General features: G+C 42.3%; 5 protein-coding genes across 7 annotated transcripts; 2 read left to right on the top strand and 3 right to left on the bottom strand.

Annotated features, from left to right (window-relative positions):
- Nucleotides 1-4,412: 4,412 nt before the first annotated feature.
- On the bottom strand, nucleotides 4,413-13,132 carry FTH1 (ferritin heavy chain 1). The gene is made up of 4 exons (XM_063438301.1): nucleotides 12,920-13,132; nucleotides 6,757-6,903; nucleotides 5,756-5,881; nucleotides 4,413-4,664 (listed from the first exon to the last, which is right to left on the bottom strand). Exons 1-4 carry the CDS (start codon nucleotides 13,019-13,021, stop codon nucleotides 4,506-4,508), a joined length of 534 nt encoding a protein of 177 aa, XP_063294371.1. The 5' UTR covers nucleotides 13,022-13,132; the 3' UTR covers nucleotides 4,413-4,505.
- A 12,423-nt stretch (nucleotides 13,133-25,555) lies between these two features.
- Nucleotides 25,556-53,209, top strand: INCENP (inner centromere protein). 2 transcript variants are annotated; one of them, XM_063438836.1, is made up of 18 exons: nucleotides 25,556-25,790; nucleotides 40,157-40,301; nucleotides 41,270-41,380; nucleotides 41,699-42,411; nucleotides 44,660-44,708; nucleotides 45,412-45,445; nucleotides 46,578-46,701; nucleotides 47,104-47,137; nucleotides 47,249-47,366; nucleotides 47,447-47,593; nucleotides 48,237-48,346; nucleotides 48,478-48,598; nucleotides 48,710-48,832; nucleotides 49,900-50,087; nucleotides 50,197-50,308; nucleotides 50,974-51,072; nucleotides 51,743-51,899; nucleotides 52,022-53,209. In XM_063438836.1, exons 2-18 carry the CDS (start codon nucleotides 40,165-40,167, stop codon nucleotides 52,234-52,236), a joined length of 2,592 nt encoding a protein of 863 aa, XP_063294906.1. In that variant the 5' UTR covers nucleotides 25,556-25,790; nucleotides 40,157-40,164; the 3' UTR covers nucleotides 52,237-53,209. The 2 variants fall into 2 exon arrangements, with proteins under 2 accessions (XP_063294906.1, XP_063294907.1); XM_063438837.1 differs by lacking the exon at nucleotides 25,556-25,790 and adding an exon at nucleotides 32,936-32,999.
- A 37,625-nt stretch (nucleotides 53,210-90,834) lies between these two features.
- SAXO4 (stabilizer of axonemal microtubules 4) lies at nucleotides 90,835-104,421 on the bottom strand. Its single transcript, XM_063437368.1, has 11 exons — nucleotides 104,326-104,421; nucleotides 103,319-103,454; nucleotides 102,875-103,028; nucleotides 101,564-101,692; nucleotides 97,536-97,596; nucleotides 97,021-97,127; nucleotides 96,755-96,823; nucleotides 92,437-92,523; nucleotides 92,217-92,297; nucleotides 91,769-91,857; nucleotides 90,835-90,964 (listed from the first exon to the last, which is right to left on the bottom strand). Exons 1-11 carry the CDS (start codon nucleotides 104,405-104,407, stop codon nucleotides 90,847-90,849), a joined length of 1,113 nt encoding a protein of 370 aa, XP_063293438.1. The 5' UTR covers nucleotides 104,408-104,421; the 3' UTR covers nucleotides 90,835-90,846.
- Nucleotides 104,422-113,277: 8,856 nt separating this feature from the next.
- On the bottom strand, nucleotides 113,278-118,330 carry SDHAF2 (succinate dehydrogenase complex assembly factor 2). The gene is made up of 5 exons (XM_063438009.1): nucleotides 118,236-118,330; nucleotides 116,871-117,064; nucleotides 115,114-115,223; nucleotides 114,634-114,948; nucleotides 113,278-113,468 (listed from the first exon to the last, which is right to left on the bottom strand). Exons 1-4 carry the CDS (start codon nucleotides 118,278-118,280, stop codon nucleotides 114,818-114,820), a joined length of 480 nt encoding a protein of 159 aa, XP_063294079.1. The 5' UTR covers nucleotides 118,281-118,330; the 3' UTR covers nucleotides 113,278-113,468; nucleotides 114,634-114,817.
- Nucleotides 118,331-118,338: 8 nt separating this feature from the next.
- Nucleotides 118,339-139,665, top strand: CPSF7 (cleavage and polyadenylation specific factor 7). Of its 2 annotated transcripts, none has more exons than XM_063438008.1 (9): nucleotides 118,339-118,532; nucleotides 129,754-129,963; nucleotides 130,147-130,250; nucleotides 135,172-135,317; nucleotides 136,801-137,233; nucleotides 138,419-138,534; nucleotides 138,653-138,800; nucleotides 139,032-139,172; nucleotides 139,347-139,665. In XM_063438008.1, the coding sequence occupies exons 1-8, from the start codon at nucleotides 118,479-118,481 to the stop codon at nucleotides 139,165-139,167; spliced, it is 1,347 nt and encodes a 448-aa protein (XP_063294078.1). In that variant the 5' UTR covers nucleotides 118,339-118,478; the 3' UTR covers nucleotides 139,168-139,172; nucleotides 139,347-139,665. The 2 variants fall into 2 exon arrangements, with proteins under 2 accessions (XP_063294078.1, XP_063294077.1); XM_063438007.1 differs by having other exon boundaries at nucleotides 139,029-139,172.
- The last annotated feature ends 4,514 nt before the right edge of the window (nucleotides 139,666-144,179 follow it).

The following is a 144,179-nucleotide window of genomic DNA, read 5'->3' as shown; positions in this document are numbered from 1 at the left end:
CTCATGCACAAACCATGTTTTCCTCATATGTCTCTTCTCTAACCAGGTCTCCATGACGTGCATTATGTTACCATATTTCAAACCAAACGTGAACCTTAACTGTTGTATTAGAGATCATTTAAATATTATAAAAAATGTGCCTGAATATTAGATGCCATAACGTGTAATACCATTGTTTGCCTATTCTACCGGATGTCGCTGTTGTGGCGCATGCCGGCTGTCTGGTCATTCCGTGCACAACCAAAATAAAGAATTAAAAAAAAAAAAAAAACCAAAGAAAAGAAAATGTTACTTGCGCTGAGCAGAACAAATTCAGGGCCTTTTTCTAATGCCAGAGCTCGTCAGCGGGGCTCTGCGCATTGAATCAACATGCTCACTTTGAGAGGGGGCGTGCTTATCATTAGTGATGACAAAACACACCCTCTCTAGCCCCGCCCCTTTCTTAGGGGGCCGCTCTGATTGAAATACCCGGGCCTAATTTTTTTCCCAGTCCGGCCCTGGTGCCTGCTGAGTGAGCTTGTGTTTTTATGTCAATGAGCTTATGTATATCAGTGAGATTGTTTGTCAATGAGGCTGTGTATCAATGAGCTTGTGTGTGTCAGTGAGATTTGTCTGTGTCTGCATGTGATAATGCTTACTGTATAATTAAACGTTTTACTCTGAAAGGACCAATATGTTATATTAGAAAAAGCAATATATGTTTGAGATTGAGATATATATTACTCAATCATCTGTGGTGGCAAGACATAGCCTTACATATTACATGCAACAATATATGGCGCAATAACTTAAGGGGCTGGCATAGATTTTTTTTCCAGGGCTGCTTTGTATCCCCAGTCCGGCCCTGAATATGAGTCAACCGTCCACCTCTTGCTCCAGGCCGTGAGGAAAATAAAGCATTTGCCTTGGCACTTAGGGCGGCGTTTTTTGCCGCCCCCCTGAAAGTGCCGCCCTAGTCACCCCTCTGTGCCCCTTTCATCTTTGTGCCAGGTGGGACTTTCCCCATGCTACCCCCAGTTCCTTATTCCAGTAGGTCGTGCAAAGCGACCATATTTTAGTAAATGTTTGTCTACGACCTGTGGAGGACCAGTGCATCTCCTCCATAACTCGATCGTCTTCATCTCTATTAATCAAATGGTCAAATGTAGTGGCTGTGACGGACTGCCTGGCACCCCGACTGGGTGCCTCTGCCAATCAATGCTCACTGAGGACTTTAAGCACTCCACTAGACACCATCACCACCGTAGACTCCCACAAACCGCCACAGCGTGGTTGGGGATCTCGCTGTCCACCACCCTCCCAGAACCCAAGAACAGGATCCAGCTTCCAGTGGGTGAACCTCTCCTACTCCAGAGAGTATAGCAGGAACAGCTTTTAAAAGAGCTAGTGATTATAGCACTCCAAAGAGCAATCCTAAGAGCAGGGATTATAGCTGGTATAGCGGTTCCCCCAATCACGAGACGAGGCTCTGTGTTGAGGATAAGCAGGAACGGATTTTAATGGTGCCCCAATTGTCCTTATATGACAATCTCCATGCAAGGGGTACGCCCACATGGACCTTGTGGGGAATAGAGCTGCAATAGTCACAGACCAATCATAAACGCATGACACTCCCATAACAAACATACAATCCCTCCCCTCTGCCTCGGAGATAATGGAGTCAGATACTGTATTAACTCAATTATCTCCAGGCAGAAAAAATACATATTTTTATAAAACCCCAAAATACATAATATTCCCACAGTTGTTACATTCCCTGATCTAGGTGACCAACATATCCAAAAATCACCCATATCAGTTCAGGGATTCAGGAATTTATGGAAATCACATTTTGACCGACCACACGCATGGTCCCAAGCCCAAAACAGTTCCAGAGAATTAGGCTGTGCGGTAGGTCTACTTTGGAGGTTTCGAAGTGCAATAAAAATACCGAACGTAGAGAGTTCGTATGGCACTTAGTCTATGTCTCTCCTTCGGGAGTTTGTTCTTACCGAACGCCATTCGACTCCCGTTCGAATGGCTGAACATCCATGGAAGGCAAGTAGTGAGGGGTGTTTGTGCCGGCGAGTATTTAATTTGAGTTCCATGAACTCGACGACCAAACACTGCTCATTGTACTTGCGGTTCAAGATGGCCCCCACCATGTGTTCGAATGCGGCTTCGAAACACTTCAACCATTCGGGAGTTCGAAGTGCTGCTTTGAGAGTGAAGTGTTCCTGGAATAAGTTCAAAAGGGCACAAACCGTAATTTCAACCAGGGTTTAACACAGGGGCCATAGTCACAGGGCAGGAGGCTGGCCAAAAAAAAGTGGCGAGATTACTTTTGCCAGTGGCTTTAGTCTGTTTCCACATTGTTGGGATCAGAGCATTCTCCTAACCAATAAAGAACCAGACAAGCATCTGATTGAGTCTTGTGTGGAATTGGGCCAACCCAGCATAACCTGAGATGGGGTCATTGTGTGAGTCGGGAAGTATACAAATAATTGTACCAAGGACTTTTGTCCATATGGTTCGTATTACTTCACACTGCCACCATATGTGGAATATGGTGGTCAAAGGTGCTTCCTTCTCATCATGGACTACTGATACTAGGGTTGAGTGTGTGCAGGAGTTTGGTTCCACATTGAGACTCTTTTATAAAAGGTTTCCCTTGTAGTCAGACTGAAGTCATCACCCTTCCCAGCATGTGTTGGTAATGTGGACATGTAGGGCAGAGCACCATTTGGCCTGGAAGGAGAATCTGCCTCAGAAGATCATTTCTGGATTAGGGAGTATATGTGAGAGGTGTCTCTTGCGTGTGTCCTTGCCTTGATATGCTAGTTCAGAAAGTTACTAAGTTCTCTGGCTTGCCATGTTAGTCTTCCTAAAGTAGAGTGCTAGCTGAGGGTCCCCAGACATAGGACATGAACAAGAGTTTCATCTGGGTGAAGAATAAGCACACTATGGCAATTGGTAAGGTTTGTAAGAATATTTTAGGCAATGCATAATTGAGAAGATTAATTCTCCATAATAGGCACAAGTGTGGGAGATTCCCACTTGCCAGTTCACATCTCGTCTGTTCAAAAAGAGCAGTTGTCCTCATACAGGTGCTGGGTGTAATTTGTACCCCAGGTATTTAAGGTTTTTCTTGGCCCACTGGAAACCATAGGATGTGGCAATTTAAGTATACATGTACTGAGGACTTTAAGGGTTACTGCCAAACACCCCAATATGTGTTCAGCAACATCGCTGGAGTATAGTGATACGACCCATGTATAGGTGGTGTCTGGTTCTCTGGCAGCCAAAAGGACCTTGTTTGGAGGGTGCACATTCCAGTTTTCCCAACATGGAATTTTCACAGCTGGTCATCGTTCACCCATGTCCTAGTTGGGACATTTTTTGAAGCCGGACAGTGTAATTTACCCCATTAAACCATATATTTTGAAAAGACACCCTAGGGCAGGGGTTCCAAAGTAATGTTTCCCATGTAATTCCCACCCTCGAGAAAATTAAAATTGCACCATCTTTGGTATGTGCATGTATCCAACACCAGCACATAGTGACAGAGACACCGTGTATGTATGTATGTGTCAGAGTGAGTGTCTGTATCATGGTGGCGCACACTGGCAGTGTGTATATATATCTGTGTTTGTATGTGCCATGTGTATCTGACTCAAAAATACAACAGTCACAGACCTGGCACCCAGACCACTTCATTAAACTGAAGTGGACTGGGTGCTTATAGTGGTCCTTTAACCATTTGCTCTTCAATGTATTACAGAGAGACAATTATCCCACTTGTTTGCCATGCACTTTTTTTTATACAAAAAAGTGATTACGGTAAATTTTTGTTTAAAAAAAAAAAGTGCTAAATTCTGTATTTTCTGCAGAATTATAAACAGTCAAGGAGTTAAAGCACCAATACACAGAAGTCTTCCACTCCCAGCGTACACAAAGCCTCACATCACTCGAGATCAGGCACTAGAATCACACTCAGACTTTAGGAGTAACCTTTCAGTTCAGAGTTCAAAAGATCACACAGTGCCATAAGATTCTTTAATGTGAGCATTTATTATTAGTACTGAACAAAGACATTTTAGCTTTTTTTTTTTTATCATCAAGACCACATGTAGTTTGTAAACTGCACTGGTGAAACAACCCACTGAACAAACATTTTAGGTTCTGTTTTTTCCTCCCACCTGTTCCAGCTTTGCTATGGCTTACTAAAAACTGCTAGTTCTACACCCAAGCATTGATAGGGCCACTGCTTTACCACGTGTATGTATCAACGCTCAAACTTTATGTTGGCGTCTACACATGCCCTACATCTCACATGGAGCTACTACCAGGATGGAATGATTGTTCCTGTCACCCACACCATGTAGTGTCACATTCAAACTATTATCTAAAGACAATATTATCCAAGTCTATAATTTATTTGTGCCAAAATAGGAGAAGGAGTAAGTGATCTCAAATATTATACAGACATTTTAAAGTTGAGCATGCAGAGAACAAGATATTGGCCTTCAGTCATGACTTTCCCCCAGTGTGTGTTTATCAAAGAGGTACTCTGCCATGCCATTTGTAGGAGCCCCCAGTCTGCGTAGGTTGGTCACATGATCTCCCAGTTCTTTCATGGATTTCACCTGCTCATCCAGGTAGTGAGTCTCCAGGAAGTCACAGAGCTGAAAAATTAAGCGACAGGAAGTAAAGAGCGAGAATGGTGGGAGAAATTTACTGCTGGAATAAAAATAAATAAAAACACATGCCAAAAAATAAGTGTTCTGGCAATCACTCCACAGATTGTGACAATAAAGGCAGCCTTCTCTCCCATCTTAACTCTGCGGTCAACAGGCGATGTGGTAAACACAACAGAACTTCGATCAAATACAAGGACGTCTGAACAAAGTGCGTATCCAAGTTAGACGCAGCTCGTCAAATCACCAATTATGATTTTATCTGAAGTTCATTTCAGGGCCACTTGGCAGTAAAGAATACTTCCCAGAAGGCAGTGTGCACCTTCACTCATTGCATTCTTTGATGGAGGATATAGTTAACTAGCTGCTAGACAGAAGTGGGGTGAGGGAAGCATGCCCCTAATGGCAATACTACAGCTTTTGGGATGTAATGTCCTTCCCAGCACCTGCTTCCTTCAGCTAAACTTTCAGGGCTCCCACAATCATGCAACTCAGACAGCATCCAGAGTGCTCTACCTAGAATCTGCGAGGGTGCCCTACGTAAACAAAGGCAACAGTAAAAGTTGAAGTCCTACATGCAGTATTTAACCCATTAAGGACACATGATAGAAATATTCCATCATGATTCCCTTTTATTTCTGAATTTGTTACCTTAAGGGGTTGAAAGGCTCACGCCACTCACCAAGTATAAAAAAAAAAAAAAATACATCCTCACTGTTTGGTAGTTATACCCCATTGAAGACATTCATACAATTAGGCACTTTTGTAAATGTGACCTGTACTGGAGTACAGCAGCTAACCCAGCTCCAGCACTTGACCTTTACCTGGCCAGCCCGGTCCCCATGGCAGCGATCCACACACAGCGCTGCAGAAGAAGCCTCCCCCTCTTACTATAATCCAAACAGCCCACATACAACCACATGACTGACAATCCACATACACTCCCACAACCCCACACATACAATGCAACACCATCTACACGAATACAACAAACTTGTTAATTTAAACAGCACACTGTGTTGATTTGCCATGCTATAAACAGGGCAGAATAAGAATGCCTAAGATTAGTTTGTACTCACATGGGGGTCATTGCGATCTGTGGATAGTTTGTGTAGCTCCAACAGTGACTGGTTAACATTCTTCTCCAATTGAAGGGCACACTCTAGAGCTTCTAGACCATTTCCCCATTCATCACGGTCTGGTTTCTGCAATCAGTTAATTGGTAGAATTAGTGGGAGTCAGAAAGGTAATGGCTCCAGGCTAGATCACAGACAAGCCTATAAACAAAGTCCTGAGAGCTTGTGTGCCAGGCATCTAAACTCCGTGTTACCTGGCACCTTAAGAAGATTAGCTTCACCATGATAGCTATAACCCAACTTCATATTCTAATGAACACAGGAGGACCACCACTATCCCAAACAAATTAGGAAACGTTCAGCTGAATCACAGCAGTGGCAAAAAGGAATAAAATACATGCAACTATACATCAATAAGGCCATATCTATTTTGTTATTTTTAGTTTGACTTTCCACTTCTGTGATACATGTGAACCATTTCTCTGAATTGAGATCCTGTACGCTAAGCTGCAGCAAGAAAAACTACTGGTAAGTTACAATAGGACAACACCAACACAGTGTTGGTTAGCAGATAATCTGTAATGTCTACTCCAGGCTTCCCCTTGTATTTGGTCATTTTAACAGGTCACATGAATTCTGGCAAGCTATAACTCCAGAGACCAAGTCAATATATCTGGCAACATTCGGTTCGGTTAACAAGCCTTTAATGAGCTGCGTAACGGTGCTGGTAGCCATGGATAACATTGGGAAAAGCCTGCTTGGACAAGTCCAAATCAGATATTCAGCTATCAAGTTAGAGCATGAATATGAGCAATGAACCAATTAAAAAAAAAGAAAAAAAATCACCCAACTGCAAGTGCTATTCAGAACACTCATACCAAGCCCAGTCACATGTTTGCAAGTTGACTCCCGTAGACATGCACCAAGTACGTTTGGTTTAACAGAAGTTACAGATGTACAATTCATTTTGCCAGTGACAAAGTAAAAAATGTCAGCCATCTTACCCGCACATCCTGCAGGAATATACGCCCACCGCGCTGGTTTTGTAGTTTCATCAGTTTCTCTGCATGCTCTCGCTCTTCGTGGGACTGGTGCAGGAAGTACTTTGAGAAATTTTTCAGTGCCACATCATCGCGGTCGAAGTAATAGGACTAAATTGAAAAAAATAAAAATAATGCACGGAATACAAGAAACTTCAACTAACCCCCAATTAGGGTTAAAGTGTGTCACCTCATACTTTCCTTTCTACTATGGTTTTCTCTAGGACCTAATCCCCTTTAATATAAGCAAAGTCTCCTGAGTAAAACAGTACCCCCTATATACAGGTTTTATGGTGTCTTGGAGAGTTACAGGGTCAAATATAGTGCTTGCGAATTAAATTCTCTGCACTTTCTCCCTGTGTTGTCAGGCATGTCAATCAAATTTTAATTAATCAAATGACATAATTATGTTAAAAAAATTACTTAAATATACACGTAGAATTTTAATATATATGTATTTATAGGTATATAAATTCTACGTGTATACTAATGTAATTATATCTCTCTCTCTCTCTATATATATTTGCGGTTATTTGTATTTTATATATAGATAGATATATATAGAATGTCATTCTAAGTGTATTCTGTTATATATATATATATATATATATATATATATATATATATATATATATATATATATATATATATATATATATATATATATATTTTAATAACAAAATACAGTTAGAATGAAATTACATATGAATATATAATTTATTTTAAATTTTGTTTCAATATTTTATTTATTTAAATTATTTTATTTATTTATTATTGTAATTATACGTATATATATATATATATATATATATATATATATATATAATATATATGTAGATCTATTATATATAATATATATATATACATATTATATATATATGTAACGTCATTCTAAGTGTATTTTAATACTAATATATATACTAATAATATTAAAATACATTACGTATGACGTTACATACATATATACATATATATATATACATACACATATACACATATATACATATACATATATACATATATACATATATACACATATACATATATACATATAATCTATTTTATAATATGTTTAATTTTTTTTTTTTTACACTACCTATCAGCAGGGGGACTGTCTAATATTTTAGACAGTCCCCCTGCTGGCAGATCCATAGCCAGCTATAGGGGGCCATATTTGCCGGAGGGGGGCTGCCTGGGCTCTCAGACAGCCCCCCAGAAGAGGATCGCGGCGGAGGTGAGTACCTCCTAGCTCCTGGGGCTGCAAGCCGTTACGGCGTTCTATGCAGCCGCAACGGCATAGAACGCCGTAACGGCGTTAAGGGGTTAAAGAATTTAAATCAGAAATTAAACAAAAAAAACAAAAAAAAAAACAAACAGATTCTAAAAGAAAGACGAAGCAATAGGAGAAAGGCAAGTTTGAGGTGACATCTACGGTAAGTGGTCTGTATAATATTATTGGTTTCAGAATATAGCTGAAATTGAAGTAGTGACTGTTGCCCAGCAAACAGCTTAGAATAAGTTAACCCCTTAAGGACCAAACTTCTGGAATAAAAGGGAATCATGACATGTCACACATGTCATGTGTCCTTAAGGGGTTAAAGCCAACACCTATGTAAGCAAGTGTATTCTTTAATGATAAAGTGCCACAGCAAACTGAGCCATTTCATAACACCCCACAGTTACTCGTTTGTTTTATTGTATCTGAATGCGTATGGTAGGCCAGAATAATATCTACCAATATGGCATAAACTACAACCCAAGATGTCTACTATATGCAACACGACACCTCCCAAGCCCATCATGCAGACCAACTGCAGTCTTTAGCCGATTGGCTACCACCATCACATTAAGGCAAGCTGAGGGTGATGGGTGTTAAAACATAAGCAAGTGTATTCTTTGATAAAGTGCCACGGCAAACGGAGCCTGGAGCCATTTCATAACCCCACCACCACCGTTTTAACACTGCAGCTGAAAACGTTACGGTCCTGCAGAAACAGCAATGATTTCACTGCAGGGTTAACCTGTTATTAGCTGGCATACCAACAGCCACTAGAGCAGCTTCTGAGTAATAGTGGAGTAAAACTATATCTAGCAGATTGTCTGACACCATCTTATAGTTCCAGACCGCAGCCACAGCAACCTACCCGATACCAGCACCAGAGTCCCTGCCTTCGCAGACATCCAAAGGGGAAAACCAACATGCATGCGCTACAAACTCATTAGGCTCTCCCCGCAGGAAAGCAGTTAATCAATGCATTCCTATGGAGATTTCAGTGACGCAGTATATCCATGCAGAGCGTGAGGATGTCCAGCAAGTTTAAGGGACTCAGTCCCTTAGAACCCTGGAATTGCCTCTAGTTGCTGCCTGATAGAAAGACACCGGAGGCAGTCCTAGTCCTGCAAAGTAATCATAGCGGTTACTGTAAACATTGCAGGACTAAGGGGGACAGAGGCACCCAGACCACTTTAAGGAGATGGTCTGGGTGCCAATAGTGTCCCTTTAACTCTGGCAGCAGGGACCTGGTCATCTAAACTGTGATTAGGGCACTATAGTGTTCTGAAAGCACATTAATGCTTGCACCATGATCAAATTGAATGCAACCATGGCATTGAGTCACTATAGGGGCATACTAGTGAGCTCTGTGGCAGATTGACTGTACAATTTATTTTGCTTACTATATATCAATACTACAAGCAATACACAAAGCAATCAGTCAACACATAGGCTGTGATTACACCCACATTGGAGATTTTCCCCACCCAGCCATTTGGATTTTAATTGGCTGGAACAGAGTTTAGTAAATGAACCCCACTGTATCGAAGGACAGCTGGCATGAAGCATTTGGATCAGTTTACGTTTATGATATTCCTCATGTTTTTCCATCGTAGAGTAAACAGATGGCTAAAGGGAAAATTAATCCTGCAAGCTCTCAAGAAAACAATACATTCAGCTTCAGATGTAGACTCCTGTGATCCATTTAGATAAAATTACTTTTTTCTATAAGAGGACATTTCAATATTACAGCTCAATATGTTAAGACTTACAGCCTACACCCAGCAGAGGGCACCACAATCCTTCAGGATCATGAGTGCACATGGCACAAATTCCCAGCCGTACCCACGTGTACACACAAACAGGCCCCCCTTCAGATTCTTAGAGGTCACTGCGTCTTTGTACCTCGCTGCACAAGGCTGCAGTTACATTGCTAAGCGAACGCTTCCCTGGCAAGATGTCAAAGCATCAACTGCAAATCTACTGATAACATGCAAATAACACCGTGTCATTGGATCCATGAGCAGTAGCCAACTCGAGTTTCATGAAATCGCCGTTTCATACAGGTCTCGTGTATCGATTAGGAGAAATTACTGGCATCAGCAGGATTTATCAAGGAAATATCTGCATTGCCATAAAGCAAGAGCTGGCTGCGCACCATGGGAATTGCAAACATCCGCAGCGTCATCTAAATGTGACCACTGGAAAAAAATTTTAGTTGTCACTTCACCGTTAATCTGATTGTGTTGAAATAAAAAAGTTATGAAAATATGCACATGATTTTCTGGGTTACACAACATTAGGTTACATGTTTGCAGATTTCACAGCATTGAGTTAAGAAGTTTTGGAGATCAGTAGGCCTCGCTTAGGCACTAGGACAGGTTCCAGAAGGTCAAAGTATCAACGCTGAGCCGGTCATTACAGAAAAGGAGGAAAGATTCAAGCAGTAAAAATCCTTGTGACCTTTTCTAATGTCTGGCAACCAAGCAAAGTTTTATTGCTGGGCCTTCAATGTGCAAAATATCTTCTACAGCCAATATGTAAAAAGGTCAGATCACAAATATACAATGATCACACGGGTAACACGTCACCCCACCTACACAAGGTCACCCTGTATATCAAGATATACACGGGTCTGTTCGTTTCATAAACCTATTCTGTTAAAGGATCACTATAGGGTCAGGAACGCCAACATGTATTCCTGACCCTATATAGTGTTAACACCACCACCTAGCCCCCCCTAGGCCCATCATGCCTCCGTAAATAAAGCAAAATCTTACTTAACAGAAACGCATCACTGCTGCCTTATAATGGGTCCCGTGAGAGCAACACTCATTGCAGTCTGCAGATAAACACATCTCTGCTTGGGTTAGATAATAGTTACTCATTTATTTTATTGTATCTGAATGCGTATGGTAGGCCAGAATAATATCTACCAATATGGCATAAAACTACAACCCAAGATGTCTACTATATGCAACATGACACCTCCCAAGCTCATCATGCAGACCAACTGCAGTCTTTAGCCGATTGGCTACCACCATCACATTAAGGCAAGCTGAGGGTGATCAGTGTTAAAACACCTAGAAATTAGAATTGGTGTGACATGTCTTGCTATTGTCTAAATAGGCTATGATAGGGTTTAGTGATGGCCCACATCAGCTGAACAGCTGTCACAACATCAGAGGAGCTGCAGCCCTGCCCCAGGTGAGACCCAAGCCTGTGGCCACCCCTGAAGACACAGCGAACACATCCACTATTCGACATGAGAAGGTACACACTGGGCTAGTCTTCCTGTATACACAGCACATCCATGTGAGAGAAGGGACAGACTAGGCTAGTTATAGGGCTAGTCTCCCTCTATACACACCATGGACAGGTACACGTTACATCCATGTGAGAAGGTACACACTGGGCTAGTTTTCCTGTATACACAGCACAGCCACGTGAGAGAAGCGACACACTGGGCTAGTTTTCCTGTATACACAGCACAGCCACGTGAGAGAAGCAACACACTGGGCTAGTTTTCCTGTATACACAGCACAGCCATGTGAGAGAAGTGACACACTGGGCTAGTTAGAGGGCCAGTCTCCCTTACATTGTATACACACCATGGACAGGTACAAAGTACATCCATGTGAGAAGATACAGACTCGGCTAGTTAGAGGGCTAATCTCCCTATACACAGATCTACGTGAGAAGGTAGAGACTGGACTAGTTAGAGGGCCAGTCTCCCTTAGACTGTATACACACCAAGAACAGATACACACATGTCAGAGAGGGCTCTGACTGGGTTAGTTAAAGCCACTCAGACTAGTTAGAGGGCCAGTCACACATTATGTTCATGTAAGAGAAGGGTAGACCAGGCCAGTCACCCTATATACCCACCATGGACAGGTCAGGCTGGGCTAGTTACCCACCATAGACAGGTCAGGCTGGGCTAGTTAGAGTGCCAGTCTGGCTAGTTACCCACCATGGACAGTCCAGTCTGGGCTAGTTAGAGGGTTACCCACCATGGACAGGTCAGTCTGGGCTAGTTAGAGGGCTAGTTACCCACCATGGACAGTCCAGTCTGGGCTAGTAAGAGGGCTAGTTACCCACCATAGACAGTCCAGTCTGGGCTAGTAAGAGGGCTAGTTACCCACCATAGACAGTCCAGGCTAGGCTAGTAAGAGGGCTAGTTACCCACCATAGACAGTCCAGGCTAGGCTAGTAAGAGGGCTAGTTACCCACCATAGACAGTCCAGGCTAGTTACCCACCATGGACAGTCCAGGCTAGTTACAGGGCTAGTTACCCACCATGGACAGTCCAGGCTAGTTACCGGGCTAGTTACCCACCATGGACAGTCCAGTCTGGGCTAGTTACCGGGCTAGTTACCCACCATGGACAGTCCAGTCTGGGCTAGTTACCGGGCTAGTTACCCACCATGGACAGTCCAGTCTGGGCTAGTTACCGGGCTAGTTACCCACCATGGACAGTCCAGTCTGGGCTAGTTACCGGGCTAGTTACCCACCATGGACAGTCCAGTCTGGGCTAGTTACCGGGCTAGTTACCCACCATGGACAGTCCAGTCTGGGCTAGTTACCGGGCTAGTTACCCACCATGGACAGTCCAGTCTGGGCTAGTTACCGGGCTAGTTACCCACCATGGACAGTCCAGTCTGGGCTAGTAAGAGGGCTAGTTACCCACCATGGACAGTCCAGGCTGGGCTAGTAAGAGGGCTAGTTACCCACCATGGACAGTCCAGGCTGGGCTAGTTACCGGGCTAGTTACCCACCATGGACAGTCCAGTCTGGGCTAGTTACCCACCATGGACAGGTCAGGCTGGGCTAGTTACCGGGCTAGTTACCCACCATGGAGAGGTACACATAGGACGCATAGAGCTCCAGGTTGATCTGGCGGTTGATGGCGGCCTCGCAGTCCTGGTGGTAGTTCTGTCGGATTTGGGAGCTCATGGTTCCGGCTGTTTGTGGTATCGGGTTCCGTCCAATCACTGTTGAAGCGGGAACCCCGGTAACGATTCTCCTGATACCTCACGGTCTATCTGGCCTAGCACCGCCCTTCTGTCACATATACAGCGCGTAACCCCGCCCCCTTCAGCCCCGCCCCGCCCCGCACGTGGCGCTGGAACGTGTCGCGGAGACCGTCGGCCATCTTTAGTGAGGGCAGTGCCCGCTGTTACCACACGGCCGTTACCTAGCCGTGTCACTCCGTGCGATAACTAGTCGGAGTACGAATAATAGTTTGATTTGGTTCAGCTGAGGGCGCTATAAAGGAGGCTAGCCGAGAGTTTCAAGGGGTCTGCTATGCCCACAACAAAGATGGCGATGGAGCTAACTGTCTCTGTCACTGGTGGGCGTGGTTTGCAGAGGCGGGGCCCCCAGTGATGACATGTGTCCTCACTGTTATAGAAGCCATTTGATAAACATGTTTGTGTAATAGTGGGAATTCAGATGTTTGTCAGCACTGCATGCGCAACCTTTATTTTTATATAATTACTGTGCGCCATACCACCAAACATTCACGTCATTACAAAATAAATGTGCAATAATGGAATTTAGGGGCCAGCAAAGTTCTCGCAGACAGTTTATTTGGGGCAAATAACTGATATTATAAAAATAAGGCTGCGCCAGAACTATTTACTAAATAGGGAATTGGAGATAAATGAGCGGAATATACTGTATAGATCATTTGCATATTTGTTTCCAAATCTGCGATCTTGGTCTCCATTTTGAAACTACCTGGTGAATTTCTGATAGTTCTTAGTTTAGTGAGAAACCATGACGATTATTCAGCTTTGGCCTAGAATTCCCCTGCTGATTTCCAGTTATTCCATAACAGGGTTATTCCCTAAACTCATTATAGGAGCTACGTAGTTAAAATCTTTGCAAATCTGACATCTTAGTCTAAATTGGCTGAATTCCGAGTTCAGTGAACAACCTTTTAAAATGGGAAAGTTGTGAATGAATCTGTGAATATAAATCTAATATTAAACTAATTCTGATAATTCCCGGACTGGTCTTTTGAAGCCAGTTCAGCTGTTTTGGTTTAAAAGTCCCAGTCTTTCGTCCAGTTTATCGAACAAGCTGCTGTTTGAGAAACCTTATTACTTTCGTTACATATTGCTATGGTACTTTTTAAAGTGAGTCTTCAAGCAACATAAGACAGTGCAACGACTCTGTGTCCTATTTATTGTCAAATGATTTTTAAAAGGTTTGTTTAAAAATAACAAGAATATTACCAGGTCACAAATCATAAAATCTCACCAAATAATATTCAACTTATTAGCAGGACTCAGCCCCCACTGGACCTACGCAAGCTCCATGTACAATTTATAAAGATAATGAATGCTTCTTAACTCGATTACCGTCAGTAAGTGCAGGTATCCCAACACCTTCGTTTCAGCAGCTCAGCTTTTAGAATGATAATTGCTACTTGTTAATTATACTACTGCCAGTCAACACAAATATTCCAACAGTCCATTGCTAGTCACAGCTCGGTGTTTCTACAGTACACGTATAATTAATCATTACGTAGAGAGCATGTAATGTGTTATTGCATAAGGTCGTACGATTTGCACCGTTTGCAATGTACAATGAATGCTGTATTTCTTACAGTGAAGCTGTCATGTCAAATGTATACCGCACTCAGATGACATTCCAGGAACCATCCTCGTAGAGCTTCCTTGATTGTGCTGGTTTTATTGAAAAAAAAAAATATTAAAGTCATGTCAAATTCTGATAACAATAAATAAAAAGACCAAAATAAAGTAAGGTTATTATATCAGATGGAGGGGTTGGAATGACAAAAGAAAAAAAAAAAGCACAAAATAGTGAATGTGTTTAGCGCCTTCTTTCGGACACTTTCTTTCGGACACTTTCTTTCATACACTTTCTCTACATAAAAAATAAAACATTCACTCAGATTAAAAAGGCTAGGTGGATAAAAAAAGCCAATTTATCCACCTCCCCGACAAAGGCTATTAATATATCATTTATCAGAGAGATAGATATATTTAATTTAAAATGTTGAAAATGTTGAAAATATTAACTTGCTACCAGTCGATCGCCACCAAGTCTACTAGTTTGTGCGTATTGTAATATGTACCTCCAGTGCCACCTGAGCTCTGATTAGTTTGCTCTGCTTGGGGACAATTTAACAGGCTGAGCACCCCTCCTCCATGACACTGACACCCTGGCTTCATCAGCTCGCGTCTGAATAGCATGATGTCAGTCACGCCAGTTCTACATTCCTCTAGCCAGTACAAGAAACACTCGCTAGGGAGTAACCATAGCAACCACAGGACATGCACGCCGCTGTGGTTGCTATACTGGACAGCAGAATGTCTGCCTGTAGGAGGTCTCCCCGTTTCCCCTTTCAGTCAATTCTTCTGCATACACGTCTATGCAAAATAATGGATTGACATAGCTTATACTATGCCAAAAAAAGATTTTCTCCTAATCTACACAATCTTTCAAACCAGCATAAGTTGTGCGTAGGTTCACTTTAACCCTTTCACAATAGTACGTTACATGCTATTCTCCACAGAGTGGGCTTTAACGTCATTTGGACGGCATTGAACGTCCTAACATTTTGGTGTGAGAAGGATTAAATCCCTTCTCGCACCAGGGAGTCCCAGATATCAATCGATTTTTAGGGTCCCAAACTGTACAAGTGCTGTATACTACCCATTAGGGCATGCCGACAATCCGTGCCAGGTTTTTGCTGTGACTACCTGTCACCGTGATCACTGTTACTATGTTATTTGTACATTGTTCTATGCCCCTCTCCTTTCTCTCTTGAGATAATGAGGGGCAGAGAGATCACAGTTACAGTGTCCCAAACTGTTAAAAAGGTTTTTTAACCCTCTCAGTGCTGATCAATTTGGAAAATAACATTTCTTCCTGTTTTCACAGGTTTCCTTTTTAGATTTTATTCATATTAAATTATGTTTCATATATAAATATTTCATGTTCAATGAAAGCCCTACTTATCCTGAACAAAATTATACACAAAGTGTGGGCGCACTTAATATGAAAGAGGTAAATTATGGTGGAACAGACATATATTCAAATCTTGGGTTTTGTTTTGGTTCAGATCCTGGCAAATTGCGTCTGTCCTTAAAGGGACACCATAGTCACCAGAACAACTAGAGTGATAAGGTGTGAGAGAAGGATATCATGGAAAGTTTGTAAAATAAACTGCTAAAGCGGCCCAGGCCAAGAGCAATTTGAATTCAACAACTTACTAGCAGCTATGGTGGCAGATAGGTCCTTTAACTCACAGATTTTCAACCTGTGGTACGCGTAGTCCAGAAAAAGGATCCGCTCCAGCTCTCCCAAAGGTAGGGAGGCTGGGTGAACTTAAACAATAATAATAATAAATGTAAAAAAATATTTGCAAGAGAATGTGTGTGTGTCTGTCTGTGAGTGTTAGTCTGTCAGGGAGTGTGTGTCTGTCTGTGAGTGTTCGTCTGTCAGGGAGTGTGTGTCTGACTGTGAGTATGCATCTCTGTGTGAGTGTGTCTGTCACTGTGTGTCAAATCAGTGAGTATGTTTGTCTGTCAGTCAGTGTGTGTCAAATCAGTGAGAGTGTGTCTGTCAGTGTCCTCTGGTGTAAATGTGTGTGTGTCAGAATACTCTGTGTGTGTCAATGTCAATGTCCTCTGTGTGTAAATGTGTGTGTGTGTGCTAGTAAAAATTAGTATTTGTTGCATTGCCATCTTTAATATTGATTGGACCCTGGGCAAGTTGCTTGGGCCCCCTGCACCCCACCCCACTCCCTGGCATGCAGTCATGCCCTCCACCGCAATGTAGTGGTGGAACTAAACTAGAAAGGGTACTGGTGCAAGGCTTCTTTTAAGCCCTGCTATCGCAAGGGTGACCATACGGTAGATCCCCATCTGTCATACAACTCCAACAATGCTTTGACAGCTGGGGATCTATCATTGGTCCATGCTTGCAGGGTTGTATTTAGCAATGAGCAGTGTTTGAATGTAAGCATGTTTTGTATGGAGTATGTTTGTGTGAATGTAGGGGTATGTTTGTATGTGGTGCTGGCATTTAAATGCAAGCATGCATTTATGTGTATGCAGTGGTGTGTTTATATATAATTTTGGTGTTTTTAACACAGAGGTGTGTTTTGTATGTCATGTTAATGTTTCAATGCAGGAGTGTGTTTGAATACTGAGATGTATGCACACACATATACACAACCTGAAAAACACATGCAGATACACAGACACACAGATACAAACAATAACACATGCAGATACAAAAATACACACACTGACTACATATAGATACATAGATACACACACTGACACACATACAGACATATACACAAAATGACACATGTAGATACATAGACACACAGATACAAATAGTGACACAAATGCAGATACACAGACACACTGAGACACATACAGATACAAAAAATGATACACAGATACACACGCTGACACATGCAGATACACACTGACCATATATAGATACACACAATGAGAACATACAGATACACAAATTGACGTACATTTCCGATACAAAGAAACACACACTGACTACATATAGATACACTAATACACACAATGAGAACATACAGATACACACACTGACACACACACAGATACACAACCTGACGCACATGCACATACACAGACACACATATACCATCACTGACACACATGCAGATTCACAGACAAACAGATACAAATAATGACACACAGATACACACACTGACACATGCAGATACACAGATACACACTGACCGCATGTAGATACACACATATATACAATGAGAACATAAAATGCATACAGATACGCACACGCAGATACAAAGATACATACACTGACTACATATAGATACACACACAAATACACAACAAAAACACATGCAGATACACACTGACTGCATATAGATACACACATACACACAACGAGAACATACAGATACACACAGACTACACATAGATACACTGACACACACAGATACAAAACCTGAATCCCTCGCAGATACACATATACAAACTCTGATATCCATGCAGATACAAAGATACAAACACTGACTACATATAGATACACCGACACACACACTGACACAAATACAGACACAGATACACAACCTGACACACATGCAGATACACAGATAAAAAAACTGACACACATACGGATACAGAGACACACACAGACAGCCATACTGAAACACACAGACATACTGAACTACACAGACACTGACAGACTCACACACACAGACATACTGACACACATACAGACAGACATACTGAAACACACAGACACTGACAGACATACATACAAACATTTTGACACACACAGACAGCAATACTGAAACACATATACACAGACATACTGAACCACACAGACACTGACAGACTCACACACACACACACACACACACACTGACAGACTTACTGGCACACATACACACAGACAGACATACTGGCACACATACACACAGACAGACATACTGAAACACACATACACACAGACACTGACAGACATACATACAGACATACTGAAACACATATACACAGACATACTGAACCACACAGACACTGACAGACACACACACACACACACACACACAGACACACTGGCACACATACACACAGACAGACATACTGAAACACACATACACACAGACACTGACAGACATACACACATATAGACATATTGACACACCCAGACAGCCAGCCATGCTGACACACACACACTCAAAATGTGATAACCACCCTCCAGTTTCTTACCTTTTACTGGAGGGTGGCTTCCCTGTGGTCCAGTGGGCCGGCTGAGAGTTAAGCTTTCCCTCTCTCCCGGCCTGGCCCCCTCCGGAACAGCTGGTCCTCCTTCCTCCCACCGCCTGCCGAAAAGCAAGGGGCCCGGTCGAGCTGTTAAAGCGCCACAGCGCTCGACCGGCCCCTGCTGACACAGGCCCACCGGGTGGCCCTAAGTGCACGTGATGGGCCCCCATCCACTTGATGGACCCCCATAGTGTGCAGGCCCGCTGCCCACAACAATTTATTTTGACATTGCTGCGAGCAGAGGGCAAACGGAGCAGCTGCCTTGGGCCCACAGCAGTGACAGGGCCCGGGGCAGCTGCCCGTTTGTCCCACGTTACAGACGACCCTGATTTGTTGTATAAACTCTTGAATACTTTTACATCCGCTCATGGATAGGGCCATCTCTACCTTTCGTATTTCTCTTTGTATATTGTACTGTTTATTTTCCATAATTGTACAGCGCTGCGGTATATGTTTGCGCTTTATAAATGCCAGTAATAAAAAAAAAAAAAAAAAATGTTGCCTTGATAAATACCAAAATAAATATTCTAAATGGATTTTGTTGATTTTAAAGATGGATTGCAATGTTTCTCTTACATTTACAGAAAGGAAGGCATTGATACGTTTCAGTTTTAGCTTGCTAGTTTAGCGTAGAATTCTATATTCTATACTACAGCTGGGATTGGAGGAATTGCCTGATACCCATGCTACAAGTAAGGACAAAAAAAGGCAGATTAAGCCGAGCTCCCCAGATGCTCCTGAGTTAAAACCCAATTAAGGTTGCCACCCATTCCGGTTTCACCAGATCTGTCATGAGTTAGAGAACTATGTGCCAAATACCATACATATTTATTTATTGGGTTCTCAATAAAAGAACCAGACAAAGAGATTGAAAGATCCTGGCGTTTGACTTTTAATGTGATAAAAGTAATTTCTCTCATCAATATACGGTAAATGCATTGGTGTTCATTAGTAGTTTGGTGCTTAAATTACAAACTAATACAACTGTGACTCTTTCCCTACTTCAAATCTCCAGTCAGATCTTATTTAATATTATTATTGCTAAATAAAGGTATAAGACGACACACATAAGACGGGCACCCAGAATCCCTCCAACTCAGAGCAGACTTCACCCACGGGTCCAGCAAAACAAAGTATTGGACTGGGTATATTTATTGAATTACAATTTTTGCTGTTGATCCAAAAGAAGGCAAAAAAGTTTGAAGCACTTCCAATTTTGCAACAAACTAGAGGGAAATCCTTCTTGACCCCAGAATGGCAGTCAGATATCTCCTTGGATCAAGCAGCTATTACCCTACAATTTAAAAATGATATCCTTGAATATTCTGTTTTTTGCAAGTATGGATCCTGTTGCACTTGGATTGACACAAATCTTCCTTTCTTCTGGACAAAGGTAAAAGCTACGTAGAGAGACTACACCTGGATAATGAGCATAAATTCAGACGCACATAAGAAAGGGAAGAACTCTGGATTTAGCTGCCAAAATCGGGTGTGTCGGGAGAACATGTACAATCATGCTTGCCAAAATGTAATATCTTTGTTTTTGCAGGAGTAATGTACAACGCAGTGAAATAGTTTGTCAATATGATAAGAAAAAATAGTGTACTGCATTAGCTGGGAATCCCCTGTGCTGAGTATTGGGAGTTCTGTTCCAAAGCAACTGGGGTGTCTCTGTACTAAACAGCATAATGGCAGTTGCTATAAAAAAAAACATGAATATCTCTGCAATAGATTGCTGAGAGCAGCATATATTCCAACAGTCCCAGATCTGGGCTGTCCTGATTTCAGGGTCGTCTCCTACTGTCCAGGTTTGGTTACCTGGTGTGTGACATTAATTCAGAGGGGGGGTTGTCACCAACTGCAATGCAAGCAGATCACTATAATTTCAGCTCTGCTCAATTGTGTCAGGGCTCTATGAACAGGCACAGAGTGGTTCTGCAGAGAACGCTGTTGGTCAGACTTGCAAGCACCCACTCCAGGTTAATGTACCCCCCTTTCAGGCCAAAAAAAGACACCCAGTTTAAGGCCTAATTTACCTCTTGTCACCACTCCCTTCCTGGTCTTCCCACCTGGGAGGCAGTGAGAGAAGTACCTCCTGACTGTTTTGTATGGCATGCATTTTGGGAGGGGTGTGGGGGGTGCTCAGGGTACAATAGAAGTACCTGAGAATTCTTTGACTACAAGCTTTAGATTTATACCCAGCCCTGCTAATGGGGAGCTGTCCAGCTGTCTAGAGTACTAGTTTTCAACCAATGTGCCATGGCCACCTGAAAATGTGCTACAAACACATCTACTTCATTGTTATAATAGGTCGAATGTAGTCCCAAATAATCCCCCCATAGAACCCTTTGACACAGTATACCAACATCATGGAACACAAAGCACAAACCTTTCAACGTGCAAAGTGCAATGTTTTATTTTCTTGGTAAACAGAGTTGTTGTTTTATTGGGGGGTGGGAGTGGAGTGGGGGGGAGAATATATACACTGGCTTCTACAGATAGTAAACAGATTGTAGTACTTTAAATAAATTTAATTAAGTTTAAAAAACAAAATGTAAGAAAGTTTAAAAAGTGTCATATAAAAATATTTTCAGGATCAAACTTTTAACCAGCACATTCTAACTCTAAAAATAAAAAGATGCCACATTGGGCGCCAATGTAAAGGGCAGCACAATGAAACCAATTATTCCCCCCCCTATGTGAAGCCAGAATGGGCTCTATAATGATTGAAAAATAGCTGCGCTTGAAAGAATGAGAGGTCTCAATGCTTGTAACCGAGAGAGCCTGAAATGGCCGACTGCGGGCAGGAATAAAATCGAGGGCTTGCGATTTGTGCTGTTTCCGATTTCCAGGAACAGTGGGGAGCGACAGCCATGTTGCATGTGGCAAAATTGCAGCCGAGCCCCAGTTTTGTTCTCACGGTTTTGCGGAACAGTAATTGGGAAACGCTGTTTTAGATAGACCAAGGGTCCCAAACGCTGTGAGATATTGTGCTGTTTAAAAATATCTCAAAGACCTGTCTGTGCTACCTGAGATAGAAGCTTTGGCATGTTTTAGTGGCTATTATGGCTTATTCTAGTCGTTGGAGGACAGGGAGGTGCAGCCCCTCTAGTTTTCAAGGGGTTTAAAAAACCTTTTTCCACTGTATTCAAAGCCCAACCCGATTGCTTAGGCCTTAGGACAATAGAATGAGAAAATGTAAAAATATTTGTGCAGGATATAGTAGGATTTGGGTGTGCAGAATTGGTGCAGCCAGACTGCTGAGTGCAATGTATGTGTGGGAATGCAGATGTGTCGTGTGTACTGTGTGTGAAAGCAGATGTGTCGTGTGTACTGTGTGGGAATGCAGATGTGTCGTGTGTACTGTGTGTGAAAGCAGATGTGTCGTGTGTACTGTGTGGGAATGCAGATGTGTCGTGTGTACTGTGTGGGAATGCAGATGTGTCGTGTGTACTGTGTGTGAAAGCAGATGTGTCGTGTGTACTGTGTGGGAATGCAGATGTGTCGTGTGTACTGTGTGTGAATGCAGATGTGTCGTGTGTACTGTGTGGGAATGCAGATGTGTCGTGTGTACTGTGTGGGAAAGCAGATGTGTCGTGTGTACTGTGTGGGAATGCAGATGTGTATTTGAGTGTTGCAAGTGTGTGTCAGGTATTTTCTAATCCTGGTTATCAATTCATTACAATTCACAGTTTAGTGACTAACCCTGATAGTCACAGATTATAGGCAAAGAATTTAAATTTGTGTGTTTCACACCTAACGTTTGTGAAGTAAAGGGACACTCTAAGCACACTGTATTGGTTATGGTGGCAGGAGTCCCGTGCTGCGCTCAACTGTGCAAGAAGCCAAACTGTTTTTGGACGGTTTGACTTCTTACTTGGGGTCTATTGAGTGCAGTTACCTGCCTCCACTACCTCAGCCGAATATCTGTAAGCTGTCTTAACTAAGCTTGGGGGTGCAGGGTGTAGCTCATTTGAGGAGAGCAATCAAGCGATGCAGGATTAAACTCAGGAGAACTAACAGAAGCACCTGCTGAGGTAGTGGGGACAGGTACTTACAATGGGGGCAGCATTCTGTAGTGGTTATGGTGCTTGGAGTGTCCCTTAAAAATTGAATTGTAAAATATAGGAAACAATAGATGCCACAGAACACATAACTGGAAAAGCTTTTCTAACTCAAGTATAGTCACAGCTTAGGGAAATTATTCACTAAACACTGAACAGCTGAGGACTCAAATCTGATTGGCCAGATTAAAGCTAAATGGGCAAATTAATGAACACTAAATATTAGTAAATCAATCAGAATTACAAATTCATAGCTAAAAATAGCATATTTTGAAAAAAAAATTGAATGTACAGATAGTGCAGCACTGACCCAGGAATCGCCTTTAGTCACAGTCTGAGTGTCTGTCACTGGAGGTATCCCTACAGAGCAATGTAAACACTGCCTTTTCTCAGAAACTTTAAAATGCCTGCAATGCCAGGCTATAGATGCCAGAACAATTACATTACGCTGTATACTGTACATTAAGCTGTATACTATACATAAAGCTGTATACCGTACATAAAGGGAATCAACACAGTAAAGGAGGAGAATACATTTAAAAGAAGAAAAAACTACCACAACAAGAGGACATAGTCTTAAATTAGAGGAGCAAAGGTTTAAAAATAATATCAGGAAGTAATACTTTACTGAGAGGGTAGTGGATGCATGGAATAGCCTTCCAGCTGAAGTGGTAGAGGTTAACACAGTAAAGACGTTTAAGCATGCGTGGGATAGGCATAAGCATATCCTAACTATAAGATAAGGCCAGGGACTAATTAAAGTATTTTTAAAAACTGGGCAGACTAGATGGGCCGAATGGTTCTTATCTGCCATCACATTCTATGTTTCTATGTTTCTACTATACATTATTATTATTATATTATTTATATACCGCCATCAGAGTCCGTAGCGCTGTACAAAGGGTGTTGAGCTGTATACCGTACATTAAGCTGTATACTGTACATTAAGCTGTATACTGTATATTAAGCTGTATACTGTACATTAAGCTGTATACTATACATGAAGCTGTATACCGTACATTAAGCTGTATGCCGTACATTAATCTGTATATTATACATTACGCTGTATGCCGTACATTAAGCTGTATACTATACTTTAAGCTGGATACCGTACATTAAGATGTATACTGTATATTAAGCTGTATAATATACATTGAGCTGTATACCGTACATTAAGCTGTATACCAAACATTAAGCTGTATGCCGTACATTAAGCTGTATATTATACATTAAGCTGTATGACGTACATTAAGCTGTATATTATACATTAAGCTGTATACGGTACATTAAGCTGTATACCATACATTAAGCTGTATTCTGTACATTAAGCTGTATATCGTACATTAAGCTGTATACGGTACATTAAGCTGTATATTATACATTAAGCTGTATACCGTACATTAAGCTGTATATTATACATTAAGCTGTATACCGTACATTAAGCTGTATGCTGTACATTAAGCTGTATATACCGTACATTAAGCTGTATGCTGTACATTAAGCTGTATATACCGTACATTAAGCTATATACCGTACATTAAGCTGTATACCGTACATTAAGCTGTATGCTGTACATTAAGCTGTATATACCGTACATTAAGCTGTATACTATACATTAAGCTGTATATCGTACATTAAGCTGGATACTGTACAATAAGCTGTATACTGTACATTAAGCTGTATATTATACATTAAGCTGTATATTGTACATTAAGCTGTATACCGTACATTAAGCTGTATACCGTACATTAAGCTGTATACGGTACATTAAGCTGTATACTGTACATTAAGCTGTATATTATACATTAAGCTGTATATTGTACATTAAGCTGTATACCGTACATTAAGCTGTATACTGTACATTAAGCTGTATACTATACATTAAGCTGTATATTATACATTAAGCTGTATACGGTACATTAAGCTGTATACTATACATTAAGCTGTATACTATACATTAAGCTGTATATTATACATTAAGCTGTATACTGTACATTAAGCTGTATACTATACATTAAGCTGTATATTATACATTAAGCTGTATACGGTACATTAAGCTGTATACTATACATTAAGCTGTATACTATACATTAAGCTGTATATTATACATTAAGCTGTATACTGTACATTAAGCTGTATACTATACATTAAGCTGTATATTATACATTAAGCTGTATACGGTACATTAAGCTGTATGCTATACATTAAGCTTTATACCGTACAATAAGCTGTATACCGTACATTAAGCTGTATACCGTACATTAAGCTGTATACCGTACATTAAGCTGGATACTGTACAATAAGCTGTGTACTGTATATTAAGCTGTGGTTGTTCTGATGATAGTGTCCCTTTACATTTGACTGTAGTGTCCCTTTAAATTTGAAGTTTACGACATTTTTACGTTAGTAAATAAACCACTGCTCTCTGACCATAGACATAGAATACATCCCATGACGTATCCAGGACGCGCTTTACGGTTTCTCTTCCAAAGGCCCTCCAAAACACCATAGAGGAGAGGGCTTTTCTATCCCCACCCTCTCTATCTCTATCGTATGACAGCTAGCCTATCCGAAGCCGCGGTGTCTGGAAGCTGGCCCCGCCCCCTAGCGTCATGCTGCTTCGCTCAGCCGTTAGTATTTGAATTATTTAAACGGTTTGGGCGGGAAAAGGAAGTGAGTCCTGCAGGAGCGCGGACCCACCCGGATATAGAGAGACCGGGATAAAGAGCGCGGCGGAGACCGGGGTAACGGAGTATCGGACCGGGACAGAGAGACCGGAATACCGAGAGCGGCGGAGACCGGGGTAACGGACCGGGATATAGAGCGCGGCGGAGACCGGGACAGGTAAGGGACCGCGAGAAGGGGGGCTGTTATTATAATAATAGGGCTTTATACCCGGGGGGGGGGGCTGTTATTATAATATCAGGGCTTTATACCCCGGGGGGGGGGGCTGTTATTATAATATCAGGGCTTTATACCCCGGGGGGGGGGCTGTTATTATAATATCAGGGCTTTATACCCCGGGGGGGGGGGCTGTTATTATAATATCAGGGCTTTATACCCCGGGGGGGGGGCTGTTATTATAATATCAGGGCTTTATACCCCGGGGGGGGCTGTTATTATAATATCAGGGCTTTATACCCCGGGGGGGGGGGGCTGTTATTATAATATCAGGGCTTTATACCCCGGGGGGGGGGCTGTTATTATAATATCAGGGCTTTATACCCCGGGGGGGGGGGCTGTTATTATAATATCAGGGCTTTATACCCCGGGGGGGGGCTGTTATTATAATATCAGGGCTTTATACCCCGGGGGGGGGGCTGTTATTATAATATCAGGGCTTTATACCCCGGGGGGGGGGGGGCTGTTATTATAATATCAGGGCTTTATACCCCGGGGGGGGGGGGGGGCTGTTATTATAATATCAGGGCTTTATACCCCGGGGGGGGGGGGGCTGTTATTATAATATCAGGGCTTTATACCCCGGGGGGGGGGGCTGTTATTATAATATCAGGGCTTTATACCCCGGGGGGGGGCTGTTATTATAATATCAGGGCTTTATACCCCGGGGGGGGGCTGTTATTATAATATCAGGGCTTTATACCCCGGGGGGGGGGCTGTTATTATAATATCAGGGCTTTATACCCGGGGGGGGGGGGGCTGTTATTATAATATCAGGGCTTTATACCCGGGGGGGGGGGGGGCTGTTATTATAATATCAGGGCTTTATACCCCGGGGGGGGGGGGCTGTTATTATAATATCAGGGCTTTATACCCCGGGGGGGGGGGGCTGTTATTATAATATCAGGGCTTTATACCCCGGGGGGGGGGGGCTGTTATTATAATATCAGGGCTTTATACCCGGGGGGGGGCTGTTATTATAATATCAGGGCTTTATACCCCGGGGGGGGGGGGGCTGTTATTATAATATCAGGGCTTTATACCCCGGGGGGGGGGGGGGCTGTTATTATAATATCAGGGCTTTATACCCCGGGGGGGGGGGGGGGCTGTTATTATAATATCAGGGCTTTATACCCTGGGGGGGGGGGGGGGGGGCCTGTTATTATAATATCAGGGCTTTATACCCCGGGGGGGGGCTGTTATTATAATATCAGGGCTTTATACCCGGGGGGGGGATGTTATTATAATATCAGGGCTTTATACCCGGGGGGGGCTGTTACTATAATATCAGGGCTTTATACCCCGGGGGGGGGGGGGGGCTGTTATTATAATATCAGGGCTTTATACCCCGGGGGGGGGGGGGGGGGGCTGTTATTATAATATCAGGGCTTTATACCCCGGGGGGGCTGTTATTATAATATCAGGGCTTTATACCCCGGGGGGGGGCTGTTATTAGAATATCAGGGCTTTATACCCCGGGGGGGGGGCTGTTATTATAATATCAGGGCTTTATACCCCGGGGGGGCTGTTATTATAATATCAGGGCTTTATACCCCGGGGGGGCTGTTATTATAATATCAGGGCTTTATACCCTGGGGGGGGGGGCTGTTATTATAATATCAGGGCTTTATACCCGGGGGGGAGGGGGCTGTTATCATAATATCAGGGCTTTATACCCCGGGGGGGGGGCTGCTATTATAATATCAGGGCTTTATAGCCCGGGGGGGGGGGGCTGTTAATATAATATCAGGGCTTTATACCGGGGGGGGGCGGCGCTGTTATTATAATACTGAAATCTTCAATAAATATTATTCTGATCAATACTGACCTCCAACACTAAATACAGGGACTCTCTAATATATTTAAAGAGAATTGTCATTTCAAACTCCTATAAATATCAGCTAGCTCTGGGAGCTGTAACCCACAAGGATTGCATCATTGTGAGCTAAAGAGGCTCTAAATTAACAATATTTTGTTAGGTTTTGATGCGGTTTATTTAGCTTATTTCCATTTCTTTACTGTTGGCTATTTGTTCAAGTGGCAATATGCATTGTTACAGTCAGTCATTTTATTGGGAACAATGTTGTGGGTTGGCTAAGGATGTCCCAATGTAAGTGGTTGTGTTACACCTCCAGCAGCACAGGGGTTAAATGCTGCAAATACAGGTTGCAGGCACCATGATCTCTTCAAATCACTGAGCGGCCATGGAGTTTGGAGTAATCCTTGAAAACTTGACAGTTTGACCGCAAACAAAAACCATGTTCTACAATGACAGATCATTTACTAGCACAATGTGTAATACTAGGCAACAATGCTTAGAAGTGATTCAGGTTAAAGGAACACAAACGTGTTTTCCTGGCACTATAGGGTTATTAGGTCCTCCCCACCCTCCCACTGGGCTTAAGGGGTTAAAAACCCTTCAGCAGCTTACCTTAATCCAGTGCCGGGCTCCCTCAGCGCTGGTGACCTCTCCTTCCCCTACCGACGTTGGCTCCAAATGCGCATGCACGGCCAGAGCCGCGAGCGCATTCAAATTGCTCAATGCTTTCCTATGGACGTCCAGTGTGAATTCAGTGCGATTTTTGCGCTGAGGATCGCGGAAGCGGCCTCTAGTGTCAGGGAGACAGTTACTAGAGGCTGGATTAACCCTCAATGTAAGCATAAGTTTCTCTGAAACTGCTATCTTTACAGCTGCAGAATTAAAACTAGGGGGACCACTTCATTGAGCTATAGTGGTCGTTTAAAAGGACATTACAGATACATTTAGGGGTTTTAACACTACACCCTTGTCTCAGTTCATAAAAGTGCTGAATTCATGTGAATTTGGCTTGTCTGGCGTGATTTGAGCTATCTGGGCAGTCATGCTGATGATCTAAAGGGTTTCCGGATACACAATCAGTCCACGGGTCTTAAGAACTTCCCTGTGGAACTATTGGACAAGTTAATGCTTCCCTGTGAGATGTGTTCTATTGGACAATCGCTGCATTTGAGTGGTGCAAATACTCTGCGTTTGATTAGCAATGATAACTTGACGTTATCAGAACTGAAACTTCACATGGAGTGTCATGCCCAGGTGGCACGATTGTTTGCTCACGGTAAAAAAAACATTGTGAATGAAGTGTGTAATCATTATTTAACCCCTTAAGGACACTTTCCGTCATGATTCCCTTTTATTCCAGAACTTGTGTCCTTAAGGGGTTAATTGTCCACATATTGTCAACTCATATGTAACAGAAGCATGGGGAATGTAACCCAATAGAGGTGATATGATGGGGGTAATTTTGGCTGCTTTTGAACCATGTCAGTTCAGAGGAAAAGGATTATAAATGAAGACCTATTTTATTGTGCTGTGTCAATACAATGAGGTCGAGAAACTTAAAAATGTGTATCTGGTTCTGAGGTTCAGTGATACTTATTCAATTAGCTGAGAAACGCGTACAGTGTATATTGTAAGCTTAACGAAGGCTCACTTGCTTAAAGATGTTGAAGTGCCATTTAGATGCTATTTAGTTTTCGGGCAGTTTGTATGAAATATAAATTGTTTGGATTCACTGAGACGATCGGACCTGTCTGGAAGATCAGAAACACCTATACACAAATCTTACTTGTGCATTTTCTGCCTGCTTTTGGAAATTATAAAGTTGCCATTCCTACAGCCCTTTCATGGAAGGACCAGCCTAGAAACTAAGACGAACGGGAAAACCAAGCGCTTTGTAATCTATTTTGTGAGGCCAAACAAGTTTGTAGTGCTTTTCCATTTTCCTTATGGATAGTTCTCTTGGGACTGATTTTTTTTTTTTTTTTTTACCAATTTAGTTAGGGTAACCTAGATGTCACATTTTATAAACTGCCTTGGTTACCGCTTTACATACTATAATAGATGTGGGTTGTAGTAAAGCAACAGGGTTACAAATCTGTGTTCCTAATGCTATAGTGTCACTAAACCAATAGGTCTGTCACGCTCCTTTGGTGAAAGTGTTAAAGGACCACTCTAGGCACCCAGACCACTTCAGCTTAATGAAGTGGTCTGGGTGCCAGGTCCAGCTAGGGTTAACCCATTTTTTTTATAAACATAGCAGTTTCAGAGAAACTGCTATGTTTATTAATGGGTTAAGCCTTCCCCCCAAATCCTCTAGTGGCTCTCATTGACAGCCGCTAGAGGCGCTTGCGTGATTCTCACTGTGAAAATCAGTGAGAGCACGCAATCGTCCATAGGAAAGCACTGTAAATGCTTTCCTATGCGACCCGCTGAATGCGCGCAGCTCTTGCCGCGCGTGCGCATTCAGCCGACGGGGCGGAACGGAGGAGGATCGGAGGCAGAGATCTCCCCGCCCAGCGCTGGAAAAAGGTAAGTTTTACCCCTTTCCAGAGCCGGGCGGGAGGGGGACCCTGAGGGTGGGGGCACCCTCAGGGCACTCTAGTGCCAGGAAAAAGTGTTTTCCTGGCACTAGAGTGGTCCTTTAAAACCCTTTTCCCCTTTACACCGCTGATGCTCCCTGGGCACTGGCTAGGTATCCTCCTACCGCACTGGTTGGACCTAATACGCAGCATTCTCCCCGTGCAATAAAGCTTCCACATAGGAAATCATTGCATCAGAGCTTACCTATGGGGGGCTTCAGTGTCATGTGAACAGTTTTTTTTTTATTCAGTGCCTCAAAAGCGCTTCAAGTAAATGTCAGTATGACAACCACTCAAGGTGGATTCAACTTTGCAATGTAAACACTGCAGTTTTTTTTTTAACTTATGTTTGACTCACAGGTGTGAGAGCACACTTTAATGGTACAGAGTGGCAAAAGATTAGAAGTATAAAATGCACAAGCAGACATTAATACAGTGTCCAGAAAAATGAACAAGCGTTTTTATTTTAAGACTATCGTTGTGAGAGGGATTTTCTAGTTACTGGCCTTGTAAGAGCTACAAACTGCATATGATTAAATTGGTGGGAGCATTAGCACCCTAAGACCAGTGTATAGAAATTAATAAAAAAAGAAAAAAAAAAAAAAAAAACAACTTAGACTAATGAGATGAGCCTTTCAGGAGAGTGTCGTATGGCTGAGAAGCAGTGCAGAAAAACAAGTGAATCCTGGACAACAGGCAATAAATAGCCTGTAAGTTTTACTCCTTCTTGCGCTGCTAAACAGTGTCACTTATATAGGAGGGAGGAAACTTTAGGGTTGCCAGAGCATATGTGAGCAAAACATGCCTATTTCAAGGCCTTGTGAAAACACCTTAAAGTAAAAACAAACTAACTTCGAACCGCGTGCAACTTTGGTTAGAGAGAGAAGTCTCATCAATTATGTGGCTATAAACTCAGGTGGTGGCTGGTAGGGCTCCTTGTGGCAGGAACGGTGTGAGCTTTGCAGGGTCCCAACTGTGTGCCCCTGTGGTGGTCCATTGGGCCTCGGTTGCGATAGTCCTCCGACAGGCACAGGGTACTCATACACGCAACTGCTCCCTGTAAATCGTGGACATTGTCTCCCTGCTGGACCTGTAGTCTTTGGCGAATGCAACTGGTATTGGAGGCCGTTAATTTTAAGCAGAACAGTGGCTGGCGTGGATCTTCTCTACTGCAGCCTATCTCCTGGTAGCTCTGCATAGAATGTTAGGACTATTTTTGAAGGGATACGGAGCATTTTTCCTTATGCGCAGCCTGCACTGTTGCCTTAGCTGCACTGTTGCGAAATCACACCATGTGTCTGCTGTCCGGTGTTTTAGAACCCTGAAGACTCTATTGAAGGTGATGTTTCTGGCTTGTTTGGCTGCCAGTAAGACTCCCATCAGCCTCCGCAATAAGTGTGGGAGCTCAGATACGCCCCCTTATATTCAGATTGTTGCGGCACTTCATGTCTTCCATGTTAGCAAAACGTTGCTCTGAAATTGCCTGCTGTTTAAGAGTTTGCACTTTGCGTTGAAGGTCCACAGTGGACTTAGCATGCATTTGCTATCTTGGGGCCCGTATGCCACCTGTGTCTACCTAAAAAGATTTCCAATTTGCATGCTCAGCTGGGGCCTGTCCGGTTTCTGCTTTTTCGTCTTGCAACACGTGACTATTTGTGCAGAATCCGCCATTTTAAACCTGGTACTGCTTAGAATCGCAGGTATTTCACGTATAAGGAAGGAGCCCGTCAATCGAGCCTTCAACCACTAAACCCCACACCCTGATTTATTTATTTTAACCCTTGTACCTAAATGTTCATGGCATGGAGTAAGTATGACAGGAATGCAGGCTTATAGCATATTGAGTGCAAGCACTGAAGATGGATACCAGGAGACAGGTGGCTTCTCCCACCAGCTGTTAAACACAAAGTGGGCATGCCACCTCTGAGGGAGACACGATATGCAAAGGCACCTGAAAGTGGCAGGGTTGCTTTAAAATATGAAAGATGTTAAATATGTACCTGCCTGTTGGCAGCAGTAATCAGGTGGGTGAATAGTAGACTTGTCAACAAATCTCAGCTATGCTGAACACCTCAAATGCCTTTTAATCTATGGACACACTCATTCTTGGTGTTCCAAATTGATTTGTTTGTCCAGCTATTAACAAGCATTTGATTTGTGCCCAAATCTACTGAACAATTTCAGCAAACTATTTTTTTGGTGCAAATATACTTGCAGCGTGTGTGTCTGTCTGCATGACTATGATAAAGCATAAAGGTTTCTTTTGCTACACAACTGCTAACATCATCCGTCAAAGTTTGTGCTATTAAAATATCGAAGTATAGTTTATAGGGTTACTCCAAGCATTGTAATCACTACCGCCTGCTGTAGCAGTGATGCCAGGAGTATCGCTCCTGGTTCCCTGATAACGGGGCAGACGGTCTAGCAATGGTTTGCTCTTGCCTGGTTTCCTGCTAGGCTTCACTTCCGCAGAAGCCACGGCAATCTCCATTCATTGACTGAGCTTGTTTAACTGCGCTCTTCCAATGACTGTCATTCTGTACAATAAATGCTGCACAGAAATAACAGCCAGCCCTGAACTCTGATTCCAAGCTGGCTGATCACACGCTCAATGATACTGCTAGAGTGGTTAGTCTGTGTTTGCAGCTTTTTCATAGTGAAAGGCAGTACATGCAGATACGCTGTACCATGACCACTTCAAATCACTGGCATATCTCCGTAGATGCCCATGCATAAGGTGATGCAGCAGAACAGGTAAGCACATTACCTGTCTATTGATCTTGCCAAACTCTTCAATGGCATTTACTGGTGCAAATGAACTGTCAGGTTTTTGAGTACTTATATTTACATTTTGACTATTAGTCTGTGCAGGACACGACTCTGAATGTCCCTTTAAATAGAACTTTACATCCTTTTGTCTTGTCCTCCTATGCACAGTGGAATATGGTGACCTTTTATAAATACTACTAATGAAGCTGAATTTATTTCTAAGGAAAGGCCCTCAGCTGTTTTCCCATCGAGCTAAAGTCCCCCATCAGGATTCCATTTCAAGTGTTTGGTGTGTTCCTTCAGCTTAACAGCTGTTTTAAGTATTTAAAGGGACACTCTGCTGTGAATGCTGTAGCTTGGTGTTGTGGTTATGGTGCCAAGAATACTCCGGTATTGGTTTGTGAACCATTTGACTTATTTAGTGTCATTATGCTCTTTATAAACTGGGATTACATATACAGGACAATCTGTTGGACTGAGGGGTGGTGGTAGCGGTCTTTACTCCCATTGATTTCATGATATCCAATGAACGCTCCCTTATAATGCATTATGATACATGTAATATTCTATAGCTAAAATCTTTCAATGCATTTTTGATCTTTGCTTTGTTAGTAACTAATACTCCTGTCAACTGCTCATCATAACAGTTCTTTGGAAACATTTATTTTTAAACACTGCTATGGAACAGGTGACGTAGATACCCTTCTCCGGTCTGCTGTCATGCCGGGGGCATGAGCCCATTATGTGGGTGAGCCCCTGGGGGCCAGTTCAGGTTAATTTCTATTCCTTGGTGAGAAAAATTATACTTAGAAGATCTCCAAATTTTTCTCTCAACTTAAACTCCCAGGTATAACAGAGGCCTGTTTTTTATGTGCTAATAAGGGTAAATTTGTATTGAGTGCTCTCACCTTTCACTTTTGTTGATATAACAGAGGCCCAGTTGACACTATTAAATGAACCTATCTCACAAAGTGAAGTAGAAATTGCTTTTAAAAAAAAATTTAAAGCAAAGAAGGCTCCAGAGCCGGACGGGTTTAGTAATTGTTTCTACAGAATTTTTAAGGGAAATATTATAGACCCGCTTACTAAATTGTTTAATGACTTTATGGTACATGGAAATATCCCCAGAGAAATGTTAAAGACTCATATAGTCCCTATTCCAAAGCCTGATAAAAACCCGGAACTAGTAACAAACTATAGACCCATTTCACTGTTTAACAGTGATATCAAAATATATTCCTCTGTATTAGCAGATAGGATTTCTAATATAATACCAACAATTATTCATCAAGATCAAGTGGGGTTTATAGCTAGTAGACCCCCAATTTTTAATATTAGAAGATTGATAGATGTCGCAGATTTAGCAACTAAAAGGAAATTACCCCTCCTTGCCCTGTCATTAGATGCCGAAAAGGCGTTTGACAGTGTAAGGTGGGATTTTTTGGGAGAATGCATTATAGTTTTGGAATCCATGGCAATATTATTATGGCCTTCTACACATTCCCAACAACCAGGGTTGTAGGGAGTGGCTTCTTCTCGGACTGGTTTCAGTTGACAAATGGAACAAGGCAGGGGTGTCCTCTATCCCCACTTTTATTTCTGATAAGCCTTGAACCCCTAGCACATAAAATCAGAGATAATGAATCTATAAAAGGAGTAGAGTTGGAGGGAGAATCACTAAAGCTTACAATGTATGCGGATGACGTGGTACTTGCGCTGACCGACCCCTTGACATCCATGGAAAAAGTTATGGATATTATAAGGGAATTCTCAATATATTCAGGATATAAATTAAATTTAAATAAGTCAGTTGTACTCCCATTAAATCTTACATTAAGTACCAAGCGCAATTTATTTGACAAATTCGGATTTGATTGTAAAAATAATTCCATAGAAGTTCTGGGTATAGAGATTACCAATGAGCCAAATAGAATGATGGAACAGAACCTTTTGAAACTATTGAAAGATACGGGAAAAACCTTGAAAAAATGGAAGGGAATAGAGGCATCTTGGTGGGGGAGAATAAACATGATAAAATTCTATATATACCCAAAATGGGTCTCTCTTCCGCATGATGCCTCTGTTTTGTGCAGAAAGTTGGCTCTCTTTAGAACAATCAATTTTTAACAGAATTTATATGGGGTGGAAAACACCCAAGATTAAGTTGCAATCATTTAATGTTAAAAACAAAACTAGGAGGACTGGGAATTCCACAGCTATGTCAAACGTGGAGAGCATGTAATATAGCTCAAGCAATAATTACCCAATCTGACTTAGCCAAAGATCAATTTTGGTATAAAGCCGAGCAGAGCTTACTTAAAGATGAAATAAATGAAGACTTACCGTATATACTCGAGTATAAGCCGAGGCCCCTAATTTTACCCCAAAAAACTGGGAAAACTTATTGACTCGAGTATAAGACTAGGGTGGGAAATGCAGCAGCTACTGGTAAATTTCTAAATAAAATTAGATCCTAAAAAAAATATATTGAATATTTATTTACAATGTGTGTATGAGTGCAGTGTGTGCAGTGGTGGGGGGGTGGGCAATTTTATTTATTATTTATTTTTTTTTTTTTTTTTTTTTTTTAAATTCTTTATTTTTCAGTGCACATCAGAATCGTTACAACGTTTGAAAAAAAATAGGTAATATGCTGTTAGTGTGTAAGCTTGTTCAAAGGAGAGTCTTGCACCTTTTTTCTGTTTTTAATAACATGTTTGCTGATACCTGTCAGCTTGCGTGTTGCCCTAATGCTCTAGGTGTTCGAGTGTTGCTTATCTGCGCTGATTTATGGTTGTGGATTTATCGCGCTGAGGTTACAGCGTTCAGCGTGTATGTTCGTCTTTGTGTTGTTTGATAACATATTGGGTGGATTCGGGTGGTATGTGTCCTGCCCAGAGGAGAGCCAAGGACCAGTGTGCGTAGGGTGACTCGTCCACCATTATGTGTTGTATGTGGTGACTCCTAACCAAGGGAGTAGCGGGGGGGGGAGGGGGTGTTCCTTGTAGTTTGGTGTTGTCCCTAGGGCTATGTGCGGTTGGGTAGAATCTTGCTTAGTCTCGGGGGGTTGTAATCCCGTTATAAATCTAGTCCTGGGTGTGGTGCCTGTATGTTGATTTGTCCTCTGTGTTCGTGTGAGTTAATCACAAAAATCATATAGATAAGATATAGTAGTGGAGGGAAAAAAGAAGGAAAAACATAAGGTTATACTTGAACTATAGAGAGCTATATGTAAAGTCCCGGTGGGACAGTCTTTTGCCGTGCTTAGGAACTGCAGGCAGGGTGCGTCGGTATCTCATGTTGGGTCGTTACTGGGGCTTGATCCTGTTGCCCTCACTGTCGCAGATCTCGGGACGAAGGGCGTTGTGTGAGCCGGGTCCCAGCTGGTCGTTGCGGTGGAGGTTCTCGGTTGGGTGTCGTCCGACGGATGTTCCAGGCCCAGGGCCGTCAGGAATGGGGATGCATCCTCTGTTGAGGTGAGGACATGCACGGTACCGTTGAGTGATACTGTCAGGGAGCCGTTCCTACCCCATCTGTAGTCTATGTTGGCTGTTCTAAGCTGACTGGTTATTGGAAGGAATGTTTTGCGCCATAATAGGGTTGCCTTCGAGAGATCTTGGTAAAATGTTAAGGAAGCTTCTTCAAATCGAATCGGGGTTTTACCTTTGAGGGCTGACATGATTAAGATTTTATCATGGGTCGTGGAGCACCGGAGAATGACGTCTCTGGTGACTGTGGACGGTGGTCCCGCCGGTCCTGGCAGGCGGTATATTCCCTCCATGGTCAGTTTTTTGGCTACTGCATGGGGTAAGATGGTGGTCAGTAAGCGTCTGACATAATGGGGTAGTTCTTCCGCCTTGATTGCCATCGGGACGCCCCTTATTTTAATGTTGGTGCGGCGGTGTCGGTCTTCCATCGCCGTAACTTGTGCCGTGATGTTCCTTTGATGAGACCAGAGCTGGTGTACTGTAGCTTGAAGCTCGGTCATCTGTGTTTGGATGTCTGCAATGTCCCTCTCCGAGGCCTGTACCCGGTCTGTGACGGCTTTCAGGTTATTGCTGATAGGGGCTAATTCAGTCGCTAGGATTTTGTGAAAGTCCGCCAACAGGACCTTCAGGTCATGTCTGGTCGTCGGTGTGGAGTCGGTGGTGGCATCGGGTGTCGTCGGGTGAGCAGTTGCTGACTGTTCCGCCTCATGTTGCCTTACTTGAGGTGTTGGGGTAATAGGCCGCATGGTGGTGGTAAGCCTCGGGGCTTCCGCCGGAGCGGGATGAGGTTGCACGGGTCGGTGGAACATTGTCCCTATGTCCCTGTGGTCCGACACCGTCGCTTTTTGCGATCGGCGGCCCATTGCCGGCATGTGGGGCTGGATGTCGGGTGCTGGGTGGTATGCGTCGCTACTCGCCTGTTGCGCGAGGAGGGCCTCCAGGCTTGTGAGGGACACCGCGGGGTAGGCCCCGTTTTTCCGTCTCCGTTTAGGCAGGGCCTTTGGCTGGAAAAATGGCATCGATCGCTTCGGGAGACGGTGGAGGTTGTCGCTGGGACCTTTATAGGTCAAGGTGGGTTATCGATTTTGTGAAATTTGAAGTTTTGCGATTGTTCTGAGAGGAGCTCGCATGCATGGCGTCTATTCAGGCTGGTGGTCAAGCTCCGCCCCCCTACTTTCCTATTTATTATTTATTATTATTTTTTATTTTTTCTTATTATTTTTTATTTATTTTTATTTTCGTCCCCCCTCCCTGCTTGATACATGGCAGGGAGGGGGGCTCCTTCCCTGGTGGTCCAGCATTGGCAGTTCAGTGGGGAGGGAGAGGGGGCTGGCAGAGATCTTACTTACCCGTCCTGCAGCTCCTGTCAGCTCCCTTCTCCTCCGCGCCGTCCGGTCAGCTCTTCTGTCAGCTCACACTGTAAGTCTCGCGAGAGCCGCGGCTCTCGCGAGACTTACAGTGGGAGCTGACCGAGGTGCTGAACGGACGGCGCAGAGGAGAAGGGAGCTGACAGGAGCTGCAGGACGGGTAAGTAAGATCTCTGCCAGCCCCCTCTCCCTCAGTCTGTATTATGGCAATGCAAATTGCCATTATACAGACTATTGACTCGAGTATAAGCAGAGTTCCGGTTTTTCAGCACAAAAAATGTGCTGAAAAACTCGGCTTATACTCGAGTATATACGGTATGTTCCCTCTTTTGGAAGACAGATAATAAATATAAATATCGACAGAGACATACCTCTAAGGGTTTGATTCTAAACAATATACCTATATGGAATAAATTAAGGAAAGATTTGGATCTACAAGATAAACGTATTACTAGCCTTGATCTTGGATATCTGCAAAATAATATAGCAGACTTTAAACATACAGAGATGGATTAAAAAAATTAATATAGTAGAATATAGTAAAGTAAAAGATTGTAATGCTCTAGTAGAGGAGTATAAACTGCAGAGTAAAAAGATATTTACTTACATGAGAATAAAGCACCATCTTAAAGATTACTCTGGTAAACAATTAATACTCTAACATCTATTAAAAAACCAAAATATTATTAAACTTGTTTCAAAATGTTTTGATCTAATCGAAAAAGATCCGGAAAATATTATCTGCCAAGTAATAAATGGGGAAAGGATCTATGTAATAATATAAGCTATGAAGATTGGAAGAAGGTGTTAAATCTGCTCACAAAGAATGTACATTGTCGTAAAGGACCACTGTAGTGCCAGGAAAATATACTCGTTTTCCTGGCACTAGAGTGCCCTGAGGGTGCCCCCACCCTCAGGGACCCCCTCCCGCCCGGCTCTGGAAAGGGGAAAGTGTTTAAAACTGACCTTTTTCCAGCCGTGGGCGGAGAGCTCTCCTCCTCCGATCCTCCTCTTCTCCTCCCCGTCGGCTGAATGCGCACGCGCGGCAAGAGCTGCGCGCGCATTCAGCCGGTCACATAGGAAAGCATTCATAATGCTTTCCTATGGACGCTTGCGTGCTCTCACTGTGATTTTCAAAGTGAGAATCACGCAAGCACCTCTAGCGGCTGTCAGTGAGACAGCCACTAGAGGAAATAGGGGAAGGCTTAACCCATTCACAAACATAGCAGTTTCTCTGAAACTGCTATGTTTATGAAAAAATGGGTTAACCCTAGAAGGACCTGGCACCCAGACCACTTCATTAAGCTGAAGTGGTCTGGGTGCCTAGAGTGGTCCTTTAACTTTAAGTACAAAATTCTGAAAAGGTGGTATTTAACACCAAATAGGCTAGCTAAAATGTATATAGACGCCTCTGATAAATGTTGGCGCTGTGGGGTTCAAAAGGCAGGAATGATGCATATATGGTGGGAGTGTGGGCCAATTAAATTGTATTGGTCAATGATTGCATTAAAGATTAAATCACTGACTAAAATTAAGTCTGATTTAAAGCCAGATATTTTCTTGCTGCAACTATATATAATTCAGAGTTTTGCTTAGTATGCTGCATTGTTAATACATATCCTGCTAGCAGCTAAAATATTAATTGCTAGAAAATGGAAATCTATTGAAGTTTCAGCATGGGAGGAAGTTAAAATTCAAGTGATTTATCAGATAAAAATGGAGATCGGTATTGTTAAAGAACCAAACAAAATGAAAGAATGGCTCGGCATGATACAGCAAGTTTATTTTTTAAATTTATTTTTAATCACGCAGTAAATCTCAACTCAAATGTCAAGTTCACCCTGTAACATTATTTTAGAAACAATCACATTTGTACATTATCTTTAATTTAACTGTTATGAAGGCAACATAGATACAAAAGTTGCCCAAAACTTGGATGGGAAATATGATATAAAATGTAGAAATCAAGCAGAAAGACCCATTTATTTCCCTTCTTCAACCATGACTTACTATAGTACTCTGTAGAAGTAATGGTGCCAGAGTGCAAACACGTCCTGATACTGATTAACTGCCCCATATTAGGATGATAATGCAGAAGTACAAGTAGGCACCCAACACAGGTAAAGGTTTAAAAAAAAAAAATGGTCTGACCTTTTACTTAGGTGCTGGTCTAAAAGATTCCTAGATTCCTAGAAACCACAACTGCTGCATGCTAAGGTGCATTGTGTATCACTTTACAGATTATGTGCTGAAAAAATAGATTTAAACCTTAATCACCCTATCACAGGTGCCATCATGAAAGAAATGGAGTGCCTCTCCAACTTGCTCCAAGCATGTACACGCAAGACAGAGGAATTTGCCTGCTCGGTGGATGATAAGTATATGGTGTGGCTACTGGAGATTGAAGAGGAGGCAAGAAAGATGTTTAATAAGTGAGTATAATAATGTTCTGGCACATAAGCACTGAATTTGAAAGTCAATGTGGTTCATATCACTAATGGTATGGAAGGAAATGATTGCAATTGTATTTATTACGCAAGATGGATCCTCTGCCAAACAGTTGGCAGAGTTGATTCTCCAGTGAGGCGCATTCAATGGAAAGGGGTCGTACAAGAGAAATACTATTAGTGGGGCTAATTGCAACCTTCCAGCTACAGGCAATTGGCTTTTTCTATGGAGCGTCTTGTAGGATCCTCCATAGATCTCAATTACGTACTCATGCGCATGCTGAAGAGATCCTGCTGGGAGAAGATGACCGCACCCGCGAGGGACTGGGTCAGGTAAGTAGAACTTGTTTGCGTGCTCCTTTAGAGTACTCCTAAAGTGTGTGATTCTTTGTTCCAATTGCTGTATCTCTGGTGAATCGATTAGTTTGAGTTTTGTCCATTACTAGAGAAGCATTACGGGCATTGAGTGCATTTATAGCCCATCAATCCAATGCCTGTCATAGCAAAACACAGAATCCATGCTCTGAAAATCAAATCTCTCAATATGGAAATGCCTCTAGTAGCGATCAGTCTGACTGCAACTAGAGGCATGCACTTGGACAAATGTAAATATTGCCATTTCACCATTTAGTATAAATCTTACATAGGTTTTTAGTGCTTATGGTCTCTTTCAGAGTCTATGCCACAGGTGGTAACCTTTTCTGTCCTAGACATGTTATCTCAAGGCACCACTTGGGCAAAGGCCATTTTTATCTTGCATAAAGTTCATCTGTTTTGACAGTCCGTGTTAATGGACCAACATGTCTCGGAATATCATGTCTGATCACTTTTGTCAAGCAGTGACGACCCTAAATTACTATTTATACAAGCAGTATCTTATTTAAATGGTGTTTTCAGAGTGATGTGTATGAATATAATGAGTCTACAATTGATCTAACAATTTAACCCCTCAGTGACTTTAATGCTGAGCCTGAGCTAATGCCAAAGACCCCGTCTCAGAAGAGGCGCCGGAAAAAAAGAACCTCAATTCTGCCAGATGAAAATCAAGACGGTAAAACCCGAAGGTGAGTGCTGCTATGGAATTTAATTTATTTGTTGAAAACCTGAAGTCAGGCAGGGGAGTTGGGATGATATAATTTGGCTAAATACAATATTTAGTAGCCAACTTAATTGATTTAAACAAACGTACAAGTGGCGCTCACATCATTTGTTAGTCTAGACGAAAATATGTACTGCAATATTTCACATCTATACAGGTTAAGACAAGGTAATGCATTGTTGCCAGCTTGTATCCAGTTTAGTAGTCACATTAATTACAATGGTTCTTTATTGTGAAATGGGGAACTCTTGTTTAGATTTCTTTAACATACTTGACTTTGCAGGATATCCAGGAGGAAAAGCAATGCTAGCTGGAGCACATCTGTGCGAAGGCTCTCCACAAAATACCAAAACAAACCTGCTGACACATCTATTCAAGAATTTCAAGAACCCAAGAGATTAACTAGATCACAAGCCAGTAATGCACATCCTCCTGTAGCAGAGAAGCCTTTGGAAGAATTGCCAGAGCTAGTCCATAAACTAGTTCTTTGCGTTAGCATCACAGAGGATGATCGTAAGAGTGCAGAAATGCACGTCACAGATACTGTTCCTCTTGGTACTGCCCCAGCCAAGCCACCTTCCCCAGACCATCAACTACCTGAACCAGCTTCCCCTGTAACTCCTGGAGCCAATAGTCGTGCTATAGGAAAATTAATACTGGCAAACAGTTCCACTCCAAAGCAGATATCTACAAATTTAGAAACAATAGACCTCACAAAGGTATCTCCCCAGCCTGCTGTAGAACCAGAAAAGGAACAGAAATTGGATTTTTCGGACACCTGCACCACGCCTACAGGTTCACGATCTGACAGACGTTCTGTGCGGCGCAGCCTTGTCGTTCGTCAATCCACTGGCCATCATGCATCTCTGGTGAGCAAGTTCTCCCTGGCTACCAAGCGGGACAGCATGACTCGGAAATCTGTGCGGAAATCGATACGCCGTTCCATTTCTAAAAAAAGAGCTGCGATGGAATCTTCTGCATCTAGCTACAAGAGCTGTAAGTATAATTTAAATTGTTCAAAGGTGTCACGGGCCTGAGTCCTAAGCCACCCTGGCAGATATGTGACTAGGAATTCCGGTTAAAAGCATTGCCATTTTTTTCGGGGGGTGATAGATGGTTGTGTAGCAAGACCTACTAGGATGGTCTGTAGTCAGAAGCCATTGCATTTAAGTCTGTTGCACTGTATTCAGACAAGTACTCATGGACTCGTTTGATATGATACAAAAAGGTAGAGGGAGGCAGTGTCTCTCTGGATGTCCTCTGGTCCAGTTTATTGTTGGTCAATATAAAAAATAAGTGTAGTATATTACCATTATCTGTGAGGTAAGTAAAAGAAATACACTTAGTTTATGGATCGTATAACCAGCTCCAAATGTTTGTGGCTGGGCGGTATAATACTCTCCTATGGATATACTTGTAGTCTTGATTTTATGTTGGAGGATTTATTGGGCCCGTATTTGGCTTCTGATGGCAAATCTATGTAGATGAGGCCCCTGTTATTGAGTTTCCACATCAGCGTTAATTTTTGTAAATTTTTTTAGCCGACAAAAACAATTCAGCTGCCAATACAGGCTTCCCCAAACTCCGGCCCTCCAGATGTTGCTGAACTACAACTCATGATTCTAAGAATGAAATAAGCTGAGAATCATGGGAGTTGTAGTTCAGCAACATCTGGAGGGCCGGAGTTTGGGGAAGCCTGTGACTACGACTAAAATGGCTTTTTAGTCAAAAGACTGACTAAAACTAAATTGAAATTTGCTGCCAAACTTAACACTGTACCACAAAGACGTGCAGAGCGCACTAGATTTTGTTAGATTTCTATTTTATATACTTTCATCAGTAAACATCTGCTAACGCACATCTACATAGATCTGCCATCAGAAGCCCAATACAATCCTCCACCATAAGATCAAGACTTTAGGCATATCCACAGGGAGGATTATACAGCTAATGCACATACATTTGGAGCGGATTATAAAAACCATAAACTGAATGTGTTTATTTTATTTAGCCCCCCACCCCACCCCCATATTGACTAACCCGGACCTGAGGACAATCCATAAGGAGCTGCCGCCATCTTCCTCTCTTGTACAGTATCCATTCAAGGCCAGACACTGGTTTGGGCTTTTTCAGCTGCCTACGTCCACTTAACAAGAGCTAGAAATCTTATACGCTATGTGTATTTGTGTGATCTATTTGAAATGTGCTTATTAAAGTGAAATCTAGTGAATAAAACGTGCCTGATCAGACTGTGGAATACTAACCTGAAGATCTCGGGGGGGATTGTGCCTAGTACATATTTTATTGCAATAAGAATACATCTTATAAAGATTTCATATTAGACCTACATTTTATTATGCATATATTTTGAACATGTTGGAATTTGAAGGAAACTTGAAACTGCATTATGCTACTTGGTGTAGTATATTCTGATTATCTGTGAGGTAAGAAAAAGAAATACACTTATAGCTTATTTCTATCTAAATGCGCTTGGGTGGTACAATCCCTGCATAGAGATATTCTGTGTATGTACATGCAGAGGAACTCCATCTAGGTATGGTGGTCACCCCACCTTGTGGGTCTCACTAGTTTGTTGGTAGATAATATATGTAGATAAAATTATTTTTATGTTATAAATAAAATTTACAAATAGAGAGCTAAAATTAGGTTTTGCTCAATTCACAATCCAAATAGCTCAGGTGCTATTCCCACGCTCCGTCCACACCGCCCTGGTGGTAGTCCCAAGCGCCACAGAAGGTCAGTGAAGTCCAGAGGCTAGCAAATAACCACTTTATTTAATACACTAGTGCATAAAATAATAAAAGCGGTAAAATAACACTTAAAACATTTTGCCACAAAGAGGCTTTTTCAGAAGTTACACACAGGCTTCACACATATTATAGGGAGCACATTTTAATGTAACTGACACGTGACATCGTAGATCATGTGATCAGCTAAGCAATTAGATTATTCATTTAAAATAAACAATTGACAGACAAGGTGTATAAGTAATACAGCGTTGTATTTCTGGCACTTTAGTATCCCTTTAAGTCTCCATTGTATTGGGGCCAGGATACCTCCACAAGTTGTGTGCATTCAACTTATGATGACCTACTAAATCATACTGGTCTTTAAAGCCAGTGTCCCATTTAGACAAATGCAAATCCAATCTCTGAGGGTTATGTATTTTATTTATTTAAATGCTCTTATAACACTCTAATTTTATTTTACACCATCCTTACAGACCAGAGCTCTGTTGAAATTGTGGACGAGGAAGTCACTATTAAAATAAGGTGAGGAATGATATCTTGGTAATCGAGAATTTACTGAAAGAGGTAATAAACCTCTGTGTTTGAACTCCTTTTAGAAGGAATACATTTATCATGGGGGCTAGAGTTGGAGTGTTTCTTTTAAAGGGCAACTTTCTCTCTCTGGAATTTTAAAACCAGTTTTACTTATCCCTATATTTTAATATGTATTTGCTTTGTACTGCATTAAATGTAGAAATCCACACTTTATCCTCCAACTGGGCACCTCCATCTTATCTCCCTATCAGTCATTGTTTTATTTATAAAGCGCCAACAAATTCCGTAGCGCTGTACAATGTGTGCATTAACACACGTAATTGGAACTAGACAAGATGGACTGACTGGAACAGAGGGGTTGAGGGCCTTGCTCAGTGTTAGTATAGAGAAAGCATACAAAGAACAGCGCTCCTGACTGCCAGGTGAAGAGAAGTTACATGTTTATATACTTTCCTCTTAATCTGCACAATTTGTCTTGGGCTATGTTTTCTTTTAAAAACGGTTTTAAAGATTTTTCAAATGTTGCATCTTATGAAATAAAGGTTAATAAAATGTATACGGGTAACCAAGCTCAGTTTTCTCTGTATGAATGCATGCATGGGAAGTTCCAAAACTGATTTGTTTATAGATGACCTACATAACACGCCATTTAATACTGGTGTATGAAAATTCTTTGGTTCTTATTTTGTAGGACTGAACCTGAGCAGACTGCCCAAGCTACAACGGTAAGTGCAGTGCATCAAATACTGTGCAGAGCCTTTCAATGAGAGACACTGGAATAAACAAAACGCACATGGTCCTACTGTAATCATAAAACTTGGATCTTGGAGACGCGCAAACAAAATGTAATCAGAACTTATTTCGAAGTGTGTAACTTTATTTTTAGAAAAACATTCTCAATATGTTGCATGTGCTATCCTTTCTGTGACCGAGCGCATTTGAAATGTTTTTATTTTGAGGCTTTTAAAAAATACTTTTTCCTGTCAGAAACGTAGAAATGTTTTTTTCTTTAAAGGGACACCCCAGATCCCTAAATCACTTTAGCTTGCTGAAAAGTTTCATTTCATGTGTTAAGAGTGTTCTATATATTTTCCCTTTTGCAAATAGTGCAGATTTCAATAGAAATAGACACTTTTATCAATTACACTGGTTACACCCCTCTGGGCTTTTCAAGCAGACAACAGATAATGTTACTTTCTGGTTTTGTTGGCTTATTTTCACTGAAGTCAAGCGGCAACAATTGCCCAGAGCAACTGGCTTGCAAAGACTTCTCATTGAGCTGCATTGGGAAGTCTGTGATTGGACAGCCACAAAGTCTGAACGGGATTAGAAGGGGAGAGCTTGCAAAGGCAGCTAAATACATGCAAGTTTTCACTGGGGGTATACCTGCTAAACAGTGATTTTATTTTTGTATTTGGGCAGTGGAGTGTCCCTTTAACATTTGTCAACCTGCAAGTACTATATAAAGGGGTGGAGCTTTAGTCGAACTCCACATCCTTTGATAGGGGCCAGCCAATGAAAAAGTTGACTCGTACCTCAAGCATGGTCATCTTCTCTCTGATTCTCGAGATTCTGAGAGTAAACCGTGCCAGGCAAGCCTCCCCAGGTCCAATGCATATGCCTCTAAGGGCAGAGGCTGGACTTCTGGCAAGCGCCATCTTGGATACACAAAGATGGCACTGCTGTGAATAAAGACCTGGCTGGGGAATTTTTTTTTATTTTTAACTCTGTCACTTGTTCGTTATTGAGATGCAGGTACTAGTAGGACCTATATAAAGGGAGACGAGGCAGGAAACTGGACACTGTACGTTTCGTGGCTGTGTTTTAAAAACATATATATTTTATCTGCATTGGCAGGATTCCGCTCCAAAAAGCCCACGCCGCTCTGCCCGCTCTCGGTGTTTCAATAAGATTGCCATCAGTAATGTACCTGAATCTGATATTTCACAGAAGAGGATAACCCGCAGACAGTCTCAAACAGGTGAATGAGTATCTTTTTCTTTGAGGGCATGCATTGTTAGGCAGTATTCAGGTTAAGAGTAACCTTTTAAGTAAAATGTTCTACTTAATGCTCCTGTGAATTGCCCATGGCGGCTGAGCTATACCAAAAAAGCTCTAATTTCCAGTTAAAATTTGAAACCATTGTAATGGTAGGACAATTGTTTCTCAATACCAAGTGATTAGGAGCTTGAGTCCCTTATGATTAAAATAATGCAATACAATGATTTTTTTTTCCTTCAGGACAAAGCAAAAAACAAACTTATTTTTAGAGTGCTCAATATAAGCAGATGTTTTCTGCAGTCTCTACAATATTATCAAATATGTCCTGAAGTAGATGTCCTTTATTGTCCATTCATTTGGACTCCTTTTTTTTATTTTACAGCAGCTGTTGAAGAGTCTGATGCTCAATGTGTGAGGTAAGTACTTGATGCCTTTTTATTTTGAAATTGGTCTGATTCCATATGTTTGGCTTTGTGGGATTTTGTTTTTCCCTTCTCCATCTCATGTGGCTCTCAATCTACCAACAGGAGAAAGAGTTACAAGCGAGCAGTAGATGAAGTATCAGATGATGAGCAACCAGTAGAACCAGAACTGCAGTCCCCTCCAAGAAAGAAGACTCCATCTCCACCCTGCCCTCCTAGCAAGGTAGGTTCTAAATATATGGCGGTAAAGCCAATAGCTGATATAATGTTGGGGGATTAAGTCAATCTGTTTTGGTTTTCAAGGTTGTGAGGCCACCTCCACATATGAAATCTTTCTTGCACACTGTGCAGAAGAATCAGCTGCTTATGATGACACCAGGATCCATTGGCAAGAACATTATGGTCAAAACCTTCATTAAACGTGCTACTCCTCTCAAAACCGACCCAAAGGTAATTATATCAAATGGTTCATAGTAGAAGGTTGTTTTTTGTAGAGGGGATTTGGTTGATTTGCTTAGATCGTTGTACCTGTTTGTAAGTGTGTTAAAGGGTATTCTATATATTGCTTTGCTGTCATATGATTTAAATGTGGTTGGCCTGATTGCCCTAAATGATCTACATACCAACAGCAGTGATATTTAGTAACTTAATGAAGTTCATAACCTCTGATTCGTATTAAGTGGATATTACAACTGGACTTCTATAACCATGAGAAGCCAGTTATTGACTTGCTCAAAGTTTAAAATAAAATCCAAAAAATAAGCGCCTGGAAAATAGACACCAGAATAAAAAGATTTTCAGAAGGCTACTAATGCAGCACAGGGTTACTGTTTAATTTTACTTCTGTTCTGGGGCAAAGAAGTTTGACATTGTGCGGTTGTCTTTTCTCAGTACCGTTGTCTATATTCAGGAATTTTTATTTTTTTCTCCCTTGGTATCTTCAGGCGGACGTAAGTTATTTTTATTTTTGGGTGCATGAAGGTGGAAGCTTAAACACTACAATTTTTGATCACCGTTTCTCTATTACAACTTGTGCACTTGGTCACTTTTATTGGTGTGATGAGAACCATTTAAATATTCTCATAATTCCTAGGAGAAGGAACGCCAGCGTCTGGAAACACTGCGTAAAAAAGAGGAGGCTGAAATTCAACGGAAACAGAAAATAGAAGAGGAAAAGAAACGTAAGCAGGAGGAACTAAAGATGTGAGTGATCCTTTTTATACTGCTTGCCTAGCTTCATATGATTCTGCTGCAGAACCAGCTGTTGGGTTTATTCACTAAACTGCTTGTAGTCTGACTTTGTACTGGTAGTGATTTGCCTTTCCATCTCTTAGTCGGAGAGAAGAGCGGCTGCGTAAGGTGCTGCAGGCCCGTGAAAGAGTAGAGCAATTGGAAGAAGAGAAAAAGAAGAAAATTGAACAGAAATTTGCACAGATTGATGAAAAGAGTGAAAAAGTAAGTATTGTCTTTTTCTTTTTGGTTTTGTTCTGGCCTGATTGATTTATCCAGATTAAATTAAATGAATGTATATTTCATCATCCAGTACTTTCTAATCTGTGTCTGCAGGTCCGTGAAGATCGTCTTGCAGAAGAGAAAGCAAAAAAGAATCGGATTGCAAAAAAACTGGAGGACGCTGAGAATAGGCGAAGGCAAGAAGAAGAAATGCGAAGGCTTAAAACAAAGCAAATGGTGAGGTTAAATAAAATAAAGTCTGTATCAGCGCTTAGTTAATATTCCCCTATTTTAAAACATAGGAGTCAACAAAAAATTGATAAGTAAAGAGTTCCAATTTTTGTGTGGGTGTTTTCAAATGTCCTCAGTGATTGGTAACTGCAACAATAACCAATACTGGAAATCTGTGTCTAAAAGTATCCAACCTTAAATAGAAAAGATACTGACATAGCATAATTTTGTTAGTTTTATTTCCCATAAGAAGAACTCTTACAATAAAGTGTTGTGAAACGTATTTCTAAGATTCACAATAAAAGCGTGTTATACAGAGTATAAGCCAGAAAGATGGTTGTTACCGCTCCGTGGATGTAAACTTCCAAACCGATCTTGTGCACTCAGATTGATCTTTACAGGAACGTCGGCTGACCGATACTGCTGTAGTCACCGCAAATTCAAAAATCCCGCCAAAACACGATCCATGCGTTTCGCCTGTTCGGGCGTTCTCAAGATGAAGTGTTTATAACACACACTTTTATTGTGGATCTTACTATAAAGTGTTAAACTTATTTCTAAGAGTTCTTCTTATGGTGGATTTTCATATGGGAAATAAAACTAACAAAATTACGCTTTGTCAGTATCTTTTCTATTTAAGGTTGGATACTTGTAAAGACACATATTTCCAGTATTGGTTATTGTTGCAGTTACCAATCCCTGAGGACATTTGAAAATACCCACACGAAGATTGAAATTGGAACTCTTTACTTATCAATTTTCTCTGACTCCTATGTTTTAAAATAGGGGGATATTAACTAAGCGTTGATACAGATTTTATTTTAGGTCTTGTGATGTTTTAAAACTTAGGAAGGTTTTTATTGTATCTAGAGGCTCTTAACTTTTTTTTTTTTCTTCTTGCGGATAATTGAATTGAAGCATTGGCTTAGAAATTCCACTGTGTGATTTATAATAACTCTCAATAACTCCTATAACTAAATGGTGAGGTTAGCTTTACTGCCCTGTGATTCTAGTAATGCACTGGTCATTATTGCCCTGCTTTAATTTTACTCATCTGCTTTCATGGCTTGCAGGAGGAAGAGGAACGCAGAAACCAGGAGTTGTTGCAGAAGAAGCGAGAAGAGGAAGAGCAAGAGAGACTGAGGAAGCTTGCAGAAGCAAGGAAACTAGCAGAGCAACGGCAAGCAGAGCAGGAGCGTGAGAAACAAAGAGAGCAACAACTGGCAGCAGAGAGGGAACAGGAACGTCTACGGTTGGAAAGGTGAAAGTCTTTTAAAGGCTATATAAAGGATGCTTTAGCAGGATGTATAATGTAGACAGTGTTTTTATTGCCAAAAAAGTAAACACTTTTTTTAAAAATCTGGTTTCAGAGAGAAGGAGCGTTTAGAAAAGGAACGCGCTCTGCAGCTGCAGAAAGAGTTGGAGCGTGCAGCACAAGAGAAGGAACGGCAATGCAGAGAGGCAGAGGAGCGCAAGAAGAAGGTAAATTAACTTTACGGTTTATAAATTAAAGTGCTTCGTTGAGCTTTGAGAGGGAATGACCGGGTTGATCACTGGGGTGTTAGTGGATAAACTTAGTTTATCTCATCTGGTACAAATGTATTGTTGGTAGAGTAAAAAAAATCTAACAAGGCTTACCGTATATACTCGAGTATAAGCCGAGGCCCCTAATTTTACCCCCAAAAACTGGGAAAACTTATTGACTAGAGTATAAGACTAGTGTGGGAAATGCAGCAGCTACTGGTAAATTTCTAAAAAATTAGATCCTAAAAAAATTATATTGAATATTTACAGTGTGTGTGAGTGCTGCAGAGCCTTGGTGGGGGGGTGGGCATTTATTTTTTAAAATTATTTTAATAAATGTTTGTTAAATTATTATTTTTAATTTTTTATTAATATATGTTTTTGTCCCCCTCCCTGCTTGTTAGCTGGCCAGGTAGGGGGGCTCTCACTCCCTGGTGGTCCAGTGGCATTGGCAGTTCAGTGGAGGGGGCCTGGCAGAGAGCGCTTACCTCTCCTGCAGCTCCTGTCAGCTCCCTTCTCCTCCGGTCCGGTCAGCTCCCCTGTTATCACACAGACTGCTGTAGTTATTTAAAGCAGATTATACAAACTGTGGTCATTCTTATTCCCTTATTTGATACTTATAGGAATTGCAAGAGCGTCTGGAAAAGCTGCAGAAAGACGAGACCAAGGAGCAGCAAGCAGTTGCGCAAACGTCTGCACTTAATGTCACTGTGGATATGACGGTGAGATTGCAGGTTTTAAAGTGGTTGAATGTTATGCAATACTTTGCATATTTGAGCACTTACAGGGAAGGTTTATATTTAAAACTGCATATTTTTAATGCACTTTAACAAGGCATTTAAGTCAAGATATGACTTTAATTTTGTTTCCTGATTAGGTAAAATCTTACCTCTTCAAACCTTTAGATGTTTCTGCAGCTATGATGGTCGTCCATATTGCTGCCTGCTAGAATGTCCTTGTTTGTGCTATTCATTGTTCTAATATGTTCCTCGGAGGCATTGTGGACAATGAACATGCACTGCTCCAGTGCTTATAGAATGCGTTATAATGCTGTGTAATGTGCTAGGTAGCCACTAGACGCATGTGGCTGTAAACAATGCTGCATCTCAGTGAGCCTGCTGGGAACTGGATATATTTGCTCCAAAAAATTTTTTTATTTTTTTTTTTATTTTTCTTGCTGCTTAGATTGTCTCTCTTAATAAAACATACATAATTCTTGCTCTTTGACCCTTCAGCTTGATCTAGATGGAAGGTAATCCATTAAAATGGTAGAGGAAACCTTTTTCATGTACTCCATCATCCTGATCAGTCGCTTGCCTGTCATTTAAAAAAATCCATGTGAATCCATGTCCTGAGTCCATTGTGTAGTGATTTTATTTTGCGGTTTCTTAGAAATCACCAGTCTCTGAATCATATGAAATGACTCCAAAGGGCTATAAGCAACCAACTACTAAAATCAACGCAGAGAACTATGGTATGGATCTGAATAGTGATGATTCTACTGATGATGAAAGTATGCCCCGCAAACCCATTCCAGCCTGGGCTTCTGGTAAGTAGGACAGTCAATGTCTGAAGTGGAAAATTACTTTTAAAGTGGTTTTCATTCTTGTTCTGATATGGGTAAATTGAATAAATTAAAAATGTTTTTAATGTACGTTATTGTTTTTCCAGGCAACCAGTTGGCCCAAGCTATGCGTCAGCAGTACTATAACCCTATTGATGTGAACAAATTGTGTGGCACTATTGAAAATCCAAAGCTAGAGGACATATTTAATAAGAGCAAGCCTCGCTACTTCAAGCGCACCAGTTCTGCTGTATGGCACTCTCCCCCAATGAACAGCACCCGACAGCATCTTGCTGTAGGCTATGGCCTAAAAAAATTCTGAAATGGGAATGTGGACTTGCTCCTACCCAGACTACTGCACGCTGCTCCCCCATTCTACCTGTCTGTCCTGTCTTTTTTTGTGTGTTTAGTAGTTAATTATTTTTATTGTATTTACTTATATGGTAGACCATTCTTGTTTATAAAAAAAAAAAAAAACGTTTCTAAGTTTGAAGTTTTATAAAACTTGTTGATCCTGGACTGCAATTGTATCATGCGTTGGTGATTGAAAGAATATCCTATATGTGCTGTACAATACAAACGCTGTGATATTGCTGTTTGACCGGTCTAAAGGCAGTCCTGCTGTGGAAATGGTGACATTGCAGCACTTTAAACAGTCATCTGTATAGATCCACGTTGGCCAGCTTAGTCTCTCCAGGTGTTTGGGGCTCGGTCTATTGTTTGTCTGGCAAGATGGTCAACTATGGGGAAGTAATAATTGTATCTGGAATCGACCACTTATGTACCATTTGTGCACAAATATAAACTACACCCATGCAGACAAGCAGGCTTGTCGGGTTGTTACAATGAAACGTAGATGCTACCTGATAATAACCTGATCTTCTGTGCTTTGCTTGTGATCTGGTTGCACCAATATAGTATTCACCTCAAGCAAACCTGTCTGGTAATAAATTGATTTGTAGGGGAGTATCTTGCTTTGAAGAGCTATTTTCCTTGTGTTGCCAGACCTTTCTGTTTGGGGCTAGACCTTTGGCCGTGCAGCGGACTTTGTCAAAAAGATATGCCTGTCTTTTACCTTTTGGTATAAATCTATCACTTCTTCCTATTTATGTACATAAGCTCACATCTGTTCTGGTTTTGTCATTGGTTTTTGTTTTAGACCTTTTCAATTGGTTACATCTTACATGATCCTTCCCAACCAAGGTTACTGAATTTCTTTTAACACATCCTATTGGCAATTTTTAAATATTGCTGTGTATATATAATTTTTTTTAATAAAGTCTTACTGTTCCTCACACACTGTGTACCATAAAATATTTGCACAACTTGTGGGCAGTCTTTTCTAGATGTATTTTTTTTTACTGTGCCCATCTTCACAGGCTTTTTTTTTTTTATATAATATGCAATCTAAGGTAAATGGCTCCTTGTTAAAGGGAATATTAGAAATGCATCTCCATGGCACCTCAATATGCAGATTTCATGTAGTTGAAGACTGCAGAGGGGATAACACATGGATCACATACCAGGAAAATGGGATGGCAGCAGGAGAGGCTTGTGTGGCATCCACTGCTTGGTGCTCTGCTTTGTTAGGGTCTAGTTGGGGGCCACTAGTATCGGAGTTTACCTTGCAAAAAGTTATGGGGAGAAGTTCACTCAGGGTTTCAGGGATCTTCCTCTTTGCATCTCCTCAATCACTAGAATGGTGGCCATCTTAAATGGCACAACACGTCTGCATGCGGAGGGTGGAAACACTAAATTGCAGTCACACTGCAGCACTGTCCCAGGAAGTATCTCTAACAGCTATCTGGGGAGTGGCCAGTGAAAGTATCCCTAGGCTGTAATGTAAACATTGCATTTTCTCTGAAAACGTGTTAACTGCAAAAAGCCTGAAGGGAATGATTATGCTCTCCGGAACGAATACAATGAGCTGTAGTTGTTCTGGTGATTAGTCTCCCTTTTAACCCCTTAATGACACAACTTCTGCAATAAAAGGGAATCATGACGGAATATATCCGTCATCTGTCCTTAAGGGGTTAAAGAGAACTTTTCTAGTCCTCGCACAGGTTCCCAAGATTTATAATAGTCCTTTGGTGGAAACTGGAATAATCTGCAAGGGGAGGAGTGGCAGGGGCACAATCTGTCTCTTCAGAGTATCTGTTAATGTCAGAAAATGCCTGCCAGCGTCCAGTACAGCCCAGTAGCCCTCAAAATCAAACAATTGTACAATGTAGAGCCAACTCCCTCTCCCATTCCCCCAATATTCTTAACATTTTTTTATCTGTGACAGTTGTGACTTGCACCATCATTCTTTGTGAGCAGAGGTTGAAACCATAGGTGGAGACAAAGTTAAGAGGCCTTTTCACTCTGAGACTAAACTTGCTTATGGCTGTGATTCTCTGACTGCTATTAACCTTTCCAACTGACCTTTTCTCTTTCTGAGAAGAATGTGCGAGGTAGTGGTTGAGGATAACCTATACAATAGACAAGGTTTTCTTAGAGCACACCAAGATTGTCCTAATGACTCACTACTACGTGTTTTGACAAAATGCTCTAATTTTAGTGACTGCAATTTTACAAACACTAACTGACCTAAAGGGATACTAGTCACCCAGACCACTTTATCCCAAAGAAGTGGTCTGCGTACTGTCTGTCCCACTTAGTCTTGCAAAGTTTATATTGCAGCACGAAGACTGCTTCTAATGACGGTCTACTAGACTAGTACTAGAGGTGATTGCTAGGTGACTTTAGGCAGCCTGATGCTGGACATCCAGCCTCAGAAACCTCCCCCATGGAAAAGCATTAATCCACTGCTTTCATAGAGGGAGGGCCTAATGTGTTTACCGCGCACATTAGTCCCACAGCTTGGAGGAGCACTGAGGGACATCAGTGCTTGTATTGGGTAAATAAAGGGTTTTCCATTTAGATTAGAGGCAGTACTTGACAACCAGGATTTCTCTAATATGGAGGGAAAACCAGGCAGGCATAAATCTGTAAATGTAAGATCCTCACATGGCTCTGTCTTCTACCAAAAAGTCCCCAGTTCTTTGCCTACCTCCAGCAGGAACTGTAGTCAGGCTTACTTTTTTGGTCATGAAGCATGGTAAGGAAGGCACGGCTCGGGAGGCTCTACTTCGGTACACCTGTAACGTGCTGGCTGATAATGCCTCTGCAGTGTTCCACTTGTATTTCTACGTTTCGCCGATACAAGTCAGGTAAGATGACTGTGCACATGCTGGGAGGTCCTGGTGGTAGAACGCACCCGTAAGTTGCAATGAATGTTTTCAAGTTGCAATGCGATTTCAATTAAAGCGCCAAAATCTTAAGATTTTGAGTTTACCAGGAGTATATTTAAACCCAGCAGCAAATACAACAAACCTACACCTTATAATGCTACAAGATAAATCTATGCCAAAATACACCTTATGATACAAGAACTCTTAAATACATATTAACAAAAAATAATAAAACAAACTGTCCATACTAGTAGAATAGAGATCCTGCTGAGCCTTTTCACAACATTTATCCCGTGAGTCAATTGGGCAAAATGAGACCCCCTTCAAAAGAATATTTTAATCTTTTGGAACAATCATCCACTTTAGACCATTTAATGGAACTGAACAGTCTCACCCTGAAAAGTGTCCAATGGTGCACAACTTAGCTTTGCTTTCAAAAAAGGCTTTTTTAAAATTTATTTTAATAGTCTTTCAAAAATCATGACAACAGACCCCTCCAGTCAGGGATGGGGTACACATATAGAAAAAGGAAACCGGGAAGCTGGAATCTAGAAGAAGAGAAAAGATCATCAAACTTTAAGGAACTGAAGGCAATTTGGTTGGGTCTAATTGCATTCAAATCCTGAATCATTATGTTGAAATCAGGTAAGACAATTTTACAGCAGTGGCGTACATAAACAAACAAGGAGGTACGAGGTCTTATCTGGAAAGACTATGCACTCAAATTATGCTCTGGTCCAAGATGCATCTTCATTCAATATCAGTGGTGCACGTAAAAGGAAAATACAACATTCTAGCAGATGCTCTAAGTTGCAAGCGTTTAAAACAGATTGATCTCTTTTGTCTCAGATATTCAGGAACAGAGCAGCAAGATTTGGTTCTACAATTATAGACCTTATTGCCACAAACTCCAACAGGAAAACAAAAAGGTTTGCCTCCTTAAACCCATCAGACATGCCAGATGTAATAGATTCACTTTCTATCCTTTTTTTTTTTTTTTTTTTTAAATGATGAGGTGGGGGCTGGGCCTGACAGCCATGGAGAGCAGATGTGTCCCGATTGAGCTCCTCAATTGTCCTGTGACATAAAGCATTTTACAGACTGTTACTGCTCAATTAGGGACAAAACAAGTGAAGTCTACAATGCCTGACATACCAGATATGCTGGAAAGTGTTCAGTGACCCATCGGGAGATCCTTGGCTTCACCGTCGCCATTGCGGCATAGTGTGTGGTGGCTGAGCTCCTGATCTGGAGGTACCCAGAGGCTAGCAGTTTAAAGCCAGTGCCCCGTGAAACCCTCCCACCCTTGGACCGGCGGGATGATTCCGATCCTCCCCTGTGGGGGATACCCAGCTCAGGCAGGGAGACGATGTGCAGACAGGAGAGCAAATGAGCCACGCGCATTGCTTTACTTAAATGGCACAGACCACATGGGGTACACACACCTCACCAGGTTGGATCGACTCTTCTCCAACTTCTGGTGGAAGTTGGAAGCTCCATTCTGCCCCACTGCAAGCAGATACCTACTCACCTTGGAGTATCCTTCCCAAGCCTGCAGCTTCACCAGCTCTGAAGGCTGCGGCATGTCAGCGGGTCAGGCAACGCCCTTTACCCAAATGTTTTTACCATGTTGTCTTTCAAATCCTTTTCAGACATTCTTCATTTAACAAAAGTATTTAATCATTATTGGTCCTCTGGAGAGGCCGTGAGTGCACAAATAGTGACATTGCCCAAACCAGGTAAATCTCAAAATATTTGACAAAATTATCGCCCGATATTTTTAATTAACAATGATACAAAAATCTATTAAAAAATATTGCCACTCAGATTATCTAAAATTATCGCTTTAATGGAAGAGAGGATGCCACGAGGAAATGGCGTCCGGACCTAACTAATGGATTTGGACCGACTTATTCCGATATGCAAGCTGAATTTGTACGCTGAACTTGCTCAGAGCTGCAAGGTGTTATCTGGGACTGTTCTCTGTGCTGGCAGGGTCGAACTACAAATACGCAAGTATTCTAAAGTCTGTTGGAATTATATGGGGGCACATAAGTAAAGTGTGACCTCTTAACAAGTGACTCAGATGGCGATTGGTATTTATTTTTTCTTCCTCCTGAATACAACCTGCTTGAGCTAGGGAACTGCTCGCTCAGCAGTGACTCAGATGCTGTTAAATATTTATTTTTCTTTTTTTTTTTTCTGGAACCGGTTTGATTTTGCGAATTGCTAGCTTTCATAAAAGGTTACAATAATATTACTCCGACATAATATTCAGATAAATACGTAAAACTGAATAACGAATTATATGGGGGCACATAAGGAAAGTGTGACCACTTAACAGTGACTTAGATGGCGATTGGTATTTATATTTTCTTCCTCCTGAATACAACCTGCTTGAGCTAGGGAATTGCTCGCTCAGCAGTGACTCAGATGTTGTCAAATACTTCTTTTTCTTTTTTTTTTGGAATCGGTTTGATTTTGCGAACTGCTAGCTTTCATAAAAGGTTGCAATAAGATTATTCCGACATAATATTCAGACAAACACGCAAAACTGAATAACAAGCTGAATAACAAGGCTTGAGAAGCAAAGTCTCATAATATCCGGACGTCCCACGATATATAAGTGATAATTTAATATATGCCTGTCTGAATTGAGGCACAAATGGGGTTTGTTTAGCAGTGTATAAATATCTAAATTACATTGGTTGGCTGAAAAGGTCCATCACAGAAACTGCAAAAGTAACAAGCTATAAATCCAGAGTGGGCCAAAAAAAAAAAAATAGAGAGAGACCCTTTGAAGTCGGTGAATTGAAGGAGATAAGAGATCTTTCCTCTCTATGGATTATCAGGACCATTTGTATGGGGACATCTTATGGTTCTTAACAGAATAATAATTTTAAAATAACTACAATCTTCAGCGGAAGGAAGAGAGGGGAAGAGAGGAAGGAAAATAAGAAAGGGAAGGAAGAGACACAATAAAAAGTCAACAAAAATAAGAGTTATAAGAAATATAAGTGGCTTTAACTCTTGGGGTCTAATATCTGTAGAAAAAGAAATAAAGGGAAAGGATAAAGAAAGAGAAAAGGAAAGAAGAAAAAAGGGAAAAAGAAAAGAAAAAGGGAAGGAAAAACATAAGAAATAAGGAAATAGTAAAGAAGAAAATGGCTATGCCAAGGATACAAAAAAAACAAGGAGACCGAAAAAGAAAAAGTAAATGAAAAATTCCCAACAAACTTTTTTTCTCCTCAAAACAAACAAGGAGGAGAAATGTCCTTTTCAGATGAATCTATACCTGAAGATAAAAGAAGCTCCATGACTAACTTTCAAGATTTTATAAAAATGAGTCTTGACAGTCAAACTGAAATCTTTAAAAAGGAGCTGGAGAATAGCACGACCCAAATGACAAAGAGCATGGAAGAAATTAATAAAAGGATAACTAAAGTAGAAGAAATGCAAGAACAAGTAGCCAACCATTGTAAAACAATCAAAGAGGAACAAACTAAGATGAAATGGGAATTGGAGACAATGGAAGATCGATTAAATACGCTGGAAGAAAAAGCGAGAGCTAAAAACATCAGGATAAAGAATATTCCAGAAATAATTACCCAGGATAAAATAAAAGCCTATCTAAATGACCTGTTCCTAACTCTGAATTTGCAAGATAAAGACCTGGTTACAAGTATGGAAAATATATACAGAATTAAAAAACCGCAAGAAATTCAAAACACTGTCCCTAGAGACTTGATAGTCTCTTTCCATTCAATGACCTTCAAGCAACAACTAATTCAAGCTATGCGAAATAAAAACTTCCCAGAAGACGACAAATTTAAGGACATTCAATTTTATCAAGATCTCTCTAAAGCTGTAAGATTGGAGAGAAAGAAATACTTTGACGCGCTGAAACCACTCAAAGAAAGGAAAATAGCTTACAGATGGGGCCCAGGCAAAGCCAACACAATAAATTGGAATGATAAGAAGAAAGTTTTTCTAAACCCAAAAGAATTACAAGAATGGACGAATTATTCCTTGAGATAAGAGTCTAAAGAGGGGGGTGAGAGGGGGTGGAAGAAAAGGGCTTATTATTAATATTTTTATATATATATATGTATAATTTTTTTTAATTTATTTATTTATTTTTTTCCCTCTCTCTCTGTTTAACAGAGAGGAGTAGAAAATTGAATATGATGGGCAATCCGAAGATGAATATTTAATACAATTGGTTGGTGGGCATACGATAAAACGATTTAGGAAATGGCAAAGTTATTATTTTGGTGATAAATACACGTCACGAATATGGTAATTTATGAACAGGGGGTGGTAGGAAAGTAATAATTAATAAACAGGATGTAACCCAATGTTATAAATGAGTAAAAGTAGGAAACCCACTTAGAACAAATAGAAGGGAGATAAGATTTCCGAGTGGATCGACATAAATGGTATATATGTTTACTGATTTAGAATGGGGGGTATAATCAAGCACTTAGAAGTAGTAGGATTAAAAGGTTAATTAAAGAAATTGATTAGAAAATAGGTGAATATTAATATTGGAAATTGGTTGATATTTTTGGAAAGGAAAGTAAAGTGGCTATTATATGGTTAAATACAGCACGACACATTTAAGCTTGAACAAAGGGAGTCAAATAATAGATAATGAGGGCTAAGAGGAGGAAAATTTAATTCATCACAATAATAATGAGACACTGAACATGGTTAAACCCAAATGAAAATAATATATGGAGATAAGATATTACTGATTTATTATATGTTGTTTAATTAAGCACCAAGGGGCAAATAGATTAAAAGGTTAATAATAGAACGTGTTTAGAACACTGAGGAATATTTATTTTTGGCAAAATTTTCTTTTTAAAAGCAGGTGATGTTTGGAATTTATAATGTTATCATTGCACAATAGACTTAAGAAAGAACATTACGATGGGTTGATCCATAAGATAAATTAATTAAAATAAGTGAAGGTTTTTTTTTTTTTTTTAACGTCCCCTCCCTCCTTCTGGTTTTCCGTCTCCCGGGCTTCCTTTTCCCCCTTAGGTTAAAATTTACTATGGAGAGACGAGGGGATAGGGGGGAAGACAGGGGGAGGACGGCAGGGAGCAGGGAACAGATAATAATAACCTCAGCCTCGTAGGTCCCCCTTACAGGTTACCACTTTAGGGTCTGATTCAGACCTTAGCCCTAGACATCTCATGAGAGATTCTCTAGGCTTACAGACTGAAGAGACGGTTGTATTTATACTGTCATATCAGCTTGTAAGAATGAGTGTGTATGGGTTTCTCTGTATTATGAGAACTCAGATGTGTGTGAATGAAGTGGGTAGGATGACAGCTCAGAAAGGAATTACTTGATAAAAGAAACAATATGAAGTGTATTTCACTTAATGTACAGGGGCTTAACACCCCTTATAAAAGAATTATGATGAAGGAACTACTCAAGAAAAAACAAATAGACCTGGCGATGTTGCAAGAGACACATTGGAACACAGAAGATAGGAGATGGGCATATGAAGGATATGAGATAATATTGTTATGGTACTTTTTAGCAGTAAACCAAAATGTTTAAATGTCTATCTGTTCCTGTCCAAATCAATAAAATAAATTGCGTATATACGCTGAAGTAATTAAGTCTGACACACAAGGTTCAGGTTAAAATAACTTCGAGAAAATTTATTGGCAAGTGATTAAAAAGCGGACACGCAGGTCCTTTTAAGAGACATTTTACGTCATCATTGCTTATTAGAATATCAGTAAATAAACATCATTAATTGGATTAATTGTCAAGTGTCTGGATTAGTGTCCACCTATCAATATTATTAATTGGCTCAAAAGACTAAGTGGTTAATCCCGTGTCCACCCACCAAGAGGTGGGATTGTTCTGGACACGGGTGGGGGACAAGGGGTCTTGAGCGTCATTTTACACGGTCGGTGATCTCAGGCCTCGTGGCCAGGTGCAAGGTCTCTTATGAATAGAACATTTCATTACTACTGTGTTCGCATGGCCTTCAAATTATACTTTGTTGCAAATCTAAGGAAAAGTCAGCAATTCCTGTGTTAATCATATCTTTATAGAAAATACAGTCTTTGTTCTATTGTATTAGATGTGCTGGGAAATTCTGTCATGTAAGGTGATTTTAAAATGAACAAGTTAGGTTATGAGGACAAAATGGAGGATTGAAGAAGTCAGGTTAGGGGGACAAAATGGAGGATTGTCACAGTATAAAGTTAAAATGGAGTTAGTGCAATAATTGAATACAAATACAATAAGGTTTTTTAAATAATCCCACATCAGTCCCCCCTATGAAATGTTAGATTCTAAGAGATAAAACTTTATTAAGTTAGTACCAGGAAGACGTGTTAACCCAAAGGCACAGAAACCCCGTGGCCGCTAGCTAGGTGTTAATGCAAAGTGCAAGGCTGTCCCTAGATCTGACCCTAATAGGCTAACTCATCCGTCAGTATGGCTCTCGAACACTTCACACCCATGGGTATCCCATGGCAGCTAACCCACCACTTCTCCAACACGGGGTCTTTACCATTCACTGACAGATGCTGTCCCTGAGCTAGTCCCTTCCTAGAATTCCTGCACTTTATCAACAAAAGGGATTGTTTGCAGCGGCAGACAGGGTGAGTTGATGTCTTGGAGCTCTTGGTCATCAACTTCGAGATGGGTGAAAGTGGGTGCCGCTTGGTCAACAGTCTTCAGGAGGGATTTTCTCAGACATGGGAGAATACAACAAAAGAGAAGAGCAAAGAGAAAAAGAAAAATTAGTATAGCCATACCAATATGCATCAAAGCCTTTTGCCATCCTGTCATCCAACCAAACCATCTTTCCCAGGGATCTTGTATCCCAGAATTCCTTTTCAACTCTATAGACAGGTCATTTAATTTCTCTATGGCTAATGTAACTTTACCATTAGGGCCTGTGTTTTCTGGGATATAGGTACAACATGTCAAGGTGTCGGGCAAAATTTTACAAACTCCTCCTTTTTCGGCTAAGATCATATCTAGGGCCATTCTATTCTGGAAAGCCATTTGGGATGTGGCCTGCAATTGTTCGGCCAATCCCTGGAGGGCGTCTCTGGTATAATTAACAAAACGCTGTTGATTATAATAAATGTAATTTATCCAATTTAAATTCTTGTTTGTGGTAACTATGGCAAAAAGTGATTCAAATCCTGCAGCAACTTCATCTCTTGCTTTAAATTCATTGGGCACCCCCCTAGGCACCCCAATGGCATCAATATAGACATGAGGATCAAAACTTCCTTTTACTGGGGCGTCACGCTTAACCTTAGTGTGCCTGGACTCATGGGTGACGAGGTGTGTGTCAGAGATAATATGTATAGGCATAATAGCTTTAGCCAAAGTACACTCCCCCCACCACTCCTTGTCCATTCTGGATCTCAGCTGTAAATCCCCACACAACCAGTAGATATCCCCTAATGACCTGGTGTGAAACTGCAACAAGTCCATAGAGACACTCCTGTAGGTAGCACAATACCCCTTAGAGAAGTTACCCAAAAATTTACCAATTCCATCATAATTAGCATAACAAGTGTAATTACCTTTATACACGGTAATACCATCTGGGGGTTTGACATCCTTGGTTAGGAGAGGATACTCCTTTGTCCATGCACTACATATGGACCTGTTAAAATCATAGTGATAGGCAAAAAGGCTTAAAACACATTCCTCTATATCTACTGGCAGGATTAGAGGTACGGTACCCAGGTGAGGCCGGGCACCACCACACACATAACATGCAGTCTTATTATGCTTATTAGCATTATATTTCATCCATTCTAACCATAAATTTACATCATTAAAACCTGTTTCAGCGGCCATGGTATCTTCAAAGGTGGGGTTAGCAATGGCCATCATGTCTTGAAAGGTCTGGATATGAGGTTTTAATGGGTTAGGGACCATATGGGTGGCCCCTTGCCACTCGGAAGAGTTGCACATATCTTTTAGGAAGAAATGCCCTAATTTACGGTAGGAACCCTTTTTCCAATACATTCCCATCACATACTGGTCGGCATCCGTTGGGCTTGGATGCTCAATGTTAAGGATTAATTTCATTGGTGTACCTCCCCCAGGCTTTCTCAAAGTCATTCTCTGGAGAAGGGATCTACCTTGTTCATCTACTTTAGATAAGGCACTTTTTGGTTTGTAACCCCAGGCAGGCCCGGCATTCCATCCCGCTGCCCCCCAATGATTACAATTGTGCCCCCATTGTTTGTCAACTACACAAACATATGGGTCTTTTGAATGAGGGATATCTCTGTAAATACTCTGGATTTGTGATGTGGGGAACGGGCATTCTACAATATCACAATAGTCAAAGGTGTAAGTAGCCACATGGGTGCATGATGAATTGTACCAGAAGGTATACCCACTAATATCTTTGGTGATGGCTACTTGTTGGGCCTTTATGAGGCTGATTAAGGAGAAGATGTGCCAGAGGTACATGCTTGTGCGGTATCTGCTTCCTCTGGGGCAGGAGATTTCTTGCAGTGGGAAGCGTGGATCCAATTTGGCCTACCGGCCAGTTTGACGGAAGTTGCGGTAATCAGGAGAACTTGGAATGGACCGTCAAATCTTGGTTCCAGGGTATTTTTCCGCACAAACTTCTTGACCAGAACCCAATCTCCGGGGAGCAGGTTATGGGCACCTGTATCCAATTCGGGATCTGGAATTGAAGAGAAAACTTGGGCATGTATTTTGTTTAAGGCACTTGCAAGTTCAGTTACATAATCTACTAAAACATCTGATTGGAGCTGTAACTGCTGCGGATAATAACAACCTAGTCTGGGTGCTGTCCCAAATAGAATCTCATATGGGGACAGTGAATGCTTCCCTCTAGGTGTGTGCCTAACACTGAATAAAGCTATTGACAGGCTTTCTGGCCAGGGCATCTTTGTTTCTTGTGACATTTTTAACATTCTGGCTTTTAGAGTGCCATTCATGCGCTCTACTTTACCACTACTTTGTGGGTGGTAAGGGGTGTGGAAGGCTAGGGTCACCCCTAGAGCAGTCCAAATTTCTTTAGTCACTGTTGCTGTAAAGGCTGGGCCTTGATCACTTTCAATGACTTCTGGGAGTCCAAACCTACATACTATTTCTGTAAGTAGGCGTCTTGCGGTTGTTTTTGCAGTGATATTGGCCACTGGGTAGGCCTCTGGCCATCCTGAGAACATGTCCACTATGACTAGTGCATATTCATGGGGCCCACTCTTGGGCATTTGGATGTGGTCAATTTGGATTCGCTGGAAGGGGTACATGGGCTTTGCCAGGTGTTTTGCAGGCACCTTGATTGGTCTTCCTGGATTGCATTTTGCACAAATGACACAGGCCTTACAGAAGCTGCTGATCAATGTTGTGATTCCGGGTGCTTCATAATACTTCTGTATGAGGGCGGCCATTAATTCCTTTGACAAGTGTGCAGGCCCATGTGCCCATTGGACCACTGCTGGATATAAGTTTTTGGGGAGACAGAATTTGAAGTTGTTGTAATATACTCCATCCTTTTGGACGGCTCCTTTCTTTTTCCATTTCTGGATTTCTTCAGGAGTGACTACAGCTTGCTGTTCTCGCAAAATTCGCAAATCAGTAGGAAGAGTTTGCAGAGTAAAAATAGGGACTTCTTCTTCTTCTTCTTGTCCGGACACGTCTTCATCCACTTCCTGCAAATCCCTGGCTGCTAGCTTAGCAGCCTGATCAGCCAAATGGTTGCCCTTTGCTTCATCTGTATCCAATTTCCCATGGGCCTTTACCTTCAAAACGGCCACTTCTTCAGGGAGTAGGAGGGCATCCATTAGCTCCTTAATTGCAGTACTATGTTTGACTGGTGTACCGGCGGTGGTAAGAAATCCTCTTGTCTTCCAAATTAGGCCGAAGTCATGTGCCACACCCAGAGCATATCTTGAATCTGTATAGATGTTGGCACGTTTTCCTTCGGAAATTTTGCATGCTGAAGTCAGAGCCTGTAATTCGGCTTCTTGCGCAGACATTGCTGGCGGTAAAGATGATGATTTGATAACTTCATCTGTTGTGGTTACGGCATATCCTGTATGGTATCTTCCTTCTTCATCAGCATATCTTGAGCCGTCCACAAACAGGGTAAAATCTGGATCTTGTAATGGATTCTCATGCACAGTTGGTAGGTGTACTGTCTCCATTTTCATCTGTTCAAAACAGTCATGAGGTGTTTCGGGGTCATAATCATTCACTATGACCAGATCTTGGAATTCCTTTTCTAGGAAGTGGCGCGGCCATGCTTCCAGAAGGTCAGTTGTTGGGTATTTGACAATACCATTTTCCTGTAGCTGTTCTTCATCCATGGTGGCCCATAGCTTTGCCATGGGCCCAAGGTCATTCCATGACCTTGTCTTCAATTTGGTAACAGGAATATGTGGGATAGCAGTATCCCAATGGCGGTAGAGGTAGATAAGTTGTTGAGGTAGTTGGACCAAGACCATGCTATTGCCTTCAGAGTCACAATAGAAATCTTGAGCAGTGAGCTTCACATCAGTCCAGTAGTAAAGCTCATCTTCATAGCAAGGTTCGGGAGTAATGTTTGGTTTGTACCACATGGTACAGAAGGCGTAATCTGGGCCTTCACAGAGAGGCTTCTCATCTTCATAAAATGTCAAATGTGGATGCATGACTTTCTTGATACATCCACAAAGCAGGTAAATGTAGGTTTCATCTGTGACAAATCCATAATAGATACCCCCCTCAGGGAGTGGAAGAAGAGTGGATGGGTTAAGAACTTGACATCTTTGGATGGAAATGTTGTCAGGTAGAAGAAGATGACACTGTAGGCGTAGGTGTCTGGCAGGAGACACGTGCTTGAGCTGGACTTGGTTGATGATGGCAGAGATGTCATGAGGGGCCAAAACAACCAGAGGGTGGCCAAGGACCAGGTCTGAGGTTCTTTCTATGAGCTCTCTTGCAGCAAAAACAGCCCTGAGACAGGAAGGGGTCCCTCTGGCCACAATGTCCAGTTGACATGAGAAATATCCAATAGGCCTTTGGCGGCCTCTTAAGTCATTAGTTTGGGTGAGAACTCCTGTTGCATGGCCTTGTCTTTCAGAGACAAATAATTTGAAAGGTTTGGAGTAATCAGGCAGGCCCAAGGCAGGAGCAGAAGCAATGGCACGTTTTAGAGCATTGAAATTGTCTATTGCTTCATTAGTTAAACAGAAAGGGTCAGACTTAAGTGCGTCATAGAGAGGTTGCATGAGCAGGGAGGCCTCTGGGATCCATGCCCTGCAGTAGGAAATAAGGCCTAGGAAGGCATGGAGAGATTTTGAAGTTCTTGGAGTTGGAATATCCAGTACGGCTCTTACCCGGTCCCGGGTAAGATGTCTGGTACCTTGAGATAGGCAATGTCCAAGGAAAATTACTGAGGGTTGGCAGAACTGTAGTTTGATGAGGGAAGCCTTGCATCCTTGTTCTGCCAAATAACAAAGCAGGCTAATTGAGCACTTTTCAGTAGTGGGTATATCATCTCCACAGAGCAGCAAATCATCCACATACTGAAGCAGAACAACTTCTGGGTGCTCGGCTTGCCATGGGTCAAGGATGGTGGCCATGGCCTTTGCAAACTGACTTGGTGAATTTTGTGCCCCTTGGGGCATGACAGTCCAGGTATACTGTTGCATCTCATGGGTGAAAGCAAACAGGTATTGGCAGGATGGGTCCAGTGGAACACTGAAAAAGGCATTTGCTAGGTCAATGACTGTGAAAAATTTTGCAGATGGTGGGACTCCAGAGAGCAGAGTATGGGGATTTGGTACAAGAGGGGTGTCCAGGACGGTAGCTTCATTAACAGCACGGAGATCCTGAACCATCCTGTACTTCTCTGGCTCACCTTTTGGAGTTTTCTTTTTCACAGGGAATAATGGGGTGTTGCATTCAGATTTGCATTTCACTAGGGCACCCTTCTCCAAGAGTGCCTTGATGTGGGTAGAAATGGCAGCAGCCTGTGCTGGTTTTAATGGATATTGTGGTTTTCTTGGTAATTTAGCCCCTGGAATAAGCTTTACCACCACAGGGGGAACATTTAGGTGACCTATGTCCTCTGGGCCTGAGGACCATAACTTGGCGGGCACCTGTGTTTTTAATGCCTCTGGGAAATTGGACCTTAATTCTGCTGCTTTCTCACGGGGCTTTTCTAAATGCAGCATTAGAGGCAAGGAGCACAAGGCTGAGGTGTCTGATTCAGATAGGGGTGTGGACATTTCTACCTGCCCATCCGGGGTAAAGGTGATGGATGCTTGCAGGCGTGAAAGAACATCAGCACCTAATAGGTTAATTGGGCATGTGGAGGATACCACAAAGCGAGCAAGCAGGCTAGAGCCAACTCGTAATGGAGTTGTTAAAGGGCTATGTCTTGGCTGGCCATCCACTCCAACACAAGAGACGTCAATATTTGACAGAAAGGATGGGTCTGGCAGGTCTTGTTCTCGCAGAACACTACGGGCTGCACCTGTGTCAACTAGAAATGTGGTAGGGTGGCCTTCAATGGGCAAAGTCACTGTGGCAAGTGGCCCCCCCTTATCCCCTGTAGACACTGCCATAACAGGGGTTGCAGACACAGGCTTGCCAATTTCCTAATCATCTGGTTCCTCAATTATCGGAACCTGTTTGGTGGCTTTGGGAGCTGGGGCAGGTTTGGAGGGCTTTCTGGGCTCCCTTGGCTCCTTTTTAGGTTCTGGGCAGTCACTTCTAAAGTGCCCCTTGGCTCCACAATTAAAACAATGTCCCCCCTCCTCCGGTCTAGTACCTTTTGGGACTGGGGTGGAGCGGGATACCATGAGAGGCGCTGAAGTGGATCTTCTTGGGGTCTGAGCGGATTCCAAACCTCTAGCAACTAAAAGTAGGGTGTCCAGGGGAACAACCTTATATTCAGGGCGTGCAGCAATGATTCCCTTGCGTATAGAGTCCTTAACACCTTGGACAAACGCACCTGACAGCATTTGTGAATGAATCTTGTCAGTAAGATCAAACCCCAAATCTGTAAACATTTGATACAGTCTTGCATGAAACCTTTCCACTGATTCTCCTTTATCTTGAATAACATCAGTAAGGCCAGCAGCCTGATCTGCAAGTTTGTCCTTAGCCCATTCTTTTAATTGGGTGCAAAAAGTTACTCCAGAGGGGTAATCAACATCACTGTTGAGCTGATCTGTACTGAGGTGTCGGGCCATACTTGGCCAATACGCATCCCCTGCTTTAATAGCACAAATGCTCAATAAATCACGCCATGCGGCGGAATAAGTCTTTTGAATTTGAACTATCCCTCGGTAGAAGGGCATAGGCTGCTTTTCTGGGTCCGGGAGTGATTTCATCAGAGCACTAGCTTGAGTGGGGTTAAAAGCTACATATTTAGGAGGGGCCTGTTCTCCCCGACCCTTGTGGCCGAAGGGATCATCGATAGAACGATGAGATGGGGCTCCCGCAGCAAGTTCCGATGAGACATGGGACACCCTGTCCATCTCGTCATCATCGAATTCTATGATATTGACTCTTCTACGCGGTGCAGGTCCCGCGTGAGGTGAAAGGGTCGGTGGCTGGGAATGAGCCCCAGATGCAGGGGTGGCTAGCGAGTCGTAACCTGGGGTCAGGTAGTCGCCGGGAATTACTGGCATCAGGGCTGAACTGGGAGCCGCCATATTGGAGGCGGGGAAAGGAGTTGCTTCAGGATTAAGGGAAGGAGCGGCGGCCATATTTGATATGGGCACTTCCGGGGTAGATTGGGCCGGACTGGGCATGACCGGAACCTGGGGAGTGGCTTGGGGAAAGGGAGGGTAACCGGGGTAGGGCAGGGCCATGGGATATGGGAAGGGGTAGGGCCAGGCAGGGGAGGGCAAAAGAGTAGGGTGGGCAGGTACGGTTAAGGAGGTAGGATATTGGACTGGGGCGGAGCTGGTTATCGGAAGAGACAGGACAGGATTAGTAGGGATGGATGCAGAAAGAGGAGTCGTAGCATGGGAGGGAGGGGTAGTTAGCTGGACGGGTGCTGATGGAAGGGGATTAACCATAGAGAGGGATTGCAGGGAGGAGGCGGCAGATGAGATGTTAGGATTAGGCATGGAAGGAAGCGTGGGGATGGCTGAGGATGATGGGACCGTTAGAGAAAGGGAAGGGGTAAAGAAAGATCCATCAGAATTCAGGACCGGGCAGACAGGGGAGGTGATGGGATGGGATTCGGGAGGATCGGGAGTGGGGAACATAGTCAGCTGGCTATCACCTATGGCTGACTGAACCTTGGGGACGGACATCCCCTGGGCGCCATTTTGGGGCGCTGGCTGAGGGTAAACCCCAGCAACACAATTTTTATGATACACAAACAATTTTACACCTTTGTGATTTACTTCTTCCTCAACCCAACCTTCTAACTGAATAGCCTTCGCTACTCTGTACCATGCTTCAGCAGTCTTTAATAAACCATTATCTGTAAGCTTGCCTTTCATTTCTGCTAGTAACTTGCGCCAACTTTCTGGTTGCAATCTCCCACATGTCGGTACAGCAATTTTACATACTTTTGCAATCTTTTCAACACCTTTAACCATCTCTTCACCCTCTCTGTTCTCTACCAAATCACATGCTAACCAGCCCTTGCTGGGCTTATCTAAATCCTGTCCCATAATCCCTTTACCCCTATACCAGCGTCCTAGATATAGAGGGAGAGAAGGAAAATTGAACAAGAACGTCTACAATGCTCGACTGCCACCCGAGAATCGTGGGACTTTCTCAGGTGCGTCTTCCCAAAACGTAGACTAGTCACTGAATCCGCCTACCCGGGGTGGTAGACACGGATTGGAGCGAGGTGAGAAGTGTGTGACCAATCACTTCTCTTTTAAGAGGAATGGGAGTGGATAGTATAATAATATAGAAAGTGTAGAAAAGATGAAAGGCAAGGAAAAATCCTTAGAGACAGACACAGGAGTACATGAGACTCCTCATTAAACAAACAAGACAACAATACAGTTGAAATACAGTGTATGCATCACAGTTCAAATGAAATCAACAGTAATTCCTTTCCTTTACTCATGTGCTTACTCCAAAGTCACCTCCCTCAACCCCGTAGTGCCCCTATAAAACCCACTTATAAGTCTCACTACCACAAATAAACAGAAAAACTGGAATTCCACCAGCCCCCAGCGCTCAGGGCGGCGGTTACCAAGAGAAAACTGGAATCCCCCCAGCCGAAGCTGAGGTTTACCAAAACTGGAATCCCCCCAGCCTCGGTACTCGGGACAGTGGTTACCAAAATTGGAATTCCACTAGCCCCAGTACTCGAAACTGTGGGTTACCACGTGCACAATGAGGCTAGCTAAGCTCTCAGAGTGTCACGAGAAGGATCACAGGAAATTATGAGTCTACACAAAATCCACAGTTCCAACAATCCCCTTTTTCCTTACAGCCACAGCCACGAGGCTCCTAAAAGAGGTAAACAGGCAAAGAAGACCCCCAGGAACGCATCCACAGGTCAACCCCCCTTTTTCCCTACAACCACGGCACCGTGGTTCCTAAAAGGAGTAAAACAGGCAACAGAAGACCCAGGCAAATCCCCTCGGGTCCACCCCCCCTTTATCCCAAAAGGGGCAAAATACAAACAGATAAACAGACAAAACAGAAGACCCAGGCAAATCCCCTCAGGTCCACCCCCCTTTATCCCAAAAAGGGGAAAACAAGCAAGACAGAACCCCAGGCAAATCCCCTGCAGGTCCACCCCCCCTTTATCTCAAAATGGGGAAACAGGCAAACAATTCAAACACAATTCAAACACACCCAGGCAACAGATAGACTAAAATGCAGGTAAACAAATGAGTAACGAGACACCGGGCAAGATATTACCTGTCTTTGATGTCCTCCCGGGAAGCAGTCACAGACACGTGGACGGGTCAATCAAAGGGGCCGGAACGTACCGGTGGCTCTGCAGAAGTCTCTACCGTGTATCTGGAGGTGATCAATCTCCCTTCCTTCCCCCTGGATTCCTCCGTCCAACAGCGTCTTCCTTAGGACGGCTCACCGGCCAGACATAGCCCGGTGCCCCACGTTGGGCAGCCAAGTTGTTATGGTACTTTTTAGCAGTAAACCAAAATGTTTAAATGTCTATCTGTTCCTGTCCAAATCAATAAAATAAATTGCGTATATACGCTGAAGTAATTAAGTCTGACACACAAGGTTCAGGTTAAAATAACTTCGAGAAAATTTATTGGCAAGTGATTAAAAAGCGGACACGCAGGTCCTTTTAAGAGACATTTTACGTCATCATTGCTTATTAGAATATCAGTAAATAAACATCATTAATTGGATTAATTGTCAAGTGTCTGGATTAGTGTCCACCTATCAATATTATTAATTGGCTCAAAAGACTAAGTGGTTAATCCCGTGTCCACCCACCAAGAGGTGGGATTGTTCTGGACACGGGTGGGGGACAAGGGGTCTTGAGCGTCATTTTACACGGTCGGTGATCTCAGGCCTCGTGGCCAGGTGCAAGGTCTCTTATGAATAGAACATTTCATTACTACTGTGTTCGCATGGCCTTCAAATTATACTTTGTTGCAAATCTAAGGAAAAGTCAGCAATTCCTGTGTTAATCATATCTTTATAGAAAATACAGTCTTTGTTCTATTGTATTAGATGTGCTGGGAAATTCTGTCATGTAAGGTGATTTTAAAATGAACAAGTTAGGTTATGAGGACAAAATGGAGGATTGAAGAAGTCAGGTTAGGGGGACAAAATGGAGGATTGTCACAGTATAAAGTTAAAATGGAGTTAGTGCAATAATTGAATACAAATACAATAAGGTTTTTTAAATAATCCCACATCAATATCACAAGCGTCCTTAAAAAAAAAAGAAAAGAAAAGAGGAGTGGCTATAATCTTAACGAAAAAAATTAATAAAGAAATAATATATGAGGAAATAGATAAAGAAGGAAGATTTCAAATATTAATATGTAAGCTAGATGAGAAAATATATACTCTGGTCAATGTATACCTCCCGAATATACTCCCAACTAAATACTTTAAAATGATAATGGGAAAAGTTGATAAGATCAAAGTGGGACTCTTAGTAGTCTCGGGAGATTTTAATTGTATAATGGATCCTGTCCTAGATAAAAAAATTAGAGATAGTAAACCAATATCCAAGCATCTGAACAATCAAGCCAGAATACTTAGAAATATATTATTAGAACATAACCTATTAGATATATGGAGAGTATATAATCCAGAAGTAAGGGAATATACACATACATCAAAAGTTCATTCTTCTCTTGCAAGAATAGATTTAATCCTGGGAGAAGCAAATCTAGTAGAACAAATAATAAACATAAGGATAGAAGAAAACATATGGTCAGATCATAGCTATATGGTCTTCAATATAAAAACAGAAATCAAAAAAAGATCTAACACGACATGGCGGCTAGATGACTACATTTTGAATAACAAAAATGATCAAGAACAAATAAGACAACTAATCACACTGTATTTTAGAGAGAATTGTTCAGAAGAACTCTCAGCAGCCACAATATGGTGTGCTTTCAAAGCTGTCGTTCGGGGGTACTTGATTAAGCTAAAAAATAAGATCCAGAGAGAAAAAGGCCTGAGTAGGGAAAGACTTTATATTGAATATTATCAATTAGCAAGGAAAAATACAATTGTATTAAACACAGAGCCATCTAAACAACTATCAGAGCTTAGAATGAAGATAGAAAAAATAGAAAGGGAAAGAATAGAAAAAAAATTAGATCGGATGAAAGCAAACTTCTATTATGAAAATAATAAGATCAATAAATGGCTTACTAGAAAATTGAAAAAAAACAGAAGGAAAAAACAGGATACATAGTATTAGGAAGGAAAAATTTTTATTAAAGAAACCAGAAGATATAGCAAAGGCTTTTCAAATATATTACGAAGAATTGTATAATATTCCAAATCAACCAAAAGATCAAATAATAAATGATTATCTGAAGGAAATATGTTTCCCCAAGATTGCAGAAGACCAAAAAGGAAAGCTCAACGCTCCCTTGCAAGAAATAGAATTTCGTACAGCTATAAAAAAATTACTGAGCTATAAAACTCCTGGTCCGGATGGTCTGACTAATAGATTTTATAAAATCTATGGAGATATTTTGGTGGAACATCTGGCCAAAACATATAATGAAATAACAATGAATGGCAGGGGCCCAAAAGAACTTTTACAAGCCAATATAATTCCTATTTTTAAAAAGGACAAAGATCCCCTCGAATTAAAAAACTACCGCCCCATTTCTCTTATCAATGTGGATTCTAAATTATTTTCTTCTATATTGGCAGAGAGGCTGAAAGGGATAGTAGGAGATCTAGTACACAGTGATCAGATAGGATTTGTCCCCACAAGACAGGCGAGCACTAACATAAGGAGAATGATCGATGTCCTGGATTGGAGTGATGGCTCAGGGATTCCCCTCCTGACCCTGTCATTGGATGCAGAAAAGGCCTTTGACAGGGTCGGGTGGGGTTTTATGATGGGGGTGTTGAAGGCAATGGGAATAGATGGCTGGATGCTTTCAGCAATTGGTTCTATTTATCAAAACCCGATGGCAAGAGTGGTAGGAATGGATTTGTGTTCAGAGTGGTTTCATTTAAAAAATGGTACCCGTCAAGAAGCTACTGAAGTCCACTGGAATAACACTAAAAAAATGGAATTGTCTATTCTTTAGCTGGTTGGGAAGGATAAATATAATCAATTCGTATATAATTCCTAGATGGACCTACTTTTTTAGAATGGTTCCTTTAAAAATTCCCTTACCCTGGATTGAGATTGTACAAAGGTTAATTAAAAACTTTATTTGGAAGGGGAAAAGACCGCGGATTAGCCTAGATCAATTAACTAACACTATAGGACAGGGAGGGGTAAATTTCCCAGACTTGATAAATCATTACGAAGCCACTATTGTATATCATACCCAGTTATTGACAAAAACAGATTCTCGAAAATTGGCTTGGTATTGTTTAGAGACCCAAACATTGAATGGGATAAAACTAACAAGGGCCATATGGGCCTTTCCCATCTATTAAATGAATGGTTTTTGATTAAAAAAAAACTAAAAATTTTGGGAAATCTATATGGGTTTATGGAGATAGGTTTATTAGAGGTTTTCATAAATGACTTAAAAATTGACTCTTGGAGGGGAAGGAACATCCTAATACTAGAAGACATATTATTGAGAGATAAAATGAAAGATTTCCTAACCTTGTCAGAAGTATTTGGTCTCCCCCAAACGGAGATTTTTCGATATCTAAGGATAAAATCCTGTCTGGGGAAGAACCTCGCAAGCAGTAATAATAATAGGAATAGTCTTATAATACAGATTTTTGGAAATGAAAATCCAAACAAAAATATGGCTAAATGTTATGCCCTGATAAGATCATCCCCTAAAATTCATTCATCTAAACAGATAAAGAGCTGGGAACAAGAATGCAATCTAAAAATAGACTTACTAGAATGGGGCAATATGTTGACACAAGTCAAAAAAAATATTCATCATACGATTCTATTTGAGACACACTATAAAATCTGCTATCGGTGGTATTTGGTACCAAGCAGATTAAACAGAATCGATCAAAGGGAGTCCAGCCAATGTTGGAGATGTGGATCAGCAGTTGGTAGCTTTATACATATATGGTGGAACTGCAAAATAATAAAAAAAATTTGGGTGGAAGTCTTTAGAAAATTATATATTTGGGATACAATTTGGATAGAACAATCCCCAATCACTGCTCTACTTCACTTACATTGGCCGGACCTTTGTTTATACCAACAATATTTAGTGAACCATGCTTTTGTAGCAGTTAAAATACTAATAGCCAGAAAATGGAAAAATCCCACAACAATTGAGTATAAAAACTGGGAAAACCAATTGGTTTTACAGCTTAAAAACGAGAAAACACTATTTAGAACTAAGGAGAATGTACGAAAATATGAAATGAGTAAAAAATGTCTACAGCTGTTAGAAAGGAATCAGTAGCTCCCAAAGACCCTAATTTAGGGCTTCATCATATTGAATTGCTATATACATAATCATATTCAAAGCAACTCAACTAGGTTGTTACCCTATCCCACTATGTCTTGTGTGTGTGTATGTGTGAGGTTCTAGTATGTACAAATGAGAATCTGTAAAATGGAAGAATTATATATGTGTATATTTTCTATATATGTATTAATATTTTTTATATGAGATATTTGTATGTTATATGTTATATGTTAAAAATCAAATAAAGAAATTTTAAGAATTAAAAAAAATAAAATAAAATTATCGCTTTAATAAAGACCAAGTGGGCTTTGTCCTGAACCGTCAGGCCCCGCATAGCACAAGAAGATATATTAATTTGATTCACCAAATTAAATCAGAAAGAATGCTTTCTTTGCTGCTTTCTATGGATGGGGAGAAGGCATTTGACAGAATACATTGAGACTTTTAAAGAGAGGTATTGTCACGATTTCGTTTACCGGATTCTTTTATCAGAGCGGTGTTTCCTTTATATAGTTCCCTATTGGCCAAGATCTCTGCTACAAGCTTTTTTTGGGAAAGTTTTTCACTATCTAGCGGAACCAGACAGGGGTGTCCACTTTCGCCATTTATTTTTGTATTGGCAATGAAACCATTGGTTGAAATGTTACGCAATTGTGCAGAGATTGAGGGAATTGTGGTTGGGGACAGAGAACAGAAGATTGGTCTCTTTGCGGATGACATTATGCTGTCTTTAAGAAATCCAATGTCCTCGATTTCGTCTCTGATGTCAATCCTGCAAGAATTTGGAAATGTTTCTTACTATAAGTTAAATACTATTAAAACCCAAGCCCTTGCTTTCTTTATTCCATGTTCTGAGTTAGATACCCTTAAAAATTATTTTGGATTCGTATATTTCATATTTAGGCATTAACCTATGTAAGAACTTGTCTAAGATGCATGATTGTAACCTGAGTAAATTCTGGACCGCTTTTATGGAAGAATTGGAAGGGTGGTGTGGTCTTGAAATTTCCTGGATAGGTAGATTAAATTCCATAAAAATGAACATTCTCCCAAAAACATTATATTATATTAGAACCATTCCCCTCAATACTCCCATATAATTTTTAGGAAAATAAATTTGTCCCTCCTATCGTATATTTGGAATAGAAAACCTAGCAGAATTAAATTGTTTCATAAAAAATTTCCACACCACCAACGCAGCAGCCACAGTCAAATTTAATCTTAATTAAGATTTCCCATTATGGCTTGAGATGGAAGCTGTAAAAATTGCGTCATTTTCTATTAAAGAAATTTTATGGGTACCTACACATTTTAGACCAAAATACTCGAAAATGTTCCCATCGACAAAAACCACTATCAGAGCCTGGAATGTTATATTTAAAAAAAATTAAACCATCATCATTGTGGTCAAGAGCGTCACCTATTTCAGTGCTCAGAATGGTCATTCTGGCTTTTGATGTAGGTTATTGGTCAAATAATTCAGTAACACATATCTAGAACCTAATATCTTTGAATTCCTTTCTTTCATTTTTAGAAATAAAAAAATAAGTATAATTTAGATGGTGTGAATGAGAAAATGTATGTTACGATCGAAACAATAGTTAATAAATGTAGTCTCTCCAATCTTAAAATTAATATGTCTGTTATAGAAAATGTGTACTATTCAGATCCTGATCATAAACACTTGATTTTGCACCTGTTGTGAATTACTTAATGAAAGAGAAAATGTAAAATTGGACTCAATGATTAAGTGGGAAAATGAACTGGGGGAGGAGTAAGAAGCAACAGAATGGTCAGATTGTGGCAGTACTTACCTTATCCAAGGGCCGGCCGGGGTCCTCAGCTCGAGCCGCATGCTGCTCAAGCACTCCTACTTCCACACGAGCTGCGTGTGGCTCAATCTCCCCTTCTGAGTGGGCCGCGTGCATTGACTGCAATGAGCGGTCACGCAGCCCACCTGGCACTAGGAGCGCAGCTAAAAGGGGCAGTTGGGGCCAAAAGTAGATTCAGACTCCCATTGGACCAAGTCATTCCGGGACCCCTACACGCGCACGTTTTGGGGGTGTAGGCATGATGTGGGCCAATCAAATGTTAGTTAAGGATATTTAATCTTTCCCAGCCCTATCCATTTTGCCCTATCGTGGTTTTTGTTTCAGTACCCTTTAGTGTGTTCCTTGATCTATTGTGTTTATTCTGATATTGACCTTGTCTTTGTATCTGACTCTGAGTTTATCTTTCACCCTTTCTTGTCTTGTTTGCCTGTCTGACTGATTACTGTGTACCTGACTCTGGTTAGTTCTCGTTTTCGCTGTCTCTCCGGTACCCTGACCTTCGGCTCGTCTTTGATTACCCTTTAACTCTGTTTGACGTTTAGCCCGGTAATACGTTATTGCCTAGTGTTGTCCCTTGCTATCCTAAACTCTGCATGTTGGGGTATACACCGTGACACAAATATAGCGATAGCCTTAACCCCTTAAGGACACAGCTTAAAAAACTGGACTTTCTATGTTTCTATGTTCAGCCATTCAGGTTTTTTTTTTTCTAACTTCGAAGTTTTATGCTGTGTCCATGTTCCACTTTGGAGTAGTTTAGCTGGTTGGTTATTCAAACTTCCCCCCAAACGCCGACGGGTTGTCCAGACAAACTGAACTTGAAAAATTATCTGTGAGTACTCCTCCAGACATCCCCAAGCCGATCCGTTAGGATCAGACTGTGTATGCTGGCTTGGTTCTGGGGGAACATTGTGGCAAACCTGGCCACTTCAGATTATATGGCTGTGACTTTAAAGATTATCTGAAAAAACGCTGTAATACTGTAGTTCAATTTATGCCGCTTACTATGTTTAAATGTATGCTTGTATGTATAATATAGAGCATTCGTATGCTAGCAGCCGAAAGCCGCTAGTATTCATGTGGTCGTTTCACGAACAGCAACTTTACCGAATCAAGTACCGAACAAGAGCCCACACACAGAGGGTCGTGTGGCTCCAATCAACGGATTGCAACATTGTTGCAATCGGTTGTTAAGTACGTTCCTGGGTGGCCGTCGTTCGACTACCGACCACGCGGCGGTCGGCCATCTTGGATCCTTTGTTAGCCCAGCGGTGTTTGGTCGTCGAGCACCTGGAACTAAAATCGGCGGCGCGAACACTGCTGGACTTCCAGGCCGTTCGAGAGCTCCGGTCTTTCAGTATTGGGTTCCCCAATCGGTGTTCGGTACTTTGAGGAGAATGTGATTTAAAGTATGTTTTCGTGCGCCGTTCGGTTATTTAAGCTGGGATCTGAGCGGTACTCCCACGAAGTATGCGCTCAGACCCCAGCTATCTACCGAATGGTCATTCATTAGTATCACACGAATAAAACAAAAGTTATATATTTTTATGTTAAAAACCGGTTCTGCTGTATGGAGGGATAACCCAATTAACAGGATATTCTAGTGGGAGTATCCCTCTCGTACAGCAGTGCATGGTGGGAGAAATGCTCTGTAAATTAAGTTCCCCATGTAGTCAACTACTGTAATACTCCTGTAATGTGACTAAGGAAACCCCTTGAATGGGGAATCACATGAATACTGGAGCATGTGAATAAAAGCCTCAGTTGACTCCCACTGTCACTGTGTTTCGTCCGGTTACTGGGGGATTTGGGATATTGCCTTCATTTCCAGCGCTTACTTTGGATTACTTTCTTAACCAGCGGAGATATTGGGATTTCATATTGCAGCTCCGCTACAATACGAATTATCACTAAGAATAATATCTGAAAAAAATATTATCTTGGAGCATGAATGGGAAGAGTGAGAAAGAAAGGTCAGACGACTATATAATTTGTAGGCATTTGTTCCAAGATAAAATAAGGCCCTTTTCAAGCATCCATTCCGAACATCCCCAAATGTTTACAACTGGCCTTTGCTAAAGGATTTCAACCGGACACTCTCAAGGTTCAAATTTCTGCCATTAGTTTCTTCTCGTTCAGAAACCTGGCTACTAATAATATTCTATTTTCAAGATTCTTCAAGGCTTTGTCTCGTCTCACTCCAACTATTAGAGAGATTGTTCCACCATGGGATCTTAATCTAGTTTTATCTGCATTATGTGAAAATCCATTTGTTTGTTTGGAAAAGGCATCACTCAGAATCATTGTTTTTAAAACTTTATTTTTAGTGGCAATTACTTTGGCCAAGCGTTTGGGTGAACTTCAAGAACTGAATTCGGATTTTATTAAAGGACACGGAGGCTCTTATTATGCTTTTCTCTTTCTTTTATTCTACAGCAGCAAAAGAAAATATTGTACATATATTCTATGAAAAAGGAAAAAGAACAATTCAATCATGTCACATAACCTCTAAAGGGTTACACAGCTACCATATATGAACCAATCAGAGTGTCCCCATTACAACAAAGTCCCATGTGACCCTAAGCCACTCCTCTTTATTTTGCTGCTGCAGCTCAGATAAGTACAAAACTTTATCTCTGTGGTGACAGTTTAGTTTTAGTATGTTTTTTTTTTTCAGTCACTTTACCTTAAATCATTTGTCACTGATTTATGTTATATCTCTTTAACCCTTGCAAGTGTTTTTCTGTGCAGTTTGTGTTCTTTTTGCCCTTTTTCGTTCCCTCTGTCTTCCTCGCCCCCCCTCCCTCCTCCGGTCGGGTTGTTTATTTCCCGACCGTCCTTTCTTCAGTTTTTCCTCTCCGGTTCTTTGCTTGTCCGGGTACCGCTGCCGATCGCGGCCCCGGCGGTCCGCGGTAACCGCGGCCGCCCGCGCGTGCGCACAACGCTAGTGCGCATCGCGGCCGCCATCTTGGGACTGGCGGTTTGGCGGGAGATTTTACTGTTGCCGGGCAAAAACTCTCCCGGTGTTCCCCAGGAACTTATTCCTGAGGGAACACTCGGTGAGATTACTGCTTTGTGTGTTTTATCTAGTGCAATTCTTGCTGTAGTGCTGGTCTTGCCCCACTTTAGTTGCCTGGTGCCTGCTAGAATATTTGCTCTTGCATTACTTTCCTTGGGGGTTATTATTATCATCCTGGTGGTGGTGGTTAAAGGGGTTTACTCTTCACTGCCTGTAAAAAGAAATTTTCTACTATCTGCCTAACCATGCAGACTGACAATAATACTTATGGTGCCGCTACAGCTAGGGTCACCATGCCCAACCCCCCCTTACAAGGCCCCAAGATGCCCACAGCGCTGGACACAGCGCAGGAGCATATGGACTCAGAGGAATTACATTCCCTGCTAGACGCGGCCATGACTAAGTCTGTTACTCAGGCCATATTTACCGCCATGGGTTCCATGTCGGATAATTTATCCCATTCCATAACCACGGCGATGAGAGCCACGCAACTGCCACCGTAAGGCCGCTAAAAAATCTCGTCATTTGGACGAGTCAGCCTCCAAAACCTTAAAGACGGACAGGGTACGTCCTGTCACAGAACCTGTGGTCGGACCACAACGAAGAGCCCCCCACCGGGCAAAATCGGTGAGGAAGTGGAAGAGGGCTAAGGCCCTATTGGAATCCTCCGACTCTGAATTGGAGCTAGAGGAGGCAAAGAATGAGTCCGAAGAGGACTCTGAGGACTACAGTGAAGAATCTAATGAGATTCAATGGGGGGACTATAGCTCCGTCGCTAGCACGGACATGGACCGGAAGAACGGAGCAGACGGCTCCGCCTTACTGGACCCTCAGGGCGAACCTTTGTTCGACCCAGATACCCTACAACACCCGAGGTCCTCTGAATGGTACCCCTTGGACCACGTGGCGTACCCCTTGGACGTGGATCCAAAAATCGCCCAATTTCTGGGAAAGTCAGGCTGGAAGGCTAAGAAAGGCCTAGACTTCGCCTGGAGGAACTGCCAAGACAAGGTATTGGACATCCTTGGACCGCTCGCAAGGATGTTCGATATGGTCGAAAGTGCGTTGGCAGGGGGTGCACCGCTGGACCTGGAAACCCTCAGGGGGTGGATCCAGCGTGCCGTGTGTCTTCTGGGCAACGCAAATACGGCAGTGGCCACGGAAAGACGTAAGGCGATTTTAATAAAAATTGAGCCTAAATTAGTTAATCTGACCATCTCTGAACCAGGTCCCCCAAGCTAAAGCCCTTCTGTTCTGGGATAATTTTGTAAAGGAACTAGGCACCTATGTGGGCACCTTCACGGCACTGGATAAGGCTCAAGCCAGTATGAAGAGAGTGTTCCATCAGAGGGTTTTTGGCGGGGCCGGCAGATATCGGGGCCGTCTGCCCGGCCGCTCGCCCCGGGGATCATACCGGGGCTCTCGTGGCTCCGTGCAACCTAGGTTCACACCCCTGGAACCCAAACATTTCTCACCATTCTTCCCGGTTCGGGGCAGACCGTGGCAGACTCGAGGACCCAGAGGCTCTTCATATGGCCGACGACCTTATGGTAAGTGCCCTACTCCCTCACATGTCTACACTAACTGTGGTGGGGGGCAGACTGAACAAATTTGTCAAAACATGGCACATGATCACTGCAGATGCCTGGGTGCTTCACACGGCCCGGGGTTATTCTATAGACTTCATACAATACCCGGTCCAAGTGGCACCCCCCAGCCGAATGGTGTTCCCCAAGCGGGACCAAGAGTTGATAACACAAGAGGTCCAGGCCTTAGCCTCCAAATGGGCAATCTATACTGTTCCCCCGGGCACACCGGGTTTCTTAAGCAACCTATTTTTAGTACCCAAAAAAGGCGGGGGCGTTCGCCCAGTCATAAACTTGAGACCGTTAAACCTGTTTGTCACGTACCATCACTTCAAGATGGAGGGTATACACTCGCTACGAAACCTCCTCCTCACAGGGGACTGGATGGTCAAACTCGATTTGAAGGGACGCATACCTTACAGTCCCAATGGCCGACGATTGCCACCACTTTCTGCAATTCCACTGGGAAGGGACCATGTGGCGATTCCGATGCCTGCCGTTCGGCCTCTCGTCGGCCCCCTGGTGCTTCACAAAGCTCATGAAACCAGTGGTCGCCCTCCTACGCAGCAGAGGCGTACGACTCATAATATACCTGGACGATATCCTCATCATGGCTCAAGACCCGGTTCTGCTACAGGTACATTCCTCCTGGACGAGAAACCTACTGGAAAATCTGGGGTTTCTGATCAACTGGGAGAAGTCGATCATCGAACCCTCGCAAACTATAGAGTTCCTGGGATTCACCATAGACGCGGTGAACGGAACGCTCCTACTCCCAGCGTCCAAAGTCAAGGCCATCAAAAAAGAGCTCAAACGGACGCTCACACGTCCTGTCCTTACTCTGAGACAATTGGCCAGGATCGTAGGCCTTCTCTCGGCATCGATTCAGGCAATTTTCCCCGGACCACTACACTACAGAGCGCTTCAACGATTAAAGGCAAAATACCTTCGTTTGGGGCACTCATACTCAGACTCTGTTCCTCTCGACTGTGCCGCCAAAGACGAAATCAAGTGGTGGCTACAACACATGGAAGCCTGTAACGGCCGCGCGATCTTCGGAACAGCGCCGGACCTAGTAGTGGAATCCGATGCAAGCCTGAGCGGTTGGGGCGCGCGCTGTGGACCTTTCTCCACCGGAGGACGATGGTCCAAGGAGGAACAGGGACTTCATATCAATTGCCTCGAACTGTTGGCAGGTTTGTTTGCTTTACGAAGTCTTTTGAATGTGTCAACCAACCGTTCCATCCTGCTACGCATGGACAACATTTCAGCAGTTCGATATATCAATCACCTCGGGGGCACGAGGTCAGCAATACTGGCGGAATTGGCAAAAGACTTCTGGCAGTTCTGCCTGGACCGCAACATTTCAGTGCAGGCAGAACACATCCCGGGGATGAGCAATGTAGTAGCGGATTGGAACTCCTTTCAGGGGACTCGACGACATCCCAAATGTTCCACAAACGACTCTGGACCTCCTGGCAGGAGCTTGGGCCCCAGGGACAAGAAAATCATATTTACATGCCTGGAACACATGGTATGGTTGGTGCGTGGAACAACACGTGGATCCCATATCTGCAACTGTGAGTCACGTCTTGGCCTTCCTTACTTCACTGTACGACCACGGTTTGGCATACCGTACAATTAATCTATATAGATCAGCTATCTCGGCAGGCCACGTAGGTTGGAATGGAATTCAAACAGGGAAACATCCGATGGTGTGCCGACTCCTACGAGGCATAAAATTTGCACGACCACCAAGACCTCGATATTCGGAGGTATGGGATGTGAACCTCGTTCTCCGACTTCTCGAAGGTTGGCCGAAGAACGAAGACTTGTCGATCAAACAACTCACCACAAAATTAGTCACGCTGCTTTGCCTCATCTCTTGTAAACGGGTCTCAGATGTACGGGCACCGGAAGGGGTGACTTTTGATATATCGAGACGTACAAAAACGTCCATCACAAAGGTTTTTTACCCCGTGTTTCCACATAACAGTAAGTTATGCCCAGTAGCCTGCCTCAAAGAATATGAAGCACGAACGACGAAGGTCCGAGATCCCCAACGGGCGGAACTATTCCTGGCCGTTTGACAACCACATCGTCCGGTTTCCACAGCCACTCTATCTCGATGGGTCAAATGGATCATGACGTCAGCAGGCATTGATACTTCCACATACGGAGCACATTCAATGAGAGGTGCGATGGCATCAAAAGCGTTTTCATTAGGATGTAAATTAGAAGATCTTCTCCGAGCGGCCGACTGGTCGAGAGAATCCACTTTCCGTGAATTTTATTTTCGTCCGGTTTCTCATTTCTCCATGTCGGTGATCACACAGCGTTAAACTAGCATAATAAGAGCCTCCGTGTCCTTTAATAAAATTACCAGATTTTACTAATTTCATGACGTAAAGTCATGATTTTATAAAGGACACGGAGGCGAGTATTATCCCACCCATGAGAGGTAAGTTACCCGCCTCTGAGAATACTATTCATGTTATGGGATTAGAAATGTGTGGTAATGTGATATCTTAAGTACAATTTGAGTGATTATATTGAGAAGGTTTAATGTCAGATAATTTTAGAATATGAATGTGGAAAAATACTATCCAAGACCATATTTTACCATTTTGTTTCTCTTTCTTACAGCTTCCTAATTGGAGTGCAATAATGGTTCAAGCATGCCCACAAATCTACGAATGGAGGACGACCAGTTTTTGTCCAGTTTGGTTGGACCTCGTTTTGATGTCATCTTCTATTGGATACAATGTTTAGTTTTTTCTACATGATTATTGTTGATTTTCTGTCTTTCAAGGTCGAGTTTGGAGTGCCCATCAGCAACACCAAAAGAAAGAGGAGTGGCTTAGGGTCACATGGGACTTTGTTGTAATGGGGACACTCTGATTGGTTCATATATGGTAGCTGTGTAACCCTTTAGAGGTTATGTGACATGATTGAATTGTTCTTTTTCCTTTTTCATAGAATATATGTACAATATTTTCTTTTGCTGCTGTAGAATAAAAGAAAGAGAAAAGCATAATACTCGCCTCCGTGTCCTTTATAAAATCATGACTTTACGTCATGAAATTAGTAAAATCTGGTAATTATCCTTTACTGATATGCCATCAACACAAAGTGGTATTGAAGCTTGATTCATCATTTATTCTTAAAGTTTGCTCATAAGCCAACATCAATTTATTCTGCCAACTGTTTGCCAAAATCCTTCTAATTCTTTAGAAGAAAATGTCACTGCCTTGATGTTAAACGTGCATTACTGCAGTACTTAGAAAGTACAAATTCCTTTAAAAAGTCAAACAGACTATTTGTTAGACATGTGCAATTAGTTTCGGTCCGAATATGTATTCGGACGAATTTCGGACAATTCGGACATTCGGGTGCTTCCGAAGTGCCGAAGTGTCGAAGTGATGAAGTTCCGAAGCACAGTATTGCCTAAGTACTAATAAACTTACCCAGTGAAAGAAGAAGAATGTTACATTGTAAATAATTGTAAATAAAAAGTATACAAACATAGCCAGGATTCAGCTGTAAGCATTTGCAACCCTTACAACAATCAAGTAACACACATTCATATAAAATGTAAGTTACTTGGCCAGTCAATGTAATGACAGGAATGAATAAGTAGATAACTCCCTAATTCCCATGGTATTAGGGAGCTATCTACTAAAAGGCTGAAAGACCTAAATTGGTCTTTCAGCCAAATTTACTAATGCTAAGTAAAGATTACTTAGTATTAGTAAATGATGCACCTACTCGCTATACCGCAAGTAGGGGCATGTCTATTAACAGTTCCCCCCTACCTAGCCCCTGGCCCCCACCCCTGAGCGGTGGGTGGGGGCCCTAATGTAAAATAATGGGGGGGGGGACCTATTGTCCTCCCCCCGGGCCCCCACCCCTTAGCAGTGGGTGGGGGCCCTAAATCAGAATAAGGGGGGGGACCTAGATGGGCCGAATGGTTCTTATCTGCCGTCACACGTCACATTCTATGACCTAATGTCCTCCCCCCTGGCACCCACCCCTGAGCCGTGGGTGGGGGCCCTAAATTATAATAAGGGGGGACCTAATGTCCTCCCCCTGGCCCCCACCCCTGAGCAGTAACATAAGGGGGGGACCTAATGTCCCCCCCTGCCCCCCCAGCAGTGGGTGGGGGCGCTAAATACTAATGGGGGGGACCTAATGTCCTCCCCCCGCCCCTTTTAAAACAGTGAGCAGCCACAAGATGCTCACTGTTTACTAGACATGCCCCTACTCGCGGTATAGCGAGTAGGGGAAAAATTTACTAATACTAAGTAATTTTTACTTAGTATTAGTAAATTTGGCTGAAAGACCAATTTAGGTCTTTCAGCCTTTTGGTAGATAACTCCCTAATACCATGGGAATTAGGGAGTTATCTACCATGCGGCTGCAAGAGAAGTCCTGAGGTGCCGAAATGCCGAAGTTGCCGAGTTTCCGAAGTGCCGAAGTTGCCGAATTTCCAAAGTTTCGAAGTTCCCCCTTATTTAATAAATAATTTTTGCACAAAAGCCGGGTGTTTTGTATTTTCAATATGCACTGCCTCTAATCCTAAGGAAAACTAAATTAATGGTAAGTAAAATTTATGCTTTTTAACCGTTTATTGACCAGGCGGGAGGGGTTGGGGTGCCGCAAGAGAGACCAGGTTTGTATTCCTAACAATATAGTATCCCTTTAAGTCCTCTAGTGGCAGTTTGACAGCCACTAGAGGGCACTGCACTGACAGAGAAAAACTTGGGCACGTGACACAAAAACTCCCTTAGGAAAGCATTGATGAGAAAGTTTGAATGCTTGCCGCACATGCGCATTAGGACCCAAATTCTCAGAGAAGGAGGCCCTGCCTCCTGTATGACGCTGCAGGAGGAGAGGTGAGCACTTTTGAGGGCGTCTCTGTGCTGGGAAAAGGGTAAGTTAATCTTTATGGTTTTTATTCTAAGTCGGGGGCCGCTATTTAGACGTAGGGAGAGGGACACTATGGCGCTAGGAATACAGGTTTGTGTCACTTTAAAGCGGCCCTGTATTTTGTTTCTTGTTTCTTTTTTTCTTTCCTTATGCCCCTGTATCTTAATGATTTTACTCCCTCCTTGACACTTGTCTTTGTTTATAATATCTTTATATCCATGTGCTGGAGATCAATATGTGGGAGCAGCCATGTTATTCCCCTCTATCTTTGATTTCCGCGGTTTCCCTTCTGTGGGATTGATGTTACTGATGGATTGTGGGTAAATTAGATTGGCGACGGTAACCGAACGCTTTAAGTTCAGCACATAGTCAGGTTTGATTTATCTGACAAAGCAGTTCTTACTTTTATTTTGTGTAATGATAAAATCAGTGTCGGCAACAGACATTTCATCATGTAAAAGAAAGCTCACATAAGTGTCACACGCATGGCCAGATATCTGCACAATTTATAAATACGGACACTATAGCTTATTGTATTTGTTCTGGTTGGAGTATGGAAAATTCAGATCGTTCCACAAAAATATTTTTTTGAGAATTTTACGTTTTATTTGCCACTCATACAGCTGCAGTTCTCAGAAGATTTGAGGCACTTCATTTTCACTCCGGAGGCAGTCTGAGACCACAGACGAAACGCGTAGAGTTATATATTTGTATTTTTATTTGTTTTCTTGCCTAAACATTTCTGGGTGCATCATCTTATTCCATATTGATGGGACATACAGAATTGTATTGATGGGCCTTTTTACATCTTTTAAATTGTAAGTGCAACCATTAAAGCTGATTTATAGAAACATAGAATGTGACGGCAGATAAGAACCATTCGGCCCATCTAGTCTGCCCAGTTTTCTAAATACTTTCATTAGTCCCTGGCTTTATCTTATAGTTAGGATAGCCTTATACCTATCCCACGCATGCTTAAACTCCTTTACTGTGTTAACCTCTACCACTTCAGCTGGAAGGCTATTCCATGCATCCACTACCCTCTCAGTAAAGTAATACTTCCTGATATTATTATATTATACTTTATGACAGTGCTGTGCTATGCTGTTTTTTTTATCTTTTGCATGCAATATCCATCATCCTAATTATGAGGAATTCATGAGAATCTACAAAATTGATGAGCCTGAAAAACACTTAATTTTTGTGAGTGTGACATATAAATAAGGGGCTAACTGTGAATTAACGTTAATCCCCTATGAGCGTGTTCTTTCTTTATTTTATAGGTTTAGGTATATCCTATTTTTTCCAGAATTGAAGAAGTGCCTTACACACTTTTCTTTCTATTTGCTTCAATATAATCATTATATTAAAAACATTGTGTTTGAGGTGACAGTTCTCTTTTAATATCCATTTAAATACTTTCCCAGCCACACTTCAACCTGGATGAGGGGTATCCTATTTTAACCCCAGGTTAAATGGGATCCAAAATGGAAAATATATATAATGTGCATGAGGGCACTTTTTTTATTGGTTCCTTGAATATGACAGATATTTAAATATCACTAAGAGGGCACCGTCACCACTTGGATTTAAACCCTGGATTTCTTTTCCATGTTGTGGTATCCCAGAAGTCGAAAGTCTTCCCCCGAGCCTCTGGTGTAACTTCCCATGGTTATCACTGTGTCATGGACATGCCTGCTGGTTTGCGTGGGATGAAGTCCTCTTCCCTGCATTATAATAGATGCTGCCCGTTTGAAGGGCGCATCTTTTGTATATTCAAATGTTGTGACATCATGCCCGCCCTTAAAGTGCGACCCCATTATTAATGGTTTTGGAGTCGCAGAGATGATGTGGACCAATTATAAACATTGATAGCCTATATAAAGTTAATTTTGGCCCTTGTTTACTGCCCTATTGTGGTTTCTGCCCTGATACACGTTAGTGCTCATAGTAATGCTCTTGGCATATTTTGATATTGACCTTGACTTGTATTTGACTCTGTGTAGTTCTGGTTTCCTGACCCAGCTTGTTATTCCATTAATCCATATTTTCATATTCCTGACCTTGGTTTTTCCTAAACACTCTAAAGCCGTGTTATAAGCCTATTTAGATCCTCTGTCTGTAGGATTCGCCATTCCTGTAAGTCGGGGTACGACCCCGTCACACACTGTCAGTGACTGTTGTGAATTTCCAAGAACATTAAATATTCAAATACCGGCCGTTTCATGGTTACTAAATATCTAGGGGAACCCAACACAATTTAGGAGGTGGTTGTTTCTTTTTAACACTATTATTTTGTAGATGCTTTATCCTGTATTGCAAATTGGCCATTTACATTTGGCTGGTTGGTGTTACCGTGTCTTATCTGGTAGCATTAACCCAAATCTTTTGGTAACTGCATCACTGGCCAACACCAGCATTGAATTGCCTCATTAATTCTACATTCCACTCAACCCAACAATCTTATTATGTCTTATTTCCAATCAATCTCTTTATTTCTTTTCACAGTGAAACGTCCTGAATGGATGGCTTGCATGTACTTGGGTGATTAACATCTCACGTCTAACTCTCTTCGTGACACTTCCACCTGCTCTCTTCTGTCACCATAGAGAAACTGCCTTAACGAGCAACATTACTGGCACATATAAATGTCTCTGTTCTAATTTTCCTTGACAATATAAACCACCCACTTCTTTAAATCGTCCAAAACTTTGGTCTTCATGACTTTTATCTTGTCTTGATTCGATCCCCCCCCTTCCACTCATTATGTGTCTCCTTTTCTGGCAGCTCATTGTTCATTATTACAATCTAGGGGAATGGTGAAGCGCTATGTTTATATATAAAGAAAAATACAGAGAATCTTGGGAATAAGTGGATATACCTGAAATATCTTTTTTCTCTCTCTTTTGAGATCTTAACCTTGATATACGATTCCTTAAAAGTGTAAACACAAATAGGCTTCCTCAGCTGGATAAAAAGTCTTTGACAAAGACTTTTTATCCAGCTGAGGAAGCCTATTTGGCGAAACGCGTCCTGGAAAAGACTATTGGAAAAAGGAAGAACAAAAGCCGCCCAAGAAGGGAGAGGGTCGCCTTTACGGACCCTATAAGCGCATGAACTGAGCTAAAACATTTTGGCTCTTTAAAGTGTGAGTGGGAATAATCTTATTTACATACTTGAAAATATACTTTACAGTGTTATACTATGATATACTCTTTGTGTTTACACTTTTAAGGAATCGTATATCAAGGTTAAGATCTCAAAAGAGAGAGAAAAAGGATATTTCAGGTATATCCACTTATTCCCAAGATTCTCTGTATTTTTCTTACTTTATATATAAACATAGCGCTTCACCATTCCCCTAGATTGCATTCCTTGGTTTTAAGATAAGATTTTGGTGTTAAGCAGCTACAATTGTATGATATTGTAACCAATTGGTGTATAGTGTGATTCTCCAAATTAGCGCTGGTACATCCACCCATCTTTGATTACCCATTGTTCATTATTGTCCGTAAGTTTCGGTTTTAGCCCCTTTGTGTTCTCAATGTGCACTACTTCTCTTGTTTCGGATGTTATTGGGATTGGGTCCTCTCCTTTTGTTTTTCTGTATTGTATTTCAGGGATTTCTTTATCTTCACTTACATCACTAAAGTTATCAGGCTCTGCGTTTAATAAACATCATCTTGTATAAATAATTTTGGTCATTTTAAATAAGTTGGAACATTTTGCTAAGAAATAGGTAATACAAACTCTTGGCCACACTCTTCCGAAAGAGGATCAGTAAAATCCTTTAGGCGTAGTCCCTTCCACACCGAGAAGAAGGAGAGACACTCTTGGTCACTGACCCAGTAATGCTGAATGCTGAATTATGTTGTATTTCACAAACAGAAATAGATCGCATTTATTGGTTGTAAATGTGGCCTACTATTTATGACCGATATGTGTGATCAAACTCTATAACAAGCAGTCCTTTAGTAATTGAAACCATATACACATATACAATTTACCGGCCAATACAGTAAGATTATTTAATTATTTTATTCAATGAGAAAGAAGAGGCACTTGATTGAAGGAGGAGGCAATGTTTTCCGTGGTTCAATCCTTGTGACCCATTGAATGCTATATTTTTTCTTCTGCAGGATATGGAAAAAATAAATAAATCTCCAGAAATAAAATGATATATTAAGCTATCTTAGAGAGGGTAGAGGTAGGTAGCAGTCAAAGTACTACTTATATAAAGGGCAACTCTTATCAGTGTCCATCTTGGACCTACCTTAAATCCTTTTCATAAACCAATGATATGTGCCTCGTTATTAACAGAGAAGCCACTGTGTTGCTGTGACTGGATGCCTCCACATATCCAGCCCTCGCGATCAATCATGGTGGGTGTTGGATCAATAAATCTAGAGGACAGAAAAAGCATTTAAAAAAAATAAAATAAAAAGAGTTGCTTTGTAATTAATCAGAAGACAAGCGACCAGCCATGTTTTATGGTTTATTAAAACGCAGGCTAGCAGGATAGAGTTTACTCGTCATGCTATAGTCATTTTTATCGGGTTTATAGGATCCAAATCTTTCCTTTTCAATTTACACTGAAACGCTCCTCCAATATATATTCCTTTAAGGATCCTGCTAATGGATTACAGGGGTATCATGCATTATTTAAATGTTACCCCTATGTTTTAAATAAAGGGATGGTAGTGTCAAGGACACATAATGTTTTTGAAAACAATCATATGCAATATGACATTTGTTGCAGTACAAAATACCTGTTAGAAATGACAATAGAATTACAGCTGTGGCAAAAAATACCATTTAATTTCCATAGTCCTGTAATGGGGGGACTAGGGTGGTGAAGGGACCCCTAATCTCATATTTAGGAGGGTGGATGAATAGGTGGTGGAAGAAGGGGGATTATTTATAAAGCCACCTAGTTTATGGGATTCTGTGGGAACCCCCATACACCCTCTTTATTTATTTAGAGATTGTATTTTTAAATAAGGCATCGAGTCTGCTGTAGTTTGAAATTAATTGACCGGGATATGGAAATTCCCTGCAGATACGAGAAGTAACTTGTGATGAGTCAGGATTGCAGGACAACGCTTCTGGAATCGGAAAGAGAGTCTGAGATTTAAGGTTTTGATCATTGTACGAAGAACTCTCCTCCTTCTCTTTTACGAGCATGCCGGACTGTTAGCATCTAGTACCTGTGTTTGTAGTTCGTCAGGTATTGTTCTGGTGGCTGGTTCCTTGTCATCACATATTCCTTGTTATTAAGACTAAATCCAGATAGTTCCTGGAGTGATATACAAACAGTTAATCACAAATAATTTCTACAATTATTATTATTATTATGTTATTTATATAGCGCCAACAAATTCCGCAGCGCTTTACAGTGGGTGGACGAACAGACATGTAGTTGTAACCAGACAAGTTGGACAGAAGATAGACGTAAGTCTTCAGCAGAGCGTAAGTGCCTAGATGGGACATACTTGTGTATTAGATGTATTGTGTATTACAATGACTTTGTGTTCCTGAGTGTTGTATTTATAGACGTTCAGTGAGTGTAATATTTTAAGAGAGATGTTCCTCTCAAGTTTCTGGTACTATAATAATTTTTTTGTAATTTAACATCATTTGTTTTTTTACACTAACCTTTCCACCAACATACATTCTTCCCAAGAGTTCGTTCTTAAGTCTTTTGTTGTCACCAGTCCCTGAGTCATCAAATGGAGCCTGTGTATAAAACACAGTATATTGAATGGGGTAGGGTTGTATCAGAATAGAAAAAAGTAGAAAAAACAATAAGGTTTCAGGATCCCTATGAACATCTAAGAAAGGATCATAGTACAGAGAATTAGTAGCTGTATCTCACACTTATATTCTGCACTTTATCGGTGTCTCTGGAGAAGCCGCTGTCTCGATTTGAATTTCGGGCCAAAGCAGGAAGTGGCTCCAAGCCCTGAAATAGAGGTACACAAAAAAAAAAACACTATCACAATTAAAGTGACTCTATAGGTACCTAGACAACGTCATCTCAATGTCCTTGTCTGTTTAATCCTCCAACTGAAAACATTGCCATTTGAACAGCAATGTTTTAATATGCCTCTTGTGGAAACCAGCCACTAAAGACACTTCCACAACTATATATAACCTTGGTTATAAATCAAAGGACTCTCCTGAGGACCATTTCATTGGTGCATGTGCACTAGCCTCCCAATTCTCCCCATGGGGAAGCAAAGTATTGGCTGAGATCATTGAAACTGATACTCTTAGCCATGGAGGTGGAGCAGCATTCTGTTAGAAATAAGGTAAGTAAATCTTATATTGGAGCGGGGGGAGGGGGGGAAGGGGGTTTGTATTTACTTACACACAATGCAAAAAACAGAATAAAACAGCCAAGTTGTGTGAATATCCATGTTAAATAATTTTTCAGAATCAGAATTTTTTACCTAAATTAAACATTTTGGGTTTTCAGTTAATACAGTTTTATTTAATCATGATTGTCATTGATACCATGCAATTGGCCATTGAACTGAGGAACTGCTCTATTATGAAATGTAATAAATATATGTATATTAATATATACTGCCCACATTTACCAAATTCATTCTGCCTAGGGATTTATTCTGGTAAAGTCTAGACCAGGGCTTCCCAAACTTTTATGGGCCGAGAACCACTTTTGAAAACAGTAATTTTCGAGACCCACTTGCTTTTAATGCATATTTTAAAAATGAACACCATGGCAATCAGCTTTAGAGGCATACAATATGCACACCATGGCAATCAGTTTTAGAGGCATAAGATTGGCATACCATGGCAATCAGCTTTAGAGGCATACAACTGGCACACCATATCAATCAGTTTTAGAGGCATACAATTGGCACACCATGGCAATCGATTTTAGAGGCATAAAGTTGGCACATCATTGCAGCTTTAGAGGCATGCAAATGGCACACCATGGCAATTTTACTTCAGAGGCATACAATTGGCACACCAGGGTAATCAATTTCAGACAAATACAATTGGCACACCAAGGCAATCAGTTTTATTATATATATAAAAATACTTTTAATTTATTTTTAACATGTTTAATTAATTTTTTTTATATATATACGTATAATTAAAATAATAAAATAAATTAAAATATTGAAACAAAATTTTATATAAATTATATATCCATATGTAACTTCATTCTAACTGTATTTTGTTATTAATATATATAAATTGGTAACAAAATACACTTAGAATGACATTCTATATATATCTATCTATATATAAAATACAAATAACCGCAAATATATATATATAGATAAATACATATACCGTATTTATTCGAGTATAACGCGCATTTTTTTTTACCGATTTTTAATTTAAAATTAGGGGTGCGCGTTATACTCGAATAAATATACCTCCCAGGACCGCCGGGCTCATTACAAGCCCGGCGGTCCTGGGGGGGCGGGCAGCAAGCGTTTACTCACCTCCGTGCAGCTCCTCCAGCTTCCCAGTTTAAATCTCGCGAGACCCGCGGCCAGCTCTGACGCTCTGACGTCGTCAGAGCTGGCCGCGGGTCTCGCGAGATTTAAACTGGGAAGCTGGAGGAGCTGCACGGAGGTGAGTAAACGCTTGCTGCCCGCCCCCCCAGGACCGCCGGGCTTGTAATGAGCCCGGCGGTCGGTATTATCGAGCACCCACTCGAATATTTATTCGAGTATAACAAGCACCCTAATTTTAGATTAAAAATCGGTATAAAATTTTATACCGATTTTTTATCGAAAATTAGGGGTGCGCGTTATACACGTGTGCGCGTTATACTCGAATAAATACGGTAATCACATAAAAGATTACATTAGTATACACGTAGAATTTAAATACCTGTAAATGCATATATATTAAAATTCTACGTGTATATTTAAGTAATCTTTTAACATAATTATGTGATTTGATTAATTAAAATTTGATTGACATGCCTGACAACGCAAAGTGCAGAGAATTTAATTCGCAAGCACTATATTTGACCCTGTAACTCTCCAAGACACCATAAAACCTGTACATAGGGGGTACTGTTTTACTCGAGAGATTTCGCTGAACTTAAATATTAGTGTTTCAAACTGGTAAATTGTATTACAACGATGATATTTTAAGTAAAAGTAACGTTTTTTGCATTTTTTTTTACAAACAAACGGCACTTTTATGGACTATATTATTGTTGTAATATGTTTTACTGTTTTAAAACACTAATATTTGTGTTTAGTGAAGTCTCCCGAGAATAACAGTACCCCCCATGTACAGGTTTTATGGTGTTTTGGAAAGTTAGAGAGTCACATATAAGGCTTGCATTTCATTTTTTTGACATTGAAATTTGCCAGATTAGTTATGTTGCCTTTGAGACCGTATGGTAGCCCAGGAATAAGAATTACCCCCATGATGGCATACCATTTGCAAAAGTAGACAACCCAAGGTATTGTAAATGGGGTATGTCCAGTCATTTTTAGTAGCCACTTAGTCACAAACACTGGCCAAATATTAGTTTTTTGCTTTTTTCACACAAAAACAAATATGAACGCTAACTTCGGCCAGTGTTTGTGACTAAGTGGCTACTAAAAAAGACTAAACATACCCCACTTTCAATACCTTGGCTTGTCTACTTTTTCAAATGCTATGCCATTATGGGGGTAATGCTCATTCCTGGGCTACCACACCGTCTCAAAGGTAACATTACTAATCTGGAAAATTTCAATTTGAAAATGGAATGTTCTATATTTGACCCTGTAACTTTCCAAAACACCATAAAACCTGTTAATGGGGGGGTACTGTTGTACTCGTGAGACATCGCTGATTACAAATATGTGCATTTTGTTGCAGTAAAACCGTATTATGACATTTACAGCTAAAATGTGAGGCGGAACTACAAATTAAAAAAAAAAAAAAAATCACAGTTTTTTTAAATTTTATTCATAATAAATTATGTTTCATATATAAATATTTGATATGAAATGAAAGCCCTGTTTCTCCTGAACAAAATTATATATAATAAGTGTGGGTGCACTTAATGTGACAGCGGTGAATTACGGGTGAACAGACATATAGCGCAAATTCCAGTTTTTGTTAACGTTTTGTTTTGATCAGAACGTGCACTATTGGCTCCGTCCTGAAGGGGTTAAAGAGATAAAAATACATAAATACGTAACATTTTAATACATGATATTAAACCAATCTACACTTCTGATAAGTATTAGTTTACATTTCGTCACACGCCCATGCCACTCTTCATTTAAAATGACAAAGAAGATAGAATTCTGTTGCAAAGATTAGATCATAATGCAGGATGTGGCCCGCAAGGTTAGAGGAATTCTACAGACCTCTAACACTTCAGTTTGCAGAGGCGCCTTATATGGGAAGAGTTGGGCCATTTTTTACAGAAATTGCAGCTCTCACTAGAAATTAGAACTTTTATAAATTAACATCAGACACTTGGTCCTGTTACATCCCCTGGCTGTCAGACACCTGGTCCTGTTACGTCCTGGTTCGGTTCCCTCAGTGGAGCTAAACTCAAGAGGCAGCAATTGCCCAGAGCACCTGCCTTACAAAGACTTCTCACTGTATTGGGAAGTCTGTGATTGGACAGCCACAGAAAGACTGGGCGGGGCTAGAAGGGGAGGGCTTGCAAAGGCTGCAAACAAAAGATATGCAGCTTTCAGATATAACCCCAATGAAAAAACCAAAACAAATGCATAGTTATATGTATTCATGTTGTCATGTGGGTATATCTATTAAACAGTCATTGTCATAATTTTCTTTTTGTTTGGGCAGTTGGGGATCCCTTTAACCCCTTAAGGACCAAACTTCTGGAATAAAAGGGAATCATGACATGTCACACATGTCATGTGTCCTTAAGGGGTTCAAATCATTAAAAATAATATCAAAGTATAGTATTTATGCCAGCTGATTAAAACAGTTTCTATATTTTAAGCACGTTACTAGGTGTGTTATTGTGAGCAAATAATCATAGCAAACATTTTTTCCACTTGACATCACTCCAAACATTTTGATCTCTGAAAACAGGGGAGAAAATAAGGGATCATTCTGTGAGGTACGTGACGTATTGGTTCTGATTAATTTACTCATATGTTCCCAATCACATTAATCTACATAAACTTCTACTTCCCTTCTGAAATTGTTAAATATCTAACCTGCATAGTAGGTGATGGTAGGAAATCTGTCTTTGTGATACTTTGTCCCATCAAGCGGTGGAATCCTTTCTATCAAGAAAAATTAAATTAGAAAAACCATTAGTAAAGAATGGTGGGTTACAGCAATACAATGTTGCAATTGGGGGAAGAGGATTTGTCATTGTCCCAATAATTGGTCCATTGTATAGTAGAGTTGGACGTAGACTGGTGATGGAAGATTAATGTGTTAAAACTATTCAAAGATGAACAGATAGAAACTGCTTTACCGGAACCCGATACTGTGAAGGTGGGCCAAAGGTTATTGGCTCCATGTTTAATCCTTCCGTAAAACCAGAATTCTCCGTGGCTCCTGTGACAGTCCTACAAGGATTCCCTGTAGGAAAAGATTAGAAAGTTTTAACACACATCAACAGTAGTATTACGTAATGTCACAAACATGGCTTAATTAGGGGAAAAGTCTGTTATTTTCTATGACATGAGTTTCACACTTTGACAAGATACGGTAGGTTCTCTCTATTTATGTCTTACTCTTTCCATTTGGAGAGCTGGATTCATACTGAGGCAAACTGAATAATTCTCTGTGTGTAGGAAAAGTGACAGTAGGGGAATGTTTATATATAATAATTAAAATATTTAGCTGATAGTTCTAAACTGGACCTGCTTTTCTGGCCACCCCAATATCCTACATTTTATTGGGATTTATTAACCCTTATATGTTGGGTCCACTTATCTAAAGATACTCTCCGCTTACTGACGATGTCTTCCATTATTGTGGTCTCACCTTCACGTGGCGTCCGTGTCAGAAATTTGGATTTGTATTCTGTAGACATAAACGCTGGTCCCTATAATAATAATACAAATCAGCATTTTAATCACGGACTGGCCTCACATGGTTTAGTATGTTTTTAATCCACCTCTTCTGAATAAATTATAAACATATCAGCCTTTCACAGTGGGGTATCAAAACACTGGATGCAGGGATAGAGACTAATTCACTAAACAGGGTATTGTCGTAAATTGAAAATCTAATTGCAAAATTCAGGCTAAAATATCCAAGCTGTGACTACAGCAAAGCTGGATGGTGTTTCCAAACATGCACTGTGGACCTAGATTGTGCAATCTGGTTTGGTTAATAAATAAACCCCAATGTGAGTCTCAATTACATACATAGATTAAAATGAGCTCAGGTTCACTTTGAACCCTAATATCTCATTAACGCGGCACAGTCATGCCGAACTTACCTTTCTTTAATCGATTCCTCTTCTCTCCCTCTCTCAGGATCTGTTCTTCATTTCTTCCTGCCTGCTCTAGTTTTCTTTAAAACATACGACAAAGTAGGGACTAATTTGTCTTATGTACGCATGACCAGCGGAGGAGCAAAGAGTGCTTCATTTCTGGTGGTCAGAGCAAGTTCCCACAATTCCCACCTTTCCTCCGTGATCTCGCGATGCTTCCTTTCACTATTCCCGAATGTCCTGTCATTTAGACAGAACGCCGGTGAATCTACCGAATTTCGTCCAAACAGAATGAGAACAGTTTCTCTATTCATGTTAGGACGCAATTCGGGACTTTGTTCAGATTGTAATTTCATTCGAAAGAATTAAATTCCGAATTCGTGCCGCGGCTTAGTAGATAACTCCTTATTGTCTTTCAGGGCCCCCCCTCCGCTCATGGGTGGGGCCCGGGGGGAGGACAATAGGTTCCCCTCCCGCCCCCCTCCCCAGATTGCTTATTATCCAGATATATAACACTGCCTCTCTATGAAGGGTCAGTTTTTTGTTTCCGGTAGATATATTTGGTTCCTGCTATTTTGTCTCTGTCAGGGTTTTACCTGAGGTGGGAGTCTGGTAGGCAGAGATTTGTGCTCACCCTTGCAGATAAACATAGTCCAAGGTGATAAGGTTAGAAACCATCAGGACTGTGAATCTGTACATGGGGGCTGTGCCCTAAAAAAAGTGCTCCAATTCGCAGTACAGACAAGGACACAAGCAGAAGGATCATCGAGGATAAGCCCAAGTCAGATGATGCCAGAGGTCAGGATAAACAAGGAGGAAAGCCAAGGTCAGGAGCCAGGGTCAATCTGGAGAACAAGTATCAGGAGACAAAACAGGAACAACACACAATCACCAGAATCAAAGAACTGACAATGTTCTCATGGAGATGCAGTTTTAAATACCTTACTATGAGCTATCTACCTTGGAGCACTTTTCCTATAAAGCGCCTGTGCACAGATCCACTGCCCGGGTGGTTTATTGCCTGCTCACTTTGGGCTGTGTGTATCTGCACATTTCTGCACTTCGGACTGCACCTCAGGTAAGATCCTGAACTGTCCTCATGGACTCCTCAGAGATGTACAAACTGCTTACCTCCCTTGCTCAGCAAGTGTCCAACCTGTCCCAGGCTGTTCTGGATTTGCAGGGGGATTTACTGACATTTAAAGGTACGGCACGCTCAACCCTGGAATCTGCGTATCCAGAGCCCTATGTATTTATGCCTGTCATGCCAAAAGCATGAGTTGGTGTTTGATGTGTGTTTATATATGTTAAGAGTTGTTTTTTTGTAAACCTTGGGATGACATTTATTGTGGTCTTTGATCTGGCACCAGGCCTAGACCATAAAACATCTAGATAGCCATCACCAGAGCTGGACACAAGGAATTTCATAGAGTGGGCAATAGACTGCCAGACCAACCCACTCTGATCCCCCCCAGGGGTCTGCCCACTGAGAAACCACTAGTTAATATATATAATGAGGGTGCTGGACTATCCAGTTCAGTTATTCATTTTTCTTTTGTCAGCAACTTCTAGGAGACCTATACCATCTAAGACTCCCACAAGAATTCTATATGGGGTAACTACATGTAAGGCATTTCTTGTGTTTTCTCCTATTTATTTTATGTACTGTTTTGCAATGTGTTATCTGTATGTCATTTATTTCTGCATTTTGTACTCAGCACTGTGAATCTTTTTTTGTCAGATTAAATGTTTACTTAATCAGCTTGTGTCTCTGTTCTCTACGAGCTTAATTTTCCAGAGGAAAGCTCAGGTAAACACGTTACCAAAAAGGGTTAATTATATGTGTTTGATGAGTAACAGTAGAACTGTGATTCTATAATTCTCCTGTGTGTGGGGTAACCTAAGACGCCCGGGTTTAAAAGTCTTGGTGGTGGCAGTAAAGTGTGTACTAGGGGGTTAGTGTAGAAGGGATTGCAGGGGTTAATTGAGTGGTTGCTGGGACTAGCAACAGGTAACCAGGGGTCTGGTGTCATTAATCCTGTCACTTCCACACTCTCCCCACTGTCTCGGCTGGGCCTATAGCCCACGCTCGTGACAATGCCTGACAGATTTGATGGTTCCCGTTCCTCCTTTACATCATTTAAAATGGATTGTGAACTCCTGTTTGCCTTAAAGCCCAGAGCCTACACCACCGACTTTACTTTGCTTTCTGGATGGATTAAGACGTGGACATACCAGATGCAGCAAGAAAAAGGTGCTGTCTTGGACACCTGGGAGTCATTCATGACTGTGATAGACTTGCAGTGCTCTATTTCAAAGAAAGGTACATCCAAGCCTGCTCCAGGTTCCCGTGGATCTCGGGAAAAGAAAAACCCATACAAGTACAACGACTCCATCTTGTTACAGCGCTAGCCTACCTTCAGGGACCTAACTTTACCCAAGTAAGCCTTGAAACTCCAGAGGACAAGGAGGAACCCATGGAGATCAGCTTCATCCGCACTAGGTTGCCTCCTGAAGAAAGAGACCGGAAGAGAGACCATGGCCTTTGTTTCTATTGTGCAGAAAGAGGGTACTTTATCTCCTTCTGACCAACTCGCCCACCTTGGCCAAAGGCTCTTCAATTGGGTACTCTTCGCATCCACCCTGCCATCCCTGCAACACAGCCCGTAAACTGCCATGGTTGCTGTCAGACCTGTCCACGTTCTGTGACACAAAAGGGCATCCAGACTACGGTAATCAACATTACCAGTGTCCCTCAAGAACCCGCAACCAGTACCCCATATAAATCTCCAGCTCCTGCTCCAGAGACGTCTTCACTACTTCCTGACAAGACATCAGTTCAAGCAAGCACCATCACCACTTCCTGCCTTGCCAATGAAGTTCTGTCACCTGACTGCACCTATGCTTCTACAGTTGTACAAAAGCAGGATCTTGAAGTTTTCAAGAAAGCATTGCAAGCTGTGAACGCCTCCCCTGCGAGAACTGCTAAAGCAAAGGTCACACCCTAAGTCCAAGAAAAACAGGAAGTTGGGATCCAAGGCCACTGTAGGTGCTTTGTTTTCCAAGAATCTAGAAGAAAACCTGCTATTTTGTCTCCTGAGCTTGTATTCTCCAGACTGACCCTGGCTTCTGATCTTGGCTCCTCTCCTCGTTTATTCTGACCTCTGGCATCCTCTGACCACGGCTTCATCTCGACAATCCTTTTGCTTGTGCCCTTGCCTGCAATGTATATTGGAGCACTTTTCCTGTCAAGCCCCGTGCACAGATTCACTAACCAGGTGGCTTATTGTCTGTCACCTTGGGCTGTGTGTATCTGCAAGGGTGAGCGTACATCTCTGCACTTCGGACTCCACCTCAAGTATAATCCTGACACTCCCTAAAGAAAAGGATTGTGAGTATAAGGGAAAACTGACAGATTGCTCACATAGAATGTCCGGGTATAAGGGAAAACTGACACATTGCTTATATAGAATGTTCGAGTATAAGGGAAAACTGACACATTGCTTATATAGAATGAGTGTAAGGCCAAGACACTGGAGACAAAAAGCATTGGGGAAGACTTTGCAGAACTCACATGTCTGAGGTTCTCAGTCTCTGGAGACTTTTTGTCTTGGTTTGCAAACAGCAGAGGTTGATGTCGTGGAATGAGCCCAGCCATAGCTCCTGCTCCATGGTCCTTTGTGTCAAAGTACACCGACTTGACCTGCAGTATGCATTAAAAACAATAAACATGACCGCTATAGATATCATAGCAATTATCTGCAGGCTTTATCCCACCAAGCGTTCTGTCAATTATTTATATCAAGAGACCATTACCATAGACTTGAGCATAAATCTGTTTTCTCCATAAACAAATCGATCGGTACAAGAAGTAATAATATTTTATCGAACAAATTGATTTGTTTGGGTGTGGATTAAAAAGATTTTGATTTGTTCGGATTGATTTCTTTATGGCAACATTACAGCACTTCATAAAACTATCAGTTTGCCAGTAGCTAGAGAGTGAAATACAGATTAGAAATGAATGGAAACATTAATGAATTAATTCATATCAAAACCAACATGACAAATCGGTATAAAAGCGTTAGAATTTAGCAGTTCTGGACAGATTACATTCTTTTATTACACAGTCTGTATAATTTGATAGTTTCAATGGAGCATACAACATACGGTTTAGTTGGGCTACATTAAACAAACTTTCATTTTTGTTTTTCTGGCTATTTCCCACAGTGACAACACTAATGGGTTAATTCCTTACTCTCCGCATTTAATCCAGGAAGTGATTAACTAATTAATACATTTAAATATAAGCTCTCCTTCCCTAGACACTTGGCTTTAGTATAACGCCCACAACCGCAATGGAAAGGAAATAAAACTCGACAATGCCATTGGAAATGGTCAGAAAAGAATCGGGCACTTATAGTAAGAAAGTTTTCTAGGTCAGAGATGGCATAAACTAATGGGAAATCCCAGAGCCAATAAAAGAAGGGAAATTGATTAGGAGATGTCTACGTGGTAATGCTTAGCAAATTTGGGATTAAAGGACCACGTAGCTACCCTATACATATGACCTCGGAGGAAAGATCAGGTCAAGCTCAAGATGGTCCTAGTGGAGTGAGGTCTGACTACAGTGACTGCTTTTACATCTTGAAAACTACGTTTCTTGGTCTAGAATATTCTTTCAAAGAAGTCAAATGGTCCGATCGAGACGTTGTATCTCTGAGAGAAGGATAAACACACAGTTTTTCATTGCATGTATAGTTTTTGTTTGGACAAGTTGTGCTTCCAACCAAAGAGGGTGTAAAGATGGTTATGCCCTTAGAGCAAAGATAAGCAAATAAATGCACTGACTAACACACAATTTATCTCCCCCTTTAAAACTCACAGTTCTGGATTTGGGGTTGGTGACAGAGTTGCTCTTAATGTAACCACTCTCTCCGGTGCAAGCTGTGGAAGACAATGGCTCGGTGCCAGTTGGCAGCTGGTGAGGGTGATAATCTCTGTTGGTTATTGATGTATAATTATTTCTTAGAATTAGCCTGTGAGACATAGGAAATAAAACAGGGAATGATACTGTAGGCAAAAGAGGTTCTAGGAAATCAAAAGTAACAGGTTAGAAGACCCACATGGTGGTCAACGAATCCACCTAGAATAAATGGCAAACACTGACTGGAGGCAAACTGTCAAATAAAACTGTAAGGTTGAGCATGAAATTAATTAAATCAATAAAAACTTTAATGATGTGAAGAAGGCCAGAAATAGAAAAGACATAGGTGTTATTGTGTAAACAGGTAAACCAAAGGCAGAACCTGAAATGCTCAAAGCTTACCCTAGACTTGGGTTGTCCTTGCGATCAAGGTTAGGTGAGTAGTAGACAGCAGGACGCATGTTTGACTGATATCCTGTGTTTCGGTGGATGAGCACATTCTGCTGTGGAACACCACCAGGTACAAATTGTGAAGATCCTAAATAAGATCAAACACCAGAATTGTAATATATGATAATTCCACTAGGAGGAGAAATACGACAATATATATCTCCTGGAACTCCAACTATGTAATAATTTGAACACCCGGTAACACATCTATATAAGGATCCAACTTATACCGGCACTGTGGGTCTTTGCTACAAAATCTCTTTATTCTATTACTATGCCATAAAATGTCACCGTTTCATAATATATGAGTTCCGTAATGTTGACTTTTTATGGCATAGTATTAGAATAAAGGGATTTTGTAGCAAGGATGCACAGTGCCGGTGCTCGGATATTTCACGGGGTAGAGAAATTTGATAGAACACCGGAATGTATTGGATCCTAAATATGGATTGGTTTACATTTACAATAAAATGTTCTAATTCCTGTAATTATGTATTTATATAGCACAAACATAGTCTGCAGCACATAATACATTGTTATAAGGAACCTTACAGGGTTATCCACTAAAGTGAATTTTAAATTTAATGCTAATATAACCATAGTGGGGAATAAACCCAACGCCGCTATGCTACAGTCCAGTTACTTAAGCCTTCTATATGAGATTCACTTTAGTAAATAACTCTGTATATATGTTCTATATATCACATTTATGAAAACTGATATTAAAAAACGTGAATTAAACATGAGAACTTTGAATGCTCACTTTGGTAAATAACCCCTTAGTCTAATGAGACACAAACTGACATCGTTTATATTTTAATATAGGTGCAAATCTTGCATTTCTTGGTGGAACAGATTAAAATGTCACCCCCACTGTACCCCATTTATCCCAAATCTTTCTGTACCACACTGTTCCCTTCCCGCAGTCCTTATTACACCCGCTCTGTTTCCTCTCTCACCATAAGATGTGTTATAACTTGTGCAGTAGAAGTTCAAAGAGTCGCAGCTCCCCCCAAAACTGTTTCTGATCTGCGGTGACATCTCACCAAGAGGAAATCGACACTTGAGGCAGCACAATATCGGTTCAGAGAGCTTAGCTGTACGCAGCTTGCTGTTCACACTGGTAACAGTGCCTTAGTTACAGTTTCCATGATGCAACAAACACATTCAGAATTCTAATCTTACTGGATGAACAGTCAATGGATACGGCTACAGACGGCACACTTCTTTGTGGAATTTTTAAATGCCTTCTTAAAGGGATACTATAGTCACCTGGTTCTGGTATCTACAGGCATTTTAATGTAAACACTACATTTTCAGAGAATTTCTTATATTTCAATATTTTTTTTTCTATTAATTATCTAAATTTGACTTTGGAGGGTCAGGAGAAGAAAGTGCAAATACCATAAAAATATCAATGTTACTGTAAAGTGACACTCTAGGCTAGAAGACAACTCGTGAAATAAGGGGGTGTCCTCTAGCCTAATGTGTCACTTTAAATTAACATTGATATTTTTATGGTATTTGCACTATCTTCTCATTACCCTCCAAGGTCACATTTACAATAACAATCATTTATATAACACCAACATATTCAGCAGCGCTATACAATAGGTAAAACAGGATAAACTAGAAATTATAATGCAACAAAGCAGGTCTGACATAACATTGTGGCCCCCAGGGGAGAGACCCGAAGATAGACTTGCCGGAATCTCTCTATTCTCACTGCTGTCATCTTCCGTCTTCATATTGTCAGCTCCTGGTTAATACAGCTGCCAGGACCCTCTGTGAACTATTGTGCAATGTGGATACATGGCCGTGCTAACCAGGGTGTATGGAAATCCCGTGAGACCTTAGGATGTTCCCTTGATAATATTACACTAGCTCAATGAGAAGACAAAGGAACCCTACTGCATGAAATGATGCCTGTTCCCATCAGCCTTCAAGATATTGGGATGTGGCAGAGGAGGTTCTGCCCAGTGCTATATTTTGCCAAATTACTGTTCCTACATATGACCAAGTAATTCACACTTTGTCTCGTATATATCTTTTGATTAAATTTTTTCTATGTCTGGGGCGGGGCCCGACCGCCGAGCTGGACGGACGTGGAGCACCTCGGCTCCCCGACGAATCCTTCATAAACACCCCAAAATTACCCTTTCTCACCTGACAAACATCCAGCTACGACAAGAAGGTGAAGGGGACCCAAGCAACAACCCTCTGTGCAACCGTCGGCTCCTGTCCTACCGGCAATGCCGACCGACTGGCAGAAATGCGGCCTGCTGTGAGGCTCTGGCGGAAGAAACGTACGATCTCCCGTGCTTAGTCCGGCGGGACCTCCCACACGCCTACTGAGGACTCCGTTCTCCCCCCCTGTGGGCCGGGTGTGGGTTATCCCGGACCCCACCGGGGATACAGTGAGCATTCAAGCCATCTGAAAGACAAGCCCGAGACCGCATGGCAAAAGACAAGATGGCCGCCGCGCCTACTATAAGCCGGAGAACAGTGGCGGTAGCAGCAGAGCAACGGCTGGGCACAGTCTTGAAATCGGTGCTGAACAGAACATCAGCAAACAAACGGCGAACTCCCCTCGAACAACAGATAACTGCAAGGGGCGCACACTGAGTATGCTCGGCTCATTACTAAGAGCACACTCATATCACCCGTGACACCTCATATCACCGTGACACATTTCCCACTGTTACCGGCGGGCCTGTGGGGACTCTAGCAGGACTCTGATACTGCCTCTACACCCTACCTGAGGCTGGCGCCGGTAGACACACAAGAACGGACACACTCCTGACCGACAAGTACACAAGCAAATGAGATTTCAGCGTGAACAACAAGGGACTTGCTCATAGCCAGAATGCCAGCTGATCCAGCACTGCTGCAGGAACGACCAGGCTTCTGCTCAGTATCGGTACATCCTTTATTTAGCAGCTCACTCTCACCACTATGCTGGACTTAACACAGTCGGTCCCACCTCTGCAGCGCCCCATAGAAAGCACTTAAAAAGCTTGAGCATACATGTATACCCACCCGGCAAGCCCAGCGCTCCACTGTCCCCTGGTGGTTAACCTTCCATAAGTGTATAGAAATCTGTACCTGTTGTTACCATGCATAGCCTGTAATTCAATACCCATATAACAATCGCACAACTAAGCATGCATAGACTAGCTATCCGAGTTTTACCTGCTCGTAACTAGCTTGTTATATCTTATAAAATTGAAATGTGCTGTTTACTCTGCCATGATATTGTATGACATTTGAATAGCTTGTTCACGCCGTCGTGGCGCTGCAAGCATGATGTAATCTTATCTTCAAACTGTTTTTTTTTGCCTTTTTTTGGATCAACGGCAAAAAACGTATGTGAGTAAGGCTGAACTTGATGGACGCAAGTCTCTTTTCAGCTATGTAACTATGTAACTATGTTATGCACAAGAAAAATAAAGAATAAAAAAAAAATTATAATAATTTTTCCATGTTATGAAAATCTCACAAATGACAGCTTTAAAGGGTTTACGCCATATACCATGACCACGTCAGTGATTTGAAGTGGTTATAGTGCTTGGAGTTTGTGTGTGCAGTATTTCAGTTTGAAACACTGCGCACACAGAGTTAAAGGGACACAATAGACACCCTGGATGTCCTCACACTGTGCATGTCTTGCAAATACCCATAGGAAAGCATTGATTCAATGCTTTCCTATGGGGAAGGCCTAATCCACGCAGCGCTTGCCATGCATGACTCTAGGTTCCCCCTCGTACTCGGAGATCGGAGGAGGCAGAGCCTCTGCCAGGACAAACTGCTCGCTCTAAAGTACAAAGAAAAAAGGAGGTGTTCATCCTAACAGCCAACTACAGTGAACACACTCGCAGGGTCGCAGTTAATGGCAAACTGGAAACGACACAGGTGGCAGTCTGCATTAAGCATTGTAATAAGCACAGGGGGGGTGTTGGTGGGGACCTGTCCCACCAACTGCTGCAGCCATACTTAATCATGTGAAAGACCAGGTCATGGTATAACACAGTTGGCATTTATTTAATGCAGATGAAAACCCACAATGCCTTTATCTTATTCAAATATATCTGAGTGTTACCAGACAGGCATAAGGACTGAAACCAGTTTTACTACCCCAATTGCCCCTCTCAGCCTGGCCTTTGCATTGGGAACGGTTTTAACATTTTCCATACTCAGGGCGAATAAGTTCTGTCATCTAAATGGAGTTGATATAAATATTTAAAAGTTATAACTGTCACGGCTCGCTACTGCATGTGGTCGCACCCGATCAGTGCAACTAAGCTGACAGGTTGGAACACTTACCTGTTCAGCAATGAGTCGGGAGCCGACCCGCTGGGGCATCCATCCCCTCCACACGTGGGAGCCATAAATATAGATTGTATATTAGGTAGGTATGTGAATACAGACCGCATTAATATCAAGTGCTCCCAGTGGGGTTTGCTTGCTATGCGGCTGCGTACATTATACATAAAGTTTATTTGCGTTCCAGCTTGGTTGACGCATGCGCACATCGACCAGCCACACATCATTACGTATGACGGTGCGTACGGCACGATATGCGCTTGCGCGATAATTGAATGGCGGCTGGGACCGGCAGATTTAAAAGAAGAAGAGGACCAGCAAGAATTCAGCAAGCTCCTGAGGAAGTCGACACCGACGAAACGCGTTGAGCATCCACAAGATCCCTGTACTTTCGGTATAGCAGTCTTTTATCTGCATGCACTTTATTTTGTAGTATTGGTGTACCCAGTGCTGTTTCTAGCACATGGAGCAGTATTATTAGTATTCTGCATCCCTGCACTTTAGCACTTGGCACCTTACTATAATTCAAGTTTGCTGTATGTTTATAGCTGCTATCCTTAGGGGTTCTTGGCCAATTTGGCTGTGTATTTACTTTTAACTATTTTATTATTCCGTATACATCGTGCATGTTGCACTAGTGTGTACTATTGTTCTCAATAAAGTGGACTTTGGTATTTCCACCGACTGTTACTCATTTATGGGATTCTCCTTAATTATATTACTATATATCTTAGTGATTGTGGCGCCCTGTAGTCTGAAGTAGTGTTTAGACATTGTGTTTATTGTGTATAGAGGTTGAGAGTGACCTCATGACAGTGGCTTGCCTACACTAGATTTGTGACCTATTATCACCTTCACCACCCGCCATTTTATCTTTTGGAGCCATAAATGGCGCTGACCACTAGGTCGCCATTTGTAGCTCCGCCTCCAAAGGTCACACAAACGTGTGTGTGATGTTAGACGTCGACGCACACGCACGTTCTGTTGTCAGAGGCCAAGCTCTGACCAATCACAGCCCAATGAGGGGTATTTAAACCCCTGAATTTCCCTAGCACATTGCCCTGTCGTGGCTTCTGTTTCTGGTTCCTGAGAGCGCGTTTTCTTGTCCTTGTTATTGATTTCCCGGTATTCTGACTTTGGCTATTCCTGACTATTCTGATCTCTGGTTTGCCGGACTTAGCTTTCTTATCGATCTTGTGTATTTCTGGCTTCCTTGACCTCGGCTTTCCCTTGACCATTCTCTGTCTTTCAACGTATTAATCCATCCATTCTAAGGACCGTTTTACGTTCTGTCTATTTTTCTATTCTATGTAGATGTTACATAGTTTTGCGTGTTGGAACACATTAGTAGACACGTGCAATTCGTTTCGGTCCGAATATGAATTCGGACGAATTTCGGGCAATTCGGACATTTGGGTACTTCCGAATGTCCGAATTGCCGAATTTCCGAAATGACCGAATTTCTGAAGTTTCAAAGTGCCGAGGTTCTGAAGTTCCGAAGTGTCAAAGTTCCGAAGCACAGTATTGCCTAAGTACTAATATACTTACCCAGTGAAAGAAGAAGAATGTTACATTGTATACAATTTTAAATAAAAAGTATACAAACATAGCCAGGATTCAGCTGTAAGCATTTGCAACACTTACAACAATCAAGTAACATACATTCATATAAAATGTAAGTTACTTAGCCAGTCAATGTAATGACAGGAATGAATAAGTAGATAACTCCCTAATTCCCACGGTATTAGAGAGCTATCTACTAAAAGGCTGAAAGACCTAAATTGATCTTTCAGCCAAATTTACTAATACTAAGTAAAGATTACTTAGTATTAGTAAATTATGCCCCTACTCGCTATACCGCGAGTAGGGGCATGTCTATTAAACAGTGAGCAGCCAGGTCCCCCCTCCCGAGCCCCCACCCCTGAGCGGCAGGTGGGGGCCCTAATGTAAAATAATGGGGGGGGGACCTATTGTCCTCCCCCCTGAGTCGCAAGCTTCAGTGCAGAATATCCCCCATGGCGGTGCATTAATTATTGATAGAGCTGTAGGATACTCTCTATCAGGCTGATGGCCAGCACTGATGGGTTCATACCCTGTGCAACCGGGGTGAGCCCCCTACAGCACTGCTGCTTCTACTCCTACCCCTCTCAACAGCGAGCTCGAGCATTGAAAATCCGAACTTCGGATCTGGGACCGGAACTTACAAGTTCAGACCCGGTGCTCTTGGGATGAGACCTCTACGATAGGCGAGTCACACTACCCGACCGAAGGAAGTCTTACGGCAACAATTTCCATGGGATAAAACCAATAAATGCGTGAACTGTTCGTCCTCTGCACCTCAGGGAAGGAACCTCTGCAGAGAACGCTTATTGGAAATAGCGGATGCTTCCAATAGGAGTTCCCAACAGGACGACCTTAAACTCTGGATTTCCCAAGCAATTGCTGAGGGCTTGAAGTCTACCACTGTTAAAGGAGGTCCATGTAAGAAAAGCAGAGCGGAATCTCAGTCTTCATGCTTTGAAGAAGACCCTGATATTTGGGAGGTCTCAGATGATGGTGAGGAGGAAGTTGAATATACCTCCAGGTCTCTTGACTCCAAGTCTATTGATAGGCTGATTACCCTTATCAGGGACACTCTTAGTCTCGCAGAAGAGAAGTCGGAGCTCCTGCTTATGGAAACAATTTGGGGTGCTAAACTCGACTATTCAGCAGATAATCACTTTCTAAGTGCGAGGGATGCTTCAGTGCACACACAGTAACTTACCTGGAAACGGACTTCCACCGAAGACCAGAAAATGCTGCCGCGGCCTACTGGGGACAGAGCTGAGGGTAAGCGGACGATCTCATCGCTCCAAGAAGCTTGGTACTGCTGCACTCCTCCCTCCCACAAAGTGACCGCTGCTGGCATTTCACCTATACAACGTCCCCAAGATGGCGCCGGACCCCTTCCCAGACAAGAGGGGCCTACCCACATGCCAGAGGCCTTGCTGTGCTGCTGTAGATTCTGCACTGCAGCGCCTATATGCCATCTTTGAAAGCTTCTGGATGAAACTACAGGAGCATGCACAAGCAGCCATACCTAAACAACAGGAGACAAGGGGGGGGAAGGCATTTCGCAGGAGCAGAGCAAACCTCCTCCGGGCGTTATCCACAAGCACCTACCATACTACACGCCTACCTGGCGGGGAGCCCCTCGAGGCATAGCTTCTACACATCGGCCACAGAAGTGGAGGATCTCCTGCCCGAAAAAGCGTGCAACACCCAGACCCTCTGTTTACCCCGGATGGGGGAAGGCGTTGACCCCACAAGGTTCTCGAGTCGGTGGAATAAGGATGCTGGCTCCCACACGGTGACCCTGCCCTACAACCGTCTAACCGCACTTGTCGACCTCTATGCTCTCCCACCCCCGGGGCATTGGCTGACTCTGGACTTCACACATAGGGCAATCTGCCTGACTTTTTGAGATGTCCGTCTCACGCTAGACACCACGGGCCTCCGATGACCGTAACCACAGACACCCATCCTGTATTATATATCCTGTTCCATTTTTCCTGTTTTCCACCTTACTTGTGTCATCAGTGTTTGCAGATGACACAAAACTTTGTAAAATAATACAATGTGAGCAAGATATTACTTTGCTGCAGAAGGATTTAGATAGACTGGAGGACTGGGCACTCAAATGGCAGATGAAATTTAATGTTGAAAAATGCAAAGTTATGCACTTCGGCGTAAAGAATACACAAGCAAGGTATACCCTTAATGGAAGCGAATTAGGGATAACAACACACGAAAAGGACTTGGGAATTGTTATAGACAACAAACTATGCAACAATGTGCAATGTCAATCAGCAGTGGCCAAGGCCAGTAAGGTATTGTCATGCATGAAAAAGGGCATTCATTCTCGGGACGAGAATATCATTTTGCCTCTCTATAAATCACTGGTAAGACCACATATCGAATATGCTGTGCAATTTTGGGCACCTGTTCTAAAGAAGGATATCATGGCACTAGAAAAAGTGCAGAGGCGGGCTACAAAATTAATAAAAGGAATGGAACATATCAGCTATGAAGAAAGGTTAACAAATTTAAACCTATTTAGTTTAGAAAAACGTCGCCTGAGAGGGGATATGATAACATTATACAAATATATTCGGGGCCAATACAAACCATTGTGTGGAAATCTATTCACAAACCGGACTTTACATAGGACACGAGGCCATGCGTTTAGACTGGAAGAAAGAAGATTTCGTCTAAGGCAAAGGAAAGGTTTTTTTACTGTAAGAACAATCAGGATGTGGAATTCTCTGCCTGAAGAAGTGGTTTTATCAGAGTCCATACAGATGTTCAAACAGCTACTAGATGCATACTTGCAAAGACAGAATATTCAAGGATATAATCTTTCAATGTAGGGTAATAACTGCTTGATTCAAGGATAAATCTGACTGCCATTCTGGGGTCAATAAGGAATTTTTTGTCCTAGCTTGTTGCAAAATTGTGCTTCAAACTGGGGTTTTTTTTTTTTTTTCTCTTTTGGATCAACAGCAAAAAACAGGTGTGAGGAAGGCTGAACTTGATGGACGCAAGTCTCTTTTCAGCTATCTAACTATGTAACTATGTAACTTACCATTCATTACTAAAAAGTGATATTGGTGTGCAGTGCCCAGAACCAGTGGTTCATATGCTGATGTCACACTAGCTTGTTATGGTAGTGTATTGCCTACTCTATACAGACCTAGCTGATGTCTATAGCTTGATAACCTACAAGTAAGTCGAAAGACAAGCGCCTAGCCAGATGTATTAATCTTTTATAATGCTTTAAGTAGTCATACCATGTAGTCAAGCATGTCCTCATACAATAACTTTTGTCAGCAAATTTTATGTCTAGAAAATCTCACTAATAATTTCACTTAGCTGAACCTACTTTTGACATACGTGCCTGAATATACTACAGCTCTATAACCTAACTTAATCTTTAGTAGCAGGTATTTTCTAACAGGAGGTCAGTTCATTTGTTTAGTCAACACTTCTTGATACCTATCTTGACTCATGTCTTGTCATTTACAAGACGTCATGTACCTTATAACGTAAAAATGGTCTGTCCCATTGACATTGTCCAACACAGTCAGAACTTTGTATTATCGCATGTACACTTGTTTAAATGTCAATGCCTATATATCTGTTTAATTCTGCACGCAAGAATAAATAATTGGGGCTGAGACATTGTGCATACCATTGGTAAGGAAGTCTTTCTGACATGGCTAAGGAGGAAAGCTAATAGTGCAGTATTCTGCAAAACATTTTGTGCAAAAACTATAAAGATGAGCATGCAAAAAAAAAAAAAAAATACAGCATATTAACAAGGTTAAAACATATCACATGTATTGTATTGGCCCCGAGTTTCCCTTTAAGGTCAAAATAGCCAAAGAGGAAAACTTCTTAGCTAAGTCAGCTATGCTTTAATTTTGGCTACTGTGGTCCTAAATTTGAAATCCACTTTGAATTATCATTTTAGCAACTAACCCTGATAGTTTGGACATAAATCTCTAGTGTAGAATCTGATTTGAGCCACACAGAACTACGCACAGACCTTTTTTTAAAGTCTTTAATTTTTATTGTGGGTCTCAAAACAATTAGAATGTTAAAGAACCATAAACTGAATTAATAACACTCCATATGTACATTATCCATATCCATCCTCTCGGTTGCTGAAAAGGTGTTTTTGACAAAATCGTTGTGTATTGCACAAAAGTAATTTTTAAATATTTTTCCCTCTTTTAAACTACCGTATTTATCGGCGTATAACACGCACTTTTTTCCCCTGAAAATAGGGGAAAAATCGTGGGTGCGTGTTATACGCCGATATCCCATAATTACTTACCTGTCCTGAAGCGTGGGCCGGCTTTACAGCGCGCACCGCGGTACAGGAACTTTAATTTAAGGTTCCGGTTTCCGGCGGGACTGAAAGGAAGTGTGCACAATAGTGTGCACACTTCCTTTCAGTCCCGCCGGAAACCGGAACCTTAAATTAAAGTTCCTGTACCGCGGTGCGCGCTGTGAAGCCGGCCCACGCTTCAGGACAGGTAAGTAATTATGGGAGGGGAGGAAAGTACACTATGGGAGGGGAGGGGAGGGGAGGGGGAGGAAAGTACACTATGGGAGGGGAGGGGAGGGGAGGGGGAGGAAAGTACACTATGGGAGGGGAGGGGGAGGAAAGTACACTATGGGAGGGGAGGGGGAGGAAAGTACACTATGGGAGGGGAGGGGGAGGAAAGTACACTATGGGAGGGGAGGGGGAGGAAAGTACACTATGGGAGGGGAGGGGGAGGAAAGTACACTATGGGAGGGGAGGGGGAGGAAAGTACACTATGGGAGGGGAGGGGGAGGAAAGTACACTATGGGAGGGGAGGGGGAGGAAAGTACACTATGGGAGGGGAGGGGGAGGAAAGTACACTATGGGAGGGGAGGGGGAGGAAAGTACACTATGGGAGGGGAGGGGGGGGAGTACACTATGGGAGGGGAGGGGGGGGAGTACACTATGGGAGGGGAGGGGGGGGGGAGAATACTATGGGAGGGGAGGAAGGGGGAGAATACTATGGGAGGGGAGGGAGGGGGAGAATACTATGGGAGGGGAGGGGGGGAGAATACTATGGGAGGGGAGGGGGAGAATACTATGGGAGGGGAGGGGGGGAGAATACTATGGGAGGGGAGGGGGGGAGAATACTATGGGAGGGGAGGGGGGAGAATACTATGGGAGGAGGGGGGGAATACTATGGGGGAGGGGGGGAGAATACTATGGAAAGGGGGGGGACACTATGGGATGAGGGGGGAATACTATGGGATGAGGGGGGGGAATACTATGGCATGAGGGGGGACATTTCCTGGAATTTCTTTCTAAAAATGAGGTGCGTGTTATACGCCTGTGCGTGTTATACGCCGATAAATACGGTATCTCTTTAATAAACAGGGACGTGAAAAAATATCTGTGGATAAGAGCTCCACAATTCTGTCAAGGTACGTAAGCTATGATGTTCAATTTAAGTATTTGTAATGGTTCTGTAAAATATTGCCACTATGTTTCAGGTTTCTTGATTCCATAAATTAAATGTCCCATTTAATTATTGGACTGTGTCACTTTGTCTCACTGAACAGATATTCCAAGTCAGGCTGCCGTAGACGTTGTTCCATCCCTCTGTTCTTGGCAAATTCTTTGAGCAATTTCATCACTTCATTATTGAACACTTCAGGTGGGTCCTGAGCCCCTGTAATACATTTAAATGTGATCCTTGTGACTTATGATAAAACACAGTGGAATCAGCAATACTATTACTATACTATAATACAGTGCTAAAGAATAGACGGAAACACGTTTCCTTGTTAGTGAATGGAAGTAATTGTTGTTTAATGAGTAAGTTACTCGAGTGTACCTGTGGCCCAGTAATATATGTCCCAATCATTGGAAGGCTGATTGATCAAGCGGTCATACTGTGACAATTGGCTCTCTGTCATTGTGGCCAGATATTTCTTAGCAAACAGACTATAAATACAAAATGAAAGAATAGGACAGCTTAGGGGAAAAAAAGTGATAATACCACTACATTTTGAATATTCACGTGTACAAATGAACAAGGCATATTACTAACATGAAATAGTCACATGACATGCTTCAATAAACAGATTGTGTACACAGGGTTTTTATTTTAAGGGTTGGATTTCTGTGCTGGTGGTCTGGTAAGGAAGAAAACATCTGTGTGTCAACTGCCACAACACTGTCTAGTGAGTACAAATAAACACAGATTGAGGGGATAATATATCAGCTTCTGACATTCTACTTTACTGAGCTATGCAGAGAAAGTGAGGATTTTTTTTAAACGAAGAGCCTATGCATAGAAGGAGTGTGTGTGTGTATATATATATATTATATATTGTAATAGTATAGCATTTATTACAGGATCAATCCACACCCCAAATGCACTTCAGCTTGCTTTATGGGTGAGGAGTAGACTAGTTTAACCCCAGTTTATAAAAGTGCTGATTTCTATGAGAAATCAGCATTTATATAAATTTGCTAGGGAACACCCCCCTGGCCTGCTTCCCCACTCACCAGCTCCTCAGCTCCAGAGCCTAAAACAGATGTGTGCACACACGCACACGTATATATACGAGCAGACACGTGCACAAAAGCTGTGTGCACCAATTCAGAGGCTTCTCAATGAGAAGACTCTGATTGGTTAGTGTCCTGTGAAGAGACTGAATGTCTCTTCCTTGAAAAAAGGGGAGGGTTTCCTAAGGCTGCAGATCACAAGAACTACATGCATGTATTCATTGAGGGCATATCTACTAAACAGTGATTTATTTTTTTACCCATGTGGGAAGTGTAGTGCTCCTTTAACATCAACCCATTTACACATTTCTCACCTCCCAAATACAATAAACTGAGCAGCACGCTATCTGACCTGCTTCCAGCACCGTGAAGTTAATGTCACAGGCAGGGCTTCTACGCAGCCAGATTAAACATGGGAACAGCAAACAAACTAAACGCTACAACGCACTATGCATGACAGACTCCAATGCAGACTCCAAGCTCTTTTTACAAATGCACCTGGAAAAAAAGGATGCAGGCACAAATTCCTCAGAGAATATAGGAAACGAAAACTAGTGTGAAAAAGTGTCAAACCTTTTCTAATAGTGAAAGGTACTTTATAAAAAAAATCTGTGTTCTGCAAATGAGTGCTTAAATGGTTACTCCAAGCACCATGTACACTTCACTGATTTAAAGTGGTGCTGGTGCCTAAAGTCTGTGTTTTGAAATGAAATGCTGCACGTACAGAGTTCAACCTCTGCTACCGGAAATGTATATCCAGCCGCATCATTGGAGCGTCATTAGCCAGGCTGGAACAAGAGATCTGGGTGGCTAGTGTCAATCTGGTACAAAATTGGTGTCTCACACGAGCATGCTGGAGCCAGACTGCCAATGAGAGCACTTCCCCTTGCTGCCCATGTCCTCCACTCCCCGACCTCCTAACCCCTCCACTGAGGCAGAATGATGTCAGCCATGGAGGATGGAGCTGCAGGGAGAACGCAATCTAGGCTAGAAAAGAGGTACGGTTTACCTTTCTTTTTTTTCATGGATGAGTAACTGGAGAGTGAAGATGGTCTTTTTTAACATACAATGTCCATGTACCTGAGAAGTATACAGTTTTCTAGCATGCCTCTTTTGCGACTTTCATACACGAGTCTAGCTCTCTTAACCTCCGCAGTCTCGTTGTGACGCTCCTCCCACGCAGGCAACTGGATTTCCATTTCATCCTTTCCATATTCACCTGAAGTGTTTGAGGCATAGCCTCGATGGACAAAAGTGGAGCAGAAAAGTGTCCTCTATTACGATACAGGGAAGGAGAATATATTACAATGTTAGCTTCTGTATGGTTATAACATTTGACACAGAGACATATATACATAGGACTCAATTTTCCCTTTGGATTTAGCTGCGATTAGGTCGTTAGTAACTTTGATAAGCGTAGTCTCAGTAGAGTGGAGAAGCCAGATTGAAGAGGGTCAAGGAGAGAGTTGGAATTGAGGAAGTGATACATACGGGTAAAGACAAGTCTTTCCAGAAGCTTTTAGGAAAAAGGGAGCAGGGAAATGGGACGATAGTTAGAGGGGGAGGACGGGTCAAGAGATGGTTTTTTCAGGATAGGTACTACAGTGGCATGTTTAAAGGCAGCAGGGACAATGCCAGAAGAGAGAGAGCAGTTGAAGATGTGTGTTAAGGAAGGCACAAGATAAGAGGAGAGAGATCTAATAAGATGAGACGGGACAGGATAGAGCGGGCAAGTGGTGGGGGGAGCGCAGCCACCTCTTGGTCAGTAGCTGGGGAGAAAGTCTGAAAGGTAGGAAAGGCATGATCTACGTGTGGTTGAGAAAGAGAATGGCAAGGTGGGGAGAATTATTTTCTTAGCTGTTCAATCTAGTCGGTAAAGTAGTAAATACTATATGACCTTGACTGACTGACACTGATTGACTGACACTGACAGACAGACTGACACTGACAGACAGACTGACTGACACCAACTGACTGACACTGACAGACTGACTGATACACTGACTGACTGATACACTGACTGACTGACACACTGACTGACTGACACACTGACTGACTGACACACTGACTGACTGACACACTGACTGACTGACACACTGACTGACTGACACACTGACTGACTGACACACTGACTGACTGACACTGACTGATATACTGACTGACTGACACTGACTGATATACTGACTGACTGACACTGACAGACTGACAATGACAGACTGACACTGACAGACTGACAATGACAGACTGACAGATATACTGACTGACTGACACACTGACTGACACACTGACTGACTGACACACTGACTGACTGACACACTGACTGACTGACACACTGACTGACTGACACACTGACTGACTGACACACTGACTGACTGACACACTGACAGACTGACAGACACATCCAGTCCCATGCTGGGGCTGATAGGAGTTAGAGTCCCCTCTCACCCGGGCCGCTCTGAGGGCTGTGACAGCCAGCATCCTGCCAACCATGACCTCCTTTCCCAGGGTGCACCGCGTGACGTCACTTCCGCCGCCGCTGGCTTCTGGGAGCCGGAAGTGTATCTGGGCCGAGATTCTCGTGTGCCGGAAGTTCCGGTTCGCGCGGGAGCCTCAGCGATCGGAGAGAGAGAGAGAGCGGGGGAGGGAGGATCCAGTCTGCAGGCACAGCCGGCACCCAGCGGCCCATCCATGGCGGACGGAACCGACCTCATCGATATCTACGCCGAGGAGGAGTTTATACAGGTGGGGGGGGAGTATTATATACAGGGGGGAGGGGGGGGGCGGTGTATTATATACAGGGGGGAGGGGGGGGCGGTGTATTATATACAGGGGGGAGGGGGGGGCGGTGTATTATATACAGGGGGGAGGGGGGGGGGGCGGTGTATTATATACAGGGGGGAGGGGGGGGGGCGGTGTATTATATACAGGGGGGAGGGGGGGGGGGCGGTGTATTATATACAGGGGGGAGGGGGGGGGCGGTGTATTATATACAGGGGGGAGGGGGGGGGGGCGGTGTATTATATACAGGGGGGAGGGGGGGGGGCGGTGTATTATATACAGGGGGGAGGGGGGGGGGGCGGTGTATTATATACAGGGGGGAGGGGGGGGCGGTGTATTATATACAGGGGGGAGGGGGGGGGCGGTGTATTATATACAGGGGGGAGGGGGGGCGGTGTATTATATACAGGGGGGAGGGGGGGGGCGGTGTATTATATACAGGGGGGAGGGGGGGCGGTGTATTATATACAGGGGGGAGGGGGGGGCGGTGTATTATATACAGGGGGGAGGGGGGGCGGTGTATTATATACAGGGGGGAGGGGGGGGCGGTGTATTATATACAGGGGGGAGGGGGGGGCGGTGTATTATATACAGGGGGAGGGGGGGGCGGTGTATTATATACAGGGGGGAGGGGGGGGCGGTGTATTATATACAGGGGGGAGGGGGGGGCGGTGTATTATATACAGGGGGAGGGGGGGCGGTGTATTATATACAGGGGGGAGGGGGGGGGCGGTGTATTATATACAGGGGGGAGGGGGGGGCGGTGTATTATATACAGGGGGGAGGGGGGGCGGTGTATTATATACAGGGGGGAGAGGGGGGGCGGTGTATTATATACAGGGGGGGGCGGTGTATTATATACAGGGGGGAGAGGGGGGGCGGTGTATTATATACAGGGGGGAGAGGGGGGGCGGTGTATTATATACAGGGGGGAGAGGGGGGGCGGTGTATTATATACAGGGGGGAGAGGGGGGGCGGTGTATTATATACAGGGGGGAGAGGGGGGGCGGTGTATTATATACAGGGGGGAGGGGGGGGCGGTGTATTATATACAGGGGGGAGGGGGGGGCGGTGTATTATATACAGGGGGGAGAGGGGGGCGGTGTATTATATACAGGGGGGAGAGGGGGGGCGGTGTATTATATACAGGGGGGAGGGGGGGGGCGGTGTATTATATACAGGGGGGAGGGGGGGGCGGTGTATTATATACAGGGGGGAGGGGGGGCGGTGTATTATATACAGGGGGGAGGGGGGGCGGTGTATTATATACAGGGGGGAGGGGGGGGCGGTGTATTATATACAGGGGGGAGGGGGGGGCGGTGTATTATATACAGGGGGGAGAGAGGGGGGGCGGTGTATTATATACAGGGGGGAGGGGGGGCGGTGTATTATATACAGGGGGAGGGGGGCGGTGTATTATATACAGGGGGGAGAGGGGGGGCGGTGTATTATATACAGGGGGAGAGGGGGGGCGGTGTATTATATACAGGGGGGAGGGGGGGGGGCGGTGTATTATATACAGGGGGGAGGGGGGGCGGTGTATTATATACAGGGGGGAGAGGGGGGGGCGGTGTATTATATACAGGGGGGAGGGGGGGCGGTGTATTATATACAGGGGGGAGGGGGGGCGGTGTATTATATACAGGGGGGAGAGGGGGGGCGGTGTATTATATACAGGGGGAGAGGGGGGGCGGTGTATTATATACAGGGGGGAGAGGGGGGGCGGTGTATTATATACAGGGGGAGAGGGGGGCGGTGTATTATATACAGGGGGGAGAGGGGGGGCGGTGTATTATATACAGGGGGGAGAGGGGGGGCGGTGTATTATATACAGGGGGGAGAGGGGGGGCGGTGTATTATATACAGGGGGAGAGGGGGGGCGGTGTATTATATACAGGGGGGGCGGTGTATTATATACAGGGGGAGAGGGGGGGCGGTGTATTATATACAGGGGGGAGAGGGGGGCGGTGTATTATATAGAGGGGGGAGGGGGGGGGGCGGTGTATTATATACAGGGGGGAGGGGGGGGGCGGTGTATTATATACAGGGGGGAGGGGGGGGGGCGGTGTATTATATACAGGGGGGAGGGGGGGGGCGGTGTATTATATACAGGGGGGAGGGGGGGGGGGGCGGTGTATTATATACAGGGGGGAGGGGGGGGCGGTGTATTATATACAGGGGGGAGGGGGGGGGCGGTGTATTATATACAGGGGGGAGGGGGGGGGCGGTGTATTATATACAGGGGGGAGGGGGGGGCGGTGTATTATATACAGGGGGGAGGGGGGGGGCGGTGTATTATATACAGGGGGGAGGGGGGGCGGTGTATTATATACAGGGGGGAGGGGGGGGCGGTGTATTATATACAGGGGGGAGGGGGGGGCGGTGTATTATATACAGGGGGGAGGGGGGGGCGGTGTATTATATACAGGGGGGAGGGGGGGGCGGTGTATTATATACAGGGGGAGGGGGGGGCGGTGTATTATATACAGGGGGGAGGGGGGGGCGGTGTATTATATACAGGGGGGAGGGGGGGCGGTGTATTATATACAGGGGGAGGGGGGGCGGTGTATTATATACAGGGGGGAGGGGGGGGGCGGTGTATTATATACAGGGGGGAGGGGGGGGGCGGTGTATTATATACAGGGGGGAGGGGGGGCGGTGTATTATATACAGGGGGGAGAGGGGGGGCGGTGTATTATATACAGGGGGGGCGGTGTATTATATACAGGGGGGAGAGGGGGGGCGGTGTATTATATACAGGGGGGAGAGGGGGGGCGGTGTATTATATACAGGGGGGAGAGGGGGGGCGGTGTATTATATACAGGGGGGAGAGGGGGGGCGGTGTATTATATACAGGGGGGAGAGGGGGGGCGGTGTATTATATACAGGGGGGAGGGGGGGGCGGTGTATTATATACAGGGGGGAGGGGGGGGCGGTGTATTATATACAGGGGGGAGAGGGGGGGCGGTGTATTATATACAGGGGGGAGAGGGGGGGCGGTGTATTATATACAGGGGGGAGGGGGGGGGCGGTGTATTATATACAGGGGGGAGGGGGGGGCGGTGTATTATATACAGGGGGGAGGGGGGGCGGTGTATTATATACAGGGGGGAGGGGGGGCGGTGTATTATATACAGGGGGGAGGGGGGGGCGGTGTATTATATACAGGGGGGAGGGGGGGGCGGTGTATTATATACAGGGGGGAGAGAGGGGGGGCGGTGTATTATATACAGGGGGGAGGGGGGGCGGTGTATTATATACAGGGGGAGGGGGGCGGTGTATTATATACAGGGGGGAGAGGGGGGGCGGTGTATTATATACAGGGGGAGAGGGGGGGCGGTGTATTATATACAGGGGGGAGGGGGGGGGGGCGGTGTATTATATACAGGGGGGAGGGGGGGCGGTGTATTATATACAGGGGGGAGAGGGGGGGGCGGTGTATTATATACAGGGGGGAGGGGGGGCGGTGTATTATATACAGGGGGGAGGGGGGGCGGTGTATTATATACAGGGGGGAGAGGGGGGGCGGTGTATTATATACAGGGGGAGAGGGGGGGCGGTGTATTATATACAGGGGGGAGAGGGGGGGCGGTGTATTATATACAGGGGGAGAGGGGGGCGGTGTATTATATACAGGGGGGAGAGGGGGGGCGGTGTATTATATACAGGGGGGAGAGGGGGGGCGGTGTATTATATACAGGGGGGAGAGGGGGGGCGGTGTATTATATACAGGGGGAGAGGGGGGGCGGTGTATTATATACAGGGGGGGCGGTGTATTATATACAGGGGGAGAGGGGGGGCGGTGTATTATATACAGGGGGGAGAGGGGGGCGGTGTATTATATAGAGGGGGGGGCGGTGTATTATATACAGGGGGGAGAGGGGGGGGCGGTGTATTATATACAGGGGGGAGAGGGGGGGCGGTGTATTATATACAGGGGGAGAGGGGGGGCGGTGTATTATATACAGGGGGGGAGGGGGAGTGTATTATATACGGGGGGCGGTGTATTTTAATACAGGGGGGGAGGGGGAGAGTGTATTACATACGGGGGCCGTGTATTATATACAGGGGGAGGGGGAGTGTATTATATACAGGTGGGGGCGGTGTATTATATACAGGTGGGGGCGGTGTATTATATACAGGTGGGGGCGGTGTATTATATACGGGGGGCGGTGTATTATATACAGGGGAGGGGGAGAGTGTATTATATACGGGGGGCGGTGTATTATATACAGGGGGGGAGGGGGAGTGTATTATATACGGGGGGCGGTGTATTATATACAGGGGGGAGGGGGAGAGTGTATTATATACGGGGGGCGGTGTATTATATACAGGTGGGGGGGAGTGTATTATATACAGGGGGGAGGGGGATTGTATTATATACGGGGGGCGGTGTATTATATACAGGGGGGGAGGGGGGATTGTATTGTATACGGGGGGCGGTGTATTATATACAGGGGAGGGGGAGAGTGTATTATATACGGGGGGCGGTGTATTATATACAGGGGAGGGGGAGAGTGTATTATATACGGGGGGCGGTGTATTATATACAGGGGGAGGGGGGAGTGTATTATATACGGGGGCGGTGTATTATATGGGGGGAGGGGGGAGTGTATTATATACAGGGGGCGGTGTATTATATGGAGGGGGGATTGTATTATATACGGGGGCGGTGTATTATATATGGAGGGGGGGTGTATTATATACGGGGGGCGGTGTATTATATGGAGGGGGGATTGTATTATATACGGGGGGAGGGGGAGTGTATTATATACGGGGGCGGTGTATTATATACAGGGGGGAGGGGGGGTTGTATTATATATGGGGGGGAGGGGGAGTGTATTATATACGGGGCGGTGTATTATATACAGGGGAGGGGGAGAGTGTATTATATACGGGGGGCGGTGTATTATATACAGGTGGGGGGAGGGGGCGGTGTATTATATACGGGGGGGAGTGTATTATAAACAGGGGGGGGAGTGTATTATATACAGGGGGCTGTGTATTATATACAGGGGGAGGGGGGAGGGAGTGTATTATATACAGGGGGGGCGAGTGTATTATATACAGGGGGGAGAGGGGGGCGGTGTATTATATACAGGGGGGGCGGTGTATTATATACAGGGGGGGCGAGTGTATTATATACAGGGGGGAGTGTATTATATAGAGGGGGGGTGTATTATATACAGGGGGGCGAGTGTATTATATACAGGGGGGAGAGGGGGGGGCGGTGTATTATATACAGGGGGTAGGGGGGAGTGTATTATATACAGGGGGTAGGGGGGAGTGTATTATATACAGAGGGGGGCGGTGCATTATATAGAGGGGGGAGTATATTATATACAGGGGGGCGAGTGTATTAAATACAGGGGAGAGGAGGGGCGAGTGTATTATATACAGGGGGGGCGGTGTATTATATACAGGGGGAGAGGGGGGCGGTGTATTATATACAGGGGGAGTATATTATATACAGGGGGAGTATATTATATACAGGGGGGTGGTGCATTAAATACAGGGGGCGGTGTATTATATACAGGGGGGAGGGGGCGGTGTATTATATACAGGGGGGAGGGGGCGGTGTATTATATACAGGGGGAGGGGGCGGTGTATTATATACGGGGAGGGGGCGGTGTATTATAAACGGGGAGGGGGGCGGTGTATTATAATGGCATTTCAATAAAAATAGACAGTTGTTGGCCCTTGATTTACTGGGCTCGGTAGCAATGCTGATTAACCTTTGACAATCTAGCTATGAGGTTCTACATTAATGGCTCTGAATCATGGGTACAATAGTCCAGGATATCATCCAAGCCAGTTGTACAAATGTGGGGAGAGCAACTACAAAGTGACAGATTAAACACACTTCACTGTATCAGTTATCTTCGAAATACTTTACCAGTATTGGTATCATTTATGATTTAGATTCAGTAGAAGAAAATGTCCTTAAAGATCATGTGTTGACAAATATAAAGGTAGCCTATTTCCTCTTTCTTCATACCATTCTTCATATAATTTGTATACCATTTCTGTACAGAGGTCATGGTTAGTGGGGGGCACATTACATGTCCCTTCACATGTAACTCTTTGTGTGCTATTAAAGAGTCAAAGGCAAAAAGGAAAGTTTAGTGACTTTAAATAAAACTAATTTAAATTCTAGATTAATTGTATTTGATATTAACTAGAAGAATCATTTGTGCGTCATGAAATGAGAAAAAAAAAACCTATGAAATATTTTGTTTCCTGGAAGCTACAGCCAAATGTCTTAATTACCAGCCTGTAAACATATCTGCTGATGTGTTACCTTCACAAATAACAGGGACACACTGTCATACAGGTGATATGAATTAAGCTGACATCATTTAGAGACAGTAGAGCCTACATTTACTTTCTCTGAGTCTATGATGTGGGTGTATCTCACGCTGTGATCTTTGAGGATACTGTCTGAAATCTAATTGTTTAGTTACTGTTTAAACTAAGGTAAACGCACTCACATAAAACAGTTTAGACCTCTCTTTCTGAAGTCTATTTATTTTCTCAGGTCTGAAGATTTAAAGGGACCCAGATGATTTCTGCCCATTGGAGTGGTCTGGGTGCCAACTCCCATCACCCTTAACCCTGCATGTGTAATTATTGCTGTTTTTATAATTACCTTGCAGGGTTAAGTCCTCCTCTAGTGGCTGTCTATCAGACAGAGGGATTTCTGGGTTCTTAAAACATGGAAAGTGTTTTAAACGCCGCTAGACGTCCCCACGCTGTGCATGAGGACCTCCAGCGTCGCCAGAATCCTCATAGGAATGTATTGATTAATGCTTGCATTGCGCATGCGGTCTCCACCGGCTGAAAGCTAATTAGCCACGCACCTTCAGGCAAACTGTACTGTACGCCCTTATAGCTGAACTGCAGAACACAATGGGAGATATTTATAAAATGTCGAAGACAATCGTCATAACTTTCTTATTGGCAAGTTAGGATTTGGCTTGGATGCCATTCGGGTCGTTCGCAAAGAGATTAACAGGGAGGAGCTGGAACATTCCAGCAGTTTCCATGGCGATTGGAACTTTGATATAGAACGGCAGGTTGAATGGTCCCCAGTTTATCATCATAGTTATCAGAGGTTAGAGTCGGGTATTTTTATGCCCATGTAGGATAGTTTCATACAAATTCTATTTCTTATCAAATTGAATCCGATAAATAGATCAACCTCAAGCAGATTTGCAAAGATAACCATATAATATAAGTTTGTTTCCTGAAATCCAAGGTGTGTTATTTGCCAATAATTCAGGATGATATCTGTTTCCTTGTGTGAGAAAAGTGTTTATGGTAGTGTAATATTCACTAGGCAATGTCATGAAAACGTTGTATTTTTATAATGCTATTTAGGCTGTATAACTGATTAGCAGGAAAATAATCTTTGTTTATTCAGCATGCGACCTTAGCTTATATGTTGTGCTATTTTTATGTACAGAGAGATTTGTTTCTTTCATAGATATGATCTCATGTTAATTAAAAAAAAAACACAAAACAGCCTCAGATGCAAAAAAATGGCAATTTTAGTGGATACCCCTATTTTAGAACATCAAATGATGGGCCCCACTAAAGGACAGGACTTCAAAGAAATTCCGACTAATATAGTATCACTTTTCCATGGTAATACGGTAATTGAAATCACTTGATTCAAATCTTAAAAACTTAAAATAAGCAAAACAAAAGAGAGCGCGGTGTGCAGGTGTTTTAAAAAATCTGATTTGAAGTCCTGCCCTTCAGTGGGTCTTGCCTAATGCCTATATTAGTTTTCGTTTGATTAAAAGAATGCCCTAAGCACCATAACCACTACAGATTGACTTCTTCCCCCGCCGCCACTAATGCTGGAGATCCAAAAAGCTCTTTGATCTAAACACTGCATTACTGGGCGTAGCTTGTTGACTGAGCGATTGCGATAGTTCTGAGCTCTAGGCCTTGTCTCAGGAGAGCTAAAGGACGCTCTAGCTATATAACTGTAGCGGGTATGATGCTTGGAAAGTCCTTTTTAAAGTGACTAGAAAATATAATTGGCTACAATTTAAAGGAGAATAGGCATTTCAGAACAGAAAATACAAAACACATTTTAGAAGTCCTTACGTTTACAGACAAGAAATTGATAAAAAGGTTTTATGTGAGAGATAAGGAAAGGAAGTAGAATATATTTATCGAGTAGTATAGGTAAAAGGAGCACAGTTTGTAATGTTCACAGGCCCTGGGGAATAGAAATAGATTTAAATGTTGTGAAATTCATTTCATAGGAAATAATTTCTTGTTAAATAAATCCGGACGAAATGTTTCATGTTCTATGCTACACAGGGCTGAGATTTCTTTCAAATTTATTTATTTATTTAACCTTCATCAATGCTAGCACTCCTTGTATTATAATATATGCCATCTGAGACACTACCGCCAGCCTGGCACACTTGCACAGGGTGAATTTCTACTGACCATTGGCTAGTGAGTAAATACATTTATAAGTCTTTTTGGAAATTTTAAGCCTGGATAAATCATTCATGAATGTTTATATACGTTACTGTTGTACATTGCTTAGACAGAAGACACTTAATTTACTGTCATTAGGAATAATAAAATAGACGGAGACTTTTTAGTCTTAATCATACAGATACCACTTATTTTTGTATTGCCTCTAGTACAATACATCTCACTCTCTCTAACCTCATCCGTGACCTGTATCTTAATATATGGAGCCTCGATCATCATGCATACTTATACTTGCTTATATATAAATATATAGATGTTTTAAAAGTCTTTTCCTTTTGTCCTCTGGGTATTAGTGTGTCTTGACTTTATTTATATTTGTCGAATGTCCAACATAACGGGTGTACTAACTATACAAAGGCATTAAGGGTTATCCTCTATACAGTACATTGTATATAAAGTATTTGATCCCCTGCTGATTTTGAACGTTTGTCCACTGACAAATGATCAGTCTATAATTTTGATGGTACTGTAGGTGTATTCTAACAGCGAGAGACAGAATAATGAAAAATCAAATCCAGAAAAACGCATGTCAAAAAAGTTATAAATTGATTTGCATGTCAATAAGTGAAATAAGTATTTGATCCCCTATCAATCATCAAGATTTCTGGCTCCCATGTGTCTTTTATACAGGTAACAAGCTGAGATTAGCTAATCTCAGCTTGTTACCTGTATAAAAGACACTTGTCCTCAGAAGCAATCAATCAGATTCCAAACTCTCCACCATGGCCAAGACCAAAGAGCTGTCCAAGAATTTCAGGGACAAGATTGTAGACTTAAACAAGGCTGGAATGGGCTACCAGACTCGCCAAGCAGCTTGGTGACAACAGTTGGTGTGATTATTCACAAATGAAAGAGTCTCCCTTGGTCTGGTGCTCCTTTCATGATCTCACCTCATGTAGTTTCAATGATCATCAGAACGGTGAGGAATCAGTCCAGAACTACATGGTAGGATCTTGTTAATGATCTCACGGCAGCTGGGACCATAGTACACTGTAATTACATTGGTTTTCAGGTCCAGGACTCTCCCACACAAAACAGGATAATCCCTCCGCTGTGCCTGAGAGATAATTGAGTCAGGAACTGTACTAAACTCAATTATCTCCAGGCACAGAAAACATACATTTTAACAACATCCCAAAAGTACCCCCAAAACACATGGAAACCCAACAAAAGTCACATCCCCTGAAAGCCCCGATCTGAGGAACCAACATATCCAAAAATCACCCAGATCGGTTGAGGAGCTCGGGGTTTCCATGGAAGTCATAATTTTGACAGACTGTGCACATGGTCCTATGCCCAAATCAATTTTAGGGAATCAGGGCTAATGGTCGGTCTCTCTTTCTGGAGTACAAAAGTACATAAATCCCATGAACTGAGCCTTTTAAAGTTCATTGGGCAAGGTATATTGCAGGGCCCATAGTCCTGAGGCAGGAGGTTCTGTTCGCCACATCCACTAGAGGCGCTTCCGCGACTTACACAGAGTAAATCGCACTTATTTGATGCTGAGCGTCCTCACAGCGTCAAAAAAGATCCCCATAGGAAAGCATTGAGTAATGTTTTCCTGAGGGCAGGATTGAATGCGCACTCGCCTCCGGCCACGCATGCACATTCGTCTCCACTCGGGAGCTGACGTCGATGGAGGAGAGGTCACCAGCGCCGATGGAGCCCGCCGCTGTATTAAGGTAAGCAAGTAAATGGTTAATTAACCATTTATTTGCTGCGGAAGGGACCTTAGTCACCGCGACTAGGGCTCAATAGCGTTAGGAATACATATTTGTACTCCTAATGCTGCAGTGTTACTTTAATATATTAATACCAAAATACACTTATTATATTATACATCTATACTATTCTAATCAGGTGTTTTAATTAACTTATATTATACATGTATAATATATTATTTGAATGTGTTTTTCTAACTTTTATTTTAATTTCAGACGCTAGGGGGAGTGCCTGAACACTCAGGCAGTCCCCCTGCAGGCAGTCTCGTAGACTGCTTTGCGGCCATGTGATCTGCGACATCCGATACGATCACATGGCCTTGGAGGGGCGAAATGGAAGAGGGGGACTGCCTGTCTCGAGAGGCAGTCCCCTCTGGACCGGGGTCGCTTGTCCAGTTAAGTAACTTGCGGCTGGGGAGTTTGTTAGGGCGTACTATGCCGCCCTAATGATGTTTAGGTTCACTAAATCCTGGGCGGCATAGTACGCCCTAACGACGGTAAGGGGTTGATAACTTGGAGATGATCTGCAAAGAGGAGTGGGACAAAATCTCTCCTGAGATGTGTGCAAACCTGGTGGCCAAATACTAGAAACGTCTGACCTCTTTGACAAGGGTTTTGCCACCAAGTACAGTTCAAAGTCAAAGGGGTCAAATACTTATTTCACTCCTTGACATGCAAATCAATTTATAACTTTGACATGCATTCTTCTGGTTGTTGTTGTTGTTCTGTCTCTCACTGTTAAAATACACCTACCATTAAAATTAGACTGATCATTTGTCAGTGGGCAAACGTTAAAAATCTACAGGGATCAAATACTTTTTCCCTCACTGTACATTCCATGTCACATTGAGACCAATGTTTATATACTAATCTTTCCTTATCCTAACGTGCTTTACATGTTTCCTCATTCCCCTCCCCCCCCTCCCTGCCCCCCCCAATAGGAATCAGAATTTGCTGCTGAGCAGGTAGACTTGTATGATGATGTTTTGGCAGCATCAAGTAAGCCGTCATCAATCAATGATGGGAACAATCTCTTCATGGAACCTCCATCTCCTATACAGTCAACAGCTTCCAAACTAAAACCTTCCATCCTGTATACGTACAACAATCTGCGCAAGATCGCATCAATATATGTTGGAAATTTCACATGGGTGAGTCTTGTACCTGTGAATAGGTATTACCAGTGAACATAGAATGTAGTGTAAACAAAGCAATACTACTGTGACCAAGGCAAGTGCCCCAAATTGTCTTTATTGCAGGTTAACAGAGACGATTTTTTATTTATTGGGTTTCTAAATTCATTGTTTTCATTTTATTTCAAACTGTTTTCGTAGTGGACGACAGATCAGCAGCTTCTCTCTGCGATCCGCTCTGTTGGTGTGCGGGATCCTGTGGAGCTGAAGTTTGCAGAGAACCGAGCTAACGGACAGTCTAAAGGGTGAGAGGAGAAAGCAGTAACTATTATTATGATTTCTTTAACATTGGAGAGTTCTAAAGTGCACAGTAAGAGCACCCAGTTGGACTGACATTAAATAAATCTATTGAGTAGATTAGAGAGAGCCTTGGTAACACACATACAATCTACAGGGAAATAGGACAGGTGAAGCCGTGAGAATGGCAGACACTGCATTGTTTACATGCCAGTTAAAGGAAGCAGAGAAATGTACAATTGATACTATAATTGTGGTAGCAGAAGCACGTCGTTATTTAGGATCAAGTAATTATTGCACTAGTCCAGAACAGACCATGATTAATGAGATGATTTGATAGAACACGTGTTATTGTATGAGTGAGAAAGCAAACATGATTTATTTTTCAGTCTTATATTAATTATGTAATACTCCGCATTAAAGGAAAACCTCAAGCACTAAAACCATCAGAGCCAAGGGTAGCAGTTAAGGTGCTAGGACTGTCCTGGCTCTCTCTTGGAGTAAGTAGTAATTTGGCAACTTCCGTGAGGTACGACAGGTACCCAGTGCTGCCTCCCCTGGAACCAGAGCTCCTAAAAGGAGTTTCCGATAGCTCCACTGAGCTAAGCCCTGCCATGCAGGCCCAACCCATGGACTAAGAGCTTCAACTGGACTTGGTTCAATGGTAGAGCTTCTGGCCACAGAGAAGGTGACAGTGGACACCAGGTTAGTTGTCAAATTATTACCACTACTGCAGGTTGTAATGGCTATTTTGTTTAGAATGTTCCTTTAACAATACACTTAGGGGGTCTATTCGCTAAACACAGTTTGCTTGTTACTATTTGCTACATTGTGTCAAATTTCCATTTGTCTGCAGTTTGGTTTCTCGTTGAAATGAGCTGAATCTCTATATAATTTTTCTGATCTGACTATTTACCAACAGCTGAATTGCAACTGGATTTGTACCACTAACCTTAAATCTCCCTGAAACCAAGTGAAATAATACTTTCTCCAGTGCACCTGTCACTCTTCCAAATGAATCTGTTACCATGGTGCCTTGTCTGCCTACATGTTTCAGCCAGGAAAGTACAGTGGACACGCTGTACAGGGGGAACCAGCATAAAAACAGAGGCTATAATACTGTTTATGTTCAGGGCAGAAAAGAAAAATGCAGCGTTTTGACAAGTAGTACTTCAGTATGTAGTTGTGTTTTATGCAGGCTATTTAGACTATGTGAGATTAAATGACTTATTTATACCCAAACTCAATTAGTATAAAAAAAAAGCCTTGCCTTTTGACGATAGGACAGGGTAAGCTAAACCTCTATGATGTGACATTTTACTTTATAGACCGGCAGTATTTTGCCTGTTTTATGTCAGGAGAGAAGACTTATCCCAGGAGAAGGCTTACTTTTGTCTGTCTTCTCATTTTTGTCTGTTACGAAATGCATTGAGGCCAGGTGTAGCAGCGGAAGCTTGCTATGTGTCCATGTAAGGTTAACCCCTTAAGGACCAAACTTCTGGAATAAAAGGGAATCATGACGTGTCAGACATGTCATGTGTCCTTAAGGGGTTAAAGAGAAGAAAGTTCCTTTTTGATAGTTTTTAATCCTTTCGTACTCGGGTTTCATAGGATGTCTGTACCAGGCAAGCATGAAAATAGCAGAATCTAGGAGGAATATCCCAAGAAAGATCGGGAAGTATGTGTCTGAAGATGGGGCATTTCAGAAAGGACATATTTGTATCCAGTTGGAGAGTTTTGCATTGGGATACATTTGGAAAAGTTATCCTATTGATCAGCGACTGTAGTCTTTTTTATAATAGGCCTCAGTAGTTAAAATCTCCATTAAACACACTGCTTCTGAATAAGTCGGAAAATATAAAATCTCATTGGATGAAGGGAAATTAAAGTAGTAGATCACCCCTCCACTGGACACACGTACATTTATCTAAGAATGTTGCTATGATGCTTTAAGGCTTATTTCACTTCAGAGATGCTATGGATTGTTTGGAGTATTGTTCTTCTCAGACAGCATTTTTCTGGAGACCTTGAATGCATTTTGGAAGATGCAGCCTTCAAGATTCAGGAAAATATTTATTCATGGCTCAAAGCCACAGACCAAGAATACCTCCTCTAAAATCTCTCCAACTAAAAACAAGAGTACGGTCAGAGGAAGACCTCCCAGGGTATATTGAGTAGATATGATTGCTCCTCTACCTCATGAATCACTTGGCATGTCTCCTGAAATATACTGGATAAAGCTGTAAACTGATACATTTTACTTTGTATATACCAAACATGGGAATTTTTCCAAGGACGTCTATACACATATGCACCCCTTCTTTCAGGTTTTTCAAGCTAAATTGTACAAACCTAGCTACCATGAGGAAATTACCTCAGTTGTTCTGTCTTCTATAGATAAAAACGTATACTTCACGTGAATAAACTCGATGCTATGTATCTCTTTAGACTCAGAACTAATGCCAGTTTTGACTTCCTTGGTAATACAGATTTTTAGAGGTTCTCAAGAATTGCCATTTCCAGGTCAAAAGTAACAGAATAAATGAAGTTCCATATTCTGCAGTTTGAGTTTACCACAATGCTACATGTTTTCTAAAAGAATATATTAGCAGTGGCTGCCCATAGTCAAAGAAAAGTATTAGCGGTTCTTTCACTCATGGACCACCAGAAACTGAAGACTTGTTCAATGGATGTACAGATTCGTAGACATGCTTCACTCTGTGTTTGTCAATAGAGATAAAAGGCATCTGAAACCAACACAACAGGCTTTTGTTGTGTTATTTCTGACCTCTTTCCAAGAAAATGCGTTCCTAACATCTAAGAAATAGGAGGTTTCGGGTTTTACTTGTCTCAAGTCTGTCACTGTGATATCTGAGGTCCTTCTCTATCATATCAGTGCCATGTTCCCCGAGAAGTAAGAACCATTTCTCTGGGTTGTATTCTAAGGAAATAAGTTAATTTGAGATGGAAATAAACAGAAATACTGTTCCAAGAGTTCTGTTCTGGAGTATTTCAAATGGAATAAGTTGCAGTGGGCTGAAGCAAAACGAGTTTGGAAACACATTTTGACCATTATTTCGCTTGAGAGGTTGAGACAGTCTCCTCTGTTCAATTATGAAAAATGCTAGTAGCATGTATGGTGTTCTAATGCCCACAAGATAGGACAAGTTGTCAATTTTCCTTCATTTTGGGCAAATTGTTTGAATCCAAGAGTGGTGGATCCTTAGTGGTGTGCTCCCTTTCACAAAGCCACCTGTTCAGACCAATAAATATCACTGTAACCTGGTTTGGCGAAGGCGAGCATACTTCTTAGAACTGACAAGGTTGTCTTTTACAACTCCACTGATCCTTCTATTCATGCAAAACTCCTGACAAGGACAAATCTGAAACAGTCTGACATCTGATGACCACTTGGAGGTTGAGATGAATATTTTAAGAGCCAACTGTTATCAAAAAAGTTAATTAAAATTTTGAAGAGCGGAAGGAATCTCTCCTTTGAAAATATTTTTATAAAGCAGAATATGAAATCATCCATTTGGTGTAATTCCTGCATTATTGCTCATTTATAATCATTGGCTATAAAGATTCTTCAGTTTCTTTTAAACGTTTGAGAGAATTGAAATCCATTACAGTTTGGGTTCATATTGGGTGACCTGCAGACGTATACAATGAAGTCCAGAATTCGACATATACCTATTGGTGTTTTTCAACATTGGAATTTGAATTTTGCCATATATCATCTGACAGTACTGCCTTTCAACATTTGGTCTTAGTGCTGTGAATTTAATTTTAGCAGAAATAAACGCTTTGATAGCAAACACTTGACCCCAAAGAGTGGGAGAGATACGAGCTCTTTCTATCAAACCTCTGTTCATGTGGATTTTTGTGGATACATTTGAGTTTTCACTTCCAGACTTCAGTCCCAAAATCTAGTCTGCAATTTCCCCAGGGCCTTGGAGATGGTTCTGTTCAAGATAAGAAAAATTATGAAAGCTGAGTTGGCAGACTGCTTAGGGAAATCTCAATTTCCTTTTTCGTGTGCCAGTAGACCTCACATTACATGCAATCAAAAAATTGTTTGAGTGATCAAGTTTGGATTCAACTTGCTCAAAGACGTACCGCAGAAGCCTTAAAACTCCTACACTGGCTGCATCAATGGCAGGAAGGTGGAGGCTACTTGACAAGTAGTGACGTGGGTCAACCTGAAGACTTCACAGAATTGATTTGACCTCTTGCAACGGGATTTTGAGTGAGTATGTGGTATATGGTATAGTTGTCTAATTTTACCTCTCTATCCCCCCTTTCTATGATATTTCTCGGTACCTTGCTGCCAGGGATGGCGAGGAACGTTTAAATTCCTAATCAAGAATTTGTAATCCTTGTTCATCTGTTGGCAGCACCTGGGTCCCCCCTTCCTTGAATACTCATTGCATGACTTTCGCTGGCTATTTCTTAACTGATTTGCCTATATCAGGGGATAGAGTCCCATTGTAGACATGTAGCATATCCTGTCCTATCTGTAGAAGGTATAAATGGAATAAATTTAGTAGGGTCTAACAGGCAATGGAATTTCACAGGTAGGAATACATTTTCTGAATCTTTTGGAATAATGGCACGACAAGAGGTACCCTATAGTAATTGGGTAAAGGTAATTAAAATTGAGTGTTATTGGCACCACCAAGGCATGGTGTGGTGATAGCTTTTCTTATCAAGGCAACTGTGTTTATTGTGGTGTTTGAACATGTGTAGCTGGCATGCAAAATGCATGACGGCAGTGTTGGGGAGTGAACATCAACATTTTATTATCTTGTCGACTTTTTCCTGGAGGAACAAGGAAAAATTAAGTATTTTGGTTACAGTTTCTTCCTTATGAGATAAATGTGCTGTTAATGATAATGCGATTCCATTTACATGTTTTGAAATGCGTAGGTATGCAGAGGTGTTGGTTTCCTCAGAAACCTCAATGAACCAACTGCTTGAAAAACTTCCTCAAAAGAAGCTGAATGGGGAGAAGTTGGACGTGCGACCGGCCAATCGGCAGAACCTATCTTTTTTCGAGGCATTAGCACGAAAGAGTAAGGCACTTGACATCACCCTATTAATGTATCCCACTGGTGGGTAACCTTTGGGTCTCCAGCTGTTTACTGGCTGAGGCTTGAGGGAACTACAACCCACAACAACCGGAGTCTCAAAGGTCAATTGTCTATGTGAGCAGGCACAATGCAGAACCTAATATGTGATTTGTACTTGCATTTGAAAACTTGATTGTACAATTTAACTCTGATGTTAAAACATTGTAACAATCCTTATTATATAATGTGGATTATTCATGTTATTGCTTATTATTGCTATAAAGTATCTGTCTTCAGTATATTTGTATATTCGCCAAAGAAATGAAAATGTTTTAATACAACTGTGTTGTCTGTTTATTGGGCCTAAAAATGTATTTTGTCCCCAACAATATATAGATAGCTAAGATATTGTGCTCACAAAACAAAGGGGCAGTCTAGGCGCCATAACCACTATGTGTTGACCAAATTCAAGGGCATGACACTTGGACTCCACTGGCGCTATAACCACTACATTGGCATATAGAGCTTATGGTGCTTAGAGGGCCCTAGTAACTGCATATTAAATAAATATAATACCCATAAGTATGTGTGTGTGCCCTAGTGTATTGTGAAATTCATCTTATATTTGCAAAAGTCAGTTTTGTATATTTTCAACAATTAGTTAAAAGGTCAATTATTTTAAATCGCCAACAATAGGCAGAATATTTCATTATGCATTTTACACTACTTACCCGTGGTTCCATTGGTTTTTGTCTAGTAGCTGTTTGTTGGGGAGAAATAAGTTACACAAAGCAGGTGGAATGGGTAGACATTGTAGAAATCCTGCTGTATGTGCCCAACCGGGCACCTTGTTATCCTCGTCTGTAACAGGTCTCATGTTGTTGAGCAAATACAGTGTAAAGGATCAAAGACAAGCTGGCTTATCCTCAATACACTGTCACATGTAGGACATTTTCACATCTACCATCACATGTATGTTACCCCTATAAACACGGTGCTTTTTTAATTACACTCTGAGAATTTTTTATTTTATACTGGTCTTGTATGTATACTTGTTGTACGCATAGTACATTTTTACTGCCCCAGTTATTGGTGGGATTGTCATCAATCCAGTAATATCAAAAGGTAAAATGCCCCCTGCTGGTTTCTGATGGGATCCTGGGCTAGGTGTTACTCAAATTGATGTCCATGAATTATGTGAAAAATCAGTACACCAAAAATGACCACTTTTTCAATCTCCTTAATTCAACTCCGTGGGCCATGAATAGACCTACTAGGGTAAGTGACGGTACACATTTTGTACTTTTAACTGCCTAGATTTCGTAATTACATTAACCTTTCTTACACATTATTCATTTGTTATATTGAATAAAAGGTGACATTGGCTATAACTTGGTTTGTTAAATTAAGACTCTATAGCTGGCGGGATTGATTGTGCGAGGGAATCTTTTACTCGGCCTTATAAACCCTTTTCTTATCTTTTCAGAAATCCCTCCACGTGCTAACTCCAAGGGCTCTGTGGATTCCCTTGATGGCACTGCAGCCCCTCCTGAACCTGGCATACCCACACCACAAGCAGAGGCACCGAAAAGCATACTGCCATTCTATGCCCGCCCTGCATTCATGGACAATGCTTCCCGCATTCCTGTTATGACCCTTCAGCACCCCCCAATGTCTATTCCTCCTCCTTCATCTCCCAGCTTGGCTGCTGCATACCGGCCACCTCCAATTCCCATAATGCAGTTTCCACACCTTATGCCCCCTCCTCCTAGGCTTCCTCCTCCTCTAGGCATGCCTCCCCCAAATACACTGCCACCAGCACTTCATTTAAATCCCGCTTTCTTCCCCCCTCCTAACTCTGCCATGGGCCCTCCTCCTGATCCTTACAAGATGATGTCTAGTCCGTTCATGCACAGTCGGTGAGTAAAAAGGCCCTATTACAGTCATTGCAGTGTTGGTGGCCCATTTTCTTTGATACAGTCATTGCAGTGTTGGTGGCCCATTTCCTTTGATACAGTCATTGCAGTGTTGGTGGCCCATTTCCTTTGATACAGTCATTGCAGTGTTGGTGGCCCATTTCCTTTGATACAGTCATTGCAGTGTTGGTGGCCCATTTCCTTTGATACAGTCATTGCAGTGTTGGTGGCCCATTTTCTTTGATACAGTCATTGCCGTGTTGGTGGCCCATTTCCTTTGATACAGTCATTGCATTGTTGGTGGCCCATTTCCTTTGATACAGTCATTGCAGCGTGGGTTGCCCATTTCCTTTGATAGTCATTGCTGCGTAGGTTGCCCATTTAGTTTGATACAGTCATTGCAGCGTGGGTTGCCCATTTAGTTTGATACAGTCATTGCAGCGTGGGTTGCCCATTTCCTTTGATACAGTCATTGCAGCGTGGGTTGCCCATTTCCTTTGATACAGTCATTGCAGTGTTGGTGGCCCATTTCCTTTGATACAGTCATTGCAGTGTTGGTGGCCCATTTCCTTTGATACAGTCATTGCAGTGTTGGTGGCCCATTTCCTTTGATACAGTCATTGCAGCGTGGGTGGCCCATTTCCTTTGATACAGTCATTGCAGCGTGGGTTGCCCATTTCCTTTGATAGTCATTGCTGCGTGGGTTGCCCATTTAGTTTGATACAGTTATTGCAGCGTGGGTTGCCCATTTAGTTTGATACAGTCATTGCAGCGTGGGTTGCCCATTTCCTTTGATACAGTCATTGCAGTGTTGGTGGCCCATTTCCTTTGATACAGTCATTGCAGTGTTGGTGGCCCATTTCCTTTGATACAGTCATTGCAGTGTTGGTGGCCCATTTCCTTTGATACAGTCATTGCAGTGTTGGTGGCCCATTTCCTTTGATACAGTCATTGCAGCGTTGGTGGCCCGTTTCCTTTGATACAGTCATTGCAGCGTTGGTGGCCCATTTCCTTTGATACAGTCATTGCAGTGTTGGTGGCCCATTTTCTTTGATACAATCATGTGTTTCCAGACAGTTACAAGACTTTTAGATGCTTTTACTAGCTCTCTAACTGTGATCGGTTATGCTGTCTGTACATTCTTGCTTTGCATATCATAATGGATAATAAGTGCCTTTATCTTTTTAGGGACTTGAAGGGTCCAATCCCACATGTGAGTGAAGCAGAATTTGAAGAGTTAATGAACAGAAATCGAGCTATTTCTAGGAGTGCTCTATCTAATGCAGTCTGTGGAGCAACTTCAGGTAGTGCGGCCCTAAATGCTCTTCTTTGTACTGTAATGTTATCCATTCCTATCCAGTATCTTTTTCCTACCTTTCTATTATAGTGCTCATTTCTAACTTCTGCTATCTTTTAATTTAGGTGATTACTCAAACTCCATAAAAACTCTTGAAACAGCCATTGCTGTAATTAAAGAGTCACGTGTGGCAAGTGATGACCGCTGTCGGGTGCTGCTGGCCTCTCTCAGAGACTGTCTCCATGGCATTCAAGACAAAGCCAATTCTATCAGGTACTACAAAGCAAATGGCAGGACAGAGACATAGTTATTATTCTCTGCGCTTTACTATGTTAAAAGGGGAAATAAAGCAGTAAGTAATTGACTTCCATAATAAAGTCGCCGTCTCCATGCTCAGTGTTGATGGTGTCCTACTGATATATACACACACAAAGCAAAACTCAGACATTTGTAGAGTTCACCTTGTCGGTCTTTGTAGAAGTAATGGTATGTTCCTCTAAGCAGGAAGCGGCACAGGTCCAGAGATCGTTCACCCAGCCGTTCCCGGGAAGGCAGCAGCCGACGTCACAGAGACAACCATGATGATCGCTCAGAAGATTATTACCATGAGCGGCATCGAGACAAGGACCGACATCGCTGAGACAGGTGATGATGGGTAATTGAATGTTGAGACAAGGTCTGCTCACTGGTATGTGAGAGAATATGGTTGGCACTATGGAAAGAGTAGTCAGGGGACGACATGCGTTCTAGAGAGGTTTCTGAACTACAGTACGTACATTGTAAAGATGTTTTTTTTTCATTGGTGTCTCTTCTTTGCAGGTCTACAGGATGCACCATAGATGCTTTTTTTTTTTTTTAATTTTTTTTTTTTTTTTTTAATATTCAATGGACTAATGTCATTGTGACCTAGAAAAAAATACCCAGACCCCCCCAGTGGAATGAAGACTCCCCTTCCTTTATCTTTGACCACTCTGTGATTTTACTGCATTTCATGCTGGGACCAATCTGTCTCCTTCATAAAGCACAGAGCTGTCTCATTAGCATCTCATCCAACAGCTTCTCCTGAAAAGACAAACACTTGCCATTCTGCAAACCAGGACCATGCCTTTGCCCCCACTTTGGATTTGTTTAAACACAGTTTGGAAAATGTTTTCTAGACAGCAGTTTGGATCTGTGTTTTCTTTGTTACATGTATTTCTCTCTTTCTGCCTATTTGTTTTCGTCTTTGTGTCCTGGAGATCCATGTGAAAAGAGAAACGGCTTCCAAGCTTCAATGTCCCTATTCTTCATGTCATCGTTATGTTGGTCTGAAATGTGTTCTGTCCAGGTTTGCAAGGATACATTGAGTATCTAAAGCTTAGTGCATGGTGGACAAACTACTGAGCCCGTTAAAGAAAGCTATCTACACATTCACATTCTTATTTGGATAATGGGATGGAGGGGGTGGCGTAAGTTGAGGTTCCAGCTTGTGCGATGGCCTGCGTTTGAGAGGGGTGGGCTGGGTAATGCATACAGATTAGTTTTTTTATTTTGGTTTGTTTTTGTTTTTTAAAGCTGTATCAAGATTTTTAGTTGTGCATATATGAAGGGGCGTTGTACTAGCTTGAGGGAAACACATGCATATCCTCTGCCCCCCCCCCATCCAGCGGGGAGTCACCACCACCAATTGCTCTTGTTCATTCTCCCTGTCTGGAAATTGTGAAATAAATTGATAAGTTGTCAATCTTTTACGTGAGTTTTCTGCTTTTTGTTTTTGAGGAAGTAGCTGGGGCTTCCATAATAAAGGAATACTCCAAGTCTGCCTTTTTATAAAGTATCTAGTTTGCACCCTCCCGGTTGTCACTCAGCTGCGAGTATGCACTTCCTGTGCAACATACAAAGACAAAATAAAGCTATGCATTACATTGAATGCTTCTCTATGATCATTCTATTGGCCCAGAGATCATTAGTATTAATAATCTCTTGTCTGGTGGCGTTGAAGGACCCTTAAGTTGGCCATATAACTAGGGGGAGGGGTGAACTCAGTTTTCATATATATATATATATATATATATAAATACACACACATAATAAACACTCTGCCGTTACAAATAAAGGTTTCTTTTGCCCAAAACAAAGTTGTAGCGGAGCCCTAGTCCTAGCAGGGACTCTACTCCGCTGGGTACTCCAAGATATATTCAGGAACAAGCAACAGAATTTAATGGAACAGCCAAACATTGTTAAATAATCCAGGAATCTCCTACCTCATCCCCAGCAACTGGACGACACTCAGCTTTGGGGGTCTAACTGATTTTTATTGTAACATACACGGCTTTTATGCCATCTGCCATGCAAGGGTTTTAATCCCAGGATCCTTTTTGCCTGAGAGATAATTGCCTGTGTAATTATCTCTCAAGCACAAAAAATCCCATACCCCAAAAGTCCACCAACCAGTCCTAGAACCCCACAAAAAGTACATTCCCTGATATGAGTGACCAACATATCCAAGAATCTCTCAGATCGGTTTGGTGGAAGTGGAAAGGCATAATTTGGAACATTTGACCGGCCAGACATGATGTGGTAGCCGAAAATAGTTTCTGGAGAATAGGTGCCCTGGCCGGTCTCTGTTTGTGAGATTCCTTTGCGAAAACCATACAAGGGAATCTCTTGTCACAAAACGAATGTTCTCCCTGCACGGTCCTTTATATCTCCCAAACGCCGTTTGTGTAGGTGGTCGGGAACAGGAACGGCCAGCGGTCGACAGTTTACCGGTGTTTGCACAAGTGCAAAGCCGAAATTAATTCCAGGTACTCAACGACCAAGTACCGCTGCCCTCATTCGGGAGACAATATGTCCACCATTCTCTCAGCCACGTGTTCGTTTATACGAAATGGCGGCCACACAGGGGAAGCACTCATTAATTGTTTCGTACTTAAGTGGTTGGTGTTAACGTTATAATCGGGTACAGGGGTGTTCCTTGTTCGGGAGACGAATGGATTCTGCTCGTATGAATTCTCCCGAACGGCCAAAGAAGAACCACACAAAATAACTTGCAAAACACAATAACAGGGGGGAAAGATACGGACAGCCAATATAGGGAATTAAAGGTAGCTTGCAAATGTCCATTCCGCTGCAAAATGCTCTGGATTCATAGTTTATACATATAGAAAATAAAACATGATAAAAACACAATCTAATAAAATGCAAATCTCTATATATGCAATCTTGGTGCAACACAATAAAATCTAAACCATATTAATACAATATAACAAAATGGCTGAGCATCACATCTACTGCAACAGTGCCTTCAATCTGCAGCTTGGCTTGTCCTCCATAAAGGAGATTCATGAAGGGTTAACCCAATCTATTCAAAATGTTTAATGTTTGGTGTTTCATAAAGCGAAGGAATCCCCAATTCTTCATAACTGAACCATTGCGGCTTCTGTGACGCACAAATAATACACGGAATGACAGACAACAAAATCGGGAGCTACAGAATACTTACAATTTGCGTTGGGCTGTCTGGATGAATAAATGTCTTATAAGGAGAAAAAAAAAAAACGTGTGGCTTGATCCAAAAAATAATGTGATGACCCCTTCCTAATTCCTGCTCCATTCACCCCTTGACCCTTGACATCCATGCTTACTTACAGACACCACAGACTGCCAGGTGTAGCTCAGAGAGCTTCTAAGAGGGCACCAATACAGAGATTGCCTCCAAAAAATGACAAAATAGAGCACGAATTTGTTAAATATGATCTTTATTCAGACATCAGATAAGTGAACAAGATACCAGGGATTAATATTTGTGAGTAATTTATATCTAAGTGGTACTCCTGAAGAAGAATAAAGTGATTTGCAGTATAGCTGCTTAATTCCATCAGTCTCTCTAAATAGTTGAAATATCACGAGGACTCTCTTTAAATCTAGCCTGTTACATTACAGATGCAGAGCCAAATGTACAGTTGCAAGAAAAAGTATGTGAACCCTTTGGAATGATATGGATTTCTTCACAAATTGGTCATCAAATGTGATCTGATCATCATCTAAGTCACAACAATAGACAATCACAGTCTGCTTAAACTAATAACACACAAAGAATGAAATGTTGCCATGTTTTTATTGAACACCATTGTGACGAGAGCAATCTCGCCACATTGCATTGGAGAAGCCTGGTTGCCTGCCTACTGCCTTTGGACTATGGCCCTGAGAGATTGGGCCCTTTAAAAAACGTATTCGGCCCTAACAGAGTGCATGTCACTCATTCTGGCCCTTTAAATACAGTGGGGTCATTCGGTACTTGCCCTGTGTGAGCGGTGATACCCCAGATAGCTATGCCATGGAGCCCATTCATATAATGAAAGACTATGGGAAAGACTTTAGCTCCATGGCAATTGAACTGTATGTGTGTGGTCTGAGCGCCATTCAATAATATGCGCTCAGACCTAAGCTATCTGGGGATATGTTGAATGTCTTTATTTTATGTAGTAAATGTAACCTTGTGTATATGTGGGATATAACTGATATGCGATTGGTTGTTTTATACCTCCCTGTGGGCGGTCCTGTATTTGAAAAGACGGTAATAAAAACCAGGCTGGGTGTGCCAGCACCTCAGACCACTGCTTGACCTTCAACACGGAGCCTTGTCTCGTTCTTGGGGGGATTCACTGTATGCTGTTGGAGACTGATTGCCAGGAGTGTAAGCTGATGTATGCTTTTCCTGTTCGTCTGCTAGCAGCTATTCGTGAGGTTCCAGTTTGGAGTGCTATTTTGTATCCAGTTCGGGAGTTTGGTGTTCTGCAGTAGCTGTGCCTGTCTCTCAGAAAGGGGCATATAGCCTAAACGGATTTTAACCCCTTGTCTGCTGAAACGGTCCGTTACAACCATGTAAACATTCACAGTGCAGGTGGAAAAAGTATGCGAACCCTTGGATTTAATAACTAGTTTAACCTCCTTTGGCAGCAATAACTTCAACCAAACGTTTCCTGTAGTTGCAGATCAGACGTGCACAACGGTCAGGAGTAATTCTTGACCATTCCTCTTTACAGAACGGTTTCATTTCAGCAATATTCTCGGGATGTCTGGTGTGAATCGCTTTCTTGAGGTCATGCCACAGCATCTCAATCAGGTTGAGGTTAGGACTCTGACTGGGCCACTTCAGAAGGCGTATTTTCTTCTGTTTAAGCCATTCTGTTGTTGATTTATTTCTATGCTTTGGGTCATTGTCCTGTTGCAACACCCATCTTCTGTTAAACTTCAGCTGGTAGACAGATGGCCTTAAATTCTCCTGCAAAATGTCTTGATAAACTTGGGAATTCATTTTTCCTTCGATGATAGCAATCCGTCCAGGCCCTGACGCAGCAAAGCAGCCCCAAACCATGATGCCCCCACCACCATACTTCACAGTTGGGATGAGGTTTTGATGTTGGTGTGCTGTGCCTCTTTTTTCCCAAACATAGTGTTGTGTGTTTCTTTCAAACAACTCAACTTTGGTTTCATCTGTCCACAGAATATTTTGCCAGTACTGCTGTGTAACATCCAGGTGCTCTTGTGCAAACTGTAAACGTGCAGCAATGTTTTGTTTGGACAGCAGTGGCTTCCTCTGTGGTATCCTCCCATGAAATCCATTCTTGTTTAGTGTTTTACGTATTGTAGATTCGCTAACAGTGATGT

The sequence above is a fragment of the Pelobates fuscus genome, chromosome 12, assembly GCF_036172605.1.
Source record: "Pelobates fuscus isolate aPelFus1 chromosome 12, aPelFus1.pri, whole genome shotgun sequence".
Taxonomy (NCBI): domain Eukaryota; kingdom Metazoa; phylum Chordata; class Amphibia; order Anura; family Pelobatidae; genus Pelobates; species Pelobates fuscus.
The sequence above is the reverse complement of the archived record's forward strand: the minus strand, read 5'-3'. Positions and strand labels throughout refer to the sequence as shown.

Coding starts and splice junctions, on each gene's coding strand:
- FTH1 (XM_063438301.1), bottom strand. CDS start 13,021: ATGAGCTCCCAAATCCGACAGAACTACCACCAGGACTGCGAGGCCGCC. Junction 6,904..12,919: donor CCTATGTGTACCTCTCCATG/GTGGGTAACTAG, acceptor TTTTCAATTTAG/TCCTATTACTTCGACCGCGA. Junction 4,665..5,755: donor CAGATCGCAATGACCCCCAT/GTGAGTACAAAC, acceptor TTAATTTTTCAG/CTCTGTGACTTCCTGGAGAC.
- INCENP (XM_063438836.1), top strand. CDS start 40,165: ATGAAAGAAATGGAGTGCCTCTCCAACTTGCTCCAAGCATGTACACGC. Junction 41,381..41,698: donor CAAGACGGTAAAACCCGAAG/GTGAGTGCTGCT, acceptor TTGACTTTGCAG/GATATCCAGGAGGAAAAGCA. Junction 47,594..48,236: donor CTCTCAAAACCGACCCAAAG/GTAATTATATCA, acceptor CATAATTCCTAG/GAGAAGGAACGCCAGCGTCT.
- SAXO4 (XM_063437368.1), bottom strand. CDS start 104,407: ATGTCACCGCAGATCAGAAACAGTTTTGGGGGGAGCTGCGACTCTTTG. Junction 92,298..92,436: donor ATAAAGTGCAGAATATAAGT/GTGAGATACAGC, acceptor TTTTATACACAG/GCTCCATTTGATGACTCAGG. Junction 90,965..91,768: donor CTGACGAACTACAAACACAG/GTACTAGATGCT, acceptor TCTGTCCTCTAG/ATTTATTGATCCAACACCCA.
- SDHAF2 (XM_063438009.1), bottom strand. CDS start 118,280: ATGGTTGGCAGGATGCTGGCTGTCACAGCCCTCAGAGCGGCCCGG. Junction 117,065..118,235: donor CAGCCCTCAGAGCGGCCCGG/GTGAGAGGGGAC, acceptor GTATCGTAATAG/AGGACACTTTTCTGCTCCAC. Junction 114,949..115,113: donor CATATATTACTGGGCCACAG/GTACACTCGAGT, acceptor AATGTATTACAG/GGGCTCAGGACCCACCTGAA.
- CPSF7 (XM_063438007.1), top strand. CDS start 118,479: ATGGCGGACGGAACCGACCTCATCGATATCTACGCCGAGGAGGAGTTT. Junction 129,964..130,146: donor ATGTTGGAAATTTCACATGG/GTGAGTCTTGTA, acceptor CTGTTTTCGTAG/TGGACGACAGATCAGCAGCT. Junction 137,234..138,418: donor AGTCCGTTCATGCACAGTCG/GTGAGTAAAAAG, acceptor TTATCTTTTTAG/GGACTTGAAGGGTCCAATCC.